This window comes from Amborella trichopoda, chromosome 13 (genome assembly GCF_054954075.1).
Source record: "Amborella trichopoda isolate Santa Cruz 75 chromosome 13, AtrichopodaSantaCruz75HAP2 v2.0, whole genome shotgun sequence".
In the NCBI taxonomy this organism is placed as follows: Eukaryota; Viridiplantae; Streptophyta; class Magnoliopsida; order Amborellales; family Amborellaceae; genus Amborella; species Amborella trichopoda.
Window position 1 is genome coordinate 46,081,254 of NC_142348.1, and position 107,563 is coordinate 46,188,816.

The 107,563-nt window shown below is 35.6% G+C and overlaps 7 protein-coding genes and 2 long non-coding RNA genes across 19 annotated transcripts in view; 2 read left to right on the forward strand and 7 right to left on the reverse strand.

Moving 5' to 3' along the window:
- LOC18442659 (P-loop containing nucleoside triphosphate hydrolases superfamily protein) overlaps positions 1-15,070 on the reverse strand; it is a 15,302-nt gene extending 232 nt beyond the window's left edge. Inside the window, exons 1-27 of one of the 7 annotated variants that reach the window (XM_088854813.1) lie at positions 14,480-15,070; positions 13,355-13,501; positions 13,055-13,207; positions 12,073-12,326; positions 11,602-11,783; positions 11,379-11,503; positions 10,922-10,958; positions 10,706-10,797; positions 10,500-10,613; positions 10,297-10,410; positions 7,067-7,153; positions 6,705-6,924; positions 6,368-6,468; positions 5,484-5,582; positions 5,278-5,391; positions 5,062-5,178; positions 4,890-4,970; positions 4,710-4,781; positions 4,525-4,615; positions 4,398-4,429; positions 3,532-3,629; positions 3,010-3,081; positions 2,651-2,878; positions 2,058-2,199; positions 1,670-1,756; positions 856-1,458; positions 1-315 (exon numbers count right to left, since the gene is read on the reverse strand). The exon at positions 1-315 is cut by the window's left edge and continues 232 nt beyond it. In XM_088854813.1, the coding sequence (XP_088710939.1) occupies positions 25-315; positions 856-1,458; positions 1,670-1,756; positions 2,058-2,199; positions 2,651-2,878; positions 3,010-3,081; positions 3,532-3,629; positions 4,398-4,429; positions 4,525-4,615; positions 4,710-4,781; positions 4,890-4,970; positions 5,062-5,178; positions 5,278-5,391; positions 5,484-5,582; positions 6,368-6,468; positions 6,705-6,924; positions 7,067-7,153; positions 10,297-10,410; positions 10,500-10,613; positions 10,706-10,797; positions 10,922-10,958; positions 11,379-11,503; positions 11,602-11,783; positions 12,073-12,326; positions 13,055-13,207; positions 13,355-13,501; positions 14,480-14,617 (3,891 nt within the window). In that variant the 5' untranslated portion in view covers positions 14,618-15,070 and the 3' untranslated portion in view covers positions 1-24. Of the gene's footprint in view, positions 316-855; positions 1,459-1,669; positions 1,757-2,057; positions 2,206-2,650; positions 2,895-3,009; positions 3,082-3,531; positions 3,630-4,397; positions 4,430-4,524; positions 4,616-4,709; positions 4,782-4,889; positions 4,971-5,061; positions 5,179-5,277; positions 5,392-5,483; positions 5,583-6,367; positions 6,469-6,704; positions 6,925-7,066; positions 7,154-10,296; positions 10,411-10,499; positions 10,614-10,705; positions 10,798-10,921; positions 10,959-11,378; positions 11,504-11,601; positions 11,784-12,072; positions 12,327-13,054; positions 13,208-13,354; positions 13,502-14,479 lie in introns of those variants that run through there. The other 6 variants (XM_088854811.1, XM_088854812.1, XM_088854810.1 and 3 more) reach the window with 6 other exon arrangements.
- A 15,072-nt stretch (positions 15,071-30,142) lies between these two features.
- LOC18442660 (GDP-fucose transporter 1) lies at positions 30,143-31,959 on the reverse strand. The gene has a single exon (XM_006852875.4). It carries the CDS (start codon positions 31,587-31,589, stop codon positions 30,546-30,548), a length of 1,044 nt encoding a protein of 347 aa, XP_006852937.2. The 5' UTR covers positions 31,590-31,959; the 3' UTR covers positions 30,143-30,545.
- An 8,610-nt stretch (positions 31,960-40,569) lies between these two features.
- On the forward strand, positions 40,570-55,202 carry LOC105421282 (basic helix loop helix (bHLH) DNA-binding superfamily protein). Its single transcript, XM_088854818.1, has 3 exons — positions 40,570-40,703; positions 51,509-54,629; positions 54,875-55,202. Exons 2-3 carry the CDS (start codon positions 51,586-51,588, stop codon positions 55,023-55,025), a joined length of 3,195 nt encoding a protein of 1,064 aa, XP_088710944.1. The 5' UTR covers positions 40,570-40,703; positions 51,509-51,585; the 3' UTR covers positions 55,026-55,202.
- Positions 55,203-58,357: 3,155 nt separating this feature from the next.
- On the reverse strand, positions 58,358-58,713 carry LOC148779265 (uncharacterized). Its single transcript, XR_016046788.1, has 2 exons — positions 58,623-58,713; positions 58,358-58,505 (listed from the first exon to the last, which is right to left on the reverse strand). It is a non-coding gene; the product is annotated as an uncharacterized LOC148779265 (long non-coding RNA).
- Positions 58,714-58,717: 4 nt separating this feature from the next.
- LOC18442662 (uncharacterized) lies at positions 58,718-65,188 on the reverse strand. Of its 2 annotated transcripts, XR_016046787.1 has the most exons (5): positions 64,959-65,188; positions 60,464-60,635; positions 59,619-59,735; positions 59,068-59,274; positions 58,718-58,946 (listed from the first exon to the last, which is right to left on the reverse strand). XR_016046787.1 is itself a non-coding variant. In XM_006852877.4 (4 exons), exons 1-4 carry the CDS (start codon positions 65,066-65,068, stop codon positions 58,791-58,793), a joined length of 555 nt encoding a protein of 184 aa, XP_006852939.3. In that variant the 5' UTR covers positions 65,069-65,188; the 3' UTR covers positions 58,718-58,790. The 2 variants fall into 2 exon arrangements, 1 of the variants encoding a protein (XP_006852939.3); XM_006852877.4 differs by lacking the exon at positions 59,068-59,274.
- Positions 65,189-66,242: 1,054 nt separating this feature from the next.
- On the reverse strand, positions 66,243-70,838 carry LOC18442663 (uncharacterized). Its single transcript, XM_006852878.4, has 4 exons — positions 70,581-70,838; positions 68,249-68,420; positions 67,327-67,443; positions 66,243-66,596 (listed from the first exon to the last, which is right to left on the reverse strand). Exons 1-4 carry the CDS (start codon positions 70,688-70,690, stop codon positions 66,468-66,470), a joined length of 528 nt encoding a protein of 175 aa, XP_006852940.2. The 5' UTR covers positions 70,691-70,838; the 3' UTR covers positions 66,243-66,467.
- A 5,344-nt stretch (positions 70,839-76,182) lies between these two features.
- On the forward strand, positions 76,183-87,330 carry MSL2 (MSCS-like 2). 4 transcript variants are annotated; one of them, XM_020672477.2, is made up of 14 exons: positions 76,183-76,365; positions 78,513-78,750; positions 78,855-78,917; positions 79,812-79,975; positions 80,945-81,068; positions 81,179-81,276; positions 81,368-81,481; positions 81,952-82,012; positions 82,289-82,438; positions 82,968-83,078; positions 83,563-83,730; positions 83,992-84,105; positions 84,860-84,916; positions 86,013-87,330. In XM_020672477.2, exons 2-14 carry the CDS (start codon positions 78,631-78,633, stop codon positions 87,120-87,122), a joined length of 2,454 nt encoding a protein of 817 aa, XP_020528136.2. In that variant the 5' UTR covers positions 76,183-76,365; positions 78,513-78,630; the 3' UTR covers positions 87,123-87,330. The 4 variants fall into 4 exon arrangements, with proteins under 4 accessions (XP_020528136.2, XP_011626432.2, XP_088710945.1 ...); XM_011628130.3 differs by having other exon boundaries at positions 78,538-78,750; XM_088854819.1 differs by lacking the exon at positions 81,952-82,012 and having other exon boundaries at positions 78,538-78,750.
- A 125-nt stretch (positions 87,331-87,455) lies between these two features.
- On the reverse strand, positions 87,456-88,624 carry LOC148779266 (uncharacterized). Its single transcript, XR_016046790.1, has 2 exons — positions 87,939-88,624; positions 87,456-87,767 (listed from the first exon to the last, which is right to left on the reverse strand). It is a non-coding gene; the product is annotated as an uncharacterized LOC148779266 (long non-coding RNA).
- A 4,499-nt stretch (positions 88,625-93,123) lies between these two features.
- LOC18442666 (O-fucosyltransferase family protein) lies at positions 93,124-100,176 on the reverse strand. The gene is made up of 10 exons (XM_088854820.1): positions 99,856-100,176; positions 97,183-97,245; positions 96,997-97,078; positions 96,760-96,830; positions 96,503-96,591; positions 96,176-96,379; positions 94,974-95,229; positions 93,977-94,204; positions 93,647-93,844; positions 93,124-93,530 (listed from the first exon to the last, which is right to left on the reverse strand). Exons 1-10 carry the CDS (start codon positions 100,027-100,029, stop codon positions 93,318-93,320), a joined length of 1,578 nt encoding a protein of 525 aa, XP_088710946.1. The 5' UTR covers positions 100,030-100,176; the 3' UTR covers positions 93,124-93,317.
- Between the last annotated feature and the right edge of the window lie 7,387 nt (positions 100,177-107,563).

The window sequence follows — 107,563 nt, forward strand, 5'->3', positions numbered from 1 at the left end:
GAAGCACAAACCAACAGGGATTAGTTAGGTCTGCTTGTTTTCCTTCTCATCTGAATCTCTTGTTGGACGGTTGGGCCCAAGATGCTCTTCATCTGGGCCCAAGTTCCTCTCTCTCAAAGGGGCCCCAGGTAACCGCATTGCTCGAGGAAGCTTTAGCGGGGGAAGATTGGGGCCAATGGTTTCTCTTGCGTTGTTTGGTTCATGAGTCTCAGTCGTCTGATGACTATCAGGCGGATTTGGGGTGGTGGTAACGAGTTGGACCACCGATTTGTGCCACTTCTTCCTTTGGTTTGGCTTGGGAGCTTTTGGGTCAGCCTGCACAGAAAGCAAAATATCAGATGTCTAAGCCAAGTATGGGGAGAGAGAGAGAGAGAGAGAGTCTTCACTGAAAAAGTGAAGGCAGGTTAGGGGGCAAAGGTACTCTGGAATTGATGTAGGGACCAAATGGGACTATAACTACGGTACTCCAACTTCCTCACCCCAGGTTCAAAGGCAATGATATCTCCCTCTTTTCAATTATATTGGGAATAAAAGGAGAGCTAGAGCTGATTTTCTCTTCCCCTCTTCACTGTCCTCTTAAGTGAGTACATAGTAGTGCAGATCAACGAGGGCAACTTGTACGCTCTCTCCCTCTTTATAAGTCCACAGGGAACCAAATAGGACTGAATTCAGTCGCTCCCTCTAGGCCCTTGGTCTCTCTGATTGATTTTATCAGACCCCAAATCGTGCAAAAGCAAATCCACTCAGAGTTATCAGGTAGGGCATAGACTGCAACTAAATCTCTCTCCCTCTCTCTCTGACATATATGCCTAAACGAATATCCGTGCAAAAACATGGTATGAGAGAAAGACATACCGCCACATTGCCTATATCCATGAGCGGTCGCCTCCCTTGGCCACCAACCGGCGGCTCAACCACTGCCTCCTTGAGCGCACTCTGCAACAGCACTGCTCCATGGGCAGCCATCTCCGCTCTCTTCTCAGCCTCCTCATCCATCTCCTCAGGTGGAGAGGCCCCTCCCTCCTCAACAACCCCACCAACTCTATTTGAGCACCTTGCTAAGTTGCACCCACAACCCTCTCTACAGAGTCCCTCATTGGCCCTGCACTCGCATTTCTTTGTCTTGCATTGAGATGCACGAGAACAGGAGCAGCAACTCGTGAAGATAGAAAGTGGGGGATTCTCATTGTCTATCTCAAGTGAACTTCCTGTTTCATTCACTCTCTCTTGAGGGTTTGAAGCATCCGACGGTGAGGGCTCTTGTGTTGAGGTCATGCATTGTTTTCCACTCGGTTTAGGGGCCCGGTTTTTCTTAGGACGCCTCTTACCAGACCAGTCCGATTCTCCCCACTCTTTATCTGATTCATCAGAAATGTCGGACTCTGAAGTGTCCATGTCCTCCTCCAACAGGTCAGTGACGTTCCCACTGTAGGCAAACATCTGAGATATACGCGGTGCCTGAGGTAGGAGACACCATGTGAATTGTTTGAGAGAGAGAGAGACAGGTTAGAAGCAAAGTATATAGAAACTACCGTAAAAGATTATTCGCTGAGAGAGAGAGAGAGAGAGAGAGAGAGAGAGATATAGAGAGACTTAATTCTAGTAGGCCAACGAATTTTTTTTTCATATATTGAAAAAAAAATTCATGTATAGTGAGTGTCAAATATACCTTACGGAGATCATATGGGAGTGCATCAGAGTTACAAGGGCCAGAAATTAAAGAATTTCCTGAATGACATTCTCGGGCAGCCAACTTCTGCTTCCGCATAAACCAGAAAATAAAAATAAGGATCTATAGTCATCATGATGCACAGACTCTCTCTCTCTCTCTCTCTCTCTCTCCACACACTATACACGAGATTAACTTCTCAGATAATACAAGAGTAAAGATAGGCATTGGATGCCATTTACCTGCATCTCCTGAAGTTGCATATCTGCCTCAAGACTCTCTCTCTCTCTCTCTCTCTCTCTCTCTCTCTCTCTCTCTCCACGCACTATACACGAGATTAACTTCTCAGATAATACAAGAGTAACGCTAGACACTGGATGCCATTTACCTGCATCTCCTGAAGTTGCATATCTGCCTCAAGATACTGAGCCTCTTTCTGTCTCAACAAGTTGCTCAGTTTGATGACTTTCTCCTTCAACTCCCTGATTTCAGAATCCTTCTCCCTGCAATCCACTTCCTTATCCCGCAACCTACATCTAGTTAAAAGGCAGAGGCCAAATACAAACTATAAAAATCCAAGGATGGAAATTACACTGACTAAAAACTGACTGACCTACTAACTAACTAACTCACTCTCTCTCTCTCTCTATATGTGTGTGTATATATATATATATATATATATATATATATATATATATATATATATATATATATATATATATATATATATATATATTCATTCGACTAAATGTGAAAGAGAGGACATGCATGCACTCAATCCAAAAATAAATCATTTAAAAGAAATCTCTCTATAAGTGTGTGTGGCCTTATGTGCATGTGTGCATAAAAGAGAAGGATAGGTGCATGTCGCCATGGCCATTCCAACCATACTTCAAGCTATGATAAAGCCATTGCCAATAGTAGGAAACCATACACACAGATATATGCAAATTTCCTTTGTACATACAAATTTCAATTTACCTTGCAGAAGAAGCAATATTGAACAAATAATTCAGCAGGTTCTTTGCATCACCCAATGAGCGAACTTGATTCCAACGACCACGGCCTCCGAAAACACGCTCCCGCTCCTCAGCTTCTGATAACTGCGATGCCATAGCCACAAGAGTACTGGATGATGTAGTCAACATATTCTCGAGTGCTAAAATCCTCGAAGTTCTTGCACCGGGTGACATTGCTTGAGGACAATCACTGCTAAGGAGACAATCTTTTCTCCAATTAAATTACTAGTAATCTCTCTCTCTCACTCTCTCCATCTCTCACAGAGAGAGAGAGAGAATTTAATTCTGGATTGAACTAGCAGAAAGACAAACATAAATCACCTCATCAGATTCTGCTTTAAGGTCTCAGCCTCTTCCTCTAACCTAGCATGCTCCTTGGCCATGGCAGCCCTCCTGGAAACAAGAAACAAAATTCAGGAGTAGGGAAAATATTAAGAGAAAAAACAATTACCACAGCAGGGATTCAGGAAAATTTTTAGCACTAACTCAGTAGGGGCACTACAATGCTAGAAAAAAGCTCCTTTCAAAAACTGATTGGACCAACAAAAGTAATAGCAAAGAACTATTCCCGAAAGAGCATAAATAATCCAATCGACTGTCGCAACTATCAGAACTTGGAAATGATCCCAATGCAAGGGAGAGTCCTCTCTGTCCATCACCATCCATGATTTCATTGGAATGGATTACCCAGAAGGATATGGCTTTCGAAGCCATTTATTCTAGTGCACTCTCGTATTTCAAAACCATGGATGTTGCAGATCATTACCTAAGTCCAGGTAGTAAAAGACAACTCATAAGAATGACAATAATTTGAATGAGCACTAAAGATGTGTGAGAACATACGCTTCCATTTGCCGTGTATATTCAGTTCGAACTTCATGCACATGGACCATAACCTCCAGTTCGTGCTCAATTGCTTGTCGCAGTGCCTTCTCGTTTACCTGAAAGACCAAACTAACACATAATATTAATGGATAAGAATTTCAACAGCCAGAGGCCAACATTATACCAGTCATTCACCCAAAAACCATCCAAATGTTTTTCAGTTTTCCTTCGAAGTTTGTAAATTGTCTCCTTCCATCCCAATGGATAATCAAAAAAGCTTTTGAAGAGAAATAGAAAAGCATAATCAAAACCATTTATATGGTGTCTTCCAGGAGGACAGTAAGGACTATTAGACGAGGGTTTGGAATGCCAACCGCCTTGGGTTACTGCTAGAGCGCCACCCTAGAGTTCACAATATCATTATCCTACATTAAAATTGTGCCCCTAAAGTAAACAAACATTATAAACAATCTCATGAATCCTTTATTCTCTTCAAAAGTTAACCTTTGTAGCTTCTCTAAAGGATAAGAAGATCAGTGAATACAAGAAAGAGAAGTAATGGATGCAGAAAAGTAGGGAACCAGAAATTACAAAAAAAAGCCCCACATTACCCTGGGGGGCCTGCACATGCACAAGGCTACTTTACCTAAACCTTTGTTGTGACTCAACCTCCTAGAGATATATAACATCCAAATAACCAACACCCTCAAATATATCTTAATCTAGGCTTAACTAACTTGCTTAGTTATATTTTGAGCTAAGTATCATTACCTTAATTTGTAAGAAAGAAAAAAAAAGTAGTTTTACATTTTTGTTTTTATAATTATTCGCGGTTTTTGTAATGAGTAATCATCGAGTTTATTTTGCAATCTCAACTAACACACCTGAGCTCCAGGACCATTCCCATTTCCACCACCTGAAAAAAAAAGCAAAGTTATGTGAGGATACAAAGACTAAGGAAACAAGGGCATAAAGCCCATTCCGTTTTACTCAACTAAAGATCAGACATACCAACTTCTCGAGAAGAAGCCTTCCTGGCCTCCAATAGCTCCTTCAGCCGCTTTGTGGCCATTGAAGCCTCTTCAGTCTTTCGTTGGAGAACCTTAATGGAGCCAATAATGAAGTACAAATGTCAAACTCAAACTTAATGATGGGGTGAACGAATTTATAAAATTCTATGCACTTACTGCACCTACCATTTTCTGTCTTTGGTTCAAAGCTAACAATTTATGCATCTCATACTCATTTCTCCTCCCTTCCTTCTTTAGCTGTTAATTGAGGGGGAGAAAAAAACAGGAGATTACAACAATGCATGAATGCGAAACGAAATAGGAAAGCCACAAATAAATTGATCATATGAAAAAAAAAATATGAACCTGCAAAACTTCCTTCTCCCTTGAAGCTTTCCACATTCGGAACTGCTCAGACTCTTGCTTGATCTTATGTTGAAGTTGAACCTACAAAGTAATATAATATTTCCCAGTCATATCTATGGATTAAAGAGAATAACAGAAGTTAACTATAACAGCAAGCTTAAGAAGAGAAGACCTTTTGTGACTTTATTCTTTGAATTTCTTCTTGCAAACGCTTTGCAGCTTCATCACTTTTTTGCTTTTGCCTTAAAAGTTGAGATTGGGCCTCTTGCTTTTTTTTCAATTCCATGACCTGCAAGACGACATATTATTCAAATGCTTTGCAGCAATACTGCCACTATTCATATTCCATAAACCTTTAGGAGAATAGCTTATGGCACATGCGACTAACCTGAACTTCGAGTCTATTCAGCTTTTGAAGATATTCTTCCTTCAACTTTTGGGTATTGTCATCAGAAGCTGATGACATATTTGCCAGCTCAGATCTCAAATGCTCCATCTCATTCTGTCAAATACCAGACAACAATTAAAGAAAGAAAAAGCAAAATATTATTAAATTCAATTTTTCATTAAACCATTTAGAAAAATAAAATTTACCATTAAGGCCTTTTTCTCGTGCTCTAACTCCATTAATTTTTTCTCATAATGCTGCTTAAGTACTGTTGTATCAGCCTTGGCAAAGAGTTTCATTTCAGCCTACAACATGAAAAATAGGTTACAATATGATGATAGAAATATGTCATACCAATCAAGAAAGATGAATGCCCACAGAGATACCGAAGAGAACAGGATAAATCAGAACAAAACCTTATATTGATGACTCATGGGATCCGAGTATGAACATCCTAAGGTTAAAGAACTTTCCCTCAAGTTGGGTACAAGAAAAATGCCCAATAGAAAGAAAATAAGCAAAAAATTCCCCATTTCCAGGATAAACTATTCTATTTTGAAAAGCTAGCATTGCTAGTAGAAGACTAATGTGAGGTCATCAATCTCATCCTCCACAAAATAACAAAGAAGGGTCTCATATTTTTAAATCAGATCTACTTTTACATGAAAACGAACACCTATATCTGTCAAAAGAAAAGAAACACAAAGAAAACTATAGAAAAAATAAATAATAAATAATAATCAGAATCTAGCCTATGAGTTTAAAGAATCCATCGAGTACTGGACCTGAAGTAAATTACAATAATAATTTCGTAACAATTAGGTTACATTGATTAATCAAACTGTAAATCTAGAGGACTCAAACTAATGGATGATACAACAAATCTAAATGAATCCAGGATGCAAAATTCCCAATAAATTAGCTGAAGAAAGAAGTTTCGGACATCTAAACATGAAATGCACCCTAATAGAGAAATAAAAGAATATGATTATATGACTGATGCATACATAGAAATATGGAATAATAAACAATCAATAGAGAAAAACATCATACATATATTGGAACTATTAAGGGCACTGGTAAAAAATACCTCTTTTTGCTCAAGACGTTTGTCCAGTTCCTGGAGTTCACGGCCCAATGTATCCTGTATTGTTGAATGTTCCAATTCCTTCTGGACCTCTACTACTTCGCCTATGTCCAAATTAATAATGAATTACAAGTTTTGAAAAAAAAAAAAACATCTGGCTCTGCAAACCAATCTAATCCAACATTTTCTCTAATAAAGTAATCACACATCACGAGAAAAATTAAAATGAGTTATACTCGATCACCAACAAAAGACGGTGACAGTTTACCATAACAGACAAGTCAAAGAATAGAGGGCCCTGACAAAAAGCCTGGGATGTAGAGAAGCTGTGAGAGTTTACCAGAATCTGCACTGCTTTTAGAACCACAGATAGATGGAATATCAGTTGGGTCCAAAGCATCTTTTGGAAGGAACCTTTCATCTTCTAATTCAAGGCAATCCATAAAGCCACCGCGGACAGGACCTGTCAATTTCTGGGAATTTATTAAGCTCTGGGAGCGCTGCACCTCCCCTTCTAACTCTTGGATCTTTGCAACATAGGACTTCATTAAATCAAAATCCTGTAAAAAAAAATTTAATGGAAAGACATGATTAAAAGAAACCATTTGAAGAATGTCCGGCTGAACTGGACTCTGAAACTTTTAGCAACAAAACATAAACAACTCATTCTTAAATGAGACAAACAGGCTTATTAAGTCAAACCTGCATTTTGGTATCATCTTCTACCTCGTCCCAAGACTTCCCATTACGAACTGACTCCATTTTCACAAGTAGCTGATCTTTCTCTACCTAATTCATCAAATCGGCACGGGCACGATAAGTTTCAAGTGGAATTGAAAGATGTCATGAAACTGTAAAATAGGTAAGCCTAGTCAAAAAACAGGCATAAGGATTAAGCCACCTTGTTTAATAGTTAAGTAATATTCAAAAGCATATGAAAGAAACATAGCATGGACATGGAGCGGTTTGTGTCAATGTTAGAGTCCAAAAGAGGTATGTGCATAGTTTCAAAAAGTGCTAGGCGGCACCCAAGTGGCCATGGGGTCCAAGCCGCCCAGCACCTAGGCGGGAGTCCAGAACCTTGGCAGCCCAATTGAAAAAGAAAAAAAGATAGTCCGGTTCTGATAATCCATAAGACCATAATTCATAAGAATTTTGAAAATCCATAAGATCATAATCCATATTTTCATATAATGCTAAAAGCCTAAAATAGTAAAACCATACAAGCATACACTGATTGTCTGATATACTGTAGACTGTACACATAAAAGTTAGATAGCAGAACTAGAAACTAAAAATAAGAAAAAGAAAATATACAGAAATTCAGAACAAACTACAGTTTAGGACACAATAGTCAACACCCAACAGTCAACACTCAACACAAAGAGTCTTCAGTCAACATCATAATCATCAGAAAGAATAGCGTAAGCCTCATCATATGCATTTGATTCGAGGCCATTATCATCAGAGTCATCTCCCTCTTCGATATAATGCTCATCCTCCTTTGTTTCTTCTGAATCTGCATCTTCCTCCACTTATTTTTCTACCTCCCTGTTACTAGTATGTGCAAGTGAGGCCCTAGGAGTCTTAGCTGCTCTACCCTTTTCTATCTTTTTGTGCTTCTCTAAACACAAATATTGTATAATCTCTTTCCTGATAGTCTCAGGAACATTTTTACACGGGGCAACATCCCCTTTAATACCGGCAAGATGTTTTTTAAATCGGTAAATGCCCCCATTAGTATCCTTTCCACAATAAATACGATTTTTGTCATTCGGATTCGGATTATAACCATACTTCCAACCAGGATCACCACTTCTAGAAGAACCTGGAGAAAATATTTCCATAGAACAAGGCTCATTTTCATCATTTTCTGATTCTTTTAAAATAAGAAATTATCTAATCTCATCCCGAATAACTTTAGGAATCTTTTTACAAGAAGCAACATTCCCTTTAATACCAGTAAAGTGTTTCTTGAATCGGTTAATACCCCCATTGGTATCCTTTTCACAAAAATTACACCTTATACAATTTTTATCGTTTGGTTTTGGGTTAAAACCATACTTCTAACCCGGATCACTTCTTCTAGAAGAAGCAGAAATAGATCCATTCAAATGAAAAGAATTTTATTCATGATTTTGCTTTACAGAACTCATATATTGCTTAATCTTGTCTCTGATAGCTTTATGAACATTTTTACAAGGGGCAACATCCCCCTTAATACCGGCAAGATGTTTCTTAAACCGGTTTATGCCCCCTTGTGTATATTTTTTACAATAATTGCATCTAATACAATTTTTGTCATTTAGATTCGGGTTATATCCATATTTCCAACCAGAATCTCTACTTCGACTAGATCTTGAAGAAGACATCTCAAAATAAAACAAGCAATCTAAAAAATAAAGTTTTACACTTACTTTGATTGCTTGAACTCCAAACTCCCACCTTTGAGATGTTTTCAGGTACTAAAATAATAAAAAACGCCTTGTAATAGGATTATAAAACTCCAAAACTAAATCTAATCTATCTGGGTGATGCTAGGATCCGTTTTTCGTAACTTTGAGAAACACTTCGATGCAATGAAAATCACAAAATTTAGTTTCTTTGAAGTTTCTTTATCTCTAAAATGAATTCTTGTGGGTTTAGGTTTCAAATGAACCTAAAAAACATCCTTAAATCCGATGATATGTATTTCTACGTTCAGTATGTTCCCTTAGGTTTCATTTTTCATACAACTTGACTAAATTGACACATACCCAGTGTTCAAAAAAGCGGACCGCCCAATGCCTAAGCGGGCCAGAAGGCCTAGGCGATGAGCCTAGGCCTAGGCAGTCAAACTGGGCGACTGCCTAGGCAGTATAGAACCCGCCTAGGTGCATGCCTAGCGCCCAGCCCTAGTCGGTCGCCCAGGGCTTGCGGCCCACTTAGGGGTGGAAAGTTTTTTTGTTCAATTACTTTTTTTTTAAACATAAAATTATTAGCAGCCCTAATCATCCGGTAAAAAGGCAGTAGACACTCCATCGACAAACATGCATACAACTTCCATAATTTTAGCTACTTTCCACGGGTATAGACTCTAGTGCCTCACATAGCAGGAACATATAATCATAAAATAAAAAGAGAAAACACGATAAAAAAAAATTTGTTGTCTTATTAATGCAAGTCCAATGAAATCAAGTACTCTGCTACATAAAGGTCCGAATGTCAACAAATGCCTTTACGACAAGAAATCACAAATGGAAGGCGAAGAAAAAGCAAGCTTCCAAATGAAAAACAAACAGCTAGGATGGTGGTCAGCATAAATAACTCTCTTTGACTTTATTTTTCCTAATAAATTTTAAAACCATTAGATACAATAAAATACACTACACCTTCAATAGGCCATTAGCAAAATGACACCAACCCAAGGTTCTCAACTTGGAGACTAACTGGACAATAAATTATTGTGGCTTTCGGGTCCAGTGACTTCCAACACTACTTATGCTAGAACATCTAAGTTTCCATCCTGGCCAATGCACATACATGACATTTTAAATACATGGAAAATGTTTTCTGGCAAGTTTTTCTACTTTTTATTTTCTCTTCATGATGTGTACCCAGAAGGAATAACCACAGCTTATATATTTACTCCTTAGTGTTACAGCCAGAAGCCTTTATCCTCATGGTGACTGTAACAATTTTGATTATTTTCTTAGATTTCATGAAGTTATTCACTTCCTTCCAAACCGTCCGTCACAAAGCAAAAGGAACCAATAGGTTCACAAACAAACAAGGCTAACAAGAGGTCATCTTCCACCACCTACCTTCCAGTTGAGATTATGAATTATTTTTAACTATTTCTCATGAATCCACATACAATTTGTACTGTTGAGTCAACAACAAACAAGAAAGTGGTTGTTATTTACTTTAGCCCAAAGTTAAAGAATACTAACTTGGGCATCAATGGCATTCCGAGCTAAACGATCACATGTTATGCGAGTCTCTTGAAGCTCTTGCTGCAATTCTGTATTGCTTACCTCGAGGACAGAGATTTTATGTCGAAGAACCTGAAATTGAAAGTCTCCCCAAATTCATTTATTTTTTAAATTAATAAATAGCGAACATAATAATATCTAGAAATCGGAAATGTTTATACCTGCAGTTCCTCAAATGGAACTCCTTCTCCACGAGAATAAAGCAACTCGGCCTGTAACTGTTCTAGCTGAAGGCGCATTCGTTGCATTTGAGCCACCATAGGATCACGATTTATCTTTACACACCACAACATAATCATTCAAACCACAAGTATAGACCAAAAAAGTATATGAAAATTAAGCTTTATGATGTGAGGTACAAACTCACAATTGCCTTGTTCTGAATATTACGAGCACGATTTGCATACTTCAATGTATTTAGTGTTTCTTCAGCATTTGTGTCAGCAGGGCTAACACAAGCTGTAACAGGAGCAAAAGATCCATGGAGACTTAGTGTGGATGTTTAGAGAAATGAATCATAAGGAGGATAGGCGATTTCAGAAATTTAACTAGACCATCAAATAATTTGCAGAAAACTGCATACCGATCATAACAGTTTTGCTATTTCCACCTAGAGAATCCTGCAAATTACAATTCACCAGGTTATCAAATAACAAAGAGTCATAATCTTTCAAATAATTCAAAATTAGATGTACGAAGAAAACAATTGACACAAACTAGAAACAAGCAATATAGCACACAAAATTTCAACTCAGGCAGACAACTATGTACTATAAAGTGGAGAACCTTAAAACTGCTAGAAACTAAAGCCACTAAAAAACATTCAAACCAAATAAGTATTAAAGAGTGTTACAATTATAAGAAAGAACAGTTGACATCTATTCAACTGGAGAAAACCAACACAACAGAGATCTTTAGAAGACCGATATATATATATATATATATATATATATATATATATATATATATATATATATATATATATTGATCTCCAAGGATAACGTTTCATTATAAACCAGTTCATGGCCACAAACTCAAACCTGTAGTAATCGAGTTAGCTTGCTGTCACGATAAGGGACATGCCCACCTTCCTTCCTCTTTTTCTCATCACCTAAAGCACTTATAACATTTCCTAATGCTAGCAAACCTTTATTAATATGAATACCTGGAGACAATAAAGAATGAAGAACAAGTTTTATCACCAACAACATTCAATAAACCATGGAGATAGCTGGCAAGTGGTAGGATTCAACCAGTGCTCACCTTCTTTAAAACGTGACCCATCTGCTCCAGTCCTTTTAGCACGTTCTGACCCAGCCAAATCCACCAAATGAAGCTTTGCACACAAAAAGTCATCACCACCATCATCCTCCATAACAGGACCATTCGAGTAAGATACCGTTCTTTTTTGCTCCATCGTGATGGTGAATATCGCATGCGAACGACTATAAGGAAACCAAACAACAAAATGAGAAAATACACAGAAAGCAACAAAAATAACCAGCACATCAATGAATAAATAGAATAGAATTTGCACATAAGTGCATGTTCATAACAAACAGAGGGAGGAGGCCTGCAAAAGATACATGGTTAATGAACTATCTATCAAATCGGCATAAGTTAAAAAATAAAACATATATTAAGTTACTCTTTGATGCAAAAGAAACAAAGAAGACCAACAATTGAAAATCACAAATAACTGTGGGTATCAAGGTGTAAAAGAGAAAAACTAACCTAGATTCACTGTTCATATTCGTACTTCCCGTTGCACGACACATTGAGCCTTGAGCCAAGTAGGATGCCATTTCATCTATGGATCGCACTTCTGCCTCAGTCACACCAGCAAGTGTGATTCCTCCATTGGCAGTTTCCCTTATTTGAATAGGAACCCTGGGAGGCACCAAAATCTTTCCAGGACCAAACCCATCAGCTTTCACAGGAGCCGACAAAGAAGGATCAAGCAAATCATGCACCTCCTCTTTAAAAATCTGGTATTTAACAATGAAAGTCGCAATAAATATCATATAAGAAATCATTTTTGTAACTTTTCTCAAACAATGTAAACAAAAAAACTTTCTAATGCTTAATAAATTTGGGAAGCACATCAAAAAACAAGAACATACAGTAGAATAAAAATTTAGACCGCAACTTTTCAAAGGGATGAAAATTACTATAATTCAATGGACTATCAACAAAAATGAGGTTCATTGGGGCATCACTGTCCAATGAATCTGTAGACGGTGAGACAAAGTGGGAACCACCAATAAATGACACGAACCAAGTGGCAATCATGCTTTTAACACTTCCCACGATCTCATCTGGCAGTGATGACCCCAACGAACAATGGTTTTCCACAGTCTGTTGGATTCTCATATAATTTCCTGGAAATATACAGAAGTTTAAAGCAACCATAGCCATGTAATTAAACCCGCCTAACGGTAGATAATACATGGCACAAGTCGATGTAAAAAAAAACAAAAGGAAAGAAAGAAAGAAAGAATTTGCGCAAACAATGTGAGCTTATCGTCTTACATTGTATCATTTCTTATTTTGAGCTACTTTATATGGGATCTATTTTATTGCCACAAAATTGTATCATGTGAACAATGATTCTCATATGAAATTTATGTTTTAAAATTTTACCATACATTTTCAGAATAAATAGCGACTATATCAACTAGTAAACTATAAAATGCTACACAGTGTATCCCTGTACCTCAATAAACGAAACTCGTATCAGAAACTCTCTCTGGCTTTTCAGCTCGTCAACTTTCTCGAAAATACTTTCCATGACCTTCGGTATAATTCCCTCATTTCCCGTGTCCCCTGAATAACTGGTGCCCATTGTGTAAGTCTTCCCAGAGCCAGTCTGCACCACATAGCAGCAACAAAAATACATTATGAATAACCATAGGAAAATATCATAAGAACTATTTTTATGATTGGTAAAATATACAAAAGAGGAATTAGGTTTTTGAAAAACAAGAATTTTGAACCAATCAACCAAATACGGTACCTGACCATAAGCAAGAACTGTGGCATTGTAGCCATGGAACAGTGCATCAACGAGGGGGGCTACACATTCCCCGTATATGGCAGAGGATGGAGATCCCATGCTACCATAGACATGATCAAATGTAAAGGCATGGTTGCCTAATTGAACCTGAAAACAAATCCAAAAGTTTAAAAAAAAAAAATTACAGAAAAAATCGAAACAAAAATCTCTGTCTTTCCATTAGATATATAGTTCAATTGGGAAGAAGTAAAAGAGCATGGTTGCCCAATTGAACCTGAAAATAATTCTCAAAGTCTTCTTCTTTCTTTTTCCTTTTTTGGGTCAGGGAATATTCTCAAAGGCACTGACTTGCAGATGAATTTGAAGAAAAAAACTTATATTGTTCCATACAATATACAATGGCTTTGTAGACTTAACCTGGTAATGAATAACCGGATCAAAAGAAACTTTTTTTTTTTTTTTGAAAGAGCCAATGTTCTACTCAAACTAATGAAAGTAACATATTCAAGGGGTTTCCTCGTTTTGAGCAGTTATCAAAGTTCACTATTTTTAAGAAAATCAGTATAGCCACAGAACAAGGCTGGGTCTATCCAAACAGATGAAAGCCATACAAACCCAAATAAAAAAGTGTTACAAGGAAAATCAACATGAAAAAGAAAACAGAGAGAGAAAAAAAAATATAGTTGAAAATTTTACACTTTAATTTGAAAGAGAGGTATCTCTTCAAAACTAGCCAATGAAATGTTCATATTCTCTATCGATTTTCTCGTAGAAAGAGAAAAGATCAGGAATAATAAAAACAGGGATAGAGAGAAACACAAACACTAGTTGAGAAAATGCAGTTCATCTTATCAACCATTCCTTCTCACATTTATTCAATTTGTCGATCTAATAAAGAATAAAAAATTCATGAAACTGTATAACTAGTCACTGGCGCAACAAGAACCAAAATTCAAATCTTGTCAATGTACTGCCAAAGATCTGTGAACGTAAACAAAACTTATAAGACAAATAACAGAGATACAGTCCTTGCATCCTTGAAGATACGAACATGATCAGATACAGATAGAAACTCCTGATATCTAGAAATAACAGAGAACTAGATAGAGGATAGAAGATGCGGACCTGAGGCTCTCCTGGTATCACAGAGATGCAGTCCTTGCATCCTTGAAGCCTCTCACTATTGATGAGAGGTCTTATATTTACAGCGACCTTGACACACTGAGTAGAATCCTTATCTGATGTATTTTCAGTGGCATCCATTAAAGGGGGTCCTTTAAGCCCAGAGGAAGAGGAAATCAAGCTAAAACACCTCACAAAACTAGAACAAGAAGCACTAAAAGAGCAGATTACGACTCCATTCTAGGGAATTTGAGTGAAACCGTAGAAAGAGAAATTAGAATGCAACAGTAGCCCTGAGAGAGAAATGGAAAGACAAAAAATGTTACAGAGACCTCTGGAACTGTGACTCGATTCTAGGGTTTCAGATTGAAACCTTAGAGAGAGAAACAGAAATGCGAGACGGTCTTGTACCAAATCCTAGAGAGAGAAATGAAGACGCACAAATCTTACAGAGAGAGAGAGAGAGAGAGCAGAAGGAGAGCAGCAACGGGTTTTCTCTTTGAAAGGTAGGACACGAAAACGGACGAATCAATTGGATTTAATTGGATTGTATAAAAGGGCTTTACGTCCGCTTTCAAATATGTGATGCCACGTGTCAGCGTTAACGTGACCGGGTTTTTAATAAAGAGGCCGTCCGTCCGTAGGGGGTCTGCTTCTTGTAAATGACCCCAGCGATCTAGAAAATTACATGGAATACTTACCCTCGTTATTTTTATTTTTTTAAAATAAAGTTGTCTAGTAATTGTAAATTGCAATTGAACACTATACAAACTAGAAAGAGAGTATTTATTTTTGGGAGAGGTTTCTATAAGGTTCAACCTTAAACAATCTGATTAAGGTGCACCTTAAAATTTTATGATAACATGTAATTTTGTTGTAAAAAATTATTGGTATTATCTTCAAATCTATTTTCATACCTAATTAGGAAATTTTAAACTTTCGAAATGGTAAAAATCAAGTAAATTTATAAGTATATGAAAATTTTGAAAATGGACGGTCTAGATAATGTGAGGCAAGATGCATTATTTTCAAGATTAAAAAACTTTGTTTTCCATATTCATAGATTTCGATGTTGAGATGATCGATTAGAGGGTTTTTTCAACATTAAAACAACATTTTCGATAGATTTTTGAGGTGTACATGTGATACTACATTTTAAAGTTGCAACCTTATATAAACTTTTTTTTTTATTTTTTTAATAAAAAAAAGTCACAATCATTTTTGTGCTTTAGATTTTAAATTGGGTGATTGTAAAAGTGTCATAAAAAAGACTCAAAGTTTAAAAAAAAACAAAAATGGTACTTCATGACTAGCCCAAGCCATCCAATTCGACATTTAATGAGTATGAGTGATTATGACCTCTTTGTCATAAAAATAAATGGTCTCATTGCATACAATCCCCAAATATAATACACTTATTTACTTCTTTCGAGGTTTAGTAATCGCGGGTCTAATTACTAATTTGTTAGATAACTTCAAGTGAGAAATTTTCAAATTTTAGGGCTTTTCTCTATTGCAATCTTAGTTGCTCCTCTTTTTTGGTTCCGTAGTTCCCTTGAATTTGTTTATTTTAAAAAAATACTCTTATTTCTTCTTTCAGCAGTGACTGAAAAATCGCCTATCTCAGGTTTGCTAGTTTCTCTCTCTAAATTTTTTTATTAATTGTGGCCCAATCTGTCACATGAATTGTAATATGATTTAGGGAATCGGAATCAAACCCCTTTGGTGTTCTAGTCGCACTCTGATTTTTGGACATTTGTTATTTCGAAACTTTATTCCAGTAGAAAGGCCTTGGACTTGGGCTTGATCAACTAAAGTATTGACCATGACCATTTTTAGATCTCAAGTTCGAATCCTACTGCAAAACTAACCAAAAAAAGAAAATTCCTAGCAAATTATGTAGAAATAAATTGTTTGAGATAGATGAGTAATATACATGTACATTTTTTTTAGGTTCTTTCATGTAACAATAGGAAATTCTACTTAAAAGATATAACGGCTACATGAATCTTGATATGCCGTTTTGCTCGATTAAATATCATACCTTCAGTGAGTAGGAAATTCTACTTAAAAGATATAACGGCTACATGAATCTTGATCTGCCGTTTTGCTCGATTAAATATCATACCTTCAGTGAGTTATTAAGAAAAAGAGAATTTTTATAAGTGTTTTTAATAAGTTTTTGTGTTTTCCCTCTTTCAAACATGAAAACCCTTTATATATAAAAAATAGATGTATTTCTTTTTAATTTTTTAAGATATATTACTTTTGGAAATGTAAAATGTGAGTATGATATAGATTTCTCTGCTTTTCCTGGTCGTAAATTTTCATTTCTTTTATATCGTAGTGATAACAAGGGTATCAAGACGTCATCCTGGCCGTCCACAAAAGAATGGTTTTGGTCTAAGCCGTCAATAGGAAGGGTTGTTCATTGTAATATCTGAGTTTTATGCGGGGTAATCTCGTCATTTGGATGGGAGGGACTGTAATTTTGTGAGTTGGCTTAGATAGGGTGGTAAACGGGGATGTGGCTTTTGAAAATTCAAAAACGCCAACGGTCAACTTTGCTGTGATGGATGAAGAAGCTTTTGCTTTGAATGGCATGAATCATGATGGGGCAGGGCCTACTATTTTTTAGAACCTTGTTGGCGGACTATGCACTTAAAAACTTCAAATGCAAATTACAGTCTCCATCTCTCAATATTAATATTAATCTTAATCTCTCTCTCTCTCTCTCTCTAAAAGGAAATGTTAATCACTTTCTCTCTCTAGGAATATTGTGCTTCTCTCTCATCATCACCGGGACTGTGTAAGGAGTCCCTCTCTCTCTTGTGCATTAATCTCTTTTTTTTCCAAAGAGAATATTAATCTCTTACTCTAGCAATATTTTGTCTCTCCCTCATTCATCAAGGGGACAACATAAGGACTCTCTCTCTCTCTCTAACAGTATTTTTTTATTTTTTTTTAAAGAGTATTAATGGCATGATTGGTTCACATGAAAATATTTTCATGTAAAAATATTCTCTCTTGCAATCACAAATGAGAATATTTTCATAGTAGCAGTCATAGTGCATCTTTTTACACCAATTGACAACTAACCCATATAAAAATATTCTCACACTTGACCGCATAAAATAATTTTTCATGTGAAATTTTTTTCTAAAAAACATTTTCACGTGAATCAAACGAACCCTTTTAATCTCTCTCTAGCAAATAAGAAAAGTATATAATTGACCATTTACCTTTTGTATAATGTGGCCACAATTAATCTTGACCACCGGATGTGAAATTGGGTGGCTGCATTTATTTCATTGACCAAGCTGAAAGTTCAAAAGAAATTTTCTCGAAGTTTATGATATACTCAAGCTATCAGATTTTAAATCAAATGGTTGTAAATGATTGTGACCTCCCTATATCAAAAGTAAATGATCACATTATATACAATCCCCTATTTTGATGGTCTCTCTCATGCCTCCGCGGGACTACATAAGGATTGGCTCTCTCTCATATGTTAGTCTCTTGGACTACTCGTTCCCATAAACTTTGAATGGGGAATGAGAATCGCAATGAAAGTTAATTTCTAGAATTGAGAGTAGGAATATACTTAGAAATTTGTGGGTTTTCTTTGGTAGACATTATAGAAATTTGTAGGTTTTTTTAAGAGACATTATAGAAATTTGTGGGTTTTAAAGAACATTGAAAGTGTGAAAACAACATCCATAAAAGGGTTATGGTGTGCCATTTTTACTCGAACAATCTTTTTAAAATAGAGCAGTTTGCTTGTAACTTTTGGTAGAACTTGGCACCCACCCGTTTTTTTCTCTACATTGTCTTGTGGTTGTTTTCTCTCACTAAGTTGTACATTCATAGTTAAGCCGCATTATTTAGTATCAAAGCCTGAGTTCAGGCTTGGGCGGGGTGTTGTTTCCATTTATAAATCCATCATTTGGTATCAGAGTGTGAGTTCAAGCTTGGGCCACGTATTGTTTCCATTTATATGTCCATTTTGATGGCGGCAAGAATGATCAGTTTGCTTGTAACTTTTGGTAGAGCTTGACACCCACCAATTTTCTTTCTCTACATTTTCTTGTGGTTGTTTTTTCTCACTAAGTTGTTTAGCCGCATCATTTGGTATCAAAGCTTGAGTTCAGGCTTGGGCAAGGTATTGTTTCCATTTATACATCCATTTCTACGGAGCAGTTTGCTTATAACTTTTGGTAGAGCTTAACACCCACCCATTTTCTTTTTCTATATTGTTTTTCTCTAAGTGTTGTCTTGTGGTTGGTTTCTCTAACTAAGTTGTTGTACCTCCATAGTTTAGCCATATCATTTGGTATCAGAGCCTGAGTTCAGGCCTGAGTTCAGGCTTGGGTGGGGTATTGTTTCCATTTATACATCCATTTTTATGGCGGAAAGAAGGAGAAGCGGTGGTCGTAGAAACTATGAAGTGAACAATACAAGAAATGAAGAGTTAGAGGCACTTCGTACGCAAGTTGAGCAATTAACCTTGCAACTCATATAAACTCAGCCCTGAATATTCAAGTGCTGAGTCAGATGTTAATCCCTTTGGCAATCAATGTCGACAAAGGGATGACCGTGAAACATGGCTCGTACTCGTGAAGGACTCCGTCAAACTTCAATTATCGAAGTTTTATAAACAACTGCACCTGAAAGAATTTCTAGATTGGCGGAGTGCTACTGAGAAGTATTTTGATTACAAGAAAGCACCAAAGGAGCTTCGTGTAAAGCTTGTTGCAGCTAGACTTCATACATATACTTCGGCACGGTGGGACCGGTGTTTGCAAACTTGATCGATACCGGCCGGTTAGATCGGAACGTCGGTTCCGGTTTTGGCCGATTCAGATGATTTTACTGGATATTTTAAAAAAAAATTCAAAAAAACTCATACAAAATCCCAAAAACACAAAGGATTTATTTATAACAAAAAATTTTAATGTTTTTTATCGTTTTGACAAATATTTGAAAGTGTTTTCACGAGTACTTATTTTACATTTTTCCATCTTGTTTAAAACATTTAAAAAATACCCTTAGACACAAATTGATTTCATCTTTTATTATTTCTAAGTTTAGCATTACTTACTATTTCTTTAGCATTTTTTATATTATTTTAATTTATATTATATTGTCAAATTTTATAACATGATCGTTTTTCACTCATGGCTTTCTGAACCTCATCACTCTACCACCAAATTTCTTTATAAGAATTTCTTTTCCTTCTAGTTTCTCTTAAAAATTATTTTGTCAATTTCTTAATACAGTTAGCTTTCTCATTCTACATAACATTGACCTCAAATTTAACGTTTCATTTTGTTTCTTTAACAAATGAAAAAGTGTACAATGAGACTATTTATCTTTAGTACAAGGTGGTAACAATTAATTTGGACAGTTGGATATGAAATTGACTGGCTACATTTATTCCATTGACCAAACTCATAACTCAAAAGAAATTTTCTCAAACTTTGTGATGCACCTAAGCCATCAGATTTCATATCAATTGGTTATAAGTAATTGTTACCTCCTTGTCCCAAAGGTAAATGGTTTCATTGTATATAATACCGTAATTAATTTATTCTTAAATAAGTTTATTTTCTCATTTTTAAAATTCTACTTCCTAATTCTTTGAAACCTATTAATTTTACCACTTATTTTTTATCTGTATATAATCCCATAATTAATTTATTCCTAAATAAGTTTATTTTCTCATTTTTAAAATTCTACTTCCTAATTCTTTGAAACCTACTAATTTTACTACTTCTTTTTTATCTCTTAATGAAAACGTTCATAACTAAGTTATGCGGTGTAGTCAAATTCTCTCATGGGATAACTTTACAATCTTTATATGATGGTCAATCTACCTTTTTAATTAGGAAAAAGTTTATCGGGCTTTTATATGACCCACTTTTTGGAGGTTATAAATGTTCATCTCATTTTTAAAAGTAAGTGTTTGCTATTGCTAGGTTTTAGGTTATTGTAAAATCTAGAATAACAGTACCCATCTTATTTCATTCACCAAACTTATATCCCAATGTACCCCTTCGTATCTTCTACTATCTTTCCCTACATGACTATTTAAGTCCCCTCCTAAAAAGGTCCCCGTTACATTTGGTATGTCTTGGACTAGTCTATTTATATCCTCCCAAAATAGTCTCTCAATTCTATCATTTGGTCCTTATTTCATGGAAAAAAATAAGAAGCGGAATTGCAAATTTACATTGATATACTTATAATAAAGCTTGTTATTAAAAAATGTCACGCCTATAACATCTATTATTATATATTAAGGGGCTAGTAATGTTGAAAATTTGGGATAACCCAAATCCCTATTTGATTTGGTGAGCTCCCCACAACAACAAATCCAACATCAAAATAAAATCCCCAAGAACAATAATATATGCAATAGATTTAAGATAAATATAAAAATAACAAAAGCAAGTAAAAAGGAAAATTTCGAAAACCACAATGCTAGCAAAAGTAGAAGGCACACATCAATACATGTGATTCACCCAAATGGGCAACATTCAAGGGCAACGAGTAAGAATGCGTTCATTATCAATAGATCAAATTTACAACTTTTGAGGGTTTTGCAGAGATTATCTCACAATAGCAAAGGAAACTCAAATTGATAGTTCCTACCATAATATCACCATCAATTGCCTCTTTTCTTCATCGTCATTGATCTACACCATCGTTGCAAAGAAATGCCACTGAAATCTGCCCCAATACAAAGGTATAATAATGTTAGGATTTGTGCAAAACCCCCCAATCTCTACCTCGGTAAACCTTCTCTTCACTTTTTTATATTTTCTCAATCTAAAATGTATTTTTATGGGCCGCCATAAACGACCATTTCTTGTGACAAAAATACCATTATATAAAGAGGAAAATGCTATATAGGGGTGATTTTTGTATTATATCTCAACAATCTCCACCTTGATGTAAAATCACACTCTTGCCTTGTCACTCTCACTTCTTTCATTTCTTGAAACCAATGACGTATTTGATATCAGGCAGTTAGAAGGAGGAAGAAGGAACTTCCCAATTACTGTACAAGTTTTGTGTTTGATGCATGAAACTTATACAGTAAAGAAGTTCTCCTAGAACTGCCTTGCTCCCTTATGCTTAAGAAAACAAGTTTCATCTAAAATGATGGAACTTAAAATAGGAACTTGGTTCCTCAAACCCTATTATGCCTCTCTTCTTATATTTATATTTGAATTATATTAAATTATTTCATATTATATAATATAAATAAATATTAATAAAATAATTTATTATATTATGTAATATATAATACACATATATATTATTAAATATAAAATACACCATATTATATATTATATATATATAATATATATTTATATAATATTATACATTTATGTAATGTAATATATTTTATTTTATTATAAGTCATATAATTATATTTAAAGTATTACCATATGTTTGTTTTATACTATTACATATAATATATATTTATTTAATATAATATATTATATTGCATAATATAAAATATGATATATTTTGTTATATGATATATTTTATATATGTAATAGATATTTGCAATACAATGTATATTATATTTATTTTATGTCGAATACAATATTTAATGTATAATATCTAAATAATATTTAAATAAACATGACTTTATATTCCAATAGGCTGTCAAACACATATGCCTTGAACTTCTTTAACATTCCAGCAAGTTATCAAACATATATACTTAGAACTTCTTTAAATAACTTATTTCTTCCCAGCAAAGAAACCTTCTAATTTCTAGGGGACACTTACCTTCCAGTTATCAAACAGGCCCCAAAAGAAGTTAAGACTCTACTTTTTAACTTTTCTACTTGAATAGGCTTTGTAAGCATATCTGCAAGATTGTATTGGCTTTAATCTTGACCAATCCAAATCGTTCATCTTCAACAACTTGTCGAATCGAATTCTTTCATCTTCAACAACTTGGCGAATCGAATTCTTTCATCTTCAACAACTTGTCAAATATAGGGTTATTGAACTAATATGTGCCATGACCTATTGTGATGAACCGAGTCCTTGGCCAAGTGAATAGTACCCATATTATTACAGAATAGTTTCATGGGCATTGCACATAACACCCATCTCATCCATTATTCCTTGAAGCCATACTACTTCTTTTGATGCATATGTTGCTACCATATATTCAACCTTGGTAGTTGATAGTGCTGCCATGTTTTAGAGGATTGACATCCAATTTACCGGTCCACTTGTAAATACCAAAGCACTTATTTTGATGCTTCCCAATGAACCTTCGAATGGGTTATGATAGTTTGTCAAATGAATATTACTTTTTATTTTAAAAAATTATCTTAACAGGTAACTAATATGAAATTTCTAAAAAATACAATCGTATTTTAGAAGTTAATTCCTAAAACTTTATTTACAAAATAGCATATGTCATTTAGTAAAAATTTTGACTTTACCCCTCATAAAGATAACAAAACTACCCATTGTCTTCTAGTTTACATCCTTGATGAGCGAGATACCTCCAAAAGTAACTAAAAATATATATATTTAGTAAATCCACTCACAACCCATTCTAACTTCTTTTTTTTGGGTAAATTATGCCTCCTACCTATTTTTCCTTAATAGAAAAAAACAAATTATAGCTCACTATTTTACAACCCCACAATGGGGCAATTGAGCAACAACATGAAGTAAAAGAAAATAAAGAAGCTATGTAGGCCTAGATCGCCAAATAGTTAAAGTGGAAAAGATTGTAGTCTTTTTAGCAAGTACACTAGATCTTCAAATAGTTGCAGCTGAAAAGATTGTAGTCTTTTTAGCAAGTACATTATCTACCATATGAGCATCGCAATAGACATGACAAAACGATCATGAACAATTTGAAAGTCCATATTGGCAATTAGCAGCTATTGTATAGAGAGTCCATAGAAAGACCTGAACAAGAAGTAGATAATCACTTTCATTATGTATGGGAAAACATTCCATTTGAATAGCCAAATCAACTCTTGCTTGCAAAGCATGGAGTTTTGCATAATTATTTAATGCGATAACAAGAGAAATGACAAAAGTAGCAAAAAAATAGAACCATTGTCTCTTCTGATGACTCCTCTACAACTTGCTATCCTTGGGTTCTAAAGAGTGACCCATCAATATTTAGCTTAAAATCTTTGAGACGTGGAAATGTCCATGTAATTGGTGCGAGGGACTGGATCCTTTGTTGTCTCCATGTGCATTGTAGATTTTTTGTTATTGCCTGATGTGGTATGATTATGCTTTGGTATTAGCTAGATCTGGAGCATGACTAGTAATCATCCTTACCAGTTGTTGCCTTCCATTCTTTTTCAAAGCATCAGATTGCCGTTAAAAAAAAGGTTTGCCAAATATTAAGGAATCCATTTGATTTAAATCCGAAGGCTAGCCACTTCCTCAATGTGGATGCAATGGATAAGTCTGAAATGAATATTTTACCACATCTCGACACAATTAATCTCCATATTCCCTATGAGAAAGCACAATCAAGCAGTAGGTGACATATGTTGTCATTATTAGAAAGGTGTGGTTAGTATAGAGCTGAAGCTCTAATCGATCAAAGTAAAACACACCTTCAAATAGTGTTGTGAAATGTGGTTTCAATACGAGAAATCTTTGTGATAGCCTTAAAATATATTTTTATCTTTAATTATAAAATTTAAAGCTTAAAAATAATGTAGATCGAGCAAATCTATGAAAACTTGAAAATATTAAAAATTGATGGTCAAAAAATGCATTACTAGACGCACTATTTCCAAAACTTAAAATCTATTTTTTTCTCATGTCCATACATCTTGATGTCGAGATGATCAATTTGAAGATATTTGGGCATTAAAACAACCTCATATATTGAAAATTTTGAAGTCGGCTCTAATTTGATTATTAGAAGGGCCATCATTCTTTGCTACAAAAGAGAGCAAGTGGGAAGTTGATGATGTATGGCGAACCAAGAAAATCATTTTACCCTAGAGTGGTACTTTGAAGACCATAATGCTCTGAAAACGGGTTGGGTGGAGCCTCCATGTCGACCTCTATATTTTGAATGGTTGTGAAATATATATATATATATATATATATATATAGATTGTCTTCTAAAATGAATAGTAGTTTAAGTTATGCTCTCAATCATTAGATCTTGATCAGACGATTGAAAGTACATGTGAATATTTAAATTTTGATTTTTCTCTATAAAACAAATCGTATGAAATTTTAGATATGTATACTACTTAATAGGGTGCATAAGATCAAAATATAAAACAAATATTTTCCTAAACTAAAAATGATCAAACCACCCTAAAAAACGATAGGGATAATTTGGTCATTTAAAAAACTTTAAAACAAATTTTTTATATTTTTAATAGATGCGTTACAATTTCAAGTATATTTACGTAAAATTTCATATTAAATTGATTTAGAGAAAAAAGGGAAAATTTGGTCATTTCAAAATTTTTAAAACAATTTTTTTATAGTTTTATTTGATGCATTACGAAATCAAGTATATATACGTAAAATTTCATCTTAAATTGATTTAGAGAAAAAACTTTCATTTTCAACCATCAAATCAAGATCTAGCAGCTGGGAGAATAACCTAACTACTATTCATTTTCGATGTTGTCTGATCTTGATTAAAGAGTAGAGGGTGTTTTATTTTAAATTTTTATTTATTTCAAAAAATCATATTAACCTGAAAAATGGAGCTTGCACACATTGGATGGGGAACACCAGTTAAAAATAAAATACAACAATTTAGATTAAATAAAATAATAAAAATACCTTTGCAACTCTTGACCAAGAGCAATTGATTAATGCAATATGCAATGTTACCCCTATACTTCATTCTTGGCTAAGTGTTGTGGCACATTTTAACAGTTTGACACATGCCAACTGATAACAGTTTGACACATGCCAACTGATAAAGTGTGATTACTTCATTCTGGGAAGTGTGCCATGACTCATGACACACAATGAGATTTCAATAGGTGCAGTTTACGGGTTCGAACTTGAGGTTCAGGAGCACACTCCACCTATTGCTTATGGGTATAAAAGAAATGAAATAATATCTAAATTTATAAATTAAAACGTATAATTTCACTTAAAATAATAAATAGAGAGTAGAAGCAGTGATAAATATCAGAGATTCAGGCTTGGACTCACCAGGGTCCCAAGCTTGAGTAACCCGTCGGTCTGGTGATTGTCTAACAAAAAATAGAGATACGGGGTCAAGGGACACATTCTGAGGCTTTCTTCCTTAAATCCGTAGGTTTTGAACCAGACTGACTCTGGTGAGTGCCGAGTAATCTAGCGAGTTTTTTACCACTGCATGGAAGACATGGGACAGGTCATGCTTGTGGTAAAAAATTGAGACTTGAGCATAGACATTATCAATGGAGAAGATCATCGCTCGAGATCTCATTATTTTCTAATTCGATGCAAACAGTATCAACTTCACTGATATCTCAGGATTGTATGCAGTCGTTGAGGCTCAATAATCTTTCTGACTGCATATATATGCTGTGCCTTTGTATATTCATGGCATTACGTGAATTATTTCATCAAAGTTCCAGATGATCGCTCGTGACTCGAACTTTTGGTTACAATTCCAACATTGCAAGACATCACCATACTTCCTCCCAGAATCGTAAAACCACTGCTTGGAACTTGGTTTCTTACATTTATAGCACAGCAAGTCAATGTTGAAACTTTCTGTCCTGTTTATTCTGTCTCCACACTAGGGCAAGTTTACAGGGAAGAAAGTTGTAGCTTGACACTTATAACCCTAGCTTATATATAGGGTGATCGCAATGTCAATTTTATGGAGCACCTCTAGAACCATTGAATGAAGCTAACTCGAAGTGCCAAGAAACAAAAGATCCTATCAAGTATTTAAAACTTGATCAAACATATACACCTGTCAAGTAAATTAACAAAACCATTTGTATCGACCTAGAGCTAATCCTAAGATGACAAACAATGATTCATCCTAGAATCAACCCAGAAGGTATGAAAAATATTAGTGAACAACTACAGCAATCTGGAGATGAAGTGCTAGATTCTACCATGTACCTAGGCTTGCCTACCTTTCCTGTTCCCAACTTAGAACATCAGGGAAAAAAGAAAAACCCATACTAAATAATCTGTATCTTGTAACTACATGCTTACAAAGAAAAACCCATATTATACTACATTATATTATTTTCTAATGATAAAGGAATAAGGAATAGAAGAAAATTGCACACTTTTATTCATTCAAGTCATGACTCAGGAAAAACTTCAATTGAAAAATCAAAAGCTTCAGTTCTTTTGTCTAGAGAGCTTAATAAAGGTTCAGACATGGATAGGCCACCCATTCATATTTGTTATGTATCACAGACAGTATATGAGGACAAAGGGTTGGAACGTAGAGAGAAAATGGAGTGAATCATTTAAAGGGTATCTCATCCACATTCACAATACATAATGGAGTGAACCATTTAAAGGATCATATAAACCTGCTAAGGAGGATGAATCATTTTGTCGTCTTATAATGAAAGCTCACATAACAGGATAAACAAATAAAATAAATTACATAAAATAAATATAAAGTTAATGCTGTTCTGATGTTCTTTTTTCCGCCCCACCCATCAAATTTTCCAACATTTAAAGAACAGAAGAAAACAGAACACGACGAAGTAATACTCTTTTAATGTGAGAAAGCACTTTAAGGTTTTAGTTCAAAGGGAACCCTACTCGACAATTACCTTATTATGGTTCATCTCATGATAAAGTAGTTTATGTGAACAATGAGACCCTTACCTAAGCAAATGAAGCCCTCTATATCTAAATAGGAAATAAAGTGAAGGAAGCGTTTATTTCCTAGCGACAATAAAGCATATATGTTTACTTTTGGTATAAGGTTGCAAACTAAAATTAAGGCACACCTCCGAATTTCATCATGAATATAATTTTGGTGTAAAAAATTCTAAGGATGGCTTGAGAATCTATTTTCATCTCTAAATATAAAATCTAAAAAATGGTTCAAATCAAGTAGATTTATAAACACTTGAAAATCTTGAAAATAGATGGTCTTGATAATTTGTTGCAAGATACACTATTTTTAGGACTCAAAATCTTCTTTGTTTTTCATATTCATACATCTCTATGATGAATGCTAACATTATAAATAATAATAAAAAAAAAACGACCTTCTATGATGGATTTTTGAGGTGCACCTTAATTCTACATTTTTAGGTTGCAATCTTATATAAACTTTTTTCTTTACTTTATTTTCCTACATTTGCTGCATGGTTTAGATTTCAGGGAAAAACACACCATACACTATGAGTGAATGATAACAATTCACCTTTGGCAAATCCACCACACATGCTTCATGGTAGAAGGTCGATATTATCGCACTTGAGTAAGTGTACATTTTACAGGAAGTATAGCTCATTTCTACCATCGACATTCAATGGATGGTCATTGGATGCATTGGCGGTGTACCCAACCCGAGTGAGAGAGTCCATGTCTCCAGTCCCAATAGGAAGAATCCAACGTACATGGTGATTGGTTTCCACTGCGATTATGCTTTATTTCAGCTAGGACATCATAATGATCAACAATCTTTGCAATGAAAATTTTAGGGTATATTTCTTCAGAGGGAAAGTCAATTCTGTACTCTGTTGGAGAATACTTAGAATGGTGTACAAATTCTCATCCATGGATTAAACGCATTCCTTAGTGCTAAGTTGTGTTAAACCTTTTAGAAGGCTAATATGGGTTTCATGGTTCATATCATTGGGGCCATGTAGAAGTTTAGGGTCGAGGCAATACTTATGTGTGTGCCCAGGGACTTTATAGAAGCAATGCAAAGTAAGAGGATAAGGTAAATGTCAGGGATGGGATTTGCATTTGATAGTTGTTGTAAGTTCGAAAAATACGATATGGTTCATGGTGGACGCATTGTCTTCATCATGATATAGAGAGAACTTGAAATACTTCTAATCAAACTATTCTGTCTTAACTAGAACATTTAAAATGTTTCTCAAGAACAAACAGATATGCAAAATTAAGCAGAGATACTACCATATCTAAAATAGCTGATGTTACTCCTTATTGAGCTCAAATGTATGAAAGAAGCCGAACTTGATATATTGCTGTAGCACCCTTGGATCGAGAAAAGATGCAAACTATGACAAAAACACATTTCAATCCTTTAGTCCATTAGAGATGCCCTAGCACTCTCCCAATAAACCAAATTCGCAACTATAATTTCATCCAAGACTAACTAGGACTCTGAAAGAAAATGAAGCTCCCAACCGAATCACAATAGGGGCTAACCTTGTGAACAACGTTTTCTGGTATTGCACTTCAAAGACATGGATGCCAATACCAGCTGGTGCTTTTGCAATTCTTATTCACACAATATGGAAGGGTCATTTAAAAAATACATAACACTTTCTCAACAATTAGTAACCTACTAAAAGAACTAGTAAAATACACAAATGATGTAGCCAAGAATTTGGACTTAACCACTTCATTTTATTCTCACCTTTTCCATTTGGCGATCTACTAATACTTTCTATATGTGCAACAGTAGTTATAGTTTTCACTTCCTTGAGAAGTGGTACTTAATAAGTACTACTCTAGGAAGGAAGAAACCACAGATAATTCTGATGCATGCAAAGTTTCAAACATAGGGGAATCACCATCCTCTATGAGAAAAGGACCTAAAAAAACATGACGACCATATTTTAATCATATTCTCAAGCTGGAAAGGATCATTGTGATGCAAACTGAGCTCCTTTTCGTATGAAAAACTTATTATAACAAAAAAGTTACAACTTAATAAGTGTGGAAACAAAACATACATAACAACATGGTCATATTCAAGAAGATTTTAGCATGTAATCTCACAAAAATCTGTACAATTAAACCTCACCGAGAGGAAGGCCATGGAACTTGGTAAGTTCTCATGGAACTTGGTAAGTTCTCATGGAACTTGGTAAGGTATTAAAGCATCGTGAATATCATTAAACCTTCAAATATCAAATAAAAAGGTCATAGGCTAGGTTACATTTCATTGAAACAAGAAACCCCTTAATGTTGATCCATGAAAGTCCAAACGACAATAGAATGAAAGAATATCAATTCAATATAACAAGTAGTAGGTTTAAACAGAAAATAGAGCTTCATGTAGAAACCCATAGAAGCATTACAAATCAGAAACTAAGAAATGCCAAACAGGTGACAAAAATAGGTATGTACAAGACTAACAAAGTTCAGACCATCAACAAGGAAGTGAACCAGCACTTGAAATAACCAGGACTTCCAGAACTATGCATTGAAAAAAGCTGGTTGTATATTTTCATCATTTGGCTCACACTTATATTTGCATCGAATTCTATTCCAAGACTACGACAATCTAACCCAACATGTTACCAATCTAGGACACATTATATTTGCTCTCACTTTTTCCACATCAAAAGATATAAGCTATCCAGTTGGAATATCCACAGAACAAATGCAGAGGAACCCAACAACATGAGGACAAGCATCAAAGTATTGTTATTGTTAAAACTTTTAATGCCAGAAGAGTAATTCAAGGAACAAATAAAAGAACCAAAATACTAGACATTCTATGACAATTGTTCTCAATAATGTCAATGATCAAGGGGGAGGGGATACAAAAATACACCCTTTATGCAGTAGTGTAAATTAGACCAGAAGCAAAATTGAGTAATTCAAGGAACAAATAAAAGGAACCAAAATATTAGACATTCTATGACAATTGTTCTTGACAATGTCAATGACCAAGGGGGAGGGGATACAAAAATACACTATGACAATTGTTCTCGACATTGTCAATGATCAAGGGGGAGGGGATACAAAAATACACCCTTTATGCAGTAGTGTAAATTAGTCCAGAAGCAAAATCTCCATTTATGCCACACAAGGCTTGAACATTACCTCCCTCAAATAGCTGAAATTTCAAATAGCTGAAATTTCTTCCCCCACGTGTAGATTATCCTTGTCGCATTAATCAAACATCAGAAAGTTTACCAAATAATCCCTTTCCTTGATCAATGCCTGAAGAATCACCATCGACACCACCCGATTGCTTCACCCCTGTTGACTCATGCTGAGATGGGGGTGCCTTAGTTACCGATTGCTGATACAAAACTCCCCCCAAAAGGGTAAAGAGCAAACAAACAAGACCAAATGGACTAGCATGCTTATCCCAAATCAACATATTAATGGCAACCGTGAGAAACTTGTTCACGACGCCGGTGACGGTAAAAGCAGTAGCTGAAATGGCCTTCCTCGCCGCAAATCCAAAGAAACTTATTGCTAAACCGAAAACACAAGATAACCCAACTGCAAAAAAGGCTCCAGACCCAATCCAAGAACCAGAATTAGATCCTTGAACCGCGGTAAAAACTTCAATGTACTCCCCAGTGATAAACGAAAAGAAGGGAGCCATAACCAAAGACAATAGATTATTGTAAAAGACAAAGCCCCAGGTGTTCAAACCCAAATTGGTAACCATGTGCTTGATATAGACCATCTCAGTAGTGATGGTTATCAAATAAGCAAAAGCCCAAGAATAAGCAGTCAATGTAAAAGCTGAATCAGTGGCCACATACCCAATTGCACCAGCCAAGATAATAACAAGAGAAATGAAAGTGAGATTTGATGGAAGTGGCTGCCTCCTAAAAGTGGTATCAGCAATGGCAACAAGAAGGGGAGTGAGAGACCTGAACACAATGAAGGTATCAACGTTCGCATGGCGTAAAAGATTGGTGTTTGTGAAAATTGCAAGGTAAAACACAATAGCCGCAGGCAAGAACTTTTTTGCAGTTTCAAAGGAGAACGGATCATGGTGAAGAAACCCTAACTTCCCCAAAACCCAGACACCCAAAGCGGAGGTGAGGTATTGCAATGCAGTTAATAGGCCAGGGAAATTGAATTCAGTAATGGCATACTTGTTAATGACAGCAAGTAAGCTAGAACACAGAGCATAACCTACAACCAAGCTACTTGTGGCATAGTATTGCTTCGATCCCTCAAATTTAGAGACAGCCATTGTTGGGGTCGGAGAAACCCTTCCTAAATCTGAACCAGCATTGAATCAGGAGAGGATTAAGAGAAAATCGGTGGTTTTTGGTAGATGGGTTTTAATTGATTGATGGTTTTACTCAGAAATGGATCTGAAACTTGGGCTAAACTCAGATGGACGAGATTGTTGCAGGTTCAATAAAGTTAGAGAAAGTCGCGGTTACATGAGACTATGATAGTTGGTGCAACAGGGCTACAGTAATTGTTGAGGAAATGAATTAAAATTTCTAAGGACGCGATTTCTCCGTGTCTATGCAGAAATGTGTCACCTCTTAAAAAATCTATTTTTGTTATGGATTTTTTGACCTAATTTTTAAAGACATGTAATATCCAAGGAAAATTGTAAGAACTCCCAAAAGTATTTTTACACACTTTATCGCCCACTCAATTTTTCTTAGAAAATACCCCCATACAAAAATTTATTTTTTTGGACGAAAATACTCTTTCCTTACACATTAAATTATTTTCGTTGTAGAGAGTGGTCCAACATTTTGTATAAGCGGTCCAGCGATTATTTTTCCTAGAATGGCCGGTCCGACGTGGCTGTCCGGCATTTCATGGTGGCGTTCCGACGATTATTTTTTATGGGCGGTCCGGTGGCGGTCCGACAATTATTTTTTATGGGCGGTCCGGTGTTTTGAACTTACGGTCCGTCATTTTGAAGGGGCAGTCTAGCATTTTGATATGGCGATCCCACAGTTTGAAGGTGGCAGTTCGGCGTTTTGAAGTAGCGGTTGTGCGTTTTGAAGTGATCAGTCTAGCGTTGTACAAATGCGGTCCGGCGTTTCCTTTTATTGGGATCCGAAAATGATTTGTTACATGAGAGAAGGGAATTTTCGTCAAAAATAAATGATTTTTTGTATAGGGGTATTTGCTAGAAAACATGATTTTTTTTGTGGGAAGTTGCTAGAAAAAGTTGGGTGGGTAAAGTAGATAAAAAATCCATTTGAGGGGGTTTTTACAATTTTCCCTAATATCTAAGATAGAGATTATGCATATGAATAAATAAATAAATTTTAAAAAATTTAACTAATAATTCGGTTTAAATATTTTTTGGACAGTGAGTTTCTTCTGTTTTAAAATAGACCACTTATTTGCATCCATCTTTAAGATGGATGCTTTATACATCGGGGACCGTAGAAATGTGGTCCCTGCCACAAGAAATAATTTTCCAAATTGGAAAAATAAATAGTAGCAATTAGGGGTGCCATTGGACCAGACCTATGAGGACTAATAAAAATAAAAAATGATTTGTTCTAGCCTGGCCTGAAAAAGTTTTTGTTCAAGCCCGGTCCCCGATCCAGCCTGAAAAGGCTATATTGGGTTGGGCCAGAACATTAAAAAGATTTTTTTTTTTTTTTTCGTACCTCTCTTTGGGCACGGCTTAGGTAGTATGGACGAGGGTATAATTGTTGCAATAATGGAAGCACCAAACTCCAAACTGGAGAAAATGACCAAATGGGATCAGGGCGTTCATACGCCTAAATTGAAGACGACAATGGGCCCTCACATCCACTAAAGTTGATATTTGGAGGTATTGAATGTATCGATTCTCTCTAATCTTTCATCTGGAAATCAAAGAAACAAGATGTGACGGCATTATCCATTATAGAGTCAAAGTACATGGCATGTTGTTTGGCAGCCAAGGAGATTGTGTGGAACTGTGGATTAAGAAGTTTTTTAATTGGCCAGAGTTTGAGACTATACAATACGCAAGTGTAAGAATCTTTTGCGACAATAACCTGAAATATGCGTGTATAAAGAATCATGATTCCATGAGAAGTCTAAGCATATACTTTCCCACAGAAGTAATGATTGCAATCTCGTTTACAATGGGGTAAAGTGCAAACTGTTTTTATTCAAGATGTGGTTGAGATGGGATTGTGAGAGAGTATAAGGCCAAGTAGAAGATATTAAGTTTTTGTGGCCATTTAAAAGCTTTATGAGAGCATGTAACCAATTTTGTTATAGTGGAACAAAGAACTTAAGTGGAAGTATGGTTAAGATGGGCCGAGATTAGCAATATTGTTTGTCAAGACTCATACTAGGCTCGACAAGCTAGGCCAATTGAGTACTAAAATCCTAAATACATGGGCATAGAGCAAAATCAAGAAAGGTTAGCAGGGTTATCCCTTGATAAGGTCGGGGTTGTCCAAAGTAATGAGCCAAGAGACTGTGTGACCATTGTGTGTGATTGGTGAGCATGAAGGGACGAAGGCAAAAGCCTCATCTTATACTAGCACATGGCATGTACACATTATAGCCATATCAAGAAGCAAAGCATTATTGAGAGTGATGTGTGTACATGTGCGAGAGATAGATCCCATATGTACCAAGTGCGATTTGTGTGCACAAGTCAATGTGATCTAGGACCTGTCCCTAGGGAGAACCTGTAATCCACAACCTAGGATTGTGTCCTTTCACTTATTGGTTGACTTTGGTAGCACAATCATGAACCCCTATGATGGACTGAGGGTCATGGGAACTACTGAGTCAGTTTGAAAAAGTGGATGTGAACTATAGTCTTTAGTAGAAGATGAAGTGCTTTAATAATTTCGATATTTCTTTAACATAGTTGGATCCAAATCTCATCAAATTAATTTAGAAATTTGACCTTAAATGATTTCTAGAATGATAAAACAAATATTTAGAAGTCTCTAGGTATTTTATTTTCTGAAAACATATTTATAAATAGGCTAAAACTGAATTTCGGTATTTAATAACTAAGTGAAAAATAAAATAGCAAACATTTTCTAAAAAATATTTTCTTAATTTTATAAATACCTATATGTTGGAATTACGGCATTTCAATGGCCTTATGTGCACTGTCAACACTGTTTAGAGTCACAGTGGGAGTGACCAGGAACATAGTGGCTTTGGGTATCTTTATATCCTAGGATCCAGATAAGCAAAAATAGCCTTGTTTGATTAAGTGGGGTGAGGTTCTTGGAATGATATTGTGAACCACAAGATTTTAGGGTTTTTCCTCTGGTGAGGGTCGGTATGACCCTGTTCGCCTCATATCGTGAGAGTTAGGGCTTGGAGATCAATGGATCGCTGTTTGTTTGAGATATGTTTGTATATAAGACCTGTTTATGCATAGTTGGGCTCTAAGATGATATAAGCCCACATCCCTGACATATGTAGTTTGCTCACAACATGTGCACAAAACAATCACATTTTGGAAGGTCGTTCTGACGAGGTAGGATCCACCTATTAGAACTGTGCACACATGTTACGAGAGGATCCCCGCATCCGCAACAGTGCATGTCCTTGGGGGCACATGTAATCTACTAAACACCCTGAAGTCCATCCAACTATCAGTTAGCCTTGATAGGTTCAATCATGTCCAGACTGAAGTCTATGACTCATAAGGGTATGTTGGGTTGGTCTCAGAAATTGGATTGGTTTTTCGAGTCTAGCCCAATTGAGTACCATGTAACCCGACCTCCTGTGGAACGTGTTTCCTCGCCAAATTTATGAAAAGTGCCAGACCATGATATTTTGATGAGAATTAACTAAAAATGATTTATCATGTTTTTTTGAGGAATTTTATTTCAAAAGAAAATATTTTGTTAAAATTGTTGTGTGCTAATTCCAATTAAAGACGTCTATACATGTGGCGTAAGGCACACAAATAGTCAATGTGTGCCAAACATGAATCCCGTAAGACAACCACGTCCTTGCCCAATGGGCATAATGTGGCAACCCTAGCCCTAAATGTGAGACCCTTGTTTTGATATGACTTATAACATTGATTATATAGTGCGTTATGGCACATATGTGTTCACATGTGAGAGTGTAGATATTTTACAATTTTCATAAAAATTTAAACCCCTAATTTGATTTGATATCTATTAGATATTAACGGAGGATGCTGATTTGTGTGAAAAGGATAAGGGGGCACACATCATAACATAAGGTGATGTAATGTTCCCCATGATAATGATTATTCATTAGCTTGTATGAGCCACAAGCTTTATCAACTCATGAGGCAAGGGGTGGCACACTAACCGCATTAGGGTTTCATAAAGATCATATTATATCAATGGCAATGATTTAATGTTTTAAAAATAAATGGTTAAGATGAGTTGATTTTGAAAATTAGGGTTTACGGGCACTTGAGATATTGTTGGAATTTTGGAGGCATTATGTGGGCATGGGGATAAGGGTATACTCAATCATCACCATCCATGTGATAGCCATCTATAATGATTGAAACTATGTCTTTAACTTCTCTCAACCTTTGGATCACTCAACGTGTGGTTGAGATCTAATCTAGCTTCTATACCCCCCAATGAAAATCCATATGAGGACCACTTCCCACTTTATTCATATTTTTCTTACCTTCACTTTAATTCACCATCTCTTCTTCCCAAAGAGGTTCACGCCCCACTCATGGCTCTCTTGTTTCTTCCATCTCAATGGCAATAGATTGATTTTGCTATCTCCTGGAAATTCATGATAACAGTAAACAATCATGCTCATAGTTTCGTCTTAAAGTCCTTTAGTATTTGAATTGAAGAGTTTTATTCTATGGACTTTTGATAGTATAGTTTTGAGCCTATTGCATGCTTTTAATTTTGTATGGAAAGCATGACTTCTTAAGCACCATCATGCACTTTTCCATGGGATCAACCCACTGTTATGAATGAAAAAAACATGTTCCAATAGGAACTCACAATAAGTAGGGTTATTTTGGTCATTGGATAGAATACTTCTATTAGCCAAATACAAAACTCTAGAATTAGGGTTATTTTGGTCACTGGTTAAAATCACTTCTATTGACCAAATTACAAAACTCGGCTCACATACTTTAGTAACCAATAATAATGGCAATTTGGATATTTTTTAACAAAGTTTAAGGAGTACCTCAATGAAATGTTTCTTATATATAATCATTCATTGGTAATCTTGTTGATTTAACCACGTCGTTGATTTACCAAAAAACCACTTCAATGATTTTACCTAACTTTTCAATAATTTAACAATTTACATTTACTCATCTTTTCCAACTCATAGTCATTATGTATTTTGGTAGGTATTTTAAAATTAAATAAAAAGATTCGAGTAAAATATCAAATAGTTGATCTCTTATATGCATTTTAATAAACTTCTCTAACAATAAAAGGAAAGCACCTTCAAATAGTGTCGAGAAATGTGGTTTCAATACTGAAAAAAAAATTATTAAAAAAATGTGGTTTCAATATTGAAAAAAAATGTGGTTAGTTCCTAAATTATTGAAAAAAATGCAGACTTATGCTTTACAGGAAGAGAAGAGTAAGTTATTGGTGACTTTACATGGCTATCTTCGTTCAGAAGAAATTTATTGGAGGCAAAGATCAAGGGTTAGATGGTTGAAAGAGAGTGATTCAAATACCAAGTTTTTTCATGTTATAGCGAACGCTCGGCGTCATCAGAATGATGTGTCGAGTATTTGCTTTAAAAGGGTGGAGGATAATAAAAGTGATGAATGGAAGATGGAGTTTGTGAAGCACTTTCAAAAAGTCTTTACGAAGGATTTACATATAAAACCGAACTTTAATGGTATTGGTTTTAAAGTGCTACCAAGGTCAGTAGTTGTGTCTTTGGAAGGAACTATATCAGAATAGGAAATTAAAAATGTTGTGTTTAATTTGCCAATCGATAAAGCCCCAAGTCCTGATGGATTTCCAGTGGTTTTCTTTAAAAAAATTTGGGATTTGACAAAACTAGATTTGATGCTTATGGTTAATGAGTTTCTATCAAAAGGAGTAGTGAATAAAGCCATAAAGTCAACGTATATTGCGCTAATACCAAAGAAGCAGGCCATAATAGGAATGTCAGATATCAAACCAATTAGTCTTCTAACTAATATGTGTAAAACTATAGCGAAGTTATTGGCTGATAGAATTAAATGGGTCTTTAATTTGGCTATTTCGGGAACTCAGTCGGCCTTCATTAAAGGGAGAATTACCATAGATGGAGTCTCAATAGTACAAGAGTGTGTTCACTCGAGAAAGTTGGAAAGGAAGCTATGAGTATTGCTTAAATTAGATATGGAAAGGCATATGATCAGGTTGATTAAGACGTTTTGTTGGAGGCTTTGAGATGTATGGGTTTTGGGAAAAAATGAAGAATGTGGATAAAAAGATGCATTTCTTCAACGCTTTTTTCAGTGATGTTCTATGGAAGCTCGAAAGGTTTTTTTAAGGGCTCAAGGGGATTGAGGCAAGGAGACTCGTTATCTCCATTCCTTTTCATAATTGTTGCTGAAGTTCTGAGTTTGATGATTAAGAATGTAAAAAGGGGGGGGGGGGGGGGGGGGGTGTTGGGAGGGAGAGGAAGATTTAATGGATTTAAGGTATGTGACACTTCGATGTTTTTGTGATGCAAAAGTGGATCAAATTATTAATATCAGAAGGTTTTTGTGTTGTTGTGAAATGGTGCTCGGCTTCAAAGTCAATTTTGAGAAAACTTCCTTGGTGGGGGTGGAGTGTTTGGATGTATTGCTAAAGCGGTTGGCTTTTCATTTGGGATGTAAAGTAGAGAAGCTTTCAATTTGCTATCTTAGCTTACCAATCTCAAATGGTAGAATGCCCAAGTCGGTGTGGGATCCGGTTTTAAAAAGAGTCAACACAAAACTAGACTTGTGGAAAGTCAAGCATTTGTCTATAGGGGGGAGAGTTACTCTTATTCAGTCATCTTTGGCCAATTTACCGGTTTATCAAATGCCTTTTTTAGTTATACCGAGCTCAGTTTCCAAAAGAATAGAACAAATGATGTGTAATTTTTTATGGGGTTCGGGGGATTTTGGCAATAAGCACACCAAAAAGAGAAGGTGGTTTGAGAATTAGAAAACTCAAGTATGTGAATCAGGCTTTTCTTTCAAAGTGGTGGTGGAGATTAATAAGCCATGATGGGATGTTTTGGAAAGATATATTAATAACCAAGTATGGAGTGAGCCAGCATAATTTTTGGATAGGTAGCGGGGGACGGGATCATCTTAAATCATCGATATGGAAAGACATTCTCCAAAACAAGTTTTTTATGATTGATTATTGTAAGTGGATTTTGGGTGATGGCGGAAATATATCTTTTTGGCATAGTAAGTGGGTGAGAGATTGTTGCTTGAAATCGGCATATCTGCTTGTTTTTGGAGCGATAAATCAGCAAGATATCTTGGCATCTCAGTTCTTTGATTGGGATGTAAATGTTTGGTCTTTAAACTGTAGGTACAACAGGGTTTCGGACTCGGTGATTAATCAATATACTTGGGGATATTTATAGGTTAATGCCGCATAGAGAGAGGGACGACGACTGGTATGGGACGCTGAGAAGGACAGTTTTTTCTCAATAAAATCAGTGTACAGTCTGTTGTTTCATGATAGGATCCGGTGGAGTAGGCCTTTATTGAAGAGAATATGGCGTTAGAAGGTCCCTTTCAAAATTCAAATTTTCTTATGGATTTTGTTTCAAGGAACGTTGCTTATTGTGGATAAGATCATAAAAAAGGGCAGGATTATTACAAATATTTGCATTATCTGTAAGGAAAACAATGAGAATAGGGATCATCTTTTCCTTGATTGTCCTTTCTCTTCTCATATCTGGGTATTGGGTTTTAAAAAAATTAGACATATGATAGTGATGCCAAGCAGTCATATGAATATTTTGGACATTATGGAATTGGATTCTTTACCAAAGGTGGGCAAGATGATTTGGGAGATGATTAGAGCTACTATTCTTTGGGAGATTTGGATGGAGCACAATAGGAGGACCTTTGAAACATAGCTCTGGAGCTCGAATGGGTTAAAAGAAAGATTATGCATTCAGTTTGAAGTTGGTTTTCTGTGACTAAGGAAGGGTTTGGAGTGTCCAAAGTGGATGTTGAGATTAATTTGCATAATTTGATGCTTCAAAATATAATGAAAGTTAGACCAAAAGGTAGGTGGAGTTTACTTATTCTAAGGAGTATCAAACTTAACTTCGATGGAAGCTCACTAGGAAACCCAAGCCTGTCGGGTGTTGGAGGAATTTTGCGTGATGCATTTGGAGATGTGATCGATTGTTATGCTGGCCCTTGTGGGGAAGTAACAGCTAATAGGGCAGAATTGACGATATTAGAGTGTGGAGTTTAGATTATGAGTCAAAAGAGTATCAGAATGTCATGTTTTGTTGAAGGGGACTCTTTGAATGTGATAAATTGGTGCAATAAGATATCCAGGCCACCTTGGAGCTTGAGGAGGAAATGGATATATATTATGGATATATGCGAGGATTTCCAAATCTCTTTTCAGCATGTGTATAGGGATGCTAATAATATTATTGATGGTTTGGCAAAACGAGGGGTGTCTATGCATAATTTGTTTATTTCTGATGTTCCCTTTCTGAAAGGTTGTAACATCTGACTACTAAATAAAGCTTAAGTAGCATTGTAAAAAAAAATACTAAAAATTTTTATGATAGCTTTAAAGAATATTTCATCTTTAATTATAGAATTTAAAGCTTCAAAAAATAGTACAGATCGAGCAGATTTATGAAAATTTGAAAATTGACAATCCAAAAATACGTTACAAGATGCACTATTTTCAAAACTTGAAATCCATTTTTTTTTCATATCCATGCATCTTGATGTCGAAATGATTAATTTGAGGATATTTAGGTATCAAAACAACCTCTTCTAGGCAAATTTTTTAGATGAGCTTTAATTTGATTAAACTTTTGAGGTGGGTTCTAATTGGATTGTTTAGAGCTTGGCTTTGTAGAGTTATGGGGTCATGCAAATAGAGGGCTTACCTCTTGAGGTGAGGGTATTTCTGTCATTTTCGAGATTCATGTCCGACCATTGCCACGTATGTAAAACACATGGGCAGTTCCGTTGGTTTGTGCTTCAATTAATTCTACTTTTGAGTTCCGGATTTGAAAAGCCCCTGCCCCATCTAAAGTGCGCCTAACGTTATACAAACACTGTTGAAAGTGAGTGAGTGAGTGAGTGCTTTAGAGAGACAGTGTGTGTTTGAAAGTCGGTGCTTTAGAGAGAGAAAGAGAGGCAGTGTGTTTTCATGGCGGATCTCTGATCTTTCTCTCTACCAAATTTTAGCAGGTACCGCCTTTTCTTAGTTCTAGGGTTTTTCTTGTCTGTGCATCTTCTAGTTTCTCATTTTCAATATGCTTGGCCCGCAATTGCAGAGCTTGATTGACAAGGATTATTTTCATGGATTCATTTACTTCTTTCTTGTTCTTTATTTTGAGGGTTATCGTTATTATTATTTAGTCTAGGTTCTTCTCAATTTCATTTGCAACTCCTAGGAACTTTTGACAATGCAGAGCTTGATTTTAAAAAAAAAAAAAGCTTTTTGTGGGTTCGTATATCTTGCAATCCACTATTGGTTTTAGTTTTTTCTATTTTTTTATGTAGCTTCTACTTCCAATTCTACAAGTGTAGGGGCATTAAATTGCAGAGCTTGTATGAAAGAGTGTTTCTTGTGGATTTGTTCTCGTGCATTTGTTCTTTTTTGTGAGAAAGTTAACCTTTTCTTGAATTTGGTTCTTGTTATTCTTTTCTTTCTTTTTTCTTTTGGTTCCATAATCTTATGCCTTCTGCATCTGCAACTCTTGGGACCTTAGTTTTTGTGACCTTAGTTTTTGTAAAGAGCTTGATTAAGAAGAATTCTATTTATGGCTTTGTTTCTTCCATTTTGTTGGATTGGGGTTTCTCTTTTCGTCAAGATACGATTTTCCGATTCTGCAACTACTAAGCCATACCTTCTGCAGTGAAAGATCTTGGTTGGGAAACATGCTTTTTGTTTGCTTCCATTTCACTGTGATTAGGTTAGAAACTTAGAGAACTTGAGTTATAGAGAGTTGATTGTGACCATCGTATATATTTCAGATGAGAAACATAGAACAAAATGTATTTTCAGCAATTTTTTTCATTAATTTTATCGGGTTTTAAGGCTTACTTCCAAAATGTTTCAGGGTTTTTAAGACTTATTTCCAAATATTATCTTTAAAAGTTTTTTTTCCCCCTAAGACCCATTTTATCTATTCCCCTACTTAGAATCAAATCAATGTGGGACTTGCAGGTTCCATGGAACATTTTAGTATGTCTTTGCAAATTTTGTGTTCTTATTGAGGAACTTTATTTCTTTTTCGATTTTGTCCATTTTTCTCCAGTTTTATGCTACATGGATCGTATGCTGTTGTGGAACTTTTAGGGCCCATCAAGTTTTTTTGCACGTCGCGTCAAGTCATGCATTTTATCCGGCTTTTGGTCGGAAATTCGGGGAAACTTGCTTGAATGTTTCATTTTCATGAGTCTTCACCATCAAACAAACAAATTTTATCAGGCTTCTCTAGTTTTATTTAGAACTTCAAAAACTTGACTTCTAGGAATTAATGACCCTTTTTTATATTTTGTGGTAGAAATTCAGTGATATGGAGCTATTATGTATTTATGTTTCTTGGCTGCCCGGAGGTTCTTGTATTCTATAATTGCAACCTGAGGACTCATGTTCTCATGTTTTCAGAATTGTTATTTTTTTACCAGTGGAAAAATCTGTGTAGATATGGGAAACTTTAACCAATTCATGTGGGTCATTATTTGCATTTCTTTGACAAATGACTTAAATGGCAAACGTATTCCGTTAGTTATAAGCCTCTTCAATATGTTTGAACAATTATAGTTAAGCCTCTTCAAACAATTCCGTAAATGACAAATGACTTAGTTCGCATTGTTTGAAGAGGCTTAACTATAATTATAACATGTTTCTTTTTTATCATTACTTGTTAGATGAGATTTTAGAATTTTTCAGATTATCTATGTGATACTGGTAAATTGTTTCCATTCCTAGTTTCTTGACTAAACAACACAATGTAACTTATGTTTGTCATAAACTTGATTTGATCTCTTAAATGTAAATACTACTTGGGTAGAGAAGATATCTCATAAATGGTGATTATTCTTTACTCCTAATCATCCATTCATCACCCTTAGTGTTAGCCATTTTGTTTTTCTTGTTCACTAGAATTTTTTTCTAGTTTCACAAACATAAATTTTGAGTTCTTCTGAACTATTTCAATTATTAATAGTTTAGCATTTCTTTATATCTCTCTGGCCTTGCCATGTGAATGCTTTGATGTTTCTCAATCGTTTGCTGGACCTTTTAGTTGCCATTTTCTTATGTTTCCTATTGAGATTACCTGGTCTATATTATACATTTTCCATTTTTTGAGTCAGGTCATTTCCACATCTTGTTTTTCCCACTGAGTAGCTGATCCTTTTCAGTTTGGACCTCTTTTTTTATTTTTTTTTTGGTTTGTCTTTGCAATTTCTTCTGATATACTTGAAACAATGTGATCTATATATGTTGAATCTGCTATGCTTGTCTAGTATTATATGCACTTTGCGGCTTGGTGATTCTTTTTGAGTCTTTGGAATTAATTGACTCCATATAGATTTGCATTAAGAAATCATTTCCTTGCACTTATTCGTGGTTTGGAAATGTTTCTTTTAATACTTGCAATCAAGAAGCATAGAAGTTGCACGCAGAGCTCTTATTTCCATCCATTATATGCAAATTCGGTTTACGAAATAACATTAAAATATTATACAATTTGTGAGCACTTAAGATCAAAATTCCCATGTCGGACCCTACCATAGAACCAGGAAGGTTTGGGTCTGTGTCAACATTCAGACTCGACCGATTCTTTCAAGAGAAATAAGAAAGGACCTTGGGAGCTTGCGAGACTTGCCAATTCCCAAGGTTTTCAACTCGCACCTAGTAGGGTGCGAGGTTGTAGTGACTCTTCCAACTCCATGTTAGACATAAAAGTACTTCGTAAAATATATGCAGACATACATTCACACATACCGGTGTTTTAAAAGTTGGCCAAGTCGACTCGGACTGGGATGAGTTACTCAGCCTTGGCACCCTGCTAAGGCGAATAGTGGTGCCCAATACTTGGGTGGAACCTGTACAGTTCTGAGGCGAGTACTGTACAGACTCAGTTAAGCATTGCAGAACTTGGAGGAGTCCGCCGATTTCTATAATACTCATGCGAGTGTGCATGCCCACAACACTCTCCCTTTTTCTCTCTCGATCATGTGTCCAATGCTCTCTCTATCTTGGCCACATGCCCAAATCTCTCTCTCTCTCTGTCATGGGTTGTGGCCATTACATGCTCTCTCTCTCTCTCCGGTTATTTTAGGAAACGTTTTAGATCGAATAAGACTCAGGCGAGGCCACTTGGACTTGCCCGAGTTACTCAGATTTTGGCAGGGGCCGAGTTCCAAGCCTGAGTAATTTAACATACATATATAATGCATGCATGGATATGGGGACTTTTGGCCTCACTGAAGGTATGCCTTAAATAGAGTAGAATGGCAAACCAGGATTTTTATAGCTGACTCCAATTAATTGGGAAAAACCTATGATGATGATGATGATGATATAATGCATGCATGGATACATACATACATAGGTAACTGATTTTCTGAGCTAGCCAGCCTGTGCTACATTATAGGCCAAATTGCCCAGTTTTAACTATTTGGATGGCACACATTTCTCGATAAGTGTTGGGTCATTTTCATTATTTTTTTTTGGATGGTTTTTTAAATATTTTTTCTTTTGTGCCTTGGTCTTGCGTAACTCTCCACAAAATTTCCATTGAGAAGGATTCATGGAAAGAACTAAAAGTAAAAAAGTGCCCATACACGCCGGCCTTTGGATATGCTCAAATTGAATATGAGTTGTCTGGCTTATAATAGGTCATTCATTTGGATGATATTAGTTGAGCTCATGCTTATTCTAGGGTCTTTTCTTGTTTGTTGTTATTAAGACATTATTTTTGTTAAATTTGACATTGATATCTATTTGTTGCAATTAATTTAAATTTTCAGTTATATATAGTTCTATCAATCATTTTGTGGTTGCTTGCCCATCTCTGCAACATTTGTTTTTTCTGATCTTTTGTCAAATGCACATTTTGTGCATTTTCAACTAGAAAATATGTCTTAGTTTGGAACTTTAATTTTGTGTTTTGAGTTTCTTTCATTTATCTTATTTTTAAGTTATCCTCGCCTGAAGCATGTGCATGTTGCTTCCAACCTATGTTATGGTTTTGTTTACCTTGTTGAACGTTTGAATCTCACATATCAGTTACTTGTTTGATTGGAAAATATGTTTTAGGTGTTTCAATTATAAATAAATAAGTGGCATGGTTCATATTTCTTGTATGACATTTGTCTATTATGTCAAGCAGTTCTCTCGTACCATAGATTTTATCAATAAGAAGACTTGATAAATGAATTTGCAATATCTCTTTAACCATTTTCTATGATATACTCATCTACTCCCCATTTATCATATTAGTGTTTATTTATGTATATTTTTAAGGGAAAATATCTCCGTACACGTCTTTTTAAGTTTCATTTATCAACAGATCCAAGGTTTCAAAACATATCTTGCGGCATAGAGACTCATGTATTATATCTTCTAACCCCCTAGACCAATTTTACCCTATCTTTTTAGCCCAAACAAAAGTTCAAAAGACATGCTTTTTTCTATTCTTTTCTAAAGCCCCTTCTCTCTCTCTTTTTGTGTTTCTCCCCAAACCTCTCTCCTTGTTTTTCAATGTTAAAAAAATATTTTTTCAAAAGATATTTTTTCAATATTAAAAAAAAAAGGAGAGAGGTTTGGGAAAAACACGGGAAGAGAGAGAGAAGGGGCTTTAGAAAGGAATAGAAAAAAAAAATGTCTTTGAACATTTGTTTGGGCTAAAAAGATGAGGTAAAGTTGGTCTAGGAGTTTAGAAGATATAATACATGAGATTTCTATGCCACGAGATATGTCCTGAAACCTTGGGTTTATTGAGAAATGAAAGTTAAAAAGAGGGTGTACGGAGATATTTTCCTATTTTTAATCCTTTGTAATCATAAGTTTTCTATATTTTTTAAGTTTGGCTAAATAATGCTTCGAGAACTTGCTTTCTAGAGCTTTCTTGTCTATGATGCTAAGAAGATCTATTGACAAGCTATAGTTCAAATGTTTTAGTGGTATAGGTTGATGAGGGAAACTAAATATTAGAAACATATTGCTTTTGTCACTTTCTTTCGGTGTCAAATAACATTGTTTTGTCCATTAACATTTTGATTTGAAGAGGAGAGGGTGTATGTCTTATTTGAAGCTAAATGTTTTCTCTTGTTGATGAATTTTCAATTTGCTTTCAACCAAGTTATACTTCGAGTTTCAATTGAGATGCAACCAAAAGTGGATGTGTAAACTACTTGAGCGAAAGGGAATTGTTTGCCCACAAATAGAGTGATTCTTTTCACTCATACCTTAGCTAGAGATTTTGCTATAAAATTGGCCTCTCGCAGTGCGTGGCTGAACAAAAGTCCCCAGCATCCATTCAAATCATAAATCTTACCTGACTGGCATAGAGTCCCACAAGTATGTTGACTGTCATGATCCCATCTAATGATGTTGAGTGAATAACCTTCAATGACTAGAGGCTGCAAGAGAACCAGTTGGATCACCTTAAGATAGAAGAATTTTAAAGCTTCCACCACCTTTCAATCACAAAATCCCATAAGACTAAAACGATCTTTAGGATTTTACCCTTCAATGCCCAAGGATGCCTGTGCACTGGATAGTCCAATGCATTGTTGCATGGACATGGACATGGGTGTCAGTGTTCAGAATGTGGGCCTAAAATACCGTTACTACCTTGAAACATCCATACAATTATTTATTATAAATTATTTATTTTCTATGAAATAATAAAAATTATAAAAATAAAAAATTAGAAATTAGAAATTTTTGAACCCAATAAGGAGGGATGTTAAGATAATTCAAGTAGAATTACAGCTAGCATGGAATAATAATTTAAAATAAAATATAAACAAATGAATTTGTTCCACATGATTGCCTAGAGAGTAGAAAGCCGAGAGCCGAGAGTATACCTTTACTTTTATATATATATATATATCATGCCCCTGGTAGGATTTGAACTTGGGTTATCAAGGTGAGATCAAGTCCCACATACCATGCAGGCTGCTAGCCATTATTGATAAGTATACCTTTTCTTTTATAAGAAGTCAGTCAAACTCTACTCTCTAGAGAATGAAAAACAGCACCTGCCCTTGAGAGGATTTGAACTTGGGTAATCAAGGTGAGATCAAGTCCCACCTACCAAGCAAGCTGACATAGCAGATAAGTATATCTTTAGTTTTTATAAAACAATTCAAGTCCTACCTATCAGACGAGCTATTGTCACAATCATCATTGACTATTATATTTGAAATTGGGTGGTTAAGGATAATGTCATTGCTTGGGCACAGAGTCCAAAATAAAATGTCTCAAATGTAGTGATGCACTTTCAACTATTAGATTTCACATCCAATGGATAAAAGTTATTGTGATGTCCTTCTACCAAACATAAATGGTCTCATAGTATACAATATATATATATATATATATATATATATATATATATATATATATATATATATATATATATATATATATATATAGGTGCGGTTTGTATAGACCCTTGGCTCTAAACTATCAAAGAGCCTACCTTCAAATAGTGTCAAGAAATGTGGTTTCAATATTGGAAATCTTTGTGATAGCCTTAAAATATAGTTTCATATTTATATATAAAATTTAAAGCTTGAAAAATAGTGTAGATCGACGTATCTATGAAAACTTGAAAATCTTGAAAATTGACGGTCCAAAAATGCGTTACAAAACACACTATTTTCAAAACTTGCAATCATTTTTTTTCTCTTGTCCATGCATCTTGATGTCAAGATGATCAATTTGAAGATATTTGGGCATCAAAATAATCTCTTCTAGTGAAATTTTTGAGAGAGGCTCCAATTTGATTGTTTAGAGCCTCGGCTCTATATAAACTTTTCCCTATATATATATATTATCAGTTGTGGTTGGTTGCCCATTGGGTAGAGGGGCCTTGATTTTACAATCATGGCCTAAGTTCAAATCCCTACCAAGACCAAGGGGTGTTTATCCGTCGATTAAAAACGGGGGACAATTTGTGTCCACGTTGTCGACACTTCTGATGGAATTGTTGACACGTACCACACAAATGGCAAAACAGTAGACACGGTACATGTGTCTGCGGTGTGTCCGTGAATGTCAACAGGTGGCATAAGAAATTTTTTGAAGTGTCTAGGTAACATTGGTCCAATGTTCCATAGCAATCATCTCTAGAAATGTTGCAAAAGAGTCTCCATTTCAGGAAATTCCCACATTCTTGTCCTTGGAACTTCAAGGTGCTTATGTGAAGAATTGTGTTATTCTGCATTTCTGCTCCTAGAATCCCATTAGGATAGCCATGGGTTAGATTTCGATAAACCGGGACCTAGTAGCCACATAATAAATCCTCCATTGATCCTAATAAATCTCATACCTTCCCAAAAGTTTCAAGTAAAAAACATTTGATTCCATTCCTGTTTGCAACTGGGTACACCAATAGGATATGATCCATTGTCATCTTGACAACTTTGCGCCATATTTATTGGATTGCCCAAGAAGTGGTCTCTCCGGCTGTAGAAGCTTAATCCTATGCTCTAAGACAAGGGATTTCGATTCCAGACATCTTTGAATTTAGGGATCTCGATATGCTAAATTAGGGATCTAGAGTCCTAGTTAATGTGGTCCAAATCCCTCTCATCCAAATCATGGGACCATGAGTAAGTGGAATCGAGCCTCCACCGAGCATCAAGTTTCTTTTACACTGGTACCAAAGATCACAAGCACATTTCAAGTCTCATGAACTGATCATCCCCCTCCCCCATCCATCCTTTCTCTGACTCCCAAGCCTATAAACTCTCTCTCTTCTCTCTCTCTCTCTCTCTCTCTCTCTCTCTCTCTCTCTCTCTATGTGCAAGACCATATTTCTCTAAAATTTTTGAAATTTGAATTGGCTTTTGGTATAGAGATAAACCAGTTGAGAAACAGTTCCAATGCCTGCAACAGTAACTATGGTTTGAAACTTGTAGTACTTTGAACTTGTAAGTCATGAAAATAAACACCATAACATGCAAGCTGCTGCTATATTACGTTCTGACTGAGAGCAGCTGCAAAGCTAAAGCTTCACCATGTCATACCCTAAATCCTTTTTATTGCACTTATTGGAAGCTCTATAAGTTTTATACAATTGATCTTTGTCTCTAATGCCCTCTCTTGGACTGTACTGGCCAGTTGACCATTTTTTCCTCTGAATTTAGAGTCTATTTGACTAGGTGCATGCCCAACCACATTTAAGTAAAAGTCTCAAGAAAAACAAGGACACTATATTTTCATCAAACAATAGAGCTTCTTTTATGCCTGAAGATCGAAATTTGAATCCTTCTTTGGGGTTTCAATTTTCACTTCTCACTTGTGAATCACTCTCCAATAATAACAAAAAATTAAAAAATAATTTAAAACGAAACTTTTTGCATTTAATGATTCTTTGGTTTTTGAATTCAGAAAAAACATTAGGACTATCATTCAATGGTTTCCATTCTCGAGCTAGAGTACCCTACTTAAGTGCTCTTCAGGAGCCTCGATTCTAAGCTGGAGACTTCAATCCCATATACTTAATCATTCGATCCTGGACAAATTTTGATCCTACTCCCTTCATAATGGGATCATGATCCCTTTTACTCACAGTGTACCGATTTCGAACCCTATACCACGGATCTTTGTACTTCTCTTGATCCTGCAGTCCCGATCCCGATCTCGTTCCGGAATCTTACCTCGCTCCCCATCCCGGTAATTATGCTTTGCAAAAAAGTCACTAAATAGGGACCTGTAAGTCTTGACATTGGAGATTGCCCGTGGGAATCTTGATGTAGATAATGGCTACTTGAAAGATGCCAATCTGAAGGGGGAACTGGTAGTATTCCACTTGAAAGCTTAGGAACCTTCAAGCTCATCCCCCCTCCATGGGACGAGGCAAAGAATAGCCAGAAAAAAATGCGCAGTTATCTTTACCTCCAGCCTGGCCTTTAAAATTTACTTGAAATGGGGAAAATAGTTTTGTAATTTGAACTCACCTCAACCTTCATGTTTTAGGTTACAACCATGCTCAAAATAACAAAAAGTTGGCACAACCAAAGGAAAGAGGTTTTCAAATTGTAAACATGCCTTTGGATTTTCCCAGAATATGTTTTTATCACATCGTGTCTTTTTGTTTTTTGTTCATTTTCTCTTTTTGTAAAGTATTCGTCTATTTTCTCTGCTTCCTTACCTACTTTAATTCTTGATCTAGAGTTTGTATTGTATTTAGTATTTCATTTCTCTTTTGTTGTGTAAGAACAAAGTTAAATAATAAAAGGATACATATTTATGGGGGCGATACTCCATCAGTACATTGCTTGTTACTAGAATACAGAACATTCAAAGGGCTATAACCATGAGATTTTCCTAAAAGCACATGAGTACTAACTAGAATCAAAATCAAGAGTCACTGTATTGTGTCTGATATGGTTATTTTCTTAATTTGGAAGGATTTCTGGCGAAAAGAGATGTAGAACAATGAAAGATTTATGTCAGATGGTACGTCTTTTTGGGTTGGGTAGCTTTTATTGCATACGAAGTGCGAAAAATACAAGATATAACTAGCCTTTCAACCTTGGTTCATTTAGTATATGTATTATGCAATTACTAGTCTTTCAGCTGACCCCAATTAGTTGGGAAAAGGCTTTGACGATGATGATGTAATTACTAAGTGTCACAGTTCAAAAACTAGTCTATTACTTTTGTAAGACAATTGAAGAAAGGATGAGAGATGTGCATAGCTTGCTAACATTAATTGGTCATTTCTGAGCTTTCATTGTGAAAAGTAGAGAACTCTGTACCTTGATTCTTCGAATGTGGTTGTGCAGTTGCTGTTTCGATAGTGCTTGACATATTTGAATGTGTCATAGAAGACTATCCCTGTAAGATTTTTGAATATCTCTGATCAATCAATTTTGATCAACGTTCAACGCACTTGTGAAATAGGCTTGACTGGTTTACCACCAATTCCAGATAAGCGAGGTCAATCGCTCGATGATTAGAAGGTTCAAGTGGTTAGGGTGTTGAGGTTTTCTTAGGAATCTCCTGAGCAGTTTGGAAAAGTTTTGTTATGTTCATTTAGTTACTTTCATTTAAGTGGGGATGAATTACAAAGGACCTTCTGACCATGTCACACTGCACGTAAAAGTAGTAAAATACATCAGTGATTGTACCCTAATTGAAATCTCGCTTTGTAGCCCTCGGTTTCTTGCTTACACAGTTCTTCTATGAAGTTACTTGAACATTTTATTTTCAATGCTGCAACATCCAATTGACTTCATGCAAAAATTATTGTATGAATATATTTGGACCTTACAGTAAGTAAAATGCAATTTCAACAAAGAACACAGTTTCTCTGTTTCCTTCTGGCACACACATGCTTGCCTTAATTCATTTAGTTGTGCATTTTCAGGTGCCTTAAGTTATTTAATTTTGCCTTTTCAGTTTTCAAGATCAAGAAAAAGTTAAGAAATTTACCACATTTGTTTGAAGTTTACTACTTTTTTTTTTTTGTGTGTGTTTCGTGGGTCCTTTTTTTTTTTTTGTTGGGTGTTGGGGTGGGGGGGGGGGGGGGGGGGGGCATTTGCTTTTCACCGCATTTCCTTTCTAAATCCTTATAAGTTTGTATATTTCTGTTCCAGGAAAATACTTGCATTGGTTTACTTTCTTGTTTTGTGCTTTAGCCTGCAAGCAAAATGTTTCATCCCAACAAGAAATTCTTTTAATGCATTTCTTTACGTCTCTCTCTCTCTCTCTCTCTCTCTCTCTCTCTCTACTTTGGGACATGATAAACACCCCTTAATTCACAAAATATCATAAATCTCCTCTGCAATTTCAGGTCAACCTATAAATCAATATGGGCCTCCTGTGAGGGCACCATTCATTTAATTTGACCTTTTGTAAACTCCTTGAGAAATGGAAGAGCTATTGAAAGAGTTAGATGAAACTAAAGCTGCTATGGTGAAGCTCAAAGCTGAGTATCATGTCAAATCAGACATGTCTGAGAACCTAAGAAAAGCTCTTGAAGAGCAGCTCAACAAGTTCAAAGAAACCAAGATTCAGATGGAAAAGCAGTCTGTAGAGCTAAACCGGCAATCTGAACAAACAGAGGTTGCAAGGCAAATGTCCAAGGAACTGAGATCCCGCCTAACTGAGAAGGAATCTGCCCTGAAATGCTTGAACTTGTCAAGTGACCAATTGAGAAATAATTTGAACCAGCAGTTTCTGTGCCTAGAGAGAGAGAACAGAGACCTCACCAACTCATTAGAAGAAGCTAATTCTCTCTGTAGAGAGAATGAACTGAATGTCCAAGCTTTGACTGAAGAGGTTAACAGCTTAAAAGGGGCTTTGCAAATTTCAAAGAAGAAATGCATGGAAGCTGAACTTAGGTCTGGTGTGTTATCTAGCGAGATCAAGCAAATGACTTCTGATTTAGAGGCGAAGACTGAAGCCCTCACTGAATTCTCTGAAATCAGGAGACAGAACAAGGAGATGAGAGAAAAGTTAGTGGAAATGGAGAGGGATTTAGTTAAGGAGACCTCAGAGAGAGTGTCTGCACAAAAAGCTCTTGAAAATTTGAGAAAGAGGGGTGACTTAATAAATATTCTAGAGAGAAAAAATGGAGATTTAGCAGAGAAGCTGAAATGGAAGAAAGAGCAGTTTGAGAATCTTGAGGAAGCTCATTGTAAGCTACAGAAAGAATTTCAGGTTGAGAAGAAGGAATGGGTAGCTGAGAAAACAAGTTTGCTGAATGAGATGGGTTCTTTGCAAACCAAGCTTGACTTGCAAAATAGGGTTTCTGAGGACCTTAGGTCGAAGTTACAAATGTGCCATCAGGCTCTCGCCCATGAAGAAAGCCGGAGAAAGCTACTCCAGATTCAATTGGATGAGTCTAAGGTTGGATTTGAGAGTGTGGTTGAAGAATACCAGGAAGCCACGTCAAAGATTGAGACTTTAAACATGGAGAGGAACAAGGAAATTGCAGAACTGAGAGGGTCATTATCCATGAAAGAGAGCTTGTTGAGAGAGATGGAGATTAGAAAGACCCATCTGGAGCAAGAGAACGGAGAGCTATTGGGGTCCATAAAGGAGCTCCAGGAAGCTCAAATAGCTGAAGCTGGACAAAATGGGTCCTCGTCAAGCCTTAAGAAGAGACTCAAAGCTTTAGAACAGGTTCATTGGGACTGTAGTAAGGTTCTCAAGGCTAAGGAGGCAGAATGGAACTCTCAGACACAGGATCTAGAGAGGGAATTGGATGAATGCCGTTGCAGTTTGATTTCCTCTGAAACTGAGATTCAAGAATTGCAGATGGAATTGGAAGTGTGCTATTCCTCGATGTTGTGTTTCTTCGAAGAGAAGGAGCGGTTGTCCACGAATTTATGGGTTTTGGAATCAGGATTGCATGAGAATCTGGCCCCATCGGAAGTACAGGCCCTCAACAGTGAAAAAGCTCTCAAAGAGGAGTTGGATAGAAGTGCCAAAGATGTAGAGAGGGGAAGCGTTGTCTTTGATGAGAAGACAATGGGAGACAAGGGATTGGAGACTGAGTTACAAAGGTCTCAGGAGGTGATCAGAGAGCTGCAGATCAAAATGGAGGCTGCTCTCTCTTCAAGGGATGAATGCTTAGTTCAATTGAAGCAGGAGAGAGAGAGTCTGGGTTTGATCTTAGAAGCACAGAGAGATTTGGAGACTAGAAAGACCCATTTAGAGCAAGAGAACAATGGGCTATTGAGGTCCATAAAAGAGCTCCAGGAAGCTCGGCTTGCTTCAATTGAATTCAGTGAGTCGTTGTCAGTCCTTAAGCAGCAATTCAAAGATATAGAATGGAACCTCAAAGCCAAGGAGGCTGAATGGAACTGTCAGAGAGAGGATCTAGAGAGAAAATTGAGTGAATGTCATTGCAATTTTGTTTCAAGAGAAATGCAGATTCAGGAATTGCAGATGGAAGTGGAAGAATGTCATACCTCACTGTTGGAGTGCTTAGAAGAGAAGGATCGGGTCTCCATGTATCTACTGATTTTGCAATCAGAAATGCAAAGGAGTCAGGTTCAATTGATAGAACAGGCTCTCAAACGTGAAAAAGGTCTCAAAGAGGAGTTGGAAGGAATCACCAAGGATTTAGAGAGAGAAAGACTTGCCTTGGGTGAGAAGACACGAAGAGAGAAAGTATTAGAAATTGAGTTAGAAAGTTCTCAGGTTTTCATCAGGCAATTGCAGAGGGAATTGGAAACTTCCATATCTTTGAGGGATGAAAGCATGGCTAGAATGAGGAAGGAGAGAGAAATGCTGAGTTCGATCATAGATGCACAGAGAGGAAAGCTTGAAATATTCAACCAGAAGATCAACATCCTAGAACTAAAATTATCAGAATATTTGACTAATGGGATGCTGGTACTATCAGAGCTACAAAATCAAACCATGAATGGAACCAAATCTGAACTTGATGAAGATATTGGAGAACTAGAGTTGAAGCTGGAAAACTTGGACCAAAGGATTAACACTTTCGAACATGATGAGAAGAAGTTTAGCTTGGAATTGCAAACTGTTATGCATAACACTGAGGATAGGTTGGCCAGATTGCTGATATTGACTGAATTGGATGGTCAAAGCACGAAGGGGTCCATATCTGAACTTGAAGAAGAGGTTGGACAACTAAAATTGAAGCTTGAGTCTGAAAGAGAAGAGTCAGCCGACAAATTGAGGAAGCAAATAGAATGGTTTGAGGGCCAGTTAGATAATAAGTCATGTATTGAGCAGAGGTTGATTGAGGAGACAGAAGAGATTGTGAGAGATACAAGGGTTGTTCTTGGGTTTTTTGACAGGTTTGAAGAATTTGTTGAGCACGATTCTGATCTGCTACTCATGCTTCAGGGGATCATTGAGAAGGCATCATGCAGAGCGGATGCCGATGGAGGAGTCGATCTTCTAAGTGAAGCAGCAGACGAGTTTAAAGGACTTAGGTGAGCATGCTGATCCTTCTAGAACGGGTATACATGCTCATGCATCCATTCATTTAGACATCTTGCTTAACACCATGGTTGATCTCTCTCTCTCTCTCTACACACACATACACACCCATAAAGTTTGCAACAGCTCTCTTTCGCATTTGCAAACACACTGCCTCTCTTAGATGGCGGGGAACCTCTCTCTCTCTCTCACTCACTCTCACACGCAGGATTTTTTTAAAATAAGCTTCGGTGTGCAGGAAAAACCAGATACAGTGCAAGCAGTCTGAGCATCTTGCATACCCACAAAAGGAGCATTTACAAACTGGCAATGAGGATAGCAGGAGCTGTTTATCTTCACAGTCTATCCAGGGCACTGAGAGATCACCATTGAAGGAGATCAACGGTTAAAAATTTGGATTTTTAAAACATTGGAAATTGCTCTAATCCCTTTTTTTGTTCTCTAACCTATTTTGCTGCACACCCTCCTGTTATGCACAATGCATGTGGAGGTGGAATATATCTGACAAATGTAATTACATTGAAACAACTAAAAGTTTTCAGAGAAATAATTTTTGGTTTGTCCTATGCTCATGCTTCTCGTCTGTATTTTGTCATCGTAAATGATACATTTATAGGATCTGCTCACATAGCTTACATTAATCATAGGAATCTCATTTTTCAACTGTGATTCCAGTAAGCCCCGAAAAGTCTCATTTGTGGAAAAGTCTCATTTGTGGGAAGCTTTCTTAACTGCCTTGATTGACTACTTTTGGGAAGACTTAACTTTTACTAAGGTAGGATCAAATGATGAAAATTACAATAGACTGGAGTATAGTCGATCCCAATTAGTTGAGAAAAAGTTTTGATGATGATGATGACCGTAGATTGAAACAAGTCTATGTAAACAAGTATCATGATATTTACTTCGACTCCAATTGAAGATTGGATAGCATAGGGAAACTAAAGAAGTTCCCTTGCTCTTGACCACCTCATCCATTAAAACACACGTATTCAATGTGAAAATAAATATATTCATATAGGACTAATATATACACTTTGCTCACGCCGTGGAATTCAGACCAATTGAGAGATAAAGGGAAGAGCCTCACAAAACCTATGAGGAAACTAAGCCCCTTATCTAATCCTCCGTGATCCACTGTCTAGACTCTAGACTCCAAGAAAAGTAAAAGTAGAATGAATGCCCTTCCACACTCTTAGAGTGGCCCAAACATAGGTTGGGTGCTCCTTATTGAGTTACCATTCACATTTTGGCTTTAAAAAGAAGGAAAAATATATAATGAGATCATTTACCTTTGATACAAGGAGGTCACAATCATCATTGGCTATTAGATTTGAAATCCGTTAGTTAAGAGTCTTATTATTTAGTACAACGTCTAAAATAAAATTTTTTGAACATTGTGAAATACTTTCATTTATTATATTTCACATCCAATAGTTAAAAATGATTGTAACCTACTTGTACAAAAAATAAATGATACAGTTTTTATAGAACCCAGGCTCTAAACAATCAAATTAGAGCCCATCTTCAAATAGTATCGAGAAAAATGGTTTCAATACTAGAAATCTTTGAGATAACCTTAAAATATATTATTAGCCTTAATTATAAAATTTAAAGCTTCAAAAATAGTGTAGATCAAGCAGATCTAGGAAAACTTGAAAATTGACGATCCAAAAATGCTTTACAAGATGTATTATTTCCAAAACTTGAGATCCATTTTTTTTTCCTTACGTCCATGTATCTTGATGTCGAGATGATCAATTTGAAGATATTTGGGTATCAAAACAACCTCTTCTAGTGAAATTTTTGAGCTGGGCTCTACTTTGATTGTTTGGAGCCTAGGCTCTATATAAACTTTTCTCAAAAATAAGTTGCCTCGGAAGGCAATCCCTAATAAGAAAACCCATGAAGTGTCTTAAGCACTTTAATGAGGCTCGCTTGCATGTCTTCAAATAAATGCCCTTCCAAGAAGGGCTCAAAAATAGGTTGGGTGCCCCTTATTGAGTCATCTTTCACATCTTGGCACTAAAAAGAAATCCCATGAAGAATCTTAAGCACTTTAATGAGGCTTACTTGTATGTCTTCAATTTTCTTGAAGCAAAGGCCAGCTTTCAATGTAGACAGGAAAATAAGTACCCTGCCTGTCTTCGCAATGTGCTTGTTTCCTAGATTGGGAGAAGCTCATGGACACAAATGGCACAGGGCCTATTTGTCTATAAGGAAAAAATATCTTTAAACTTTAAGGACAGATAAATGATCGAGGTTAGAGAGAGAGAGCATAGGGTTTGGGTAAAAGGTTTGTAGAAGACATTGGGTTCCAAATAGAGAGTGAGAGGAGAGAGGGAGCATATGATTTACAGAAGACATGGTTTTATTCCAAAATGAAGTATGTGATGACAGAAAGATTTCTACCTCAATTGCCATAATGGAAATTATCGGACATGTCTCATTTTAAGGGCATAATATCCTGAAGATCAATTTCTAAGGACTCAAACAAGCGTTTTGTTTATTAAGAATATGAGAACAAAGAAGTGATAATCATCTGGTAGCATTGCTTGTAGAAAGCTTGAAGTGAAATTTACTTGGTTCATTTAACTGAGATTGACAAACAACAACAATATTTTATTGATTGTTATATCTTCTTAGCATAAAATCAGAAGAAACATGAAAAAAAGAGTCGAGTACTGAGGCACGCCCTAAAAACCCACAGTGGTAGTGTAACAAGTTGCGGCACCCCCTCACCCTGGCTACTTTGTTTTGAGCCCATTCCATTCCTACATATGTTTTGTTTTAATTAGCACAGGGCCAATTTTTATGATTAAAAGGGACTGTGGCTTTATGAGTGGGAAACCTAATGGGGTAGCAATTGGGTTTCTCAATATCCCTGTTGGGTCAAATCTGGGTTTAGTTCATCCTAGACTTTATTCGATTGGGTCAAATCGGATGCAGATTAAAGTCAATTTGACCCGATATCTATATATAATAATTATTATATGCAACATTATATATTATAAAATATTTATAATAAAATTTATTTTTCTATTGTCTAGACCCGGGACCAACCCACTCTAGCTATTTGTGCCTAGGTTGGGTCTATAGCTAGCTAGGATGTAGACTTGGCATAGGCCCTTGAATACAAAGACCCCACCCCAACCATTAATACGTAGGTCCGGGTGTTAATGGGTTTGGGTCCAGCTAGGATCTAGATTTGATGGCTTGGGTTGAATGGACCCCACCCAAACCTGTCAACACCTAGACCCTATTGGACCCGACCTGACCCATTAACACCCGTGCCAGCTCACAATAGGTATTGCCTTCTTAGCTTCAATATATATATACATAAGAAGCACACTATGACTAATAAAATACATTATTTACTTTGAGAAAGCATCATTTAAGGGGAAAAAACATTTTACAAATATCTCCATGGTTTACTTTAAATTTCATTCTATCAAGGGCCCCCTCAAAAAATATCTGTCCCCTATTCAAGTTAAAAATCCTAAACAAGCAAAGGAATTTAAACAATACAATTTGAGCTACCGGAGGCTCCAACCAAATAATGGGTGCACCCTTACTTTTTCATGGCGAGTAAAATTGCTTTAATACCCTACATGTTCATAGTTTCCAAAATGGAATTTTTTTCTGTAGTGCCCTAGTTAAATGGAAATTTGAAAAATAAACTCTCTAATATTAATTGAGATCTATTGATCCATATTTTCCCTTTTTATCTTTTTTGCTGTCCGTCTGTACCCTTTATTATCTTTTTTGGCTTCCTTCTCTTCATCGCGTGGTTGCAAAACAGACCAGCACGATAGCTTCCACACCATAGAAGAAATCTCAGTTGCTTTCCTTTTCCAATTAGCAACCAGCTGAAATTAAACAATAAAAAAGAAAAGGCAATCACTTAAGAGAAAGCAACCATAATGAGGACGCTAAGGCCACAAAGGGAAGCAACTGAGATTTCTTTTTTAGATCTTTTTTTTCACCTGTGCTGTCACAAAGTCTGAATTAAAGAGCTACCATGTCTCTCTCTCTCTCTCTCTCTCTCTCTCTCTCTCTCTCTCTCTCTGAGGTGCAAACATAACAGGAATTTTGAAATCTCTCTCTGTGAGGTGCAAACATACAGGAGGATTGTCCAAAAATATATAAAAAGTTTATTTTGTATGGATGAAGTCCAAAATTTTCAGTTGTTTTTGCTTCCCACTGGTTGATGGGGCAGAATTTTGCGCAAATCTGGTAATGCCGAGCTTGAAAGAATTGAGGTTAACCCCATTCTCCACAAGGATGCTTGTTACTCCCGTACCTGATACCTGTGGAAAATGCAACAAGGAAGTTCATTTTTTCATTACATTTTCTGGGAAATGATGTGTTTAAAAAACAAAGAAATTAGACAGTGCATTAGAAGTGATTAGGGGCATTTGAACTGACTACTTCAAAGACAGATTATTTCAGGAGAACAAAAGCAAAGGAGGTTAAGTCTGTTCCAATTCAATTCTTGAGTAGGAGGTGAACATAAAATCTCTCATTTAAAGAGATTTTCCTGCAATGGGGGTATTTGTAGTTCTCCATTATTATTATGGAAAAATATCCGGTAGTGCTACCAGAGTATTCAGCAAGGTACTTATACTGTCCATCCACCTGTCATACAAACCAACAAATTATGGACATGAGCCTTTGTCCCAGCTTTTACCGTAATTGATTCTCATGGTGAGTCCAGAGCCGCGTCAGCTCCAGTCAGAACCTAGCAAGTCCAGAGGCAAAACCTCATGACTCGCACTGAGTCCCCCCCAAACCATATTTTTTATGCTAAAGTCACCAATCTGAAGTCTGAACTGGGACTCACTCAAATGGAACCAGGTGACTCAGGCTCGGGACCTGGAGAGTTCGAGCCTCAGCCATGGTTTTAAACACAAATTCTTACTATAGCATTTCAAATAAAACAATGTTAAGGACAATGAGAATAAGAAAACATGGCTGCATACCGCTTTAATGTTTCGGCCCTCATCATCAAAAAATAGAATTGAATTATAGGGGATTCCTGTCCTCTGATTGATTCTCTGGAAATGCTCAGTTTTGTGAGTCCAACTTGAGAAGATTTCCTGTATCGACCAATATTTCATGATTATAAATCCTAATTACGCATTACTGTTTGGCATATGTGGATGGAGTGCAAGGGCTTACTTTCTGACGCTTTTGATAATTCAAATATTTTTCTTGATTGGTTATTATGAGGAAAACATTGCTCAAGTGAAAACAAGATATCATGAAAAGGAAAGACTTTCATTATTGATGTCATAAGAAAACTTAACATTGAATAACAATTTAACTGCAGTAATAGATAATAATTGTAATTGCAGTGACATATATAGTGTCTTAGTAAAAAATCTCAGAAACTTTCGTTTTGATACTCTTTTGAATACATTTTTTAAATATCATCAGTTTTCCTTCTTTTTTTCTAAAGGCGAAATATCATGAGTTTTCTTCCCCTCACTTTTTTTGCAGCAATTATAAATTAACCTAAACATGAGATTTTTAATGGATAAAAGGAAAATATCATGTTTTCCATATTTGCTTTGTTATTTTCCCTGAAATTTCCCAAGAATAATCCAGATACAAAACAAAATTTTGAAACTCGCCTAATAAATTAGTTGCATTGCTGAGGATTTCCATTGATCAAGGTTAGTCACTATGCCAACAGAATGGCCAGAGTAATAGTGGTAATAGACCAACAAAACAATTTTTCTATTCTTCTTCAAAAAAAAAACGTGTAGCAATGAGGCCATATAGTGTAGTTGTGGAATATGAAACATTGTTTGACCACATTTACCTTTGCCACAAACATTGATTCAATCTCCAATTTGTTGAGGAATATTTTTGCAATATCCGATGTAGGGGAGCGAGAAGCAATTGCTACTTTGATGCCCTTATCTTTGAGTGCATAAAGTATGCCCTTGGCATGTGGATACAAAGATGGCATTTCTCGACGTGATTGACATTCGCTGTTCAGACAATTGAAAGCTTTTTAGAGAAACCAAGCTTTTTCAGACAACTGATGGAAGTAAATATAGTAACAAAAATAGCCTTTCATTTTAAAAAAAAAGAGTTTTTTTTTTTTTTCAAAAGATAAATGATACACTTTCTAAACTCCCGAAAGACTAAGGCAATCTACACACTTTGTGATTTTAAAGCCCTGTTACTGAAAGCCTATTTGCAGGTTATCAGATTATAGCCCATCCCAAAAAGCATATAATTTCTTTTGAAAGTTAAAAATATGAGCATAGTTTTAAGTAAATAATACAAAAAAAGGTGGTGGGTGTTTTGGCCACTTAATGAACTCCTTCACTCTCATCTAGGATTCCATGAGACCAAAGATCAGTTTTATCCCTAAGGCCATACCCAGTGTTTCAAAAAGCGCTTGGCAACAACTAAGCGGCCGTGGGGGTCCAGGCCGCCCACTGCCTAGGCGGGCGCCCAGAACTTGGACTGCCCAGTTGAAAAAAAAAAAAAAAAAAGATGGAAGTTGAGAAGAGAATTTGCTAATCCATAAGACCATAACCCATATTTTCATACAATGCTAAAACAGTAAAATCATACAAGCATATATTGATAGTCTGATATACTGTAGACTGCACACACAAAAAATTAGATAGTAGAAACTAGAAAGTGGAAGCTAAAAATAAGATAAAGAAAACATACAGAAATTCAAAAAATATACAGTCCAAGGCACAATAGTCAACACTCAACACCAAGAGTCAAGCACGCAAACGTCTTTAACTCTTCATTCTTCAGTCATCATCATCATCATTAGAAGGAATAGGGTAAACCTCATCATATGCATCAGATTCGAGGTCATCATCATCAGAGTCATCTCCCTCTTCAATATAACGCTCGTCTTCCTCTGTTTCTTCTGAATCTGCATCTTCCTCCTCCTCTTCTTCTAACTCCCTCTTACTAGCATGTGCAGATGAGGCCCTACGAGTCTTGGTTGTTCTACCCTTTTCTACCTTTTTGTGCTTCCTTGAACTCAAATATTGTATAATCTCCTCCTTAGTAGCCTCAGAAACATTTTCACACGGGGGAACATCCTCCTTAATATCGGCAAGGTGTTCTTTAAACTGGTAAATGCCCCCATTAGTATATTTTCCACAATAATTACATTTAATACGATTTTTGTCATTCGGATTCGGGTTATAATCATACTTTCAACCCGGATCACACTGGAGAAGATATTTCCATAGAACAAGGCTCATTTTCAGCCTTTTCTGGTTCTTTTAAATTAAAAAATTCTCTAACCCGAATAGCTTCAGGAGCTTTTTTACAAAAAGCAACATTCCCTTTAATACCAGTAAGGTGTTTCTTGAAATGGTTAATACCCCCATTGGTATCTTTTTCACAAAAATTACACCTTATACAATTTTTATCGTTTGGTTTTGAATTATAACCATACTTCCAACCCAGATCACTTCTTCTAGAAGAACCAGAAATAGATCTATTCAACTGACAAGGATTTTGTTCCTGTTTTTGTTTTACAGAATTCATATAATGCTTAATCTCCTCTCTGATAGCTTCAAGAACATTTTTACAATGGGCAACATCCCCCTTAATATCGGCAAGATGTTTCTTAAACCGTTTATTTCCCTTTTTGTATCTTTTTCACAATAATTGCATTTAATACAATTTTTATCATTCTGATTCAGGTTATATCCATATTTCCAACCCGGATCTCCACTTCGACTAGATCATGAAGAAGATATCTCAAAATAAAACAAGCAATCTACAAAATAAAGTTTTGCACATACTTTGAGTGCTTGAGCTCCAAAGTCTCACCTTTGATATGTTTTCTGGTGCTAAAATAATAAAAAACAGCCTCTAATAGGATTAAAAAAACTCCAAAACTAAATCTAATCTACCTGGATGATGCTTGAGCCCATTTTTCGTAACTTTGAGAAACACTTCGATTCAATGAAAATAACAAAATTTAGTTTTTGAGATTTCTTTCTCTCTAAAATGGGTTCTTGTGGGTTTAGGTTTCAAATGAACCTAAAAACCATCATTAAAAGCCTTTATGCTTCAAAAAAACTCATTTCTGCCTCTAGGCGGGGCGCAGGCCCTGGGCAGCCGCCCAGGGTTGGTCACTAGGCACCTGCCTAGGTGCTGGGCGGTCCTCTTTTTTGAACAATGGCCACACTTGTTTCCCAAAATCTAATCCAATGGTTTTCCTCCTCTCAATCTCCAGCACTTGCTCCTCACTAATGTCCTTGTAAGTTTGAGATCTTTATCTAAACTCAATTTGCATGCATCATTAAATCCCTCATCTTCACAACTCCAAAGAAACCCCTGTGACAGCACGTCCAACTTATCTATTTGCCCTAGGAATTTGAACAAGTGCCATATCATACCTGCACTTCCCCCAAGGCTAACCTTAATGACAGCCACTGGCATTTCCAAGGAGCCAACCTTCAGGCTCTTAGCTAAGGACCCATAATGGATTCCTGGGTTTCTAATGCAAAATGACAAACTCAAGTAAAAGTTGGTATACAATTGAATATTTACCCAAAGATAGATCATAAATTTCAAGTGAGGATGGATCCACTCCTAACCCTCATCACAGAGATCTTCCTCAAGCCAACTCCTTCACTTGAATGTTTGAAACTTCCAAAGAAGTTGACCTGCGCTTTTGAAGCATCAGAAAATACCAAGGTTCAACGTCAAAAAAGTGAGAAACCAACTTAACATTGTTGGACACATGGCAAATATCTTAATCAGCTTCAAAATCAACACCTTGCTCACTATATGGCTAAAGATGTCAAATAAAGTTGTAGCAGAAAAAGAGGGAAAGGCATTGGTTGTCACAAATTTTCAATCCTTCAAAACTACTTAAGAGACCGCCAATGATGCATTAACCAAGACATAAAGGGAGCATTCAAAATCAATGCATCCGATTATCTTCTCCATCTAATTCCACAACCCAATAGTCCAAGCATGTTAATGTATACGCATAAGCTTTATTCTGATGCCCACTTTGCACATTAGAGCTGGACTACCTTGTTAATGCCTTAGGCTTCAAACATTCATGCACAATTAAGCCCCTATATAGGTACTACCTACCTCACATAAAAGCACCTTGGCATGGGGAAATGATGACCAATACCTCTCTCATTCTCACAGAAAAACCTTCACTAAAACTTCAGAGGCATCGTAATTGTTTTCAACTCTTTCAGCTTTGACTTTTATCTTACCCCCCTAGAAGAAATGACATCTAAACTAACACATTACCCATTTAAGTTAGTTTAGATGCATGAATTGTTACAGCAGCTCCCCACTAGGTAAAAAGCAATGATAAAGTGCCTCTTGCTAGGAAGGTACATTTTAAAACCATTAATTGTCTTCCCTCCTTTCTGGATCCTCCTAAATAAAATTGATATAGGCCATTATACAAGAGCACATCAACTGTTTACAGTTCACACCATCGATTTTGAAATTTAGTGTTTGATTGCCAACATAACAATGAAGCTTACAACTGACAGTTAAAGCAATATATTCATACTAGACCCAGTTTTATGAACTGTAACTGTGGAACAAATTTCCTCAAAAAAATACCACAAATGCAATACAAATCACATATGCAAACAATGATGCGCCCCCCAACTAGAATACAACCAATATTTAAGAACTGAACTTTAGATGCATAAAATCCTTCACTTACACGGGAGCGGAGTTTCAAAAATCAGCAAGCCGATTAGGAATCCCAAATCGGAATGGATCCAGGCTCTTTGTTTTTTCTTTTTTTTTTGTTAGGTTGGTGGGCGTCCACTGTTCCAGATGGCTGGAGTCGCGGAATCACCCTGGTTTGTCCAGAACCGGGCAGTTCACTGCTGTGACTCAGGTGATTCCCAAGTCTCAGGTAATTTTTTCCCTTTTTCCATATTTGTTTTCACTGGGTGACTCCCAAGGGCTGGAACCAGCAAACTTATCCAACAGGGATGACTGGGTGCCGGATTTGGCATCCAATTCCTTCCTTTAAAACATTGCTTGTGAGTATATGGAATCATGCATACATAACAACATGCATGCATCCATAAGACCGTGCATACACAGAAGCATACACAATTAAGGCAAAGATTCGTGCAGCAGATAAATACGATGATAAGTTCAAGTTAAAAATGAGGTTGACATGCCTGAATAAGGTCTTAACTTGCAGAAGAGAAAAACACAAGAAATTGAATAACCAATAAATCACCAGACTGAAAAGGTACGAACTTGATTACCAGATAATGAGGGAATAGAAACCCTAACTTTGAGAATGGGATGCAAGAAATTACCAGTAAAAAGGCCAGAGGGTGTAGTCTAGGTCAAAGACAACAAGGCGAGGGAGAATCTGGAAAAGGCCAAGGATTTGCAGAGCCTCTGATTTCACCTGATCGTCTCCCATTCACCTAGCCTCTTTGCCCTTTCCAACTCTCTCTCTCTAGTTCTTCCTTTTTTTTTTCTCTCTCTTGCTCCGGTTCAAAGTATTACGCACTCTCTTTCTAAAATGTTGGCGCGCTCTCTCTCTAAAATCCTGTCCGTGGCGCTTCTCTCTTCCAAGGATATTATACTCCCACGCGAGCTTTTTGTTCATTTACTACTTCGGGTAAAAACCATATAAGATTAATCATAGGGCTGCAAATTTTGGGGATGTAACCTCCTTCACCTATATTTCAATAAATAAGTAAAAATTTTCTAATTGCAACCTTTATACATTTGAAAAAGATAATGTCTCAAGATTAAATAGAGACAGTTTAATTTTTAGAGTGTGAGATGGATTAGAAAAACTTAAAATTTAATTGTTTTCGTTCGAAAAAAATCATAGTGACTAGTAGGTGGTTTAAAGTTTCATATTCGGTAAATCCTTCCTAATGGCCAAACGATTGCTTCCCAAAAAAATAAAAAAGATTATGATACGGTATACCCACTTGATGAAAATTTTATCTAGGCAATAGCAAAAGAGCATGTATACGATGCTCCCTATACTTCCTCGGGAGCATAGTTTACTTCTTCTCTTTTAGTCGGAACATCTATTAGGGAGGATTTTTTCCCTCTAAAATTTCTAGAAGTGCTAAAAAAATTACTAGATGATTATTTTTTAAAAAAACATAAAAATTCAAGTTTTCTAACACTTAGATTTCACTATTTAAAAATTGAGTAGTCTCGATTCAATCTGGAGACATTATTTTACTCAAATATATAGAACGTACAATTAGGCCAAAAAAATTTTTTGAGCCTAATCTATGAGTTAAAGAGGTTATACACCCCCAAATTCTAAGTTTTACCCAAGGGGGGTAAATGGACTCCCACATAACAAGAGTTGTTTATCTTCACAACTTCTTTCTTTCTTCCTTTCATTTTTCCTTTTTTCTTTTTCTTTTATTTTATTTTATTTTTCTGTGAATGGAGCTTGAGATGTAGCACAGCTTAATATCAACTGCTAGCCAATGAAGCCCAAACTCAAATGAGTAGGAGACACCATTCCCCACTGAACCACCATTTTTCGGAATCAGGCCTTGCACTTGACTGTTTATCTTCACAATTAATGCAGGGCACAGAGAGATCACAAATGAAGGAGATCGACAGTTAAAAGATTACATGTTTAAAACATCAGAAATTACCCTAATCCATATTCATTGTTCTCTAACTTGTTTAATAATGCATAGGGTGGGGGGGTTGGCAAATGAAAAATGGAGTGTGAAGCACCCGTAATTCATTATTTGAAGTGAGCTTCAATCTGGAATTGATTGTCTAAAAATATAAAAATAAATGTTTCAATAAGTAGGAATAAACTCCAAATCAGTCTATGTTGGCTTTTCTTTCCCACTGGTTGATGGAACAGAATTTTGCACAAATTCGGTAAGGCCAAGCTTGAAAGCATCGAGGTTAACCCCATTCTCCACAAGGATGCTTGTTACTCCCATACCCGATACCTGTGGAAAAGGCAACAAGGAATTTATTCTGTTCTTTTCATTTTCCTGATAATGATATTTTTATCATCATTGTCCAAGCCTTATCCCAACTATTTGGAATCGGCCGGTAATGATATTTTATAAACAAAAAAATTCGACAGTGCATTAGGAGTGATATAGGAGCATTTGAACTGACTACTCCAAAGGCAGATTATTTCAAGGAGAACAAAAGCAAAGGAGGTTAAGCTGTTCTAATTCAAGTCTTGAGCAGGAGCTGAACATAAAATATCTCATTTAAGGGGACTTTCCTTAAGAGAGCTATGGACCAAAGGGATATTCGTAGTTTTCCATTATCCATAGCACTACCAGAGTATTAAGTAAGGCACTTATGCTGCCCATCCACTATTCATACATATCAACAAATTATTGGACATGAGCCTCTGTCCCAGCTTTTACCTTTATTTGATACTTTGGATGAGTCCCGAGCCGAGTCGGCTCTAGTCAGAACCCTGGCGAGTCCAGAGGCAAAACCTCATGACTCACCCTGAGTCACCCGCAAACCATATTTTCTAATGCTAAAATCACCAGTCCGAAGCCCAAACTAGGACTCACTCGAAACGGACCAGGTGACTCAATCTCGGGACCTGGAGAGTTCGAGCCCCAGCCATGGTTTTAGACAGAGGTTCTTACCATATCATTCCAAATAAGCGAATGTTAAGGAAAATGAGAATAAGAAAACATGGCTGCATACCGACTCAATGTTTCGGTCCTCATCATCAAAAAATAGCATTGAATTATAGGGGATCCCTGTCCTCTGTTTGATTCTCTGGAAATGCTCAGTTTTGTGAGTCCAACTTGAGAAGATCTCCTGTATCAACCAATATTGCATGATTATAAGTCCAAATTGTGCATAACTGTTTTTTGGTATATGTGGATGCAGTGCAAGGGCTTCCTTTTTGCACACCCCACAACTGTTTGGATAATTCAATCTTTTTTCTTGATTGGTTATTATGAAAAAAATAATGTTCAAGTGATAAGAAAAGACCAGGAAAAAGGAAGACTTTCATTACTGACATCACAAGAAAACTTAACATCAAATAATAACTGTAGCTGCAGGAATAATAATTGTAATTGCAGTAACATATATAGTGTCTTAGTCTAAAATCTCAGAAACGTTTTTTTTTAATACTCTTTTAAAAATGCTTTTTTTAAATATCATGAGTTTTCCTTTTCTTTTCTTTTATTTTCTCGTTTTTTCTTTTTTCTTTTTTCTTTTTTCTTTTTTCTTTTTTCTTTTTTGAAAAGGTGAAACATCATGAGTTATCTTCCCCTCACTTTTTGTGCAGCAAATATAAATTAACCTAAACATGTGGTTTTTAACAGGTAAAATACAGAATAGTCTAAAAACAAAACAAAATTTTGAAAGTCATCTAAGAAATTAGTTCCATTGCTGTGGATTTTCATTGATCAATGTTAGTCACTATGGTAGTAGAATGGCCTGAGTATTAGTATTAGTATTAGTAGTCGTAGACCAAAACAATTTGTCTGTTCTTAAAAAGAACAAAAAAAATTGTCTATTCTTCCAAAAAAAAAAAAACATAAAACAAAATTGTGTAGCAATGGGGCCACAGTGTGTAGTTGTGGAATATAAAACATTGTTTTATTACATTTACCTTTGCCACGAACATTGATTCAATCTCCAATTTTTTGAAGAATGTTTTTGCAATATCCGATGTAGGGGAGCGAGAAGCAATTGCTACTTTGATGCCCTTATCTTTGAGTGCATAAAGTATGCCCTTGGCATGTGGATATAAAGATGGCATTTCTCTACGTGATCGGCATTCGCTGTTCAGAAAATTTCGAAAGCTTTTTAGAGAAACTAAGCTTTTTCAGACAACTGATGGAAGTAAATATGCAACAAAAAAATGGCCTTTCACTTTAAAAAAAAAAAAAATTCTTTTTTAGTTAAATGATGCACTTCTAAACTCCTGAAAGACCAAGACAATCTACACACTTTCTAGAAGCCCATTTGCAGGTTATCAGATTATAGTACACACCAGAAAGCATATAATTTCTTTTGAAAGGTAAATATGAGGATAGTTTTAAGTAAAGAACACAAAAAATCTGGTTGCTGTTAAGGCCACTTAAATCAAATCCTTCACTTCCATCTGGAAGATTCCATGAAACCACAGATCATCTTTATCCCTAAGGCCATATCTGTTTCCCGAAATCTAATCCAATGGCTTTCCTCCTCTTGATCTCCAGTGCTTCTTCCTCACTAATGTCCTTGCAAGTTTGAGATCTCTGTCTAAACTCAGTTTGCATGCATCGTTAAATATCTCATCTCCACAACTCCAAAGAAACCCCTGTGACAGCATGTCTAGTTTATCTAGGTGCCCTTGGAATTTGAACAAGTGCCATATCGTACAAGCAATTCCCCAAAGGTAGCCTGAATGATACCACTGACATTTCCAAGGAGCCAGTCTTCAGGCTTTCAGTTAAGGACCTGTAATGGACTCCTGGGGTTCTAATGCAAAATGACCTCAAATGAAAGTTGGAATACGATTGAATATTCAACCCAATACATATCATAAATTTCAAGTGAGGATGTATCCCCCTAACCCTCATCAGAGAGAACTCCACTGGAATGTTTGAACTTTGAAACTTCTATGGAAGTTGACCTAAGCTTTTGAAGCATCAGGAAATACTGAGGTTCAACATCAAAAAAGTCAGAAACCAACTTAAAACTGTTGGACACAAGGCAAATCTCTTCATCAGCTTCAAAATCAACCCCCAGCTCATCATATGGCTAAAGAAATCTAACAAAGTTATAGCAGAAAAAGGGGGAAAGGCATTGGTTGTCTCAAATTCTCAATTGCTCAAAGCTACTGAAGAAACCTCTGAGGATGAATTAACCAAAACATCAAGGGGAGCCCTCGAAATCAATGCATCTGATTGTCGTCTCCATTTAAGTTAAGATTAGATGCATGAATTGTTATGGCAGCTCCCCAATTGGTAGAAGGCAATGATAAATCCCTTTTAGCTAGGACAGTACACTTGAAAACCAGTAATTGTCTTCTCCCTTTCTAGACCTACTAAATAAACTGATACAGGTCATTTTACAAGAACACATCAATTGTTTACTGTTCACACCATTGATTTTGAAATGTAGTGCTTGATTGCCGACATAAGAAATGAGGTTAACCATGAAAGTGGACAGCATATACTTGTTTAGGTTTTTTATCGTGAAGCATATAACGATACTAGACCCAGTTTTATCAACTGAACTGCAGAAAAATATCTTCAACATCATCATCGTGATCCTCCGAGCCTTATCCCACTAAAACACATATTCTTCAGCATAAATACTATAATTGCAATACATAGCACATAGGCAGACGATCATGCAACCCCAACCACAGCACAACGGATATTAAGAATCGAACTGAAGATGCATAAAATCCTTCATTTAGTAGTGAACGAAGTCTCAAAAATTGGTAAGCCGACTAGGCATCGCCATGGTTTGTCCAGAACCAGAAAGTTCATTGAGTGATTCTCAAGTCCCAGGGCAATACTTTTTCCCTTTTTTCATTTTTTTTTTTTCTGGAAGATTCCCAAGGGCTGGAATTGGCAAACCAACTCCAGAATCACTGATCGAGCTCAAATGGCCAGGTGCCGGAGTTGGGACCGAATTCTTTTCCTTTAAAATATTGCTTGTGAGTATATGATATCATGCATACATAACAACATGAAAACATCCATAAGAACATGCATACACCGATACCTACATGCATTACTGTATAGATTCATACACCAAATCAATAAGATGATAAATTCAAGTTAAAAAGGAGGTTGATGCGCCGGAAAAAGGTCCTAACTTGCAGAAGAGAAAAACACAAGAAAATGAATAATCGATCAATCAGTATAATGAAAAGGTATGAACTTGATTACCAGATAAGAAGGGAATAGAAACCCCAATTTTGAGAATGGGGAGCAAGAAATTACCAGTAAAAAGGCCAGAGAGTGTAGTCTAGGTCAAATACAACAAGTCGAGGGAGAATCTGGAAAAGGCCGAGGATTTGCAGAGCCTCTGATTTCACCTGATCGTCTCCCATTTGCCTGGGCGCTTCTCTTTTTCCAACTGTTATGTTGCAAAAATCCTTCTCTCTCTCTCTAAATTCTTGTCTCTCTCTCTCTAAAATCCTGCATGTGGAGCTTCTCTGTTCCAAGGGGACGGGTTTATTCTCTCAAACAGTTGTCCGTGTGTGAATCGATCGCAGGATTCCTGGTTTATAGGCCGTGTTCTGGGGTTTAAGAAGAACGCATGGTACGCTCCCTAGGGATCATAGTATATATTTACTCCCGCGGCTAAAACAATTACGTGAGAGATTTTATTTTTGGACCCGGTTTCTATGCAGCCAGGCCCGTATATGTAGCAATGCGGGTCTATTAATAAATCTATTTTTGAGATGGAATTTTGGACTTAATTTTCAAAGACATTTAATCGAGATCATGATTATGAAAAAATAAGTAACTTTTAAAAACCAAAAATAATAATTTTAGTAAGAAAATATTTGGACAGTTAGTTTTTATTGTTTTTAGATGGAACACCTACTTGTATCTATCTTTAAGACGGATGCTTTACACTTTTTGGACTGCATGTGTAGAAATGCGTTCTAGCCCATATGAAACAATTTTCTAACAAGTATTTGTGATATTTTATTTTTATTTGAAAATTTGGAATCTATGTAATATAATTAGATAATTATTTTTTAAAAAGTAGATTTTGATTTTTTAAACTTCTAGATGATGGGAAAGGGTTTGAAGAAATGGTAGTAGAACATCTCATATGTCAGTTGCATATTGTGGCTTTCATTCTAACTAATAGCTTAGAAAAAAAACCATTAACAATTTAAAAAATTGGTAAAAGCTGTCATCCCCGCTAAATTTTAAAAAAAAAAAAAAAAATCTAGACGATACACTCTAAAAATTGAATGGTACCGGTGCAAATATGGAATGTCCTATAAGAGTAGATGGATAATACACTCCTGTGGGGTTAGGAAGGTTATTGGCATAAAACTTATTAATGGAATTTTAGAATATTAAGCGCATATACTAAGCTAATGGGAAGCATGTACAATGCATCTCATCCCTCACTCAAAACACCTACTTAGAAGAAATTTATTTTTAAGTCTAAAATATTGAAAAATACATAATAATCACTAGATGTTTATTTAAAGAAAAAAAACATAAATTTTAAAATTTGTAATACTGAGATCTAGCTTCAAAACTTGGACCAGGCACTCTCAACGCATAGATAATTGAGTGCGTAAACCACGCTCTATTGGGAACATAGTTTACTTCCACTCCCTTGGTCATATGACCCACTTAGGAAGATTTGTTTCAATATGAAAATTTGATAACCATCTAAAAATTACTAGATGATTATCCTCAAAATAAATAATTTGAAAATTAAGTTTTCTAACATATAGATTCACCCTCTAAAAATTGGATGGTTTCTATTCAATCTTAGGACACTATTCTTTTCAAGTGCTTAGATGGTGCAATAAGAAATTTTTTTTATTGAGGTTAATCTATGTGTTTAAAGAGGTTATATCCTTAAATTTTAGGGTCCTAAAATTCATCCTAGGTGGGGTCTTCAGACCTGGATTCGAATAACCTTCGGGTCCAAGATTTGGACCTCGACCCGATCTACTGTGTCTAACTTTTGAACCCATATCCGGACCCGGATCGGGTCTACCCCCTCGGGTCTCAAGTCAAGTCCGGGTTCATGGCCACCTCTACCAAGTAATCATTAGGGCTGGTAATGAGCTTGGGCCTGGGCCGAGGCATAAAAGGATGAGACAAGAGGTGTAGAAAAGGGAGGAGAGGTTAAAGGGGTCTGATATATTTGCTAGGGATTTAGTGGTGCTTGAAATAAAAAAATAGAAATGGGTTATCATGAAGTTGGAACAAAATCAGGGGTCCGCATGAAATTTTGCAAAACAAAATAATCAAATTTTTTAAAAATGTCCCCTATCTCTCAATGGTTTGGAAGAATTTTGAGTGATTTTGTTAGTTTTTGTTTCCACTATTAGTTTTGCATAAGATATTTGAAAATGCTCCAAGTCAATGAAACAAAATGTTTGAACTTTGGGGTATTTCTTTTCACGCCCGATCTGTGATTTTTCTCATTTTACTCATGTTTTCTAATGATTTTTTAATTTTATACTATTTTATTTTTTGTTCAACCCTCGATCATATCCATATGAAGGATTTTTTGGATTTGGAATCCAACTCAAGGAAATTGAGGGCTCATATGGGTTTTTGCCCTTTTGAGCTTAGTGTTTAAACAAATTTAAATATATGTTTTTTTATTTTTTCTTTTCTAATTTGAAATGACTTAAATACTTGAACAAACATGTCAAAGATAGATCCTTCTTTTTTTATTTTGGATTGCCAAATCTCTAATGTGCCTAATTTGGATTGGATTTAGTAGGTTGGTGATCCGCTCCACCAATCCGTGTTGTTTACAATACAGGTTTAAACTAGAGAAAGATATGCAACATAATTTGCTATATAGTCCCTCTTTTATGAGGGACTTGCTATACATTATCATGAGGAATTAGATTTTTAAGTATTTTCCACTTAATTTTGGCTTAACAATATAAAAAATACATATTTTTATTCTAAAAAGCACTAGTTTTTTCAATCAATGGCTTGTTTAAATTTATATAGACACAAATTCCTGTACCAACAAACTCTCTTATTTTCCATGTCTAAGATTCTTCCTTTGTTTGTACTGGTAACATCAAAAACTAATAAAATTATGTCAGTAAGACTAAAGATAACAATACCATTTAATTTTTTTTTGGACAAGGTACTAATACTATTTAAATTTGTCATAAGTAACATTACTCAAAGGAATTTTACTGATTATGGCTTCTCTCTCTCATTCTCTCTCTCCATCACCATCCACCTATTGATGTGGTTCTCCTTCTCTCCATCACCATCCCACCGATGGGATGGTGATGACTCCTATAATCATTCGGTTACCAAAGTTATAAGACCATATTATTCTTTCACCACACATTATGGGAATAGATTTGGGAGGTGTAGGGTCGAGCGAGGTTGATGAGAGAAATATTCCAGACCAGTCATAAAGGAAAAGTTTGTTGAATACGAAATCTATCTTTTTTTTTAATCGTGTTGCTTTCTCATGTTTGTTTCATGAGAAAGCATCATGTTTATTTTGTGAAAAATCAGTACATTGAAAAGAAAATTAACAATGGGGAAGCGGTATACCTTGCAAGATATGATGCTGATTGCTCCCCTCTAGAAAATCTCACCATTAAAGAGAGATTTTTAAAAGGAGATTTCTTATTTAACAAACACAAGCAAGAATGGAAAAGAGAGAAAGAAATAAAACATTGGGCCAAAAAACTAAATGAGAGAAAGGGCATGCAACTTAAGAGCAAAACACTTGGTAACAGAAAAAATTATTGTGCTAAAAATATCTTTCAAATGTTTTAAGGATGATAGATGAGATGGAGATCTAGGGAAACGCTTTGCATCGTTTGTAGAAAGAAATTTATGGGATTCGTCGGTAAAGAGACCATTTCCTTTTTCTATAAAAGGTGAGTTATTCTACTTAATACTTTTTTTTTTTTTTTTTGCCCTTTTGTGTAATAATAATATTCTTAAAAGCACCTTTTTATCTTGATAATAATATTGTTAAAGACACCCGTTTTGGAATCTAAAACGACAAGAATGACTGTAATCCCTTCAAAAATCCCGAGATTCAAAGGGCGGTGCAGTTTGTATGAAGCTTAGGCTCTAAACAATCAAATTGGAGCCTACGTTTAAATGGTACGGAGAAATATTGTTTCACATTTGAAATCTTTGTAATAATTTAAAAATATATTTTTTAGTTTTATTTATAAAGTTTAAAGTTTAAAAAATAGTGTAGATTGATAGATCTATGAAAACTTGAAAATTGACAATTAAAAAATGTATTACAAAATATATAATTTCTAGAACTTAAAATTAAAATTTTTTTTTAATGTCCATGCATATCGCTGTCGAGATGATCAATTTGAAGACTTTTGAACATCAAAACAATCTCGTCTAACAAAAATTTTGAGATAGACTCAAATGAATCTCGTCTAACAAAAATTTTGAGATAGACTCAAATGTGATTGTTTAAAGCCTCGGCCCTATATAAACTTAGATTTTACGAAAAATAGGGCGGCTGTTGATAAAACAGAAGTCAATATCGAACGGTCCTAAAAGAAGGCCACGTGGAAAGTACATAAGAGTAGAAGAGTAGAGCGCGTGACTTGGAAATCCCTCCCACATAAGGTTGAGCTCCGAACAATCAAAATTTTGTAGAATCAAACATGGTAGTTTGAAATAAAATTAGGAAAATTGTTTCATGAGTTGGACCGCATCTTTACATGTGCGGTCATAAAGATGGATGCATCTTTACATGTGCGGTCTTAAAGGTGGATGCAAATAAATTGTTTCATGAGTTGGACCGCATCTTTACATGTACGGTCTTAAAGATGGATGCAAATAAATGGTCCATCTAAAAATAATTAAAACTAATTGTCCAAATCTTTTCTTTATAGAATTATTATTTATAATTTTAGTTTTAAAAATTTATTTATTTTCATATTCATGATCTCTATGTTAGAGATTACATATCTTTAAAAATTAAGTCAAAAAACCCATCTAAAACATATATTTATTAAAGGGCCTGCATTTCTACACGTGCATGCTTGCCCTGCACTACGTCCATAAAATTATGTAAGAACAACATCCAAAATCAAAAGGATGAAGTTTCTATAAAGAGCTTTACGAAAACAAAATAAAGTTTCACCTCAAATCTTCATTCAAAAAGCACTTTGAGCAACAAAAATCACCGTGATGTATCTAAATTCAATTTTTAACACCGAAAATAAATTTTAAAACTAAAAAACTAGTACATATTTGTAGATCTTTGAACACTTAGTTTTAGAGTGAAATGGACGGTCTAGAAAATTTTTTGTGATATACATTATTTATAGAGATTAATATCCTAATTATTTTCATAACCATAATTTTCCAACTGAAATAATGGTAAAGGTTTTCCAATACTTGAATTGTAAATTTTGATGAATATTGTGGTGATGCTTTTCTTATTTTGAGCGGGATGTAAATCATTGTCCAAGTCAAAATTGTCAGAACTTGGATGGACCACTATGGAATTTTATTAAAACGTTGAACTTATTTTGGTCAACTTTTGAAGAAACAGGGAATAAACGTGCCGTAAGACAACCGAACTTATCGACGGCTTCATCTGCTGTTCCATTCGCCCCGTATTCGACCATAAGACGGAAATACCCTCGAAACCAGATAATGACATTTTTACCCACATCTATTTCTAAAAGACTAAAAGCTCCAGTACGTTCTTTTTCAGTTCCCCACTAGTTTTATTTTGGGAAGTTGGGCTTTTTCACCTTTTGAGAAAAGACGAGGACTGAAATTGTAATTCATCGAAATTGTACTGTTATTTTTCAGCCTTTTTCCATATTTTATTGTCTGTATTTTTTTCTCCATTCCTCTTCTGCAAAAGCTTTTTCATATTTTTCTTGTTCTTTTACACAATTTTCAGCATTTATTACATTTTTTGGCAAATCAGGGCTTCGCTGTGCTCCATTCTCACGGACATTTCTTCTTAGGGTTTCCATTTAAGGAAGATTTTGAGCTTTCGATTACCCTTTCTTTGGCCATTAGAGCTCCCTGATCGGTAAGCTTCTGGTAGGCTAGGGTTTTAGCTTGCAATTTGTTGTGAGAAAATATGTTTTCTGATTAATTGTTTTGTGTATGCGTCTTCCCCTGCTCATCGATGAAACTCTAGAGGGATGGTGTAAAATTAAGTAAAGTTAACGTAATGTCAATTTTTTGTCGAATTTTATGTGAGTAATTTAGCTGAATTATGTGATCCAAATGCATGTCCTTTTCATGGAGTGACTAAGAATTTCTTATTTTCATGTTCAATTGATTTTTTAGGTTTTTATTTGTTGCTCTGTTAATTTATTTATTTTGAATGTTACTTGAAAATTTTACAATCGCCCAGGAACTGTAAAACTTTAGGGTTTTAGTCTGCTCATAGTTGTATCATGGAGAGAAATATTTTTTGGTTTATCTTTTTATTGGTGAATTCAGTGAGGTTCTTCTCCTCTAATTCATTTGTATTCTTCCATTTTATGGCATTTTTGTGCCCAAACTACTTGGGATATTGTTACATTTGGTGATGTTCTAGGATAGAAACTCTAGGTGTTAAGTGTTTTATGTTGTTAGAATCTTTGCTTTTTTCCAGAGTGGCTCCCTTATTTTAGTCGTGATTTTGCCATGGGACTAACTTAAACTGAGAACTTACAATTCTGGCTGATTGTCTGATTATTCTTGAAGCAATTTTATCGAGTGAAGATCAGTTATCAAACATGGACCTGGCAATTTAAAAGAAAAAGAAATGTTAAATATTGTAAATAAAATTGAAAAAAGAATTCAGACCTCAGTAAGTGAGGGACTTTTTTCTTCTTGTTCTTGAATGGAAGTATGCCTACCATCATAACCCAAAATGAAATTCGGTTACTGTCTATTATTCTTCTCAGTTGAGTTCCAAAAAACGCTAGCGCGTAGAACCTGGATGGCCTAGGTTCAAAAGGGGGTAAGGGTATCCAGTAATCTCATTTAAGGTCCAAATTTTGGATAAAAAATGCATGGACATATCCATAGCGAATTTTTAATGTCATAAGATGGTGTACATGCTTACTTGCACCTGAAGGTGCAGCAAAGTAGAGATGCATGAATTATTTTCAGAAGAGAAAAAACATCCAGGTACAAAAAGCAGAAACAATAACAAGAAAAGATAATTCAAAAAACCTCTGCAAGGCATCAAATATTCGTCAACTGTGAGGCAAGACCAGCATCATTAGCTTCTCTGATCGATTTTGTCTGAGAAAGATGAATGATTCCCTCCATGTTATGTGCCGGTTTTCATTGGAAACAGGGTCCCTGACTGGCCACTTACTGGCACCAAGTGATACCCCTTCTACTACTACAAAGCCCAATGCATAGCATTAAAATGCCAAATTCCAATCTCTTATCAGGTTAATAATCTTTACACACTAAATCTCCTCAGAGCTCTTGGCCCACTGATATTTTTTTCATAGAAAGAATTAATAATTTCTAGGCCTAGAGATATTATTGTGCTGTTCTCTGAAGTGACCTGGACACTCTCAAAAGGCTAGAATATCATCCTTGATGATTCTCTGACTCCTCTCCTTCCATACACCCCAGAAGTTGAAAATTAATCTCCACCGGTGTACCCCTTCTGAGATGGAATCAGAGAGCTCCTTCACTAAGAAAGATGAAGATGACCCATGGAAGGTCAAAAGTATCCAGGTAAAAAGTCACTGATATCTATTTATCATAAAACAATGTCATTTATGTCCCTGGTATGTCAGTCATGATCGAAGATTTAGTTTCACCACATGCTAGGGAAATGGATTCCTCGGTGTTGAAGATGGTTGCAAATAACATACTATTTCAATGGTCAGCCTTTATATCCATGTTTGTAAATAAAATTAAGGATGATGCTATTCCAACGTTTTAAAAAGCCGAGGCTAGGCCCTGATAGATTCCCATAAATTCCAGCTGAAAAGAAAAATAATCCTTCTGATGCATGCTATGCGGGGCATTTCTTATGATAGCACTTTGAGCATTCTGATGTTTTGTTGCTTTTTCTTTGTTATGATGTATATTTTTTACGCTGAGAACATGCAACAGTTGGCATTTGATAACTTGCTTTTTGTTCGACATTCAAATGATAGATTTTAATGACTTCCCATTTATGATTTACTTGTTTTAAGTTTATGCTTAGAGTGGCAGGTTTTAATTCTTCCTATGGTATCAGGCCTTGATTTTGTCCCAAAGTTGTTCTTGGTCCCCTCGTTGGTCCTAACAATGATGATAGAATCCACGATGTGCCTTATTCTTTAGGAGTATTATGATTTTGTTCAACGAGTTGTCATTTTCAAGTTTAAAGATGATGGCGGCTCCTAGTTCCTTGCAATTGTCCCATGATTTGTGCATTTGCAAGGGCCTTGTACATGTTAATCATATTAAGGTATGTGATTTCCAACTGTTTTAATTTTGTGCTGATTATGGGATATCTTCCTAATGAGCACGTTTTCTCTAATTCTGTCTGACTGCACTTTTTAACATTTCCAGAAACATGCAGTGGGAAGATGCCGAGTTCATTTATTGAGTTCTCCTCTTTCATCACGTGCTTCGGTATTATGCCTTGCTTTTTTCTTGATGATGTGCTTTTATTGTTCTATGGAATCAAAATAAGTTACTCAGTTTCAAATCTCTTTTTGGCCAGTTGAGATACTTTATTCTAGAAGAAGGGAACGAAGGATTAATAGCAAGGAACAAATACAATATCTCATCTCCATACCTCTCAAACTAAGCATGAAAATGAAATACTCATGTAGCCCCTGTTTTTGTATGCATGTAAAATTTATCAATACTTGTGTTAAGAGTGTATAAGGGAAAAAAAAAAAAAAGCATTGACCCAAATCGTCACTCTATCCCCTTAAGAAGCTTACTGATCATTGTCTCTTTAGGTCTAAAATTTGATGGTGCTGTGGAGTAACTTGGGGTTTGCCTTGGTCGTTTTATCTTTTTTTTTTTTTTTTTGGGGGTGGGGGATATCAAGGACATGTGCTATTCTTTATGAGCTTGTCTACTAGTAGTAACTGATTCCTTGGTACCAGAGGTGATAGCATTGTGATATTTAATTGTTGATTGATGGAGGGTGAATCTCAATCTCATTGGGTGGCTAAAGGATGGTGGACAGTTCATCTTTTTAGTAAGATTCCCTAGACGAGTCTGTGGTTCAAGAGAGTTCGTCACGGGGTCACAAACATGGGAAAATTGCCAGCTGGTTAGGAATCTGGAGAATATGAGTGGGCATAGGATGGTTTCGATATTTGCAAATGTGTTTATTATGCTTTGTAGAAATGAGACTTCCATCTACCACTTTGGTTTTCATACAACATACTCAATTGTCTTAACCAATAAAAAAAAGGAAAAAGTTTGCTAGTTCTGAGCGCTAAATAACTTCTTTTTGGATGAATAAGTGTAAGAGATGAGCTTTGAAGTGGTTTGCTGATTTTGTTGCAGAGACAAGATGCTTGGAGCCTCAAGATATCAGACCAAATACATAGGCCAGTACATGCATTTCCTTCAAGTTACAGGGTGGTCATGTGCCGATCGTTGTCAATACCGAGTCTAGCATTGGAGTTGCCTATCCAGGTGATAAAGACTACTAGCTCAACGTTGGCCAGGTTTTGCTCTCTCTTCATGGTTTTCGCCACAAACAAACACACACACACATAACTAGTATTCTTATTTCAATTTCTTGTGATCCTTATGCTCGAGCTTTTGTGCACAGCTATTTGATCCATTTGTCATGAGAAATATTGTGTGATATTACTAAATCTCTTCTTTTGTTAATTTGACTTGATAAAGTGCTGCAAAATGATACTTTTATTGTGTTCCTGGACAAATTTGATTCTTTAGGTATTTGTTGTCCATCTCTTCATGAGGATCCTAGCTAACATACCTACCCACTTCCAGCATCATCCCCAAGAAAAAGATCAACACCTAGGATATGTTGTTCATCTAAACCATCAGAATGCTTTGTCAATGGTCGTGTGCTTGCTTACGGTTGTCCACACTCTGGATAGGATTTTTTGACAAAATTACTGGCTGTTGCTCTTTCTGGATCTTTTCAGCATCCTTAACTATGTGTCCATTCATCAAACTGCCAGTTGTCCTGTTTTTTAAGCATCCTATCTAGGCTTGTGGTGGTTAGATCTTCTGATGGCTACCATCCTATCCCCCCATTAAGGCTACCACTCACAGGTTTTAGAAATACTTGCACCAATCCTGTAATGTGCCATGTGATCATGAAGAATTGGCAGACATTTAGTGACCTTGGTTTGTGACCATGGTGTCGGAAGTTTTGAGTGTGAATCAACTATTGTCTATAAATGGTGATGTTGGTGATGTATTTGTGCTTTTATTTATTGCATAGTTTAGTCATATTTATTATTATTTATTACCAGTTATAATTGTGTAAAAAGTTTCTCGAACAGCATGGTTCTTCCTAAGGAATCCTTCTTTTCCGCAATTATCGCTGTTGATGATGAATTGCTGCCTTTATATATTGCCCACTTTTTATAATATCGCCATTTAGTATTCTCCGATGTCTTCTATTGTGCTTAAAATCTGGCAAATGTCTCAACTAGCAGGTCATATAATGCTTTGCAAGGAAGCCCACTTGTTTTCCAATTTGCCCCGGCAGTTGGGATTATGGCGTTTGCTTTATGGGGTCTCGGCCCACTTATGCGTTACATCCGGTACCTTATTAAAAATGTATGGAGTTATCCGCACATTCTGTTTGTATTCTTTTTTTTCCTCTTCATATTTTGCAATAGGACCTGCACGCATGAGAAGACTGACCTGCTATTTCTACAACTGTGTAGCATAACGACAGTAATTGGAAAAAAAGCAGCACCCATTATGTTCTGACTTCATATTTACAACCTTTGCTGTTATGGACAGGAGCAACGCTTATCTGCAGGTAAGAGACTGATAATATTAGTGCATTAGTATGAAAGCACTTGCAGAACAATTCTGTATTGATTTTACTAGTTGAGTGGGGTTTCTTGCAGGGTGCTTGATCCGGTAATGTTGCCCACAGAAGCAAGCCAAGCTGTGAAGCAACGTCTTGTGAATTTTGTACGGTCATTATCAACTGTGCTAGCATTTGCCTATTGTGTATCAAGGTGAGCTATCATCAAGTGTTTTTCTTCTCTCTTCCCCCCCTCCTCCCCCCACCCCCGCTGCTATCCATCCATCTGTCCATCCATCCATCTATCTATTTATCTATGTCTACAGTGATGGTCGTTCAGTAATTTGCCACTGGACTAGCTGATTGCTTTATGGCTTTATTTGAGATTAATGATTATAGATGCATATTTTGTGTGCGAAAAAAAACACGACTGTGCATGTTGTTGATTGCTTTAAGTTGCTTTTGAGAAGTGATATTATACAGAGGAAAGAAAATAGAACAGAAAAATATTTGTAGCTTGAGCCATATATAAGATTGGAGAATATGAATATGACTTTCCTTTAGAATCACATTACATGTCCGATCATTTAAAATGAGTGATTTTGTGGCTTGCACGGTGTTTTGCCCATATAGATGCTGGAAGAATGTCTTATGGGTAGTGACTGAATGACTTTTACCATGCAGCCTAATCCAACAAGCACAAAATTTCTTCATGGATCACAGCGACTCCAAGGATGCAAGAAATGTATGTCTGTGGTTGTTTCACTACTATTTTCAATGTACCCATCAATCGAAAGTAAAATGCCCCATTTTTTGTTGCTTGTATATTAGTCAACTTGTTTATTACTCTCAAGTATATGCAGTTTCACATCACGAATATGCTAATATCTGGTTTGGAATCACATAAGTCATTCCACTGTGTTTGAAAGATATATTGTCTTCGAGTACTGAAACTTGGAAGCATTTACTGTTATCAAAACCTGCTTATACTGATTGCTTTTTCCTTGATTTTGGATTGCAGATGGGGTTTCAATTTGCCGGAAGAGCAATGTACACAGCTGTATGGGTTGCAGCAGTTTCCTTATTCATGGAATTATTAGGTTTCTCGACGCAGAAATGGATAACTGCTGGGGGTCTTGGAACAGTGTTGCTGACTCTTGCTGGTCGTGAGGTGACATTTTTTTTTATAGCTGGAAAACGTTACGTGCTTCATATAATTGAAGCAATTGAGTTTGCTAATTTTCTGCTATATGCTCTATCTTTAGTGATATGGGTTGCAGCTATTTTGGTTGAGAGGGGGAACCAAACTAGGTGTTATGGCATACATTGAAAATAAGTGTCTAGTTTCTATTTTTTCAAAACTACTTTTTTTTTGTGTTCCAGTGAAATTTAAACCTGGAATTCTGAATTTTTGCAGTTTAAATGACCAATTATATCTTCGCCACAAATTTATGCTGATATCTGGTCCAAACTCCTGATATCTGGTCCAAACTCCTAATTTTTCTGGAAGTCCTTTGCCGAAAGTTTTCCTGTGATTTTAGCAATGTTATGCTTTTCTTTTTGTGAACCTTTTTAGTGAAATCAAAGAAAGGTATATTTATGAAGTACAAAATTTTAAATTTTCTCTTGGTGTATGATCTGTGTTACCTGGTCATTTATTGTCAATGAGTGGATTAATGATAGTTATTGTTCTTGTACAGATATTCACAAATTTTCTTTCGAGCATCATGATTCATGCAACCCGGCCATTTGTTGTTAATGAATGGATTCAAACAAAGATTGAAGGCTATGAAGTTTCTGGTACTGTTGAGGTTGGTAGCTCCTAAGTATATAGTGATTCTTTTCCTGTGTGTTTATTAGTGCTTTTTCAACTAATCCCCCATGATGCACAGATAATTGAAAGGGGAAGTATATTATAATCCAATTGACTATGAAGTACCATATACTGTTGTTGGTATCCAATGCCCAATGAAATTATGGATGCTGATAGTGAAAGTGGATCCACCAGAGTGGGACATGGTTTGGGTTGCGCTCGCTTTTCCATCACCATCCATCATTGCATCAGATTGCTATAACCCCAATGCATTATGGTTTTTTATAGCCCGTTGGTCTATAATCCTTTGGATTGTAGTTAATACTCTCTCAATTAAAAATGGGTGCTGTATTACTACATGATACTTGAAAGAGCACTGATGGCTAGCCATGTCCAAAGCTGTATCAGGCATCATTGGCATTCTGTTGCTCTCTTTCCCACAGTTCGACAGTTTTGATCCTGGTTGTTTTTGTGTTATTCAGCACGTTGGTTGGTGGTCACCAACTATTATAAGAGGCGATGACCGTGAGGCACTTCACATCCCAAATCACAAGTTTACTGTTAATGTTGTTCGGAATCTAAGTCAGAAGACGCACTGGCGTATCAAGACCCACCTTGCCATTAGTCACTTGGATGTTAATAAAATCAGTGTGAGCAAGAACTTGGGTCCATTTCGTATTTAAGATAATATGCTACAGTCTGGTAGACTATAGAAACCTGAAATCCATAGTCCATTGGGGTCATCATGTCCATCACTTTGTCGGATGGCGAAACCCTAATCTACTGTGGTTTTCCATTATCCTTTGGGTTATATTAGCCTCTCTTATTTTGTTTTCTGGATGGGAATTGGTTCATCAAGTCACTCTATTCCAAATACAGAATCCTTTCTTAATCCTTTTTTTTTGGTACAGAACATAGTGGCTGATATGCGCAAAGTCTTGGCAAAAAGTCCACAGGTGGAACAACAAAGGTTGCATAGAAGAATATTTCTTGACAACATCGATCCAGAAAATCAAGCTCTCTTGGTATGCCTTTCTTTATAGCTTCTACATTATTCTTTTGTCAGTGAGTACTAAATCAATGTGATAACATTCTTGTTTTCCGATAATGAATGTGACAACATTCTTGTTCATGCATAGGTTGTTTTGACTAGGACTAACTCGTCTTCATTTTAAATGTGATAACAGTCTGGTTTTTTTTGGCAAATCAGTGGTTGTAGAATGAGTTGCCACATGCTTGATTTTAAAAGCATTCTATTTCTGACCCGTTTGGCGAGCGCCCAATATATCCATGTAAACATGTTTTTCATGATCAGCAATAAAATCTTGTTTTGATAGAAATACCAGGGAAAAGTGCCCCTTCTTACCACTTAAAAATTCATATGATCTTGTGGTCTTAAAAATCCATATGATCTTGTGGTCTCCAGAATCCATTAGCTCTACCTGACCCCTCAGTGGCTCCTTGAAGGGATCTTGTGTGTACCATAGAATTGGAAGCCTCATGATCCATATTTTGAGAATGTGCTTAAACCTCACCTTAAAACCCTCCCCTTGTTCTTTAATAATGACGATGCTTCTTTTTTTCCTGTTTCACTTTTGTTGGTTTCTTTTCTTTCCGTGTTTTGTCCGCATCCTATTCCTGCTCTTTGTTGCGGTTCTCTCTTTTTTGTTTTATTATTTGTTTTTATCTATTCACCATTCTAATCAAAGATTATTTTTTTTCTTTTCTTGGTTTACCTTGTTTCTTTCTGGTTTTTTAATTTAATTCATTGGTCTGCAGATCATGGTGTCTTGCTTTGTGAAGACCTCCCATTTTGAGGAGTACCTGTGCGTCAAGGTAGGGTTCCATTCACTCTATAAACTGTATGCGTACATCCATATATGTTTTTGTTCTTTATATATGGGTGCGGTTTGTATAGAGCCTAGGCGCTAAACAATCAAATTAGAGCCTACCTTCAAATAGTGTCGAGAAATGTGGCTTCGATCCTCGAAATCTTTGTGATAGCCTTAAAATATATTTTCATATTTATTTATAAAGTTTAAAGCTTCAAAAATAGTGTAGATCGATAGATCTATAAAAACTTGAAAATCTTGATTCTCAAGCCATCCTAAGACTTTTTGACACCTTAATTACATCTTATGATAAAATTTGGAGGTGCACCTTATTGTTTAAGGTTGCGACCTTATGCAAACCACACACTATATATATACATATATATCAGAATATCATACTTGGAAACGTTTACAGTACTGTATAGTGGACCGATGGAAATGGTAGGCATTGGGGTCATAACCATCTCTGGTTTCAGTAGTCCAAGTTCAAAACAACGAGGAGTCGTCCAAATCCCCGTCTTTTTAACTCACCTTGGGCCTCAGACTTTGTCCTGGCCTTAGGTGAGTAGCCCAGCCGATTCGGTGGAGTAGAGTAGAGGGGGCCCAAAAGTCCCTTAAAAGAAAAAAAAAAAGAAGTTTAAAAATAAAAACTTCAACAAAAAAAAAAAAACGGAAGTTCAAAAGTAAAATAAAATTGCAATACAACAGTTAACATTCTCCCAAAAAAAAAAAAGTAATAGTGAAACACAACTACAGGCAACATAAAAAGTCCAAAGAAGCTAAAAAAATATATAAAACATGGATTTAGAAAAAAATGATTTATGGTTGGAGACATTTTAGAAAAATCCAAATAAAGGGGAAATATAAAAATAGGGCATATGACAAGAAAAAGTCACAAATAATTGTAAAAAAATTGAAATTACATACAGAAATTTTTTATACATTGATTCCACATTTTTATATATTTTTTTACAATTTGTTTGAAATGGTCCATGTTGCACCTGAGTACTTGGTTTGGCAAGGAGTCAAGTCCACCCTAAACCCAAATCATATAAACAAGAAAAAGATTAAATGAGATGATGGAAGTGTTGTGATTACAGGAAGCCATCCTCTTGGACCTGCTAAGGGTAATCAGCCACCACCGGGCACGCCTTGCAACCCCCATCCGCACCGTCCAGAAGTACTATGGAGATGCTGATCTCGAAAATGTCCCCTTCTCCGAGTCTGTGTTCAACCGAGGTGGGGTGCATAGCCGACCTTTCCTACTCCTCGAGCCCTCCAAACCCAAGTCATCATCATCAGCAGGCTCCACTGATCCCAACAAAGTGTCATCATCAGCTGCCCCTATTGATGCCAGCAAGGCATCGTCAGCTGGGCCCATTGATGCCAGCAAGGCATCACCATCAGTGGTACCCATGGATGCCAGCAAGGCATCATCAGTGAGTCCTACCGACTCGACCAAGACATCATCTGTGGGCCGAACTGATGCCAACAAGGCCTCAACGGCAGCACCCCCTGATACAAACAAGGCATCCACGGTGAAATCTGATGCCATCAAGGCATCATCTGTGAGCTCAAGTGATGCCAACAAGGCATCAATAGTGGGGCCACCTGACACTAACAAGGCATCATCTAACAAGGCTGCAGGGGCAACAGTGGGCCCCTTGAGGCCCAAGCCCACAAAGCCTGATGGGCTTGTATCAAATTCTAAAGAGATTCCAATGGGCGCTGACACAAAGGATCAAAATTCTAAGGATACCACGATGGGCCTTGAGTTGAAGGGGTTGAAATCTAAGGAGATCACAAAGAGGTTGAACTCCAAGGAGATTATGATTGGCATTGATTTGAAGGGGTCGAATTCTAAGGAGATCCCAATTGGTGCGGATTCGAAGGGGTTGAATTCCAAGGAGACTGCTGTTGAGAAGCAAGGGGATGAGATGGGTGATGGCTCCACACCCTCAAAGCTAGAGGATGAGCGAGCTTCATCCCAAGCTCCAAGGCCCACTTTGGAGGAGAATATTGTGTTGGGCGTTGCCATTGATGGACCGAAACGAACACTACCTATTGAAGAGGAGATGGTGGCAGGCTTGGGCCTTGGTGAAGGGAAGGAGCTGGCCACTTGTCGGAATGGTCTTGGAAAAGATAAGGATGTACAGATTCCTGCAACTCGAGGGGAGGTATCCAGTGATCAGAGAGAGCAAGGGAGGTGACCTTGGGCTGGGGTTTGTGAGTTGAAGGGAAAGGGGTTGGTTGTATACTTCTTTTGCTAGTCGGAATCTGGATAGATGTATAATTGGTGTTAGTGAACATTTGGTTCTTTTGTGCAGGCATCTCCACCAATTTATCACGATTGTTGAAATTCATCGGAAATGTTGATTATATTCAGGATTATAATTAATGGATGGAATGTTTGCCAAATTAGTTGTTGAGGGAATCTTGGTTGATCTCAGGTTTTATTTTTTGAATTTCCTGTTTGTTGATGTTATCCTTTTTTTTTTTTGAATCTGTTAAAACATGTATCAAGTAGAAGAGCTGTGCAACCAACAAAAAATACTGTCCTCGAGGGACAGAAAGGGCCTTAGTCCCAAGTCCAGAAAATGCTATACTGTCCAAAAGAACATCAGAACAGGAACCGAAACAACGTCTTCTATGGTAAACAAAGTGGTATGGCTTGGGAATTGCCCCTCCTTAGCCTGTACGTCCGCCATCTGATTGGCCTCCCACCACGTATGAGTCCACAAGACTGAATACGCCTGCACGCACATGTCAAAGATCTCGTGTATAAGCCTCTAGGGGGGGCCTTGCCTTGCCCTCGCCCTCGCCCTCGCCTCTGGAGATGCCGTCACCAACCAAGACTGGTATTGTTATTTTTGGGTCAGAAGAAATAATTAATGCCTCTCAGGAGCCACTTCAAAAAGCAACCGAAACTGAGAAAGAAACCACTCCAAAAAATAAAATAAACAAACATACACCCTAAAACCCATACAAATCAAGAACCTATTCCCCTTCTCAATCAAAAGACATACCCATGACAGTAAAGAGAGAACTTTAAACTAACTCTGGAGTGTTGCTAGAGAGAGAAACTCTGCAGTGGAGGATCAGCATGCAGGTCAAGAAGAGGATGCAGTCTCAGGCATAAAGAATGTGGAGGAGGAGACGATGATGGACCTCATCCTCAATGGTTCCAGCCTTAAAACCTTGGGTCCAAGAATTCAGAGACTTTGGTCCTCAAATTCAACAATAAGATCGAGACGAAGTTCAATAAAATCAAGGACCAATTCCACCCACCCCTCATCCGCCTCTTAGTTTTCAATAACTTGTAGCTCGATCTCCTCTTCATAGTGTTCATCGTGTTGATTCCCTCCCTACCCTCATCGTCTTCTCCAGTGCTTAGCGCGCCATCTCCTCTTCATAGTGTTCATCGTGTTGATTCCCCTCCCTACCCTCATCATCTTCTCCGGTGCTTCGTTGTGAGCATCCCACCACCACCTCCTCCTCCTCCTCCCCAATCATGAGAATGTCTGGCGCTTGTGCGGGTTGCGCTCGTAGCCCCTGTGAGAGTCCCGCCACCATCTGCCATGGCACAGGCGCGGGCCCCTCGAAATGGGCATAATGCCCTACCTCCTTTCATGCATGGTTGAGGCCACATCGTCTAAATTAGCAGATTGCCGGTGCTCTCTCTCTCTCTCTCTCTTTTCATTTTTCGCCCACCATAAAGAGTTACTTGTTTTAAACTTCACTACTGATGCAGATGGTGAATTTTACTGCTGACTCATAGAGAATCAATTTTCTTTTGTTGTTTTAATCTCTTTATTAAGGTTGTCTATTAGGCAAAAGTTTATATAAGGATGTTACCTTATAATATAGAGCTACAGATGCCCCTCAAAAATCCATCGAAAAAAGGTGGTTTTAATGTTGAAAAACCCTTTTATTGATCATCTCGACATCGAGATGTATGACTACGAAAAATAAAAATATTTTAAGTCTAAAAAATAGTGCATTTTACTACATATTATCTACACGGTCTATTTTCAAGATTTTCATATGTTTATAGATCTACTTGATTATAACCATTTTAAAATTTTAAATTTTATAATTAGATATAAAAATAGATTTTGAGATAATCCTAATAACATTTTACATAAATATTATATACCATGATAAAATTTGAAGGTGCACCTTAGCTCTATACCGACGGATGCGTATGTATGCAAACTGTACCCTTTCTTTTATGTTTTGATGTACACGAATACTAGGGGATAAAAAAAGGAAGGAAAAAGTAGATTGTATAGTATGAGACATTTATTTTTAATACAAAGAGGTCACAATCACTTTTAGCTAGCATTGGATGTGAAATTCAATAGTGTAAGTGTGTGACAAAATTTGAGAAATTATTTTTGGACTTTTTGCCCTCACACGATGGTACATCTTCAAACACCCAATTTTAAATCTAACCGTTAGTAATTATTGTGCGGCAAGCTTTCTATGCTTCTCCTACATCATAGAAGTTCTATCTTCCCCCTTATCCAACCGTCCATTCTGAATGGAAGGCTAAGATTGTCACAATCACAATATCACGTCTCTACACTATTTTATTTTTTATTTTTTTTGTAAACTATTTTGATACCAAATTTTAGACGTCCATTCTTCTATTAAACTCGCACTAGCGAAAAATATAAAAAAATATTTTCAATAAAATAAAATGACCAAAATACCCCTAAAAGTTTCAAGGGGTATTTTGGTCATTATATTTTATCAAAAAATTATTTTTAATATTTTTATAGGTGCGCCCTAATGAGAAGATGTCACGTACCAAATTTCATATTCATGTAATTTGTATTAAAAAAAAAAACTAAAAATAAAATACTTTGAGACGTCGGATCTAAGATCAAACGATGAGTGGTTCTCTTTATCAAAATTAGACGGCTGGATGGTAGGGGGAGAATAGAACTTTTATGCTGTAGGGGAAGTATAAAAACCTTTCCTATTATTGTGACTGCCTTATATAAAAATTAAAAGGTGCAGTTTGTATAATGCTGAGGCTCTAAACAATCAAAATAAAACACATCTTCAAATAGTGTCGAAAAATGGGGTTTAAATATTGGAAATTTTGTGATTGCCTTAAAATATATTTTCATGACCAAAGATAAATAAAAGTTTAAAGCCTTTTGTATACATTGACGTTACAATGACATTACTTAAAGGAAAAAGTTTACATAAGGTTGCAACCTTAAAATGTAGAATTAAAAATGTACCTCAAAAATCTATTGAAAAATGTTGTTTTAATGTTGAAAAACCCTCTAATTGATCATCTCAACATCGAGATGTATAAAAAAAAAAAAAAGATTTTGAGTCCCAAAAATAATGCATCTTGCAACACATTACCTAGACCGTCCATTTTCAAAATTTTCATATGTTTATAGATCTACTTGATTTTAACCATTTTTGGAGTTTAAAATTTTATAATTAGATGTGAAAATAGATTTTTAAATAATCTTAAGAATTTTTACATCAAAATAACTTGTTATGATAAAATTTGGAGGTGCGCCATAATTGGATTGTTTAAGGTTGGAACTTTATAGAAACCAAACCCTTACTTAAATCAACTAGTTCCAATTTGATTGTTAAGAAATCTTTGGGTAAAAAAATCCTAGACTTCGTAACTCACTCCAAACCATCCAATTTGACATCTAATGAGTGAAAACTCCAAACCATCCAATTTGACATCTAATGAGTGGAAATGATTGTGACATCTATATACAAAAGATAAATACGTAGATAATCCCATAAAAAAATGACAATAATGTTGCAACTAGAAAATGCGAATGTCCAAACCAGCCCAAATGCTCTTTATCAAATAAAGTGAGAGAATAAAATGTTAAAAGAATCTGCTCTTAAATAGGGTCGACAATGGGCTGAGCGCCCTGGCTATGAAAAACTATGGCTTGGGCCCCAAAAGATTTTTTTATTTTTATTTTCTTTGGGTATATTAGCCTCAGCCAAGCTAGACTAGGGCTCCTTCAGCCTGGGTAGTATGGCGGTAGAATTTCTACAAGGCATAGGCCCTATCGAGAAAAAGCAAAGCCTCACCTAAAATCCTTGTCTGAAGAATATTGTGAGCAAGGGAAATCTCTAAAATTAATTTTACTACCAATTATGAGCTTTGTTGTTCAAAAAATTGTATTGAACACTTAAAAATGGGCAGTGTAGATAATGTGTTTTAATCTACCTTATTTGTAGAGCTTGAAATCCTAAATTTATTTCACAACCATAATGGCCGAGGTGGAGATGATCAATTTGAAGTTTTTCCGACGTCAAAACTGCAGTTTTTTATGAGGTTTGGGGTGAGGCTTTATTTATTTGGACAGGGGTACGTGCTCCACCCACTGCAAAATCAATTATAAGTGGTTTGTTGGATCGATTTCCTTCAAGATTTGACCTAATTGCCTTGCCTCCCTATGATTTGGAGCGCCAAAGTATGATAGTCTACATTTGAATCTTTTGAGACTCTATTTTTTTTATTTTTATGGAAACCATTTTCATCGCGTTGTACGAACGATTTGAAACTTTTTAAACCTTCCCTTCACCATCTACTCTTTCAAAAATAGCTTTTCTTTTGAGATAAGTGAAGCACAAAGTGTTCTCCAAACTTTGCTAGCATTTCCGGTAATCTGTCATCTTTTGCAATATATATATATATATATACCGGAACTAGTGTATTAAACCGGGTGATCTGGATAGGGAATTGTTGATATGAATCGAGTTTGTTGTGTGGGCGATCCTTACCTAACACCCTCGAATCTCCCTCACTTATTTTTCATTGTTTTTAACTAATTTTTTACCACTTTGGCTGATCGGTACAGTGAGTGGGCAATCGAAAAACCTGATTTTGGATTTTAAAAAGCTGGTCATATGTTGAAAATGTGTGCATACACATTCAAAATTAACGTTTACTTAAAAGGTGTGCTTTGTATAAGGTTGTAACTCTAAATAATCAAATTACGGTGCACCCCCAAACTTTGCTATGAGATGCAATTTTGCTGTTGAAAATTCTTAGAGTGGTTTAAGAATCTCTTTTGATCTCTGATCATAAAATTTTGAACTTCAAAAATAGTTCATTTATCTCGAATCATAAAATTTTGAACTTTAAAAATAGTTTAAATCAAGCAGATCTATGAATGCATATAAATCTTGAAAATGGATGGTCTTCTACCTAGATGTACTATTTTTAAGATTCGAAAACTTGTCATTTCTCTATATCTATACATCTCGAAATCAAGATGATCAATTAGATACGTTGAGGATATACGTGTACATGTATATACAAAATTGGGAGTGCACAGTATTAGAAAAAAGGGCGATCTAACCTGCTATTTTGAATAAAAAATTGAAAAAAATGTGTATAAAATCCCAAATATAAGGAATTTGATGTGTAATGTATTTTTTATGGTAAAAATTAAAAATTGTTTTGATCATTAATACTCACTTTTATATTTTTCTCATCTTTTTCGAAAAAATTTAAAAATATCCGTACGCACAAATTGATTCTTTAAAATCCATTTTTTTCATTAACTTTCAACTTCATTTGAATGTGTTTTATTTTAATCTATTTTTACATGCTTTTCATATTTTTTTTGTATGTTTTTTATTTTTTTCAACAATTTTTTGACCACCTAAGGCTTGCCCAATTAGAACGGTTGAATCGGCCAGTTGACCGGTTAGGCAGGTTAAACTGCTTCCAGCTCTTGGTTAACCGTTTCGATTCGATTTTATGAACACGGATATTATCTCAGTGCAAATTTGTGTATGCACTTGTGTATTCTTGTCCCGTGAGCTGGTCAGAAACCTATGGCTTCGACAGTTGAACACATCGTAGGTTCAAACTCGACAGTAGTTAACAATTGACATTAGGAATGCCAAATCTCAAGTTCGATTTCTATCCAACTGCTCAAAAAACGAAAAAACAAAAATGTGAAGTGATTTGTCAACCGAACTCCAAGTATACGTTTGGGACAGGTCACTAATCATCAGCACCAGTAGAACATTCATAAGAGATTTTGGTCTGCTCCTACCTACTCATGAGTAAGCCTCATTTGTGATTAGCTCTGAACTGGCTTTGGCTTAGTTCTTGATTGAATAATAAAGAAGACCACTTGGTCCGTTCAAACTTGACTCAAATGTATGTGTGTATGTGTGTAAGAGAGAGAGAGGTTGTTTCAAATACTGCCAATGACTTATTGAATTTATGGCATAAAAGGCCACAGTAGAAATATCTCAGCATAAGACAACCACCCAATGATGCTAGGATTGAGCATTATAACTCACAACTTTATCATATTTTACAACAACAATACAACTCAAGGCATCTCAAACCAAGCCTTCAAAGCTCCACAGCACACCTTCATTTAAACACTACCACACATGCAATCAGGGGCAGGATATGTATATATCGACTGCTTTGCTTTGCGTAATCTCATCTTCCCTTGCCTCTGTTCATGGCCCTTGCGCACTGCCGCTTGAAAATCTGACCAACCCATGCTCTTGTTCAGATACAACTGGCCCAACAAACCCATGTTTGGCCTTATTGTTTTCAAATTCAAGTAAGTTCGATGCCCCACCTGAGAGAGAGAGAGAGATTAACTTTGGAAACCAATCACAGTTCATTTTGAAAAGAGATTAACAATCACTGTCAACTTAAGACCCAAATGACCAGAAAGACCGAGAGTGTGTTTACCATTGCATTATGCATGTTGCCAGGAGATGCAGAAATGAACACATCACTGTGAAGGCTCACATAATAGTCAAGGGCGGCCAACATTGACGCTTTCCCTTCTACCATTGCTAGTTCCTCTTTGGATGCCAGGCTTTTCTTGTCCTCCATCAGTGGGAACAGTTCGCGTAGGGTTGAGATCCTTGCTTCACCACCATACACCTATATGCGTTCAGACCAAAGATCAGCACATCCGGTTCCCAGAGAGAGAGAGAGAGAGAGAGAGAGAGAGAGAGAGCTCAAAACTTATTAAAACTAATTATAGAAAAATACAAGGAGCAAAATACATCCAACCTTGTGTGAGGCAAGATAGAGCCTGGTATTATTATCAAAGCCCAAAGCTGCAAGCAACAATCCAATTTCTTCAGGGGTTAGGGGGCAGCGGCCTTGATTCCTCAACTCCTCATCTGTGAATTGTGAATTCAAGACCCTGCCTTGCCAAATCACTTGCCGGTACTTAGCAAGGGCAAGCTTCTCAGCCTTGCCACCACCAAAATCACATGCTGAATGAGCAGCCATATCCTGCACATCAAATAAGATCGTGTTAATAAGCAGGAATTCATAGTTAGATTTAGAGAATGGTTCGTTAAATACTTGAAGTCATTAAAATCATGGATTCATGGGAAATTTACATTATGGGAATCTTTGTCCTCGACCATTTATGCTCGCTCTCTCTCTGATGCACAGTTAAAATGTCAAGAGTGGTTTTTAATGATTCATTGAAGGCATTGAAAGAATGAGCCTACACGATTTTCCTATGAAAAGAAAAAATTTCCCATGCATGTTATTGTGCCCCCCCCCTCTCTCTCTCTCTGTGGCAGTCATGAATAACAATAACAAAGTCACTAAATGAACCAAGAACTTTATAAGCACAGATGTCTGCATGCTGTTCAGAGACCTTAGATGACTATTAGGTATTTCTGAGGTCATTCATTGGGATTGCTATTTGCTTACAGGCCCCTAAACTGTAATCATTTCATGTTGTAAACAAATTCTTCAAGATATGGAGAAGGTTCAACTAGGAACTAAAAGTTCCTAAGGACTAACTAGAAATGAACTGCAGAAATAACTAATAGAAAGGCCCAAGTAGAGGAAGAATAACATCATTTGCATGACTTCACTAACACAACTAGAACAGAGTCATCAAATGAAATTATAAGAATTGGGTAAAACCATCAAATTGAAACACATCATTTGTATCTGAATAAAACAGATGGTGTTTAAAAAGCCACAGTTGTGATAACTTGTCGAAATGAAGATGCAGAACAACAAATTTTCACAGTTGCCATACCTTGTCAAAACGAAGATGCAGAACAACAAATTTTCCAGAAATTGGATTGATCTCTGCATCAACTTTTTCCCTCAACAATCCTCCATCACCTAATGGGTATCTTAGGCGTTTGACAAGGGTTTGTCCCAAAGCATTGATATGTGGAACAAAGGCCAAAGCTTCAAAATTGACCTTACAACGTAGCCTTTGGATTTCTTTGGGCAAGTTGTCGAAGGCTAGACGATGAGAAAAAGGAGCAACAGCAGCAATGCCATAGCTGAAAAAGAAAAGACAAAAGCTCATCATAAAATCCAAATCCATGAAGGCTCAATAACAAAACTACCACCATCAAAAGGATAGTAGTAAAACAGAACTTTACTTTTAACACTTTGCAGCGTTAAGTAGAAAAAGATAAAAAAATGAAGCAATATAAGCCTAGCTCTTCAGCAGATTCAATAGAAGGTGCCCAGATAGAAATCACCAAAATAAAAAAAGGGCTTATAGTTCCAGTGAAGCTTTGAAAAAATCATTTTACATTCTCGAGATTCAAACACTTTCCGAAATAGGAAAAGATGACAACAGATCGGGAGAGAAGTGTACATTTCTTATATTTCATTAAGAAATTTTACTTTTAAGCTTGTTAATAAAACATATGCAGCTCAAGGAGAACACATTTGTCAATAAAAAATCATCATCATCATCCGAGCCTCATCCCCACTATTTGGGGTCGGCCACACAAATCCTATACCGCCATAGGTTCAGAATTCATGAAAATATGTGGCAAAGTTTTATGCTAGCTGTCCTACTTAACACAACCCTCCTCCTTTATCTGGGCTTGGGACTGGTATGACTGGCTTAGGACCGGCCATGGTGGAGTTATTTATCAAATAAAAAATAAACTACCCAAGTTTCTTAGATTTTGATTTCCATGCAATGTGAATGGATGAATCAATCTCCCTATTTGAGAATCCCTTTTCGATTATGAACGTGAGAACTCAATGTAACAATCCAGTAAAATAGGACCACAAGTGCCCTTTAACTGTGGGACTTCTCAACACTGCGATAGAAGTTTGAGCGCAAGAACACTTGCCATACTACTCAGGTTATCAGATTAACTAACAAATCAGAAAACCAGTTAGAGGTTGATATAATTCATACAACAAGAAATCATAATGTCGCTAGAACTTGTGTGTCTCTAACAAAAGTCCAATAATTCAAATTACCTCTGCAAAATTGGTAAAACATTCTCCAGATACCAATTTGCTGAAGCCTGAACAGGGGCCGTCTTAACTCTAGTTGATCGAATGGCAGTAGCATAATACTCTCTAGTGCTCCATGAGAACCTTCCGGGTAACTCTTTTACAATGTTAATGTCATCCTTCAGGACATGAATAAAGTAATCGACATCAAATATGTCCCCAAAGGTGCTGCAAAATCATGTGCACAATCACCATGACTGTGATTGACTAAGACCAAAGGAAATTCCTGTAGATGAGATACTTGGATATAAACGACAGAAGGAGAGGTATGAAAATTTCCAAAGACAATACCTTGAATCTCGCCAAACTGGATTCACTTCAAAATGAGGAATCACAAGGGTTGCATTTAATATTTTAGCAACAGCAACTGCATCGCATATCTTCAAGCCAGAGAAAATTGATAGCATACATCAGGAAACTTCAACTTAAGGCATTAATAATTGGCACTTTATACTGCATTCTCATGCATAGAGCACAAAAATGCAAATTTGCAATGTTTGCTAATACCATTACCAGAAACTTATGATTCCCAAGTGTGAAATACGTACCCCCATTCTCTGCTGGTTCAAACCTCCATCAAGAAAGACCTGGATATATCCCTGTGATCTCCTTGGGAGCACTGTTTCAACAGGTATTGTAACTAATGTATCAGCTTCCCAACCCAGGCCAAAACGAGGACATCACAACAATACAACATGGTCTAACCATCATCATTTTGCATATGTTGTCTTCAAATCTACTTTTATTTCTAAAGACTACTAAAAATCCTAACCAAGGGCACTCACCTGGAGTGCTAAAAGGTGCATTGCAAGCTTTCCAACCTTGACTAGGCAATGGGCTCCAAAGATCCGATTGCTTATCATCCATCTTAATTTAAAAAAACAGTATGCACCAACAAAATATATCAGCCATCATAAAATAAAAGCAGGGCAGATAAAACAAGTGCCTGGACTATGCCATGCTATACTTACCAATTGATGCTGCAAAGCACCTTTTAATAGTTGCAAGTGCATTGGTTTAGGAGATTTCCATTCCTGAAAATGTCATTAAAAGTGCAACTCAGAATAGAGATCGAATGAATGGCCCATGCATCACATAAGCATCTTAAGAAGTAAGTTTTCAGATGAAAGAACTTGTAAGTACCCATTGAAACCCATGCATTAGCCGGAACATCATGTAGCACAATAAAGAAGTAAAGTGTCAAGTATGACATGGAAAATACTTCTCGTTTTAATAAAACACTGCAAGAACTTTTAAACCATATTAATATCTTCTCTTTATCCAAGCCAAAGAAGCAACACCATTATTTTGCTTACGCAAGAAACCAAATGCCTTTGACAATATTGCAAATGAGAGAGGATAAAGCAGTTGCTATTCTCGAGCCTCTTAACTGTGATGACTAAAGTAAGCTTTCAGGCTTCCATTCACTGGGTTGGCAAAAAATCAAGTTTTTTAACAACAAAATAATTCTGCTAATAAGTCTAAAGAAATTACTGAAAGAAATAACAGCACAGATCTAATCATAAAATTCAAGACAACCACAACAACTCAATCCCCTAAAACAAAATTTTAAAATTAAAAAAATCACACGAAAGATTAGATAAAGTAAGTATGGCTGATTCAACATCCCCAAATGAGTGTTTAAAATAGTGTGCAAAAATTGCCACGTCCGATCCAACTCGCAAACTGCCAGTCACCAGCTCTGGATAGGCCAAAAGGAGACTCGGGTCTGTTTTATGAAAATCACCTGGTTCACTGCAGCAGACATTGCGATTTGGGAATCAGGATGAACTGCCAGATTTTCCCGCGTATGTGTTTCAATTATTGGATCGGAAAAACCTTTTTTTTCCACCCTTTTTTTCCTTTCAATTGATTTCTCCCTTGTTTTTTACAACAACTCTTACAAAGAATCTTCCACTAATTTTTCATTGATCAACAAGATCTATACCTTTCATCTTTAAGATTCACTTTTTTTTTTTTTTCGTGCCATTTTCAGCTGAATCGCTCTGAACCAGATGATCCAACTGGAACCAGCGATCCAACTCAGATTTTTAAGTGATCTAGTTGAACTCTGGTTTTAGTTTTTCAATCAATTGCTTAAAGACATGGAGCCGCATAGACCCCAACATGAGTGACTGGGGCAATCATATGTCTAAAGAATAATCACTGGAATTTTCGAAGACTCAGACAGACTCAGGTAGGCTCAGCCAGAGTCAGATCAGACTTTTTGGAACATCCAAGTCTGGCTCATCTGGCAGTACCGGAGTGCTGGTTCAGAGTCAGGTGAGTCCGAGTTGGAATCATCAAGTTTCTACACACATGGTCAAGTCTATGCGATTGAAGCAAAGCTCACCATATATAGCAACAAACCCATCAGAGAATCACTTATGAAACAGAAACAAGAGTAAGAAATAACACACCCCACAGATCAAACGAAAATGAAGAAGAAGAAGCTACTCCAAGAGTCAGCACAGAACTGTCAAAACATGTGAAAACATTCTGTTGCCAAGAATCCAAACCAGTTTAAAAAACACCAAGATTAACCCAAAACAGCAAAGACTACGTGTAACTTCATTGCCAGTTAAAGGACATTCCGAATTAAAGGCACAAGCAACATTCACCAATGTGTGTTAATGCAAGATTTCTAGCTGTAGTACAACTATAAGAGATCCAAATACTGCCAAATATAGTAAAAGTAACATCGAAAGGACAAGTGACTAATGATCCATTCCCAATTTAATGAATACTAATATTACCAAATAACAAAAAAATTCATGGAAAATGCACAGGAATTTACAAAAAATAATGCAACATACCCTAAATATAATTGAAGTGATAAATATTCAACTAAGAGTGCGGTTTGTATAATGCTGAGGCTCTAAACAATCAAAGTAAAGCACACCTTCAAATAGTGTCGAGAAATGTGGTTTCAATATTGGAAATATTTGTGAAAGCCTTAAAATATATTTTCATCTTTAATTATGAAACTAAAGCTTCAAAAATAGTGTAGATCAAGCAGATCTATGAAAAATTGAAAATCTTGAAAATTGATGGTCAAAAAATGCATTACAAGATGCACTACTTCCAAAACATGAAATCCATTTTTTTCTCATGTCCATGCATCTTGAGGTCAAGATGATGAATTTGATGATATTTGGGCATCAAAACAACCTCATCTAGTGAAATTGTTGAGGAGCGCTTTAATTTGATTGTTCAATCTGATTGTTTAGAGCCTCACACTTATATAAACTCTTTCCTTCAACTAAACTTGATAGCAATGTGTTACTTCAAAGTTCAGAACAAATCACACCAGAAGTGTGAAAAAAGTAGAAATTGATACAAATTCACAAAAAAAAATGCTGCAATCAAAGGAACAAGCTCTAATATTCTAAGTGAAATGTCTAAAAACTCGCCATCTCTAATGTGATCAAATCCATACCAAATTCCAAACAGAACCAGATAAACTAGTAAAACCAAACATTTAACTGAACAAATTACAATTCAAAGCAACTAATGCAATTCCTCCATAAATGGAAGCAAATTGATATGATTGCACTGGAAATGAAGCTACCCAAGTCTTCACAGGAAATGTTCCAATAAAACACATCGCAGCAGCAAAATTCCACCAAAGAATCGAACTTTACCGAGAACATTGATGGCATTGCATATCCCAAAGGGCTAAAAAGCTGAGGCCAAAAGACGGGTAGAATGAGCACCAAAAGCCCAACAAAAGCCCCCCTCTGTGACTGATAACCATGGCTCTTCATCGTCCTTCTGCTACTCAAAAACCTAACTCTTTCTCCAAATCTAGATCTCATTAAAACCCCATTCCCTGAAACCCTAAACCCATTGAGCAAGGAAGAAAGCAAACCCTGATTCCTGTGAGCAAACTCGTGCTTAGAAGTTAGGAGGATAGATGAGGCGCAAGTGGCAATGGGATCACGAGAGACTGAGATCCTGAGCTCTTCAAAAGCCTGATCTTTTACTGGTTTTGTTAGAGAGAGAGAGAGTAAAGCACAGAGTCACTGTTAGAAGGGGACCCGCTTCAATGCAGTGGAACGTGGAACTCCATCAACTATTTTTATTGCCGACAGTTCACTTCAATGGCAAAGTAATGATGGGACCCTGTGCTTGACCTTTTGCTCTCTTTTCTCTCTTCTCTCTCTCTTGACTGGAACGATAACGTTCCAATTTCTTATTCCGCAAAAATGGAGATCGAAGTTTCTGATTTCTAGGAGCATACTGTCTATATATTCAAATATAATCCAAGGGCAAATTTTTGGGGGATTGTACACTTTAACATGATTTATCTTTAATACAAGGATGTCACAATTTGATTTTAGCCATGAGATGTTTAATTGGATGGTTTAGAGTGTGTCATGAAATTCAAAAAATAAATTTGTTGGGCTTTGAATTTAAGTCACAATTACATCTATAGTCATTGAAGTTTGATGGACAAAAATAATTATGACCTCGTTGTACTTAAAAATAAATTGTGTTTTTGTATATTTTTTGAAATTTAGGATACCAAAATTTGGGGATGTAAGATCTTCAATAAGTATACCGAGTCTAAAAAGAAAAATTCTAAATTGCATTCTCTATGCGCTTGAAAATAATAAAGGAAAGAAAAAAGCCTATATAAGGTTGTAACTTTAAAATGTAGAATTAAAGATGCACCACAAAAATCTATCGGACAAGGTTGTTTTAATGTTGAAAAACTGTTTAGTTGATCATCTCGACATCGAGATAAATGAATATAAAAAAAAAAAGAAAAAAAAAGTCACAGAATAGAGCATCTTGCAATATAATATCTAGACCGTCCATTTTCAAGATTTTCATAAGTATATAGATCTAATTGATTTCCATTGTTGGAGTTCAAAATTTTATAAATAAAAATGAAAATAGATTTTAAGATAGTTTTAAGAATTTTAAACACCAAAATTACAAGATAAAATTTGGAAGTGCGCCTTAATTATATTGTTTAGCAATTTAGCCTCTTGCAACGATTTTAACTCAACCCCGTTTTTCTATGGGTGTTTTAAAATTTAATCAAAAGCCACGGGTTAAGTGTGAAATTATTCATCTTTTGTTGGTAAGCTGATAAATTTCTCAAAAAAAAGTAAATGTCTAAAGGTCGAACCAAGACATTTTTTTGGGGTGAGATCTAAGTGTCGAGAAACTTAAGTCCTCTTTTGAAACTAATTGTCTAGTGATTTTTATGACGACCCGGTTAGCATGTGGGACAAGCCCGCATCTGTAGAAATACGAGCCTTTTAATAAATCCATTTTTGAGATGGATTTTTTAACTTAATTTTTAAAGACATGTAATCTCTAACATAGAGATCATGAATATGAAAAAATAAATAAATTTTAAAAACTAAAAATAATAATTTTAACATTTGGACCGTTAGTTTCAATTGTTCTTAGATCGACCACCTATTTGCATCTATCTTTAAGATGGGTGCGTTATACTTTTGGATTGTATATGTAGAAATGCAGTCCAGCCCACATAAAACAATTTCCCTTCTTATAAAGTTCCTAAATTGTTAGCCTTGAGGGAGTAGATAACAGTGTATGAGTATAATATACACACCCGTTATAAAATATTAACATACCGTATACATTGTAGTATTCACCTTTGCAAGGTAAAAAGGTCAAGGCCCAAAAAATGATGAGGTTGAAAAGGTTATTGGCAAAAGATGATCAATGTTAAAATAGAAACGATCAGAGCTTAGTAAGATTATGTATAAAAAATGATCTATGTTAAAATAGAAATGATAAAAACATATTAAGATTATATATATATATATATATATATATATATATATATATATATATATATATATATATATATATATATATATATATATATATATATATGTATGGAAGATACTACAAAACGCCTATATGCGAAAATGAACATTAATCCTACCCTTATCAGTGTCTAAAGTTCGTTGTTCGGTAATTATTGTCTAATAGTTTTTCATTTTTTCATTTATTTTTCTGCAAATCAGAATGATATGAAAATTGGAGCATGTACTCATAAAAAGTATGCGAATCTACAAAAAATATCAAAAAAATATTTTACATGAAATAAATTGACCAAAATACCTCCGAAATGTTTTAGGGCATTTTGGTTAATTTATTTTTTACGAATTATTTTTTTATATTTTTATTAGGTGTGTCTCACTTATATGTATACACGCTCCAAATTTTAAGTCATTCCGATTTGTAAAAAAAAATGAAAAATAAAATACTACCGGACAATTGTGACCCATGATGAAATTTGGACGGTGATGAGGGTAGGCAAAATCACTATCAAATTTCACATCAGATGGTTTTAAATAATTGTGACCTCCCTGTACCAAAGGTAAATGGTCACATTGTATACAACCCCTTGATATAAATGAGGTCTAATGCCATATATACATTCGTAAAATAAAGATATCTAAAGTGAAAGAAGCTTTGAAAATAAATATTATAAAAAAAGATTTAGACTAGAAGATATACCCAAAGAGGTTTGAAAGTATATGGGAGAGATCGGCATATTCTAGTAAACCATGTTATTTATCAAGATTTTGAAACCAAATAAAATATCAGACGATTGGAGAAAAAACAAGTAGTACATATTTATAAAATAAAAAACAAGGAGATATACAAAGTTGTATAAAATATTGAGGGATCAAACTTATAAGTCACACTATGAAGCTGTGGGAGAGAGCGCATTAAAAAAACACTTCGGTTATATGTTAAGGTGATCAACCATTGGTTTTTTTTAGTTAGTTTGATTTACATAGCTCGTCCATTTCTGTAAGATGCATAGATCTAGTGCTTGGAATAATTGTTTCATTCTCCAAACTTTTAAATGACTTTATTTTCATTAGATGAACAATGTTTAAAAAAAAAAAAATTTCACCCACTAGATGGTTTAGTTTCATTACTAGAAAGGACTCATTTTAATCATATTTAGGGTACAAATTGAATTTTCTTTTTTTGAAATTGATGGTTGGGATGAAGAATGTGTGTATGCAAAATTTGAGGACGTACAAATGCCACAAACATGATTATCTAGAAATTTGATTGCGTTATATATATATATAACCCCCCATTCCCACACACACATACACACACATACACACACATACATATATATATATATATATAGAGAGACAGAGAGAGAGAAAAAAAAAAAAACCTAGTGTAAGCCCACTAGCTCATAGCTACATATGAACCCAATGGTCCAGATTCAATATGGGATGATCTGATAGTTACGACTTCATTTCATCTTTTAATTTTAACTTTTTTCTATTTATCCAAATCTCGTGACATTTTAGGCATCTATTCTTCTCATCAAGTGCACCTAAGAAAAATATTCAAAATTAATTCGTAATAAATAAATTCATCAAAATACTTCTACAAAATTTTGGAGGTATTTTAGTCACTTTATTTCTTGTATTCTCCTATTTTTAAAGAACACATGCCAAAATTTCAAGTGATTTGGAGCAGTACAAAAAAATTAAAATTAAAATACAAAATAGGGTCGTGGCCGTTAGATTATTTCAGATTGAATCCGGATTGTTGGGCTCAAAATATACAGCGTCTTTCATGTGTACTCTTAGTAATGTCGATATACTATATACAGCCTCTTGCATGTGTACTCTTAGTAATGTAGATATACTATCACAATGTGGTAACAAAGTGTAGTAATGTCGATATACTATCACAATATGGTAACAAATTGTGGGGATTCTACCACCACAACCCCAGCCCCTTTCTTGCATCATATCTATTATTTTGTTTTATTTTATCTTGTGTCATATTTATTATTTTATTTTATTTTGGGTAAGTGGGAAATACAGGGCCCTACCCGTTTTTATTTTATTTAAATACAGGCCCCTACCCGTTAAACCAAACCAATAACTGGGGCTCAAGTAGTCACAACCTCAACCCCATTCCCTATCATATCCATTATTAATTGAGATATAATACATATAAGATATAGCATAGAGGGAGAGAAGAGAGATGAGATGGAATAGTGTAGTGCATAATCTTTATTCTATGTTATTTCTATTTGAAATAATCCCAAAGGAACGATAGAATCCATCTTATTTACTTTCCTAATGGAATATAAATTGAAATTGGAATTCTTTCCTTATACTCCCCTCTACTAATAACCCAAAATTCCCATGGTATCTCTCATATTGAGTTCTCTATCTACAAACTTCCACTCATTTAAAGGGAGACCTGTCTTTCTTTCTCTCTCGATCCAATCACTGTTTTTACAGAGAGAATCGGTCTATAGCTCCTTCCTCATCTACCACTATCTTTAGCCATGGGGAAACGAAAAGGTGATATAGTAACCAAGAAGGATGATAAGAGAGTATGTAAAAGAAATAAAAGACTAGATTAAGTTCCAGAGACCAGCAGCTCTCTGGTTATTCATGAAGACATTCGCAAAGAGATGCAGAGCATGTGGGGGACCCAACATAGTGTCACAGTATGTGAAGATGTCTTGGAGCGAATTTTGTTAGCTCTTCCTGTGAATTCTATACGCAGGTTTGGGCGCATTTGCAAAACGTGGTGTCGGGTCCTCTCGTAACTCTCTCACCGTCTCCATCCATTGTTAACGCGGTGTCGGGTCCTCTCATAACTCTCTCACCGTCTCCATCCATTGTTGTTGTCTTAAAGGTCTGTGATATTTTTGGATCCTATTGCATTTCTCACCCTGACCTTCTGAACTCAAAGAAACCCCTCCGGTAGTTGGACTTATACATTAGACCCCTTAAGGTGGCTTGCAGCAATGGCATGGTGTGCTACTTCCACTTCCGAGAACGATTATTTGCTTTACTAGCTGACCCTTTAGTTAAGGGTGGTGCTTCTTTATCCTCAGTTGGTATTTCTGATGGTGTAATTTTTTTTTTTGTAATCATCGATAAAAAATAAGAACATTGGTCAAAAAAAAAAAAAGAAAAAAAAAAAGAGGAAGATTATTTGCTTTTAATGTCGATAATCCTGTAACCCAGGTTTTTACTAAGGTCAATATAAAGCCCAAAACACTAGTGAAAAGTGGGTGTTGGAAGTTATATTCCTCAATTATGAGAGGCTGGATGATGGTGGGAAGGCCAGTCCTCGGCTCCCATGCTTTTTATTCAATTTAAGAGGCAGTTGCAAAAGCGCATGGCAATGGGATAAAAAAAAGGGCATGCATCAATACTTGAGCTCTTGCCTCTCAGACCATCACTACTTGGATCAATAGTGAGGCCACTGTAACAACGGGGCCCATTTATGGGACTTCAAATTGTTTACTTTTCGCTTACGCTTTATTTATTACATCTTTTAAACTGAAAGAAATTGTTTTAATTACTTAGTGGATTTATCTGCCCTATAGTTTTCTAGTCTCAAAGGGTTATGTGACTTTTTTATCGTTATATTTCTTTGTGCTCCTGTGTTATTATCTTGCATGCTTTGTAGGCTTTTTTAGTTAGTTTGTCCTACGTTTAGGGCGTGTTTGATAACAGGAAGTAAGAACCTGAACTGAAAATTGGAAGTTACTAAAAAACTGTAAATTAGAAATTATTTGAAAAGTTCAAGGTTTATGTGTTTGATAACCTCCTTGGGAGGTTAAGAAGTTCATAGTTTATGTGTTTAATAACTCTTGGGATATATGGTAAATATCTTATATTTATATTTACATAGATAATAATTTAAATAGAAATATATAATATTTATTTTTAATATATATATATATATATATATATATAACAAAATAATGTATTATTTATTTAATTTATTATATAATATATATTTATATAAAATAATTTAGTAAATTGTACATTGTATTCTATATTTATTCTATTAATATATATTTTTCTTACATAGTATTATAAATATCTATTATATTTTATAATATTTATAACATACTATAACATATAACATATTGTATTTTATATTTATTTTTAATATGTATATATGAAAGTATCTTATATTACATAAATATATAATATAGTGTATTTTTTTATTTTATTATATATTATATATTATATATTATATAATAAAATATATTATATTAGATAAATGTACAATATATATAACATAATAATGTATTATTTATTTATTTTATTATATAATATGTATTTATATAAAATAATTTAGTACATTGTACATTGTATTCAATATTTATTCTATCAATATATATATTTATTATATAATATTATAAATAGCTATTATATAAATAAATAGAATATGAATAAAAATATTATATATTATACAAAAAAAATATCTATTATATAAATAAATAGAATATAAATAAAAATATTATATATTATACAAAAAAAATATCTATTATATAAATAAATAGAATATAAATAAAAATATTACATATTATACAAAAAAAAAAATCTATTATACAATAAAATATATACATATATCATATATAACATAATGTAAAATATAATGTAGTGTATTTTATATTTATTTTATTGATATATATATATATATATATATATATATATATATATATATATATATATATATATATATATATCAAATAAAATAATATATTATACATGTCTATTATATAAATAAAATAATATATATATATATATATATCATGGACAAAATAAAAAGTACCCTTTCCAAGTTCCATGGTTTACCATAAAACTTTACTCAAATAAAAAAGGTGAGAACTTCAACAGTAAACGAGATCTCTCAAATTATCTTCCACTTTTTATCAAACACATGAACAGCAATAGATAACGTTCCTTCTTCTTCTTCTCTAACCTGTTATCAAACACGCCCTTATACTCCTTCCTCTTCTAACCTGTTATCAAACACGCCCTTATACTAGGACGGGAAGGCCAGTTGTAAAGAAGATGCATGTTTTAATATATTAGTAGATATAGAAATATTGGGATAAATCGTATTTTAAATTTTTTTAAAAATATTTTTTAAATAAATATAGGTAAATTTTTTCAAGTATAAGAAAATGTCATATTCCCTACTTTTTACTTCAAATTAAGTAGTTAAAACTAAAAAATAGAATTTATAATACCTTACCTATGCAAGGAATTCTTGTTTATTCGGACACTTTCTGCAAGATAAATTAGTTGTTCTAGTCCAGCATAAACTACATTTTGAAGATAAAGATCTGCAAATAAAATTCAAAGATTTAGGAAACCATATTTCTTTGGACTCTAGATTTAAAACATGAAACCTCTAACAAAAAACTTAAGAAAAACAAAGATATTTCGGTATTTTGAAAATCTCTGGTTTAAGTTCAATAGGGCTATAAAAATCCCGAATATTCTGCATATATTAAGCTACGATTAAATGCATGACACATCATTACAATAA

Excerpts from the sequence above, each read along its gene's own strand:
- LOC105421282 (XM_088854818.1), top strand. The coding sequence starts at position 51,586 with ATGGAAGAGCTATTGAAAGAGTTAGATGAAACTAAAGCTGCTATGGTG. Across the intron at positions 54,630-54,874 it reads GACGAGTTTAAAGGACTTAG|GAAAAACCAGATACAGTGCA; the intron begins GTGAGCATGCTG and ends TTCGGTGTGCAG.
- LOC18442662 (XM_006852877.4), bottom strand. The coding sequence starts at position 65,068 with ATGGGAGACGATCAGGTGAAATCAGAGGCTCTGCAAATCCTTGGCCTT. Across the intron at positions 60,636-64,958 it reads ACCCTCTGGCCTTTTTACTG|CGAATGTCAATCACGTCGAG; the intron begins GTAATTTCTTGC and ends TTGTCTGAACAG. Across the intron at positions 58,947-59,618 it reads AGGGCCGAAACATTAAAGCG|GTATCAGGTACGGGAGTAAC; the intron begins GTATGCAGCCAT and ends CATTTTCCACAG.
- LOC18442666 (XM_088854820.1), bottom strand. The coding sequence starts at position 100,029 with ATGAGATCTAGATTTGGAGAAAGAGTTAGGTTTTTGAGTAGCAGAAGG. Across the intron at positions 96,592-96,759 it reads TGAACCAGCAGAGAATGGGG|ATATGCGATGCAGTTGCTGT; the intron begins GTACGTATTTCA and ends TCTGGCTTGAAG. Across the intron at positions 93,845-93,976 it reads TCTATCTTGCCTCACACAAG|GTGTATGGTGGTGAAGCAAG; the intron begins GTTGGATGTATT and ends GAACGCATATAG.
- LOC18442663 (XM_006852878.4), bottom strand. The coding sequence starts at position 70,690 with ATGGGAGACGATCAGGTGAAATCAGAGGCTCTGCAAATCCTCGGCCTT. Across the intron at positions 68,421-70,580 it reads ACTCTCTGGCCTTTTTACTG|CGAATGCCGATCACGTAGAG; the intron begins GTAATTTCTTGC and ends TTTTCTGAACAG. Across the intron at positions 67,444-68,248 it reads AATCAATGTTCGTGGCAAAG|GAGATCTTCTCAAGTTGGAC; the intron begins GTAAATGTAATA and ends TGGTTGATACAG.
- MSL2 (XM_020672477.2), top strand. The coding sequence starts at position 78,631 with ATGATTTTGTTCAACGAGTTGTCATTTTCAAGTTTAAAGATGATGGCG. Across the intron at positions 81,069-81,178 it reads TCCGGTACCTTATTAAAAAT|CATAACGACAGTAATTGGAA; the intron begins GTATGGAGTTAT and ends ACAACTGTGTAG. Across the intron at positions 81,482-81,951 it reads TTTGCCTATTGTGTATCAAG|CCTAATCCAACAAGCACAAA; the intron begins GTGAGCTATCAT and ends TTTACCATGCAG.
- LOC18442660 (XM_006852875.4), bottom strand. The coding sequence starts at position 31,589 with ATGGCTGTCTCTAAATTTGAGGGATCGAAGCAATACTATGCCACAAGT.